At 33.4% G+C, this 115,172-nt stretch overlaps 12 protein-coding genes and 1 long non-coding RNA gene across 14 annotated transcripts; 7 read left to right on the top strand and 6 right to left on the bottom strand.

Annotated features, from left to right (window-relative positions):
- Positions 1 to 5,833: 5,833 nt before the first annotated feature.
- On the bottom strand, positions 5,834 to 9,044 carry LOC134273004 (uncharacterized). Its single transcript, XM_062755176.1, has 3 exons — positions 8,974 to 9,044; positions 6,519 to 6,871; positions 5,834 to 6,235 (listed from the first exon to the last, which is right to left on the bottom strand). The coding sequence occupies exons 2-3, from the start codon at positions 6,809 to 6,811 to the stop codon at positions 5,917 to 5,919; spliced, it is 612 nt and encodes a 203-aa protein (XP_062611160.1). The 5' UTR covers positions 6,812 to 6,871; positions 8,974 to 9,044; the 3' UTR covers positions 5,834 to 5,916.
- Positions 9,045 to 14,642: 5,598 nt separating this feature from the next.
- Positions 14,643 to 32,845, bottom strand: LOC134273003 (uncharacterized). The gene is made up of 9 exons (XM_062755175.1): positions 32,714 to 32,845; positions 18,595 to 18,709; positions 18,473 to 18,494; positions 17,862 to 18,214; positions 17,423 to 17,746; positions 17,287 to 17,329; positions 16,598 to 16,997; positions 16,300 to 16,487; positions 14,643 to 16,175 (listed from the first exon to the last, which is right to left on the bottom strand). Exons 2-9 carry the CDS (start codon positions 18,690 to 18,692, stop codon positions 14,763 to 14,765), a joined length of 2,841 nt encoding a protein of 946 aa, XP_062611159.1. The 5' UTR covers positions 18,693 to 18,709; positions 32,714 to 32,845; the 3' UTR covers positions 14,643 to 14,762.
- A 7,834-nt stretch (positions 32,846 to 40,679) lies between these two features.
- Positions 40,680 to 41,681, bottom strand: LOC134273014 (ankyrin repeat, PH and SEC7 domain containing protein secG-like). Its single transcript, XM_062755187.1, has one exon. It carries the CDS (start codon positions 41,679 to 41,681, stop codon positions 40,680 to 40,682), a length of 1,002 nt encoding a protein of 333 aa, XP_062611171.1.
- Positions 41,682 to 41,945: 264 nt separating this feature from the next.
- On the top strand, positions 41,946 to 45,754 carry LOC134272996 (uncharacterized). The gene is made up of 5 exons (XM_062755166.1): positions 41,946 to 42,043; positions 42,673 to 42,852; positions 44,515 to 44,598; positions 45,105 to 45,209; positions 45,332 to 45,754. Exons 1-5 carry the CDS (start codon positions 42,029 to 42,031, stop codon positions 45,521 to 45,523), a joined length of 576 nt encoding a protein of 191 aa, XP_062611150.1. The 5' UTR covers positions 41,946 to 42,028; the 3' UTR covers positions 45,524 to 45,754.
- A 7,097-nt stretch (positions 45,755 to 52,851) lies between these two features.
- LOC134273002 (PRKC apoptosis WT1 regulator protein-like) lies at positions 52,852 to 62,602 on the bottom strand. Of its 2 annotated transcripts, XM_062755174.1 has the most exons (8): positions 62,052 to 62,602; positions 61,026 to 61,136; positions 60,647 to 60,690; positions 59,923 to 60,466; positions 59,464 to 59,568; positions 58,859 to 58,881; positions 55,418 to 56,489; positions 52,852 to 54,374 (listed from the first exon to the last, which is right to left on the bottom strand). In XM_062755174.1, the coding sequence occupies exons 1-7, from the start codon at positions 62,367 to 62,369 to the stop codon at positions 56,432 to 56,434; spliced, it is 1,203 nt and encodes a 400-aa protein (XP_062611158.1). In that variant the 5' UTR covers positions 62,370 to 62,602; the 3' UTR covers positions 52,852 to 54,374; positions 55,418 to 56,431. The 2 variants fall into 2 exon arrangements, with proteins under 2 accessions (XP_062611158.1, XP_062611157.1); XM_062755173.1 differs by lacking the exon at positions 58,859 to 58,881.
- A 4,120-nt stretch (positions 62,603 to 66,722) lies between these two features.
- On the top strand, positions 66,723 to 71,034 carry LOC134272995 (cornifelin homolog A-like). The gene is made up of 3 exons (XM_062755165.1): positions 66,723 to 66,922; positions 69,801 to 69,940; positions 70,075 to 71,034. The coding sequence occupies exons 1-3, from the start codon at positions 66,748 to 66,750 to the stop codon at positions 70,168 to 70,170; spliced, it is 411 nt and encodes a 136-aa protein (XP_062611149.1). The 5' UTR covers positions 66,723 to 66,747; the 3' UTR covers positions 70,171 to 71,034.
- A 2,282-nt stretch (positions 71,035 to 73,316) lies between these two features.
- LOC134272994 (PLAC8-like protein 1) lies at positions 73,317 to 75,473 on the top strand. The gene is made up of 3 exons (XM_062755164.1): positions 73,317 to 73,550; positions 74,881 to 75,020; positions 75,143 to 75,473. The coding sequence occupies exons 1-3, from the start codon at positions 73,430 to 73,432 to the stop codon at positions 75,239 to 75,241; spliced, it is 360 nt and encodes a 119-aa protein (XP_062611148.1). The 5' UTR covers positions 73,317 to 73,429; the 3' UTR covers positions 75,242 to 75,473.
- A 3,228-nt stretch (positions 75,474 to 78,701) lies between these two features.
- LOC134272993 (placenta-specific gene 8 protein-like) lies at positions 78,702 to 83,010 on the top strand. The gene is made up of 3 exons (XM_062755163.1): positions 78,702 to 78,828; positions 82,567 to 82,706; positions 82,816 to 83,010. The coding sequence occupies exons 1-3, from the start codon at positions 78,702 to 78,704 to the stop codon at positions 82,909 to 82,911; spliced, it is 363 nt and encodes a 120-aa protein (XP_062611147.1). The 3' UTR covers positions 82,912 to 83,010.
- A 6,711-nt stretch (positions 83,011 to 89,721) lies between these two features.
- LOC134272991 (cornifelin homolog A-like) lies at positions 89,722 to 105,024 on the top strand. The gene is made up of 4 exons (XM_062755161.1): positions 89,722 to 89,804; positions 103,524 to 103,696; positions 104,615 to 104,754; positions 104,882 to 105,024. The coding sequence occupies exons 2-4, from the start codon at positions 103,570 to 103,572 to the stop codon at positions 104,978 to 104,980; spliced, it is 366 nt and encodes a 121-aa protein (XP_062611145.1). The 5' UTR covers positions 89,722 to 89,804; positions 103,524 to 103,569; the 3' UTR covers positions 104,981 to 105,024.
- Positions 92,326 to 94,321, top strand: LOC134273001 (cornifelin homolog A-like). The gene is made up of 3 exons (XM_062755172.1): positions 92,326 to 92,524; positions 93,190 to 93,329; positions 93,457 to 94,321. The coding sequence occupies exons 1-3, from the start codon at positions 92,398 to 92,400 to the stop codon at positions 93,553 to 93,555; spliced, it is 366 nt and encodes a 121-aa protein (XP_062611156.1). The 5' UTR covers positions 92,326 to 92,397; the 3' UTR covers positions 93,556 to 94,321.
- On the bottom strand, positions 96,734 to 100,466 carry LOC134272990 (cornifelin homolog A-like). Its single transcript, XM_062755160.1, has 4 exons — positions 100,320 to 100,466; positions 99,865 to 100,029; positions 97,103 to 97,242; positions 96,734 to 96,963 (listed from the first exon to the last, which is right to left on the bottom strand). Exons 2-4 carry the CDS (start codon positions 99,989 to 99,991, stop codon positions 96,868 to 96,870), a joined length of 363 nt encoding a protein of 120 aa, XP_062611144.1. The 5' UTR covers positions 99,992 to 100,029; positions 100,320 to 100,466; the 3' UTR covers positions 96,734 to 96,867.
- On the bottom strand, positions 103,524 to 104,285 carry LOC134272992 (uncharacterized). The gene is made up of 2 exons (XR_009993333.1): positions 103,882 to 104,285; positions 103,524 to 103,751 (listed from the first exon to the last, which is right to left on the bottom strand). It is a non-coding gene; the product is annotated as an uncharacterized LOC134272992 (long non-coding RNA).
- Positions 105,025 to 106,823: 1,799 nt separating the features above from the next.
- On the top strand, positions 106,824 to 110,193 carry LOC134272989 (cornifelin homolog B-like). The gene is made up of 4 exons (XM_062755159.1): positions 106,824 to 106,910; positions 107,232 to 107,390; positions 109,298 to 109,437; positions 109,981 to 110,193. The coding sequence occupies exons 2-4, from the start codon at positions 107,264 to 107,266 to the stop codon at positions 110,074 to 110,076; spliced, it is 363 nt and encodes a 120-aa protein (XP_062611143.1). The 5' UTR covers positions 106,824 to 106,910; positions 107,232 to 107,263; the 3' UTR covers positions 110,077 to 110,193.
- Positions 110,194 to 115,172: the final 4,979 nt, after the last annotated feature.

Genomic DNA, 115,172 nt, shown 5'->3' with positions numbered 1-115,172 from the left:
CGCTTCGCGTCTCGTTAGATCTGATGATCCGCACCTGTCAACTCGACGTGATACGACCCTTCGGATCAAGTTACTGTTATAATAATATATATTTATTATATACCTAACGTGTATCACTCAGTTTTACCGTTAACTTTACGCTATCACGTGACGTCGTGATCCGACTTTCCGGATCACCACACTGTGGTTTTCTGAATCCATATCACCACTCTCTGAAACTGATGACGTAGTACGCAGAAACATGACGTTATTTTTCTTGCGCGTTAAAAAGTCCCTTGTTATTGTGCTTTGTTTAATGGATTAATATTATACAATTCATCTCTAAAGTTTTATTTTGATATATTACTGTTATAATTAAGGAATGAAGCTTATTTCAATTTATGTTATCCGATATAACATAACTTGGGGCAGTTTACGCTTTATAAACCGCGAAGAGGTTTATAAATAAGCGTAAACTGCCCCAAGTTTTGTTATATCGGATAACATAAGTTGGAATAAGCTTCATTTCTTATAATTTAATTTCAATGTAGACAATGAGACAATATTTCCTCCAGAAAAAGGCTTCAAAGTGAGCATTATTTTAAAAGTAACGTCAAGCGGAGTGATACGTTTTTGACGTAACTCATTGTGACGTAGGCAAGTTATGTTATACGAAATGGAAAAAACGTTTAACCAATCAAATGACGCGTTGCAACTGAAATTAAATTATTAATATATATATATATATATATATATATATATATATATATATATATATATATATATATATATATATATATATATATATATATATATATATATATATCAATTATAAGGAGGTTGATCCCTGTTATCAAAAGTATTGAGAATATTTTGTCGAGTACATTTCAAGAATCTACTCAAACAGCTAAATAAAATATCAAAACAAAAATAAGGGTTATTGCGCTTCTTTTAGCACTACGGATCGATAGGTTTGCCTTTTTGCACTGTTATAACGTCTAACATTAATTTAAAAATATAATTTTTCCTTTAACACAACACTTTGATCCAAATTCATTATTAGTTCAAACACAGTCTTTTTCCATGTTTTAAAAACAGTCACATTAAAAATTGTGACAACAAAAACATCTTCAAATTACTTTGCATAGTCAATTACTTGGCCTTTCTGCACTCAAAAATGTTATTTTTCTGGTGTTAAAAATTAAAAAAAAGCAATAAAATCAATTAAAAAATTGAAAAAAGAACTTTTGGATAATTTGCAATCACAAGTTCAACAGCTTAAAAACTTCATACACAACCATTCCCCACGATGAGTTAAAGTCCAGGTATAGGAGTATGGAACTCGTATGGGCCTCGTAAATTTACTTACCTTGTCACTGGTCATTTGCAAAATTATTTTGTTAAAAGCATTCTGATTGTACACAAAAGTACTCCGAAGTCGACATCAAAAAGATTCTTGGGTTTCTGATTGACAATATGTTTGATTTTTTTTTTTTTTGAGACTAGGTATTCCAACAATCTATTGGAATTCCCATGGATACCATTTGCGGCCCGTTATTAACAGACCCTTTTTGTATTCATAAGAAGTAAAATTTGTCCACAATCTTATACGTGAGAAGAAAACACTCGCTGTGGCCTTCAAATCGACATTTATATATCTCAGTTGATTCGATACGGAAGAGCACGCTCTACGTATGAACAATTTCTACAACGAAGTAAATTATTTACAAACAAGTTGATGAAATAAGAATGTCAACCTGTCAGTCTCGTTTGAAGTCATCATTTCGTAAGTTCTTTGGTCGATACAATGACCTTGTCAGCAAATACAACTTATCATTGAGTCAAACGCTAACTGACGTTTTTCATACTAGTTGTTGGTCTATTATTTATACACTGTATTGACGACGGATTGTTTCGTCATTTCCCGATCATGCCAAGGAGCACACGGCGGATGTGACGGGTCGACAGGAGATGCTCACTCTTCCATGACACCTGGTCCCACCTGTAATGTTTTGATGGTTCAGTTCTGCTACTATTTTTTTTATAATTGTTTTATGAATTTTTTATCTTAAATACTGTTCGATATCTCCATATGTTTCAGGGTATTTTCATTGCAATTAAAATCATGTCAATTTAAAAGGGAAGATATAACACTTCATTTAATTGCAAATAACACTACACTAACAGTAACACTTCAACAATATATGTAGTAGTTCTTGTTCGATGCATCTTATAAGAAGCAACTAAGATTTAAGATGTTGAAAAAAGTCAGATTATTTTAATCTAAGCAACACTGGCTGATAACTTCAGGCTACTTCTCCAATCCACTTTTACACCATATTAATTCCGTGAGCTACAACGCCTTCATTTCTTCCCTTTACCGGACGACACGTCTTAATTTTACGCCTTCCTCGAAACTTGCGCCGACTGCGCTAGTAATATCACTCCGACTGCTGCGAAAATGTTGATCAAAATCTTTAATTGTATAACCCGGGTGTCTCTCCGACTCTTCAGCTTGGATCATCAGATCTATGTGCTCAACTGTAGTGAGTGCCTCAGGTCGTAATGCGATCTCTCTCAGTCTGGTCTTGCAGCGATTCATCTCATTCATCATATCCATGATGTTGTCCATTAGCTCGTCAACGTCCATCGTTAATTCTTTTATATACTTCTCATGCGTTAGCTTTTCACCGATTGCTTTCTCGTACCGATCTTTCATTTCTTGGTAGGTTTTAGTAACCGTTTCGGTTACGTATGAAAATATGTATGGGGTGTTTTTGTGTTGATCCCAATAACAATGATCAAAGCAGACTCTGCAATAGCCATCTTTCATTGAAGAGCATTTCCTCTTCTGATCATCATCTCTGATATGACAGTCTTCATGATAGGTCACGTTACACTGTAGGCAGTTGGTAACAGCCTGGCTGCTAGGCAAATTTTTTTTTGATCAGTCTAGTCTCCTCCTCTTCATACGTGAAATCCTTATTACTTTCAGTATCATTTTTGTGCCGATTGAATAGATCCAAATGTTCCCGCTTTTTTTGGATCCGATGCTGCAGATGATTGTTTTCAACTGTTCTCTTTCATGCAAGACATCTTGTGTTTGTGACAAGATTCTTGTTTCGAATCTCCTCATATGTCTGTAGAATGCCTCGAAACTTTTGCAGCCCATTTCCCAGAAAAAAGGGGACAGAGGTGCTTCTTCATCCTCGAGTTTCACAAGAGTAAATCGGAAAGGATCTTCGAAGCTTACACCCATCACATGACATACGATTCCATCCACCAGTGTGGTCTTACCTGATCCGGTAGATCCTACTAACATGGTATTTTTCTCCACTTCACGATTTCCTCTATTTGTAATGTCACATTCATTGACAATCAATAAAATTAAACATTGTCTAGGAACACGCCAGTAGATCAAAATACGAAAATTATTAACAAAAACGTTCTGTGGTTTACCCAAGCATATTTGACGTATCTTGTAGTGCTGATTTCTTGCCCTTAAATTTTCAGTGAATGGCAGATCAAACTGCAAGTGTGATCACTATTGCGTCGTCAGCTAACTGATAATCAGATCGCCGACGGAAACTACGTATTATTTCGTCGTCATCGTCACTGCCATGTCTGCCCAAAAGGTTTTCATTTTCCATTAAATATTCGTCATCAGTGTTCCTCCCACAGACATCTGTTTCGTCCCCTTGGCCTAACTGAACATTTCTCCTATGTTCAATTAGAAATACTTAAGGATCCGGCGAAGTAGCAACCTCCATTTTTAACTATTAAAACAGTAACAGGAACATATACATCGCTATTTACAAATAGATTTTCTATTCTCCACCACTCGACAGTCCGCAATCCACTCTACTTCAGTATTTGACAGGTATTCAGGTTCGTATCCTATATGTCCTCGTAGATTACAGGACATCCCACTTCTGACACCAAAAATTGTAAGCTTCCTTAGCACCCTGTCAAATGCCAATGAGTATAAGTCCTAGCTGTAGTGTAGATAACGCCCATTTCGTAGGTATATTAAGCTATAATAAATTTAACATCTCTGACCTAATAAAATACAGTGGATTGCGGTGTCCGTGCGGTGGAGAAACTATACCTTACTTAACGAGGCCCAATCTAGTTGGAAATTACGAAAACGGAATGATAGCCCAATCTAGTTGGAAATTACGAGAACGGAATGATAAAAAATTTTGATTCTTGGAAATAAATTTGTATGTATTATGCTAAGAAAAATTAAAATGAAATTTTGTTACCTTGCCTTTATTGTAGTCAAATGGGGGCACTTTCAAGATATGGACCATTTTTCGTGTTTTTATACACAATTATATACTAAATCTCCACAATAAACAAAGAAATTGACAAATTAAAAAAGAAATATATGATGAAATGTTTTGATTTTCACATATATCATGCAATTTGCATCCCTCTTTTAAAAAATGAAAAGAAAATCGGAGGTAGCCTTTATTGCAGTGGAAAGGGGGCATATCAAAACACAAAAATAGGACTTATTTTATCCATCTAGATATTTTATAAGTTGCAATAGGTTTACAAACATCAAAAAACGTATTAGTTTCTAAAAATTAAATCATTCTTACATTATGACATAATTTTTTCTTTATGCTCAATAAAAAATGGTGAGTATAAACACTTCAACATGTTTGAGGAGAAAGACTAAGATCGTTTACTTTTGGTTGCAGTGAGATTTTTTTTCTAACTCACAAATTGAAATAAAACAAAGTAAAACTAATGTATCCATACCAAGAAATTGTTACCTCAAAATAAATTATGTTTCAAAGTTGTTTATTAATTTAAAAATATATTTTCTAATGGCATGTAAGTAATAAAAATGCCAGAATGAGCCAGATTTCAACAAGCAGTCTATAGAACAAGATCAGCGAAACATTTTAGCGCAATTTGACGTCATTTTAATTGTGACGTTATTGTATTCAATTGTGACGGCAGTCCAGGGTACTGTGACGTGCCTGAGTCGACGCTGCGTTAAAACGTATGCGCAGATCAAGTAGATCGGGTCTCGTTAATTTGTATTAAAGTTTACATTTTTTTCTCATGCCTAAGTCGCTAGTAATTCACAGCTTACATACAGTCAGTGATGTTGATGACGTATCATGGTCTGATGATCGTTATGATCGTTATGATGAAACTGACGTTCGCTGCTCGTATATAGAAAACAATGTCGCTGAAAATGTCCTTTCTACATGTGAGGTGGGAGCTAGAAGTTCTATTTGATATACATAATAAAATTAGTTCAACAAACAATCTGTAATAAAACGGACACACACAATCCACGGCGTAGTAATACCGAACAATAATACACACACATAAGTATTACGCTACACAATCAAGTTCCAAAACATTTCTTAAAATAAAACATAATTAAATGACAATACTGCAATAAAATAACATGTAAGTACCAATAACAAGCATTTGATGACATGGACAGTGTTATTTTGATCTTATCAATTGTAAAACGACAATGTTTATGCCACTTGACTATTTTCTTCGTAAGAAAGATGGCAGGCGCCCACTTTACAACTCATGTGATTAAGTAAATTACAGTCGTAATATGGTAGATAATGATGAAAAACTGACGTATAACATCTTAGTATCGCTGTCCCTTACTATCTATTCAACAATATTTCACTAGATTGTCTAGTAGTACAAAAACTTTGTACAAAAAATTTGTTTACATAAATGTTGAAGTGCAATGTGTATAATGCATCAATAATTCAAGTAAACGATAAAAATAACGTGAACAATAAAACATTTCTAATAATTTACAACTGGATGCTACTTTACATCACTTAAAGACACTCCACCATCAGCCTCACGGTGATTAATATGCAATATTCTAAAGTCCAACCCCCACGCATATAACAGTATCTTCATTCAATATTGTACAACTTGTTAATCATGCGTTTGATTAAGTGTGGCCGGCATTGCTTCTTGCTTCGACTTAAAAAATTGCATGCTCTGTGACAGTCTATGACCTCTTCCAGCCTTTTGTCGTACATGTTGTTGTCCACACGGATAACAAAATGGCTCTGGATCTTGACAATCAAGACAAAACTGAGTAGCGGGCACGTGTGTACCTTCAAACTGGCAAGGTTCACAGGGTTGATCAGATGCTATGTCAATCTTCTCTTGGGTAACATTTTCCTTGCAAGACTTCAATTGTAGATTTTCCATTAAATCTTTTTCAGTTTTGAAGCACTCGTCTAAACGCCTTTAAAGATTAACAAAGTAAAAATTAATGGCATTATCTGTTATCGTATTAGTGTTCCTAGCTTATTTATTTGTGTCTAAAATATAAAACCATTTATTTATTTAATAAATTTAATTTGCAATTAATGAAGCTGAACACAACTGGTTAAACAGGCAAGTAGGCAAACGCCAAGCACCTCTCCGTTATAGTGATTGGTATACCACTTGCATTTATTACACCTGATTGCCCTTAAGAGAAAAATAGCTTTTTTTTTTATTCATGTTTAGCTGTAATGTTATCTTACATCTTTTGTAGCAATTGGGGGTCCTGGGATATATGGTGGTAATGAAATCTCCTAGATTCAGTATGTCGTTTGCAACATTTATAACAAAGTATTTCTGGATCTATACATTCAATGCAGTATCCAAAGCCAGGGATGGCTTCATCTGTGCAAAGCTCGCAGAAGAAAACTTCATCAACCGACACATCTTCCACAAGTTTAATGATGCTATGATCCTTTGTGACTTTTTGTTTCTGATGTCTTTTACTGCACCCTTCACATAATTTTTCTCCGCAGTTGGGTTCTTTGCAAACCATAACAGCCTTTTCATTTTCCCCCACTTCGAAACATATTGTGCACAAAGCATCTTGTCTTCTCTATTTGGAGTAAAGGAAAGTAGAATTAAAACATCAATTAGTTTTGATCATTGTAACATAAATACACGTATGAAGATACAGGGTTCTCTTTGAGCTTTTTTGCTCCTGTTAATATCTTAATTGACAATGCCTCAATTATCACTTGATTCCGAAGGCTTAGTGACTGGAAATCTATTTTAAGTAGTCCTACTGGGGTTTCCATTGCGCAATATTTCGCATCATAGTAAAATGAAGCATATTTATTTTTTTGAAGCATTGTTCGTTTAATTAAGAAAGAAAGAACAGTTTCAAAAAATTAATTACCAATATATATAACTGATTTTTAAAACGTTTTTTCAACTGATAGGTAGATTAACATCGTACAATATAGTATTACGCATCAGTTATCATAATTTAAGCATAAAGTCAATAGTATACATTTATCCACTGGGTGTGAGTGGGATAGCTCTTTTATCAAACCCGCGACAGAGAACTATTCCCCGAGGGCTTGCCCGAGGGGAATAGTTTCTGTCAAAGGTTTGATAAAAGAGTTATCCCACTCACAAACAGTGGATGAGCGTTTTATTGTACTGATGTATAATATAATTTCTGAGGTTTGAATTTTTTTGCAGTAAGATAATACTGCAAGAATAATCTGAAATCCTGATGACGTCACAATGCTACTGAAGTCATTATGACATCATCAGTAGATAGATCTATCGTTGGAAATCAAAATTGGAGGCAAAAATTGCATGAAAATTTTCCGAGGGTGGATAGCAAAAACTATACCCCGGGGTATAGCTTTGCTATGCGTGAACTATAAAAGATAGCTATTTTTACCTTCTGAACTTTATATAGGAAACATTTTAACAGAAGTATAATAATAGTTTTTGTATAATTTGCTATAAAGTGCGAAAATATGCGCTTTCCTATAAACAGTGTACAACTGTAATTCTATAGTAAATATACCTGTATTTTGTAACGGGCATTTAAAATACCAGGACGGTACATTTTCCGAAAACTTGGCATGTACACGAAAGTCTATATAAATATATATGGTATAATGATAAAGAGTTTCTCTATTGTAGTTTACACTTAATAAAATCCCTGTCGGCTCCCTTAAAATTACAAATGAGGAAAATTTCCCTATAGCCAATGCATTTATGACGTCAGGAATTGTGCAATAATTTTTTTAAAAGCTATTTTTCAGTATTTTGTATGTAGCTCAACCTCTTATCAACCTCCTAAATTCGAAGGTAAATAATAATAGAACTCATTTCTGAAAATAATAAAACATGTTTATTTGAATCATTGGTGAGCTCTTAAATGGCTAGTCTTTTCTGAAGGCTCTCAAATCAATTTTTTTTTTTGGGGCAAAATGTAAGAACATTGCATTTTCACATTGCCGGTTTTCGAATACTGGACTCTCAAAGGAAACTTTGTTAAAGGAAATAAAAACATTTAAATTAGTCTCTATTCTATATACATGTTTGAAATTAAAATTAAGAGGTAAGTAAAGATGTAATTTGTTTTTTGTTAAAAACATTCTGATTGTATACTCTAAGGTCGACTTATAAAAATGCTTGAATTTCTGATTGACAATATCTATGTTGTGTTCGGAGACCAGGCCTTCCAACAATCTATTGGAATTTCCGTGGGTACCAATTTCGCCCCGTTATTAGCAGACTTATTTTTGTATTCATATAACAAAGAACTGGTACAAAATCTTGTGCGTGTAAAGAAGAAAACACTTGCTGTGGCACATGGCGTGTGTGACAGGTCGGCAGGGGATGTCATGGCACCTGATCCTACCTCTGATGTTTTTAATGTTTGCTGTGCTCTTATTTTGTATTATTTTATGGACTTTTGATCTTGAATACTGTTCGTTATCTAACCCTAACCTTAACTCTTATGTTTCATTGATTTGGGTATGACAGGGCAATTAATGCATAAAATGAACTTAGTTATTACTTACAATCGCAATCCATTAACAAATATAAAGATGGGCTCACATGATTTTTTAAAATGCATTCAGATCAAAAACTTTTATAAACATTGCTTTTTAAAAGATCCTAACTGAACAAATTATATGATCTTGATTTTTTTTTAAAAAATGCACATACTTCATCTAGCGAGAGATTGGAAAAGCTCAAGTGCTCGTCTGAATCCTTTACGCCACTGGCTCCTTTATCCATAACTGCTGAAAAAAATACATGATTTTGGGGGGAAAATTACTGGTCTAAGTATCATTGTTCCAAAAACAAAAACAAAAAATAAATAAATAAATAAATAAAATATATATAATTCAAAAAGTCGTTTTCTATGGTTTGTAAACCTTTCTTAAAGTATCAGTGTTACCCGAAATACATGTACATATAAAATATGCAATCTAAATTATTCATCTTGTACAATGAAGTGCAAAACTTTTCAGACGTTCTTCTTTGTATGGCAAATGTCAATAAATAGAAAAAAATCCAGAGATAATGACTTGTTCTCATCTATGTTCTAGAACAGGTTTAATTACCACGAAAGTTTTTAAATGGGACATATATAAATAATATCTTTTTATTTTAAAAAAAATAATTAATAGATCTTTCTTTATTCAATTACTTAAGAAATTTATTTTAGAACATTTAAGGTAGGACATAATAGATAAGGCAAATTTTTCCTCAAATTCATTTTTCCTGAAATTTTGATATTTTGTTCTAGGATACAAAATCTCTCTTTATAAATGATATGAAAGAAATTCACCCGCACTTTTTTTGCCTACATAGTTTGAAATATGGCCTATCAGATCCAGGTAAGAAGATTGTGAAATCAGACATTAGACTTGAGAATGAGCTTTATTTTAGAATTATCAATTGATCTACTGCAAATTTTTGGAATACTTTTCATAAAGATATCCTTTTTGTTGCTTTACGTTAACTTAGTATGTCAACTTGATACTTGAAAATTTGAGTAAAATGTAAAGTAAAAATAGAACATACGTAGTGTCGGAATTGAAAATTCACATGTAAATATCCGACAGTTTAAGTTTTTTTAAGAGAAAATATATGATTCCATTTTTAAAAAAAAATCAACAGAATGATTCAAATGAGTCCTAGAATAAAATGTGTACAAATAAAGAGAAATGAACCGGTGGTATCAGATATTTTTGCGATCAAAAAAATTTCAATGGCAAAAAAACTAAAAGATTCAGTAGATGACGTCACAATATTTGACCTTTGACCTCTTGATATGACCTTGACCTTAGTAGTACATAGCGAATGGAGACTCCTTATATATGTTTCTAAATATCATTCCTCTACTATGTATGAAACAAAAGTTACACTGCATTTTATAACAGACTGTCACATGCTTGTTTATTACACTTAGCATAAAAACACTCCAAAATGTAAGCCCCCAGGTGACCAATATATAGGATACTCTGATTTTTTCACAAAATATGATGCAAACATGCCAAAACTTATTATTTTTCTTACAGGGATCGTTCATTGTTGTCACTATAGTAATATTATTCTTCTTTTCTCCAGTACTTTTAAAGAAATGGGTTAAAATAGAATCCACGGGTGTTTTGTCCTACCTTAATGAAGCGTGTTAGCGTGAAGCGTCATATTTCATAAACCTCGTGAATTTTCAAAATTAAATTCATTTCTTGAGTAACGAAAGACATATTTATTACTTGATTTATAAAATAATCATATTTTCATAATTTTGAAAATTGTGTACACAACAACCATTATTATGGTACGCCAAATTCACAAAAATGAGATAAACCTAGTTTCACAGTCGAAAAACTAGGTTTATCGACTGTAAACTATAGTTTACAAACCGTAAACTATAGTTAATGATTCGTTAAGTATAGTTAACGATTCGTTAAGTATAGTTTTCATCTGTAAAACTATATTTAACGGTTGTTAACTATAGTTTACGAATGGTAATCTAAGTTTATCTGTCTGTAATAAGCGTTAACAATAGATTTTGTTGATAAACATAGATTCACGTTTGTATACTATAGTTTACAATCGTAAACTTTAGTTAAGAGTTGTTAATCATAGTTTCACAAATCGTGAAACTATATTTATCAGATCGTTAACTACAGTTAATGGTTTGTAAACTATAGTTTACAAATCGTGAAACTGTATTTATCAGATAATCTATGTTTTGCAATCGCAAATGATTGTTTTCAGTGTTAAGTATAGTTTACGGTTGTGAAACATAGATTATCGCGTTAACTATGGTTTACGGATGTAAAATATAGATTAACATTGTTAACTATAGTTTACAGTCCGTAAAGTATAGTTTACAAAATAAACCTAGTTTATCGACTGTGAAACTATGTTTATCTCATTTTTGTGAATTTGGCGTGCCATAACTATTAATGAGTTTGATATGCAGGTGAGATATAGAATACTTGAGTTATAAAATGTAAAGGATATCACACAATAGAAAGTAACAGATTCAAAATCAAGTTAACACGAGCGTGCAAGCATGTAGACGATGGCTTGATATAATTGTTGATGATGGCGGTTTTAAGATGCTTTAGAATTCCTTTCTTACGTTTACATTAATTTTCTTACGAGTTCCTACACATTGGCACTACATTTTGACGTCAAGTACATTATTATGACGTAAGTCTGTAGATATTCATGCTCAGTTTCGGAATTTCATGCGAAAATTAGATGTTTTTGAATTTGTAAAGAATCAAAGAGGGAAAATTATTAGAAATGTAAATAGATAATAACTACATGTATATACTTACATGTTTACGAATTTAGAGAAGTTGAACAATGATGATTGTTTGTATTAGTTGAAAACTGGAACCCCAAGAATTTTCGAAAATCTTATTTCTTTGAGTGTAAACACATTTTATCCCAACAAACTGCTGCCAACACAACAACAAACAGGTGTGAATAGAATACACGTCATAAGACAAACGAAAGTAAAAAAAAAGGGGGGGGGAGTCAGATGATGATCATCAAATAAATGAAAAAAAGTAGATTTAATATCTACGTTAGGTTCAAACCACGTTTATATTTGTATTAGTTACCGACATGAAGTTATGTAATAAGGATATACTGCAACAGTTCTTTGCAAACCCATTTATTCATAAGTTTATCGATCTGTTATAAAAGAGTTTGAGCTTTACAAAACTGCAAATAATGAATTGAACGGCTTTACAGGATCCTATTTGAAAGAGCTTTTTTACAGGGCGAGATCAATTATATGCATTGCATTACAAAACATGCAATAGGTCATTTAAGAGGAACAGAGGACGTATAAAGCAATCCCTTCTATAATAAACCAATAATACTGTTTTCAATTTCTTTTAAATATCCGCACTTTCTAAAGAAGGTCTAGGTTTTGTCATATCCGTCTATCCTGACGTCATTCTCGTATCATCACTTCTGTTTATCAACTGCTTTTAGTTATGCATTTGACAGTATCCCAGTGAACGTAAAAAATATTTGCATATTCTGTCACGTTCGGATGTTTTACTGACTAAAGATTATAAGGGCCAGCTAACAACGTAGACCTCTAATGTATTGTATGGCAATCGAGATGAGTTTAGCTTTGTTTTAGTCTGTCGTCATTTTTTCTATATATTAATATCCCATTGTGACCGGGATAAGGTATTAACAACTTTCAACTTTTTTCCCAACCAAAGAGCATGCCCCGTGTATGATCTATTTTTAAACCAAGACACGCTACTGGCAGATACTAGTAAGTTGATGCTACGGGGATTTTATCAACCGCGTTTATAGTCGATATATCGTAATTACTATGGTCGTTATAATGACCTTGTTATCATACATAACCCATCATTGGGTCATATTTTGCTGACTTGTTTCATGTCAGTTCTTAGGCCTTTGTTTTTATACCAAATTTACCTACGGATTAATTCTCCGTCTACCCGACAAATAAATACGGCTAACGGCCGGTGTGTCCAGTTTACAGGGGACGTTCACTCCCAAGCATTTAATTTCACCATTTGTAATTTCTGGGGGTCCATGTTTTATGCCCGGTTTTGTTTGTTATTTTCTTTACGATTGTTCACCTTTCGTTTTCTTAACGTTTCTCAATCTTCTCTTAAAATTTTACAGTAAGTAATTCGCTACGGGTAAAACAGTTATCTGATAATGGAAGTTTGTAACTAATCTGAATTCTCCTGACCTTTTAAATTTTCAAGTTGCTAAACCAATCTTACCAATGCCAAACCTTACATAGTTATTTTCATCAGACACCTAGGCAAATAATTAACGTATGATTCTAATTCTTGGCAAAATTATTCGAGTATAACCTGGTTTGGGTCAGTTTTTGCTATATAATCCCCGGTTAAAGGTTCATAAATACTTGATGCACCAAGTGTGAAAAAGCGTAAACTGACCTAAACCAGGTTATAACCGAATAATTTGGCCAAGAATTAGAGTCATTCCGTATAATTTAATTTTAAAACAATTGATGTAAAATTGCTTTTCTCTTTATAAGTTCAAATTTGCCGTTCAATAACACAACCATAGTACAGAATTTTCCATGAATTCCGAGGACTTGAAATGAAAGAAATGCGAGAATTGCGTAAAGATGATTCATCCGGTTGTCAATGGAGCGTGTTCCCATACCAAACCAGTTTATAGTTATACAGAAATAATTTGCGTTCCTTTTGGATATTAACCAACGAGAGGCTAGAATAAAAACAAAATTAAATTATTCACTAATATGGCCATTTATTTACGAAATAAAATACTATTCTAAGAGTTTCATTGGGGTATGACATGAAGTCGGTCACGTGATCAAATTCTATAACGCCCGAATTAAGGGAGTTATAGTAGATTTAATTACATACCGACTTTATTTCATACATGTACCCAATGAAACTCTAAAAATGATATTTTATTTCTTATATTCATATTTGACGTTTTAGTCGTATGACAAAGAAACATTAGTTAGACTTTATTTTGGAAATGCAACATAACGTATCTACGACGTCATGTGACATCACAATCGGAACTTTCCAAATGGCTCCTGCAGTTTGTTTTTCATATTAAAGAAAGTCTGATTATGTGACCAACTGCATGTCATTAAAAATTGAATTTCAATTTTATTAGCATTGTTATATAAGGAAAGACATCAGCAAATGTAAATATTAATATACGGTTCGAAGATTATACTGTAACAGGAAAGGAGAAAATGTATGGCTGGACCGGGAATCGAACCCGGGACCCCTGCACCTCCAGTCAGGTGCTCTTTTAACTGAGCTATCCAGGTCGATATCCACGGCCCAAACCATTACATTCCTCCCTCCTTAATGGTCTCCGCCCTCGGAGACATAACCCAAGTTCTTGTTAGCCCCTGGCAGGACTTTCACCTGCAATTCCAGGGGTGGTCAACGGCACCAAATCTGTTACAGGAAAGATGAAAATGTATGGCTGGACCGGGAATCGAACCCGGGATCCCTGCATCTCCTGTCAGGTTTTCTACTAACTGAGCTATCCAGGCCGATGTCCACGGCCTAAACCATTACAATACATTGCAGGTTCCAGAGCTCTTGCGGCTTAACTTCTGGTTTTCTTTTTTTTTCATCTAAACTTCCTTGTTTTTTTTTTTTGTTCGCCGAATGAACCAGCCTTTTGAGTGTTGCTTTACAAATGAAAATAGTTTGACAATAATCATGGTGAAAGAGGAAACATTATAGAACTCTTTCCTCCCATTACAAAATTCGGGTGTCTAAAAGCAATACTTTTAGAACCTTTATTATTTTCATTGCAACGAGAATCACTTCGCTTCACTTTTTAATGTAAATAACACCACAACAAATTTAATAGCAATTCTTATAATATGCAACTAAAGTATAATACATGTATATTGAATAAAATGCAGATTATATTGATGTAAGCAGCATTGGCTGATACCTTCAGGCTACTTCTCCAAACCACTTTTTCACCATATTAATTCCTCGAGCTACAACGCCTTCATTTCTTCCCTTCACCTGACGACGCGTCTTGATTTTACGTCTTCCTCGAAACTCTTTACCAACTGCACTAGTGATGTCACTACGAGTGCTGCGAAAATGTTGATCCAAATCGTGAAAATCCTTATCAACCAATGCCATCCTCTTCATTTCTTGGAGCATATTGATCCTCTTTGTATACCCTGGCTGTCTCTCCGACTCTTCTGCTTGGATCATCAGATCTATGTGCTCAACTGTAGTAAGCGCCTCCGGCCTTAATGCGATCTCTCTCAGTCTGGTCTTACAGCGATTCATCTCATTCATCATATCCATGATGTTGTCCATTAGCTCGTCAACGTCCATCGTCAATTCTTTTATATACTTCTCATGCGTTAGCTTTTCACCGATTGCTTTCTCGTACCGATCTTTCATTTCTTGGTAGGTTTTAGTAACCGTTTCGGTTACGTATGAAAATATGTATGGGGTGTTTTTGTGTTGATCCCAGTAGCAATGATCAAAGCAGACTCTGCAATAGCCATCCGTCATTGAAGAACATTTCCTCTTCTGGTCATCATCTCTAATATGACAGTCTTCATGACAGGTCACGTTACACTGTAGGCAGTTGGTAACAGCCTGACCTCTAGGCAAATCTTTCTGGATCTGTCTAGTCTCCTCCACTTCATAGGTAAAATCTTTATTGCTTTCAATATCATTTTTGTGCCGGTTGAATAGATCCAGCTGTTCCCTTAACTCGCTTAATTTTGATAAGCCTGCTGTTATCTGGGGTCTGATGCTGCAAATGATTGTTTTCAACTGTTCTCTTTCATGCAAGACATCTTGTGTCTGTGACAAGCTTCTTGTCTCGAATCTCCTCATATGTCTGAAAAAAGCTTCGAAGCTTTTGCAGCCCATTTCCCAGAAAAACGGGGACAAAGAGCTGCTTTGAAGATTTTTGTTTGGGGCAAACAGTGCTGAATTGTTGAATTGAAATGTATTTCCAAAAGGAAGATTGGCTTCTTTAAGACAAGCCAAAACAGGCGGGTCTGCTCCATCAGCAAAAGTTATCAACGTACAAATGTTTGATTCTATGTCTTTTCCAAATAGGGACATGATTGCATGGAATATGTATTTCTGAACAGGAGTAAGGCGAGCATCGGGTGCCTTCACAATGAAACAAACAGAATCCAGGAAAAGGACCCCTTCTTCTCCCTTTGCAGAGAAAAGATATCGGACTTGGTCAACAATGGCGTTGTCTCTCTCTGGTCCCCTAGTGTCTCCAAAGCCAGGGGTATCTATGATATTGAGGGTATAGTCCAGTCTTCCTCCTCTTTGAGGAAAGATTTTATAAACAGTTATCCATTCTGTCTGAGAAACTGCCTATAAAATTAGAGTGGTTTTGAATAGAAATTAAAGTTTATCTTTAATCTTTAGTGGCAAATATAACTTGAATGGACTTTGATCATATAGCCTAATATTTTTGTTAAATATAAAAAAAAATTACTTGATTTCCGGTTTTGCGTCGCTCTTCGTCCTCTAGTTTCACAAGAGTAAATCGGAAAGGATCTTCGAAGCTCACACCCATCACATAGTTAACGATTCCATCCACCAGTGTGCTCTTGCCTGACCCAGTGGATCCTACTAACATAATGGTTTTCTCAACTTCACGATTTCCTCTGTTTGTCATGTCACCTTCATTAAAAATATTTAAGAAAGTTTAACACTCTCTAATGACACGCAAATTTATAAAAATTAAATTCGAGAATTATTGAGACAAAAAATATTTTGTGGTTTACTAGTACCTAAGCATATTTGACGTATCTTGTAGTGCTGATTTCTTGCTCTAGAATTTTCAGTAAATGGCAGTTCAAACTTGGAAGGATTCCCTTTGCTAAGCTGAACTGAGTAAGACAGAAAATAAGAGGCTAGAGATGCCTGTGTTCTTATTTCGTCATTAGCCTGGCTGTATGAACCTTCAATGTCCCCTTTCACTCCTCGGACTTGGAAAATGTATGTTGTATCAGCCATTAGACCTTCTAGGGTAATTTCATTTTTATTATCGTCAGTTTGGATTATTTTCCAGTTTTCCTTTCCAGATTTACTTTTATATCGTATTTGATAGCTGTCCACTCCATCGCATCTCCGCCAGTGCAGTTTGACAGAATCTGATTTTACAGCATCGGGCATTGGTTTACCAGGCATCTTAAAAATATTTGAAAAAACAAGACATTATTGTTATTAGTAAAGGTTTTAGATCATCTGTATGTGAAGTTGTTTCTGTGCGTTTTGTATACAAATGTACAAAAACATTTTGTGATTGTGTTACCGGTATAAAACGGGAAAGAAACTTAAAATTTTGATGTTTAACATTCACAAGAGATAAGACAGTTGCGTACTCTCAACTTTCAAATGAAATTAAGAATCAGTACATCAAAATCACCGATTTTATATAACCTTTTTAACGCAATTTATAATGTAGATATTAACTTACGTCATCCTGTTTTTCAGCTTGTCTTTTGGATAAAACAGTTCCGCTTTTCAGATAAAAAAAAATAATTTAATTTTGATAATATTGTCGATGATATGGATAGTAAAGTTAGTTTGCTATTTGTTTCATCACAACATACCTAATTTCTTGTCTTGAAGACATCGCTCCTTGTCGGGTCCGAAATTGTAGCATACCTTTTGACAGCTTATGACCTCGACCAATTTTTTGTCTCAGGTGTTGTTGCGCACAAGGTGTACACATTGGCTCTGGTTCTGCACAATCAAGACAAAACTGAGTTGCAGAAACCGTCATATTTTCAAACTGACAAGGTTCACATTGAAAGCCAGATGAAATTTCTGGCACTGCTGCTCTAGCCTGGATGCCATTTCCTACGTGGGATCTCGCTGGATTACAAGTGTTATTTACAGCTGCTTGCGGTGAAAGAGTTAGAATTTGTTTACGCCTACAAAGACAAAATGACTTTTTTCAGGTTTTTAAAAACACTTCTTTTAATCATGCTTATTGATGCTTTCATATTATCATAGCATTTCTAAAACGTTTCAATAAATCAGTCTTACGTCCTTATAAGAAGTTTTAGATCTTGTGATATTCTGTGATTTTGGAATTTTCTGGATGCTGTGTGACGCTTGCAGCATTTGTTGCAAAGAACTTCCGGGTCATCGCAATCTGTACAATATCCAAAACCAGGAACACCTTCATCTTCGCAGAGCTCACAGAGGACGCTAACGTCATCAGAAACGTCATCTTCTAACTTGATTACGTCATGTCCTTTTGTTGCCCTTTGCTTTTGATGTCTTTTAGTACATGCAATGCATAACTTTTCGTTGCAATCGGGTTCCTTGCACACCATAATTGCCTCTGCCTCATCTCCAATCTCTGAACATATTGTGCACATTACTTTTTGATCTCCCTAAAAGAATCAGTTAAAATGTGGGTGTGGTTTTAAAACAAAGGGATATATTTTGCAAGACCAGGGTAAAACATTCATACGTCTACGATTTTAGTTTGGAAAAAAGTTAAGTTTATTGAGAGAAAATTCCTATATATAGTTTACTCTGTTTCTACCTACATTGAGGGTCGTCCTTCTTAACATTGCATGACTGACAACACAAGTACAATGTAACAATTCAAATACTCTCAAATAGAAATAAACACATGAAAATCCTACCTTTGTTTTTCCAACTTTCCCACTGAAATAAAAGTTTTTTTTTATTAGATATTCACACAGATTTATATGTTTGATTTGAAATATTTAATCGTTAAGACAGAAATGTACGTCTTAAAAAATACCTCTTCTTGGTACCTTTAACATCGCCATCATTACTCCACAAAGAAACATTTCCTCTGAATTCGTCGGAATCTTTGACATCATTAACTGCTGTTGCCATGCTCTCGCTCTAGTCAACTAAAATTATAACTAGGAATTCTAGTCATGAAGTTACCACTAATCAGTAAAAAAAATAGATATATAGAGTTTCCAAAAAAGTACTAAATGATTATTTAAATATTTACATTTCCAATGTTTTGTTTGAGATAAAACTACAAATAGTTAATGTACTTTATTTCTCCATTAATGCACTGGTTCATCGATAGGGGCGGTTAAAAAAAATCACGTGCAGAGCGGGACAAATAGAGACAAGAAGTGGGGCTTCTACCACGTGGATTGGCGGAACCAATACCATGTAAATATAAGGAATAACTGTCTTATTTTATGATTTCATGACGATGATAAACCGATTGGCTTGCATTATAATTTTATGCATAAACGCCTTCGGCTTTTATGCAAATTATCACGCAAGCCAATCGATTGATCACATAATGAAATCATAAAATAAGACAGCTATTCCTTAAATATTTTTCTGCTTGATTTAATTAAAACAGTAACAATATGGCCAAATTTTCTGAGATCTAAATATGAGTGCTAATAATTGAATGATTTGGTGGAATAGAAAAGCAGTCATAATAAAACCAAACTAAATGATTTTTGTAGCTTTCATCTAGCTGTTTATGATTTAAAATTGTAAACACTATTCTTGTATTGGTGATGAAATGTTTGAATCATGTACAATTTATCCACTGACTGAACTATATCGATTTTTTTTTTACATGTGTCATTGATTCCCACGTCTGCGGTCCAGGTTATGCTATGTGACAGTACAACTGTTGTTCTACAACCAAGCAGAATGGGTTGCTCCTAACTACTAACACATGCCTTAAATAGGATTTTGTTACAATCTGTACAATCTTGGGTTGTTGTTTTCTTCAAATGGACTTTTTAACAAACATGTAAAATTAACAGCAGAAAAAACACTACAATTATATAATGCATTCATGAGTAATGTTCAAAAATTGTCTCTAGACTGTAAAACAGTGTGTGAACTTTTTAACGTTGCATGTGTTTCAAAAATGAATTATGGGGCAGAAGTGTGGGGATTTATACCAGCAAAAGAATTAGAAAGAATACAATTAAAATTTGGTAAAAGACTACTGGGAGTTAAAACTTCGACATGTACCCCGGCTGTTTATGGTGAATTAGGAAGAAAACCGTTAATACTAACGAGAACATTTCGCATTATTAAATATTGGTTTAAAATTCTCAGATCAGAAAACTGTCTAATAAGATCAATTTATAACTAGTGCTAATTGTAACGGGAACCGTTACAGATGTTCCCCAAACGCTCCCCAACTTCATTTCGGTGCTTCATTCCCTCTAAGCTTCATCAAATAAACTAAACTCATTGCATCTTAAACAACGTTTTACCTAAAGTATACCAAGTACATGTATATAGCAAATTTTTGCATTGCACGTGCGCACACTTGCATGCATATGCGGAATGACCATATCATTGTATCTACACTAGTAATTTATTTAAATGTACTTTATATCAAGGCATTCAAAAAGTATTCGAAAATACGCTAAATCAAGTGCGTTTGTAATTATATGTATTGCACGTGCATGCATGTGCATGATGATCATAACCTCTTGTAGGGGTCCATTAAGACTATCTATGTTCTAAATCCCATCCTGCTTGGCTGAAAACCAAGGGAGTTATAGCCATTTAAATGTTTAGCCAATCAGATTGCAGCGCACGTGCATGCGCGTGATTTCATGAAAATTATTTTATACCATATCGTAGGATATCATAATGCATGACTATGTTGTAAATTTCAAAGTATTTCGTCAAAAAATGAATAAAATATTGAGATTTTTGTTTCAGCCAATCAGAGCGAAGCGCACGTGCATGCGCGTGAGTTCATGATAATTTGACCATGTCCTCCTGTCTATAATACTAATATATTTTTATATTCTGAGTTTCAACACACCTCATCAGAAAATAGAAAAGTTACGGCTATATCAATTATATTCGTCAATTTACATGTTGCACGTGCGCGCTCTTGCAAGCACGTGCGCGCAAAATGACCTTGATTCCGCAAATCTACATAATATGTCTACTTACCCTAAAAAGGTTTTACCTACATGAGATGATTAGTTTACAAGATCATTCGCGGACAAATAAGTACCCAGGAAGAAGAAAAATAATAATAAGAAACAGAGTAAAAACAATATGTTCCCCAACTTCGTTTGGGGAACATAATTATGATTTTAAGAATATGGCTACAAACTGGATTATTTTTGTAAGAAAGACACTTTTGTCTCATGGCTTTGGAGATGTGTGGTATTTCCCTGAGTCTGTAAATGAAAATGTTTTTTATATGTATTTTGAACAAAGACAAACTGATTGTTTTTTCCAAAAACTTACACATAGAAAACGCTCATCCTCTTAAATTGTTTAAATATCTAAACCCTTCTATACAACAGGCTGAATATCTTAATTGTATATAACACAGAAAAGCATTAACTAGACTCAGATTATCTTCTCATTGTCTACGCATATATTGAACCTGGTAGATATGATAAAAAATGTCCAACGAGTGAAAGGAAATGCATATTTTGTACATCGAACGAAATAGAAGACGAATATCATTTTGTTTTAATATGTAATTTTTATACTGAGTTAAGAGAAAAATATATTAAAAAATATTATTATGCAAGACCTAGTATGGTAAAATTTATTGAATTACTTAATTCCAATTCTGAAAGTATACTTAAAAAACTTGGGAAATTTGTGTATGAATGTTTTAAAAAGAGGGAAAATGCTACCATTCAGCAGCATTAATAATACAAAAGACACCTGCATTGCTACTCATTTTTTTTCTTTCTGTTTTCTATATATTTGTAATAGCACCTGTGTAACACCGGTTTACCAATGTATATATATAAAGTAATGTTATATGTGGCAATATATGTAATGTATAAGCCAATAAAGAAGATACTCTACTCTATGTAATCACGAACTGTAATGTTTTGTACATGATATGCCAATATCAAAGCATAACTTGTTTTTGGTATAAGTACATAATAGTATAAACCTTAGGAAAAAAATACCAAACCAGGTGAATTTTATTGGGAAAAGCAAAATATGGTAAAAATAAGCCTATGTGATTTGTCTAATTTTTTTCAATCAATTTGTTTTTCCAAATTAAATTCATCTGGCTTGGTATATTTTTCTAAAGTTTATATTACAAATTAGCATCAAACTAATAAATTCTGAATTTTGAAATATTCTGAATTTTGGATTCTGAAATTTGTTTTAAACCTTTACTGAGTGTGATTTGTCCATATGTGTAATTTTTTTGGAAGAATTAACTAATAGAAGTATTTTTCATTTTTCAAGTCTTAGGAGAAATAATTATAAGACTTTTAGTAAAACTCGTTTAGTACGAACACGAATTCATGGATATATAGCAGCTAAGTTACATACGTACAGTCATGTATCTTGGATCCCTAACTATATGAATTTAATGAATTTCTTACGGATTACGGATATAGCGAATTAATTTCATAGGTCCCTGTAACTTCGTTATAACTGAGTTTTACTGTATCCACTTTCCTAAACCTGAGAGATGACAATACTAAGTCTCCTCCAATCCTTAACAAAGAATTTTTGTCACAAACTCTCTTTTCTTCGTCTCCTTAACGTTTACGGTATCAAATCTATTTTCTCTTCAACATATTACTGTTGAAAAGTACCTGGAGTTAAATAAAGAAACGTACTCTAAACAATTATTATCCACTGTGACAAGCTATAAAATATGGCATAATCACATTTCAGACATTTATAAATCTAACAGTTTGAGAGTGTGACCCCAAAACCTCGAATTACAATGTACATATATATATGTCCTCATTTCACAGACACTTTATAATAGTTCAGAACACGAGTACTTAATTCTGACATTCTGTCTTACATATACTGGTCAGTCATTGTTGATGAACAAAATATTTTGTTGAATTTTTTAACGTATTTATGTTATAAATACTGATTTGAACAATTATATGTTCTACACTATGGCCTACGTGTGAGTTTCTGTTTTGTAGAGCTTTAAACATAAGGATGAAAGATTTACTGTGCAACAGAGGGATATATCGACCAAGTCTAGCTCTGTATGACATGCAAGATAAACAGCTGTGTATTTTTGTGTTAGGGTGTGGCCAGGGCCCTGGTTGTGCTGTTATGTATTATGAACAGTACTTAAAATTCATTTCCATTCATATATTTTATTAAAGATGTGTTCTGACATACCATATGATATACTCTTAAATCATTCGTAAACATACACTCAGAATACTAGTATCCTTATTTAAAATCTTGTTTTTTAAAAATATTCACCGTAAACCATGTTTATACTACATTAAGTGGCTATTTCTATCCGCATAGATTTTTTATTTATTTTTTTCTTTTGTGTATATATTTTTAGTTTTTTTTTACCACACTGAAAAAAAAATAACTAGTGAAAGTCACTGGGAAGACTAGTTTTACCAGGCATTGGGTAGATTTACTAGATAACATTAGTAAGTCTAAGAATTTCTAAGTAACTTTCACTAGGTATCTAAGTATCTTTACGACCACTACACCACGTTTCACTGTGTTAGCTAGTACACAAAGTGATTACTAATCACGAAGAACGCTTTACTAGGCACACTAGTTAAATCAACTAGGTATTTCTCTCAGTGCATGCATTGACCTTGATTTTGAAGTTTGAACCTCTTTTACTAAAAAAATCCCATTTTTATCAATTAAACCCAGTTTTTATGTTTGTACAGTTGGTGCTAGGGTTTTGTATATATTCATTGTGACAATTAATACCTTAATGTTTGTGTGTAAAAAGATTTACCATTTTGACCTTGACCATTGTGTTTGAGTCCTTTTTCAAAGACCTTAAACCTTTTGAACTGTAACCCTTCTCCTCTAAAATAGGAGTAACTCCACCCACCTCCTCTTTACGTGTACATGTAAATCACAAACAAATAATTGTACGGGTATGACAAATGCATGATGATCATAAATATATGTAGCATATCATATGTATTCAGTTATACCACACCACATCATGATAAATTAATTTTTGACACTTAGTGCAAAAAAAAATTCTGCTCTCTTATAATTATACCCATGCTATAATGTACAACAATGGCACATACCATAGTTAACAAGAATAGATATGGGTTACCCCATATCCAAAGATATTCGACTTTTAGATTTAATATGCTTATCAGTGTTTATAATGACGTTAATAAAAAAACTGTCATGTCTAGTTACGGAACTGGTGTAAATTTCGTGAGGTCACCCAGTCTCCTAACAAACGGTATGTGTACACATAGGCCTACATGAACCTGTGTCCGCAAGACCAACATTAGCTCGATCTAAACACGTGCGATGGAGCTGTTAAACGCATCCGGCGAGCTCGGAGAAACACGTTTTTTTTGCCGAGAAGTTACGATAGCAGACAAAACTTTTCTTTTCTTAATTAGATCATATGAATATGAATTCTGATTAATAAAAATTATACAATCCCTGTTGAACTATATATAGTTTGTTCTAACATTTGCATCTGCAACAACTTGTGTTTAAAATGGCCGTGTTAGGAAAATCAAGACCAGATCGGAAAATTCTAAACTGAAAACCGTTTTTGTTTTGAAAATTACTGAAATATACTAATTAATGTATTTGTTGCAGAAATTACTTACATTATTCAAGTTCTATATAAAATGGTAGGCCTATGCTGAACTTCAACACGAACCCGAATGTCCGACCCAGTTCTCGTTTTGCTAGCACATTGTTTACAAAGTGTACACACGTGAGCAGAATCCAGCCAGGGATTGAAAATTCCGTCATTTAATAATATACACACACAGAATGATTAATTTTTTCTTAAAAGGAAATTGTATGATAATTAACAGACTATAAACATGTACTTAATACAATTGTTGATATAGTATTATCAATTCATCGGTGAAAAAATATGTGTTGTATTATTGACCATGGCATTGCATAGCAATCCGGATATTTGACCGTGCATATTTGAGTTGTATAATTTTGAGACTAGAGAGTTCCGATAATAAAATGAAGTAAAACGTGCTCGAAGTCGAAGTCATTTATTTGTCAAGAGTATTGTTTGAATTATTATATGTTGCCAAGCGAGTAAACATACATATAACATGGTGGAGAATTTAAAGAAGAAGATTGTGAGTTAACATCTGATTAGACATTTTGTGAGTGTGTGACAGAAAGTGAGAAAATCACGGGGGAAGGCGCGACTGACATTTTGCCGCCATTTTCAGTCGAGGTGTGTATCATCGGAATTGATCGTCATGCACATATAATACTTGACTCTTTACCACTGTACAATGGCTACCTATCAAGACGATACTAATCCTCCTGAAATTAGTCGAGTTCTACCATCCCTAGACGATTTGTGTAATACACCTGCACCAAAGTCACACATGTTTAGGGAGGAACCATTGCACCTAACATATGACTGTCCCCCACATCAATCTACCCCATACGTAGAACCGCCAAGGGCACCTGTACTCCATTCGGCACCAATCATTCCCATTACCCTTACAAAGTTTAGTGGGTTTGCCCATGAGGATGGAGAGAAGTTTTTATCGGACTTCAAAGCCATCATGACTTTACAAGGAATCACACAGGATCATCCCAAAGTTTCTGCTTTTTCTCTATATTTAGCAGGACCAGCCTTTTTGTGGTTCGATACGTTACCAGTCATGACAAAATCATCCTGGCACCGGATTGAAGCCGAATTTAAACTTAAGTATGTGTCCTTCACTCTCCATATGAATGGATCTCTCATAGCGGACACTGAGGCATTTAACAGCCTCAAACTGAAAACTACTGTTGAGGAGTTTTATTTCCACATACTCAAACTAGGAAAAAAACTCAAGAAGTCACCGCTTGATTTGATGACGAAATTCATTGACGGGCTTCCGACACAGCTACAATTTTTTGTTCGGGCAGGGAGACCTACCGACATTGACGAAGCACTGCAGAGTGCACGGGTAGGGGAGTCAGTGGGATATGGTAGCGCTGTGAGTAGATGCAATGCAATTTTAGCAACTCAACCCAGCTCATCTTTACAGGACCAAATTAATGATCTCACGGTAAAGATGACATCCTTGACAGAAATGTTGAAACAGCCACCCCAACCTCCTCGTCCACAGACTAGGCAGCAACGCACTGAGGGGAACAGGATCATCTGTTATACCTGCCATGGTCCAGGACACCGCCGAAGTGAATGTCAGTGGACGGGGGCGACACCCAGTAATCCGGAAGCACAATGCCAACTGTGCCAACAGTATGGACACATTGCGACAGACTGTGCCTTGTTCCCTCGTTCGCAACCGGAAAACCAGAGAGGCTCGGGCGCCACCGGACGCGGGCGAACCAAGAAGGGCAATTAAAGCGTCACCGGAGTCGATCCCCTAGTCGCAGTCGTATACCAGCTGTGAACGCGTGTGAATACCATGACAAGCCGTGTACATGTGACTTTATTTCAACTGATAGTGACAGTTCCTCACGCTCACGCTGCAGTGCACATGTAACTGATATTGACAGTAGTGTATCTGCAGACAATATGCGCGAGTCTTACAAGCCGTGTGCATGTGACTTTATTTCCTCTGATAGTGACAGTGTTTTAGGAATGGCAAATTGTATTCACAATGATGTTCACAATAATTTATCAACTTGTACTGATACAGACAGTACTGATATTGTCAATGATGAATGTTTAGATGTTATACATGATGTTTCAAAGCTTTTGTACATGCCAGTGTCTGTGAAACATGTAAAAATCTCTGCTTTGTTAGACAGCGGTAGTACAATCAATATTATGTCATATGCATTGTTTAGTTCACTGCCAAAGAAATCTTGTACCCCATTACTTACCTGTTGTACGGATAATGAGATTGTTGTTGCTAGTGGTCAGAGAGTTGACATAGTGGGTACTTCATGTGTGAAACTTAGAGTTCCCTCTGGGAAGCATTCAGTTCTTGTTTATGTACTTAGACATACCTCACATCCTTTGATTTTAGGTACAGAATATTTAAAATCGCATAAGATAGTGTTGAATTTTGGAAATTGTTCTGTGCAATTTAAAAACTGTAATTTGAAGTGTGGTGCTTATGTTGAATTACCTCCTAACAAAGAGAGTATTGTACAAGTTCGAGTACCTAGATCTGTTTTTGTTGGTACTCAAGGTATTTGTATGACATCAAACAAAGCATTGAAATTAGGATTGTTGGTCGCTAGAGCAATTGTTACTGTGTCATATAATCATGTACTTTGTTTGAAAGTTTGTAATACTACTACTTCTCGTATTCTGTTGAAGAAAGGAGACCTTTTAGCCAAACTGTCACCGTTAGATGACTCATGTCATGTTATTTCATTACAGGGTAGTAGACAAGCTTATGACCAATGTAACAATGTAGATATCAAGTCTAATGCAGTTCAGACATTTATGTCAAATTTTGATTTAGACAAACAGTGTTCACATTTGTCTGATTCTCAGATATCTCAATTGTCACAAACACTTTATGAACATAAAAATTTGTTTGTTACAAAAGAAAATCCAAGTTTAGGGTTCACCACACTGGTCCAACACCATATCCATCTTAAACCAGACTCTAAACCTAAACATCAGCGTCCATATCGGTTAAACCCAGACAAGAAGGAAGTGTTACGTCATCACTTACAGGAGCTCTTACATCAAGGTATCATTGCACCTGTAGAAGCTGATGAAAATGTTCCCATCACTAGCCCTATTGTGCTCGTAAGCAAACGTAAGAAACCAAAAGCGGGTGTTCACCCTGGTTCCAAAGAGTCAAGTCTGTCTATGTATCGTTTCTGCTGTGACTTCCGTTATTTAAACTCCCAGTCTGAACATTTTAGATATACTATACCTGACTTACAGGAGTTGGCGGAATCTTTCACCCATCGTATACCAAACTTCATATCATCTATTGACTTGAGCTCTGGATTCTTTCAGATGGGCATAGCTCCAGAATCTTCCAAGTATACAGCATTTAACACCTGTTTTGGCACCTATAAATTCCTTCGCTTACCAATGGGACTCAGCACAGCGCCAAACTCATTTCAGCTCTTGATGGACAAAGTTTTACATGGACTTACCTTTCGTTCAGCATTATGTTATCTTGACGATGTGATTATATGTTCTGATACCTTTGAATCACATTTAAAGGACCTTACAGAGCTGTTTGACCGATTCCGACAGGCTGGCCTTAAACTTAATCCCAGCAAGTGCACATTTGCACAAAGGAAGTGTCTTTTCCTTGGACATGTGATCTCCAAAGATGGTCTGTCCCCTCCCCCAGATAGGGTAGATGCCATACAGAAATACCCAGCACCATCATCTGTGTCATCACTTCGACGTTTCTTGGGCATGGTGGGCTGGTTTCGGAAGTATATTCCAAATTTTTCCTCTATTGCTGATCCACTTTTCTTCCTTCTCAAGAAAGGTGTGCATTTCCGGTGGACCAAACAGCATGAGGTATCGTTTCAAGAACTAAAGAAGCAACTTTCGAACTCACCAATACTTGCATACCCTCGTTTTGATCTGCAGTTTCGCATTGCTGTGGATACATCAAGTCGGGGCATTGGGTTCATGCTGTACCAAAATCATCCAGGAGAGGATAACTTGGAAACTCCACATGTCGTACGTTATGGTTCCAAAGGACTGTCCAAATGGCAGCGTTCTTATGGACCAACAAAGTTGGAACTCTTGGGAATGACATACGCTGTTTTGGAATGTGCGTCATACATCAGAGGAACCCATTTCATAGTGGAATGTGACCATCAAGCTCTGAAACCCCTGTACCAGAAGAAACTCAAGGGTGCCATTTATGAGCGCTGGTTAGCCATTCTACAGGAGTTTAATTTTGATATTGTTTACAAGCCAGCGAAGGAAATGTGTGTACCTGATTCATTGTCTCGTGACTTACCAGATAACAGTGACACCAGTTTTGACAGTCCAGACCAGGAAGATCTCTTCTTTCCCTACATTAAAGAGGAAACTGGACAAATTCATTTTCCATGTGGGAAACCCCTGACTCCGCATCTGATCAACACTGGTCACAAGGAGCTTAATCATCTCAGACTGGACACGAAACCTCATCTGGACAATGGATATGATGCAGATACCGATGAGCCAACTGCAAATATATTTCCAAAACCACATAAGAAATCTCTGGATTTCCAACCATGGAGGAAATATCCCAATGGAAAGCCATTTCCTAAATCACCATTTGGAAAACCAGTCAAAGTTGCCCATGTAATGAGTGCATGTGATAGTGACACTGTTATTCACAATACCAACAAAAGTGATATTGACACTGTTGTAAGTGAAACTAATGGACACTCAAATGTTTGTGCACCTTTGATCTGCGACAACAAACTTGGTGATAGTGATACTTGTACTCTTGATCATCCTAAAAGTGCGAATGACCATCACAGTGACACTGTGCTTTATGATAAAACAAGTGAAAATGACACTTCTACTGACCATCATACTGACACTGTGCTTCATGATAATTTAAGTGCTACTGACACTCCTACTCATGTTCACAAAATTAGTGCTAGTGATGTTCATTCTGACACTGTGATTCAGGAATCAAGGAATACTGATTCTACAAGTGATAGTAACCATGGATACCAGGACCTTGTTAACTCTGATACTGTACTTGACGATAGTGTGACTGACAGATACAATGCTGATACCGTAATTGAGAATGAGACCTCGGACAGAATACCAGACAAACCTGTTCAGGATAGTGCACTCGAGCTACTTACCAAAACAGACCTTTCTCTGTCCAGCATTGCCATGTTACAGAAATCAGATCCTGATTTGAGACTTATTCTAGATTATTTGCAGCAAGACAAACTACCATTTTCACAGAAAGCTGCTCGAAAAATTCTTCTAGAAGCCCCGGATTATCTAGTGACCGATGGTGTTTTATTTCACTCGCGTATAGCCAAAGCAAAGCGTACCAAGGGCCTCAACAACTATCAACTTGTCGTTCCACAGGCTCTTATCAAAACAGTTCTAGAGTTGTACCACGAGTCACCTATGGGAGCTCATGGTGGCATTAATGACACCCTAGATCGCATAAAAGAACATTATTATTTTTCCAAGATGTCATCCATCATAAGTGATTTTGTGAAATCTTGCAATATTTGCCAAAGTCGGAAAATGACCCAAGCAAAGACAAAGGCAAATATAGTGTCCTTTCCTACTCCAGGTAAACCCTTTGATGTGTGGCAAATAGATCTACAAGGACCACTACCTGTGTCTTATAAGGGAAATACATACATATTTACTGCTACTTGTATGTTCAGCAAATTTTTGTTTGCTGTACCCATCCCAGCTAAGGACGCTATTACTGTGTCATCTGCCTTGTATCAGCTGTTTACTACATTTGGTGGATGCGACACCATACTCAGTGATCAAGGGACTGAATTTACCGCACAGGTAACAACAGAAGTTTGTAGAATGCTAGGCATATCCCAACAATTTACGCCTAGTTTTGCACACCACTGTCTCGGTGCATGTGAAAGAATGCACAGAACACTAGAGGAACGACTTACTCCATATATGGACAAACAGAGACGAAACTGGGACGAGAAGCTCTCATCCATTGTGTTTGCCATTAATCAGAGCATAAATTCTACTCTAGGATATTCCCCATTTGAGATAGTGCTTGGATACAGACCACGGTTTCCCCTGTCACCAGTGACCCTTAATTCTGACCTTCATACTTTACCGAAGGGGAGTCAGGAGTACATGGATGCTTTTCTTGACAAACTACATACAATCCGCACAGAAGTACGGAACAACATTGAGGCTAATAAGGATACTATGGTTACCAGAGCAAACCAAAACTCGCATCCTTTACACCTCGTGAAAGGGGATTATGTTTACCTGTCTATTCCTGCAGTAGGCCCTGCACAGAAGCTTCAAGCCAAGTTCTCTGGACCTCATATAGTGCATCAAGTTTTCTCGGACTCTCGTGTATTACTAGTAGATCAGAACACTGGGAAAGTTTTTAGTGAACCCATTCATGTGAACAGATTAAAGATGGCTTACGTTCGTGCACCATCACCACAACCCTATCTACTTGGCCCGGTTATAACTCGCACGACAGTCTCGCCTGCTTGTACTGATCAACAGACACAGACAGACACTCATACCAAACCGGATTCCAACCAAACACCAGATCTCCAGAATCCCATGGTACATACCCCCGGTGATGACCCTTTGACCCAGAATTCTCAGGGAGGAATCCTGGACATGAACTCTACACATAAAGATGGTTCAGGGAAGCGTGAACGTAAGGTACCTGTGTTACCCGAACAAGTGCGACCTCGCCGCATGTGTAAGAAGCCTCTTCGCTATAGAGACTCTGACCATCGAGATCCTCTTTCAGTTGAAGTTAGTTCAATGTCGGACACTGGAACACTTTACAAGGTTAAGCGAGTGCTAGGACAAAGAGGATCGGGTAATTCCAAGGAGTTCCTAGTGCATTTCTCTGGGGAACCAGCTCAGAATTCTATGTGGTTACCTTGGGATGCTTTGAACACTAAGACACAAGAATTAATCAAACAAAAACCTCCCCCAATGTTAAAGTAATTTTTGTATACTACAATTGAGTTGTGTTTCTTTCATATACTGGTATTTGAAATTGCTGTGGATGCATTACTGTACATGTACTACATTTGTCTTGAGAATGTAATGAATTGTAGTATGACATGGTAATTCACCTGAAATTGGTCAGTTGATGTCAACATATTAATTAATAACATGTGTTGCATATTATTTGATGATGATATTAATTTCTTTTTTATTGCAAATTTTTTTTACAGGAGATACCTATTTTCATGTATTTTTTTTTTACATTTTCAATAATATTTATATTTTTGCATACATTTACATGTGACCACTTTGTTTGAGGTCTGCTTTATTGTGGATTTATCACTGAAATGGCATAATATTACTTGTAAGTTGTATCATGATATACATTCTGTAAATGTATACTTTAGTCACTTGGGCTCAGTTATGTTGTATGAGTTTCACACCATATCGATGACTTTTGTTTGCATAGGTTGATGCTTGAAAGAGGTATTGTTCATGTCATTGAAGTCATATTAGTTTTGACTGAGTTATCACTTTACTAGAATAGTCTTGAATTCAGCTTGTAGGATCATGAATCTTGTGTACCTTTGGTGTGTGTGACTGTATCATTTATCATATTCTACAATACTTACATATGCTTTGTGATATATGGACATACATTATGGTCATTGTATATGTATGTTATACCCGGACTGCTTTGTCAATCTCATGGTTCTTATAAAATTGAACAATTTTATTTTTGTGGGGGGATGTTGTATTATTGACCATGGCATTGCATAGCAATCCGGATATTTGACCGTGCATATTTGAGTTGTATAATTTTGAGACTAGAGAGTTCCGATAATAAAATGAAGTAAAACGTGCTTGAAGTCGAAGTCATTTATTTGTCAAGAGTATTGTTTGAATTATTATATGTTGCCAAGCGAGTAAACATACATATAACATATGAATCGAAGAATGACCTAAATATTCTCTATTATCAAACATGTAAAAAAAAAAAAAAAAAAAGGCTGAGGAGGGAGCGAGCGTAGGAATATTGATATTTTTTATTTGCATTTCGGGGGGAAAGTGATTTTCTAATAATATTTTGACGTTATTTTTGATTTCTTTAACGTATGAAATACACAACTTTACTCTTATCATGAACAATAATGTTGTATCTACTTAATCATGATGGAACTATTTTGGTCGGACCAATTTGTGTGAGCTGCCGCTAAAAACAGTAATATATCTTGCATTAATAGTATGAATTGATCGAATATATTAAAAAGTCAGATAACATATTGTCTAGTCTTTAATCTGGAGCAAGCAACAGGAACAGAAACCAAAAAAGAAGGAAACTTACCAAAATTGTAGACCGTTTCAGATTATCTAAATATCGCATAACCCACAGTGAATAACTTGAAGAAATCCCATGAACCTCGTCCTATTAAGATTTATATATATAGCTAAGACGGAGGAAAACCCCAGCCAGATCGACCCACCTAGAAAGCTATGGAAGGGAATTACCGCCAAAAGTCTATGTATCTTGCTTTTATTCTTATTCTGCCTACTTCTTTATGCTTTGTTATTATTGTAATTATATGTCACTTTATTGTTTTCATATTCGTCTTTATTACATTTCACTTTGACTTTTATCCTTCTTCATTTCGTCCTTACTTCTATGTTTCTTTATTCTTGTTAAGTCATTTTATTTTATTTTAAATTGATACAGTATCTTAAATGATTATTTCTATTACGAACGTTAACTCAATCACGCAAACAATGAAGCATATTCAATGAAGACGAATACGAGTTGTCCTAATTTAGTGCCGCATTATAACGCTAGGTGGCAGGGGTGTTCGCTAAGAGTGTTGGTAAAATTAGGTAAGCAAACCGGGCCGGGGTTATTCGAGTTTTTTTCCAATTTTTTGCCTTAATACTTTATCGATCGAACTTAAATTTTCAAATGAATGATGTTTGTTATTAGTTCAGGTATGTACCCGATATATGTACATGCCATTCCCTCGAAAGTCCTAGATGGTAAGATTTCCCTTTGAAGTGAAACATAGTGATGCTTCCTTTGGAAGACTATACACTTGGACTTCCCCCGGGGTATAGCTAGTCTTCCGTGGGAAATCTTGCTATATATAGCAATCCCCCCTTCATAGCAACCCCTCCCCCGAATAGTTTTTTAATCGTAAAACGATGTTTATATATACGAACGTTTTCAGTTTTTGAAGAAAAGTTATCCGTCCTATACATATGATACATGTATGAATAAATATTTAAATGACATCATTCTAAAAGTGCTTTATAATTAAATCATTTTAACCAATAGTTAAATATAGATAATCTTCACGAGTCCATATGGATTATGACAACCCCCCCTCACCCCTGGGTTAAGTCGCCTGCGTGGCACTGTGGTTACGGCGTCTGCTCTAGAGTCACGAAGTACAGTAGTAAAGAGTCGATCAATACGTCGTGGGTAAGAATCCCACTGTAGGATGTGGATTTCAATCCATCGATCTAGACATTGTTATCCGAGGTCCCGTGTCGCAGTAGGTGCTGGCACAAGAAAAGATCCCTCATTGCTCAATGGCTATAAGTGCCAAGTATATAGGACAAATTTGCAGCTCTAGCTCCACCGGCAAAGTGGCTAACTTTTTTCAAGAACAACTATTTTTCAATTCCAATTTTTTTTTGGGGGAAATTTTTTTTATATCCACTGTGGTGAAATGTGGGGGGGGGGGGGGGTAATCTTCCTTTAAGTAAACATTTTCTATTGTAAAGGTAATGTCGGGGGAAAAGTGGGAGGGGAGCCCTCCCCCTGCCCCCCCCCCCTCTGATACTACGTCCCTGTCTTACCCTTTTTGTTGCAGAACTTATTGTCAATTTATATATTAAAAGTCATGTACTTATTGGTATGAGTAAAATTTAGCCTGTAAAAAAGTTGACGACCCCTTCCCCCCCTCACCACCACCAAACAGAATTTTCGAGTTCTAAGATTTTTTTTTTAGCTGTCCTGGCTGATCACAAATACGACGCGTACTATATGTAAAGATATTTCTTTCTTTATTGAAAATTAATTGCTATTTTAATAAGAAATATTAACGCTGAAAATAAGACCAGGGAGTTTTTAGTATGTCTGGATGCATGAAGCCTAGTTCTTACTTCGCCTACTATGCGCGGATCTAGAGGGGGGTGGGGTGTAAGGACCCCCTGGAATTTACAAGGTTTAAAAATGTATATACTAAAGCAAGGAAAAAAGTTAAACGCTCCCTTCGAAATTGGATTTTGACGTTTGGGCGAGTTTAGGTTTTTTTATGCTCGTCAAGTAATTTCTGGGATTGGAATTTTTGTTTTTGGGCTGGGGTGCCCCCCCCCCCCCCGCTGGAAAAAAAATTTGGATCCGAGCCTGCCTACCCATATTAACGCTCCTCACTCCTTTGCAAAGCCCTGCCCCTAGAATCACGCACATGAGCAGTTACTATCTGTCATGAAATAAACTTCAGTTCAGTGGAAGGTTCTGAAAAACAACCCAATTTATGAGGGTTAACTAGTATCAAAATATTGAACATTTTTATATCAATTAAACTAGAATTCAATTATCCAACAAATAACTTTAATAGAGTTATATTTTTCAGGCGAGAGAAAAGTAACGTAGCATTGTAAGTTTTTGAAAGTGGGGAGGGGGCAACAAGAGAATAAATATTAAAGTACCCGGCTGAAAACATCTTGACAAGCGCAAAAAAAACTTGAAAATACATACTAGGCGTCGGAACCGTGGAGGAGGGTGGACTTAGTCCCCACTTTTTTTCCAGAGATAGACTTAGTACAGACGTTCCTGCATAGGTTATAACCCCCCCCCCCCCCCACTTGCCATGGGCACGATGCAGTATAGGTTTAAAATGGGGAAAGTGGTGGTGTATGGGAAAAAAAACTTTGGCACTGGAGTTCCAACCACCCCCCCCCCCCCCTCACCCACCCCCACGAAATTGAATATTTTAGTTCGGAAAATGGACATTTCTTTTCTTTTCTTTCTTTCTTTCTTTTTTTTTTTTTTTTTGCTTGTCGTTTTTTTTTTTGATGGTCTTAAAAAATTCTTACACTTAGCCCCCCCCCCCCACTTTCAATTTGCTTCCGATGCCAATGAAATCCTATTTCGAAGGCGGGGTGAGTTTTGGCTTAGATTCAACTTCTTCTATAGAGTCAAATTTAAATTTTCTACCTACTATACGTACTACATTAACTTATTTGACCCTTACTCTTACAAAAAGTGGGTCGGCCTTTCAATAAACATATTCAGTATAGTATAAAGTTATGTCTGAAAAAAGAGGCCACTACAGTATATCCTGTGTGGCCAGAGAAAATAAATATGGAGTTTCCATTATTGGATCGGATTATTGGATCAGACCTTCAGAAATTCGATTGATAATTAAAGCCATATATGGCGTATGTACAATGAAAATTATTAGACTAAAATTATAAGAACTTATTATTTGTATCATTACTTTATATAAAGATAGAACTTTTCCGTAAATTACAAAATCTAAGTCAATTGCGTTATAAAGATATCACAATTTAATTTGGATTTTCGGAATTTTCTCCGACTCGGAAGAAAATACAAAAGATTTAAATAACACATTACAGAGAAGATAAAATCGTGTTATTAGGTGTTTTCCATGTTCAGAATTGTATGAAAAGCTTTAATTTAAATGTATTAAATATATTTCTTTACTTAATTTTGTATTTTTCAAAAATGTATATTTTTTTATCAGTTACGCCACATATGGCTTTAAAGTACTAAGGCGTATTAAAGAATCTCAAATAACCCGACCCGGGTTTGGTTACCTAGTTTTACCAACACTCGTAGCGAACACCACACCACCTAGCGTTATAATGCCGCACTAAATTTTGACGGTTTGACAACTTACATTCGTCTTCATTGAATATGCTTCATTGTTTGCGTGATTGAGTTAACGTTCGTAATAGAGATAATCATTTAAGATATTGTATCAATTTAAAAATAAAATAAAATGACTTAACAAGAATAAAGAAACATAGAAGTAAGGACGAAATGAAGAAGGATAAAAGTCAAAGTGAAATGTAATAAAGACGAATATGAAAACAATAAAGTGACATATAACTACATTAATAACAAAGCATAAAGAAGTAGGCAGAATAAGAATAAAAGCAAGATACATAGACTTTTGGCGGTAATTCCCTTCCATAAAAGCTGCAATAAATAACTGTCCGCGCTTCGTGGTACGTGTAGTTGCGATATGACTGATGTGAAGGTCGCACTTTTATAGGTTAAGTACGAAAAAGTCATTTGGCAAAATCTGGGGAATATACATGTGACTTATGAATTTTGAATAGCACGGATGTGGTATGTAACATATTATATAATGCAAAAAATGTATTCATGGGCTAACATACATGTTGGCTAACATACATGTTTGTACGGTCCACGCAAATCAGGCTAGTGATCTGGGGGAACGCCTTAATTAAGACCCACTCGGGTCCAGAGCATGGCCTCTTGGGGGCTCTACAAGAGCTAGGCTAATCCACTGAAAGATCTCGTGTTCTTAAAATCATCATTTGCTAAATTTCAGCCTTGAAAAATGATACAATAATACATCAGGCACTCAGTGTCGTTTTTAAAAGGGGTGTTAGAAAAAAGAAATAAATTGTCCTATTTCCATGATTTCCAAAACCTTTCTTTTAAATTTGAGAGGGGCGGGGGTGTTAGGTTCCATGCATTTTTTTCACACATTACTGCATATCCCCCCCCCCCCCCCCCCCCATCTTCTGTTTTTGACTATGCTGCAACTATAAAAATTAAATGCCTGCAACCTGCTTAATTTAATTTCTATTTGGGTTCGCCTTAAAATATTTCAATATTTCGAATTCTTGCAAAAAATGACATCCATATCATTAACCTATAAATGTACTTATTCCAAAAAATAAATATATAAATAATAATAATAGATAAAAGAATGCATATTTGCTTAGGCCGAAGGATCGACGGGCAATGCATCACCAAAATAAATCTGGGAAAAGCCATCTTTTTATAGGTTTCTATTTATAAATACGCAATGGAAAGTTTATGTTACTGGGAGGTAAAATATTCTGTTATCTCGGTTCGCTGTCACACTAAAAGCTCTGTAAACTTGCGTTCTGGTATACATTTATAATATATAAACTGCTTAACATTCCAATGACTTGACTGTACATTGTCTGAACTTTTTCCAGTGACACCTTTATTGTAAAAATATATATATGTGAGTGTATATATTTATTGTGGAAGTAATTTTGAAATGTGAAAACGTGTGTGAAAGAAAATTCACGCATTTTAAATAGGCACCGTGTAATTCATGGACTGGAGTCTTGGAGTGGAGTTATGGAGTGGAGTTTGGAGTGGAGTTTGGAGTCAATTTTTGGAGTCTGAGATTTTCTTTAAACATAATTATGCAGAATTTTTTTTTTTTCAGAAATGGCATTTGTATGATTGTCTTTAATATTCTAAAATAATCTACTGGCAAGATAAACCTCTAATTTAATAAATATTTGGTACATTTGTATATACACTGTAAGTATGTTGAACATCATTATTGAACTAATAACCACTTAAATCAAAATTAATTGATAACTTCCTACAACTATTAACCTAAATAGAACTGATCGGTAATGTGATCAAAGACCTAATAATTCTAACAAACCGTTGTAATTTAAAATATCTAAGAACAACAAAGTCAGCTAGGGGTCATGTCACTACGTGTAAGAAATAAGTCAATTAAAGCAACGTAATTTTTTCAATTTAATATACCCCTCTTAGAAACCAGGAAGGTATATAGTAATGGGATGTCTGTCCGTCCATCTGTCTGTACCTCAGTCCGTCTGTTACGCATTGTTGTACCCTCAGAGAATCTTTATTATATAATGCCATTATGCACTTCCTATTTTACTTTTTGATCCGGCACATAATTTAATTTTTTAAAATCTGTTTCTTGTTTATTAAGTATGATTGTTGTATTTTATGTAACATTATTATTAAGTCGGAAAATAGCTCTTTAGGTCTTATGTTCTTTGTTGATGTACCCGACTTTAAATAAATGTTATCTTATCTTATCTGACATATTTTGGGTTTCCCATTGTATAACATGGAGACTGCCATTAATTCATATGTGAGGCAGGGGTATCATTTATGTCTTGAATAAACCAAAAAAAAAAATGAAAAGAGGGTGCAGTGTTTTCTGCTTAAATGATTTTTGATGGTTGTAAGGCACTTGTATCCCTTATACAATACTCTCAGAATGCTTAGGGTATTATTTTATAAGAACTGCATAAAAATGATAGAGGTTATTATGTATGTGTACAAATTTGCAAAAATCAAACAACCTTGTAATAGTTTACTAACCTACGTATACAGCTGTATGGTCCAAATCCTGTAAAAGTTTCAACAGACATAACAGAGATGTGACAGAAAGATATAATTTAGATTAGGGGTTTTAATCACCTTCCAATTATGCACTGAATGCAATAGGTTTCATAACTGATATAACAGTTAAATTTAATTAAACAGGATATACTGTCACTGTTTTAGGTAACATACTAGTAATAATTGATAATGAAAGATCTTTCAGTTACATAATCTCAAAGAATTGTTATTCTAAGTGTTACATAATTATGTTTAAAGAAAATCTCAGACTCCAAAAATTGACTCCAAACTCCACTCCATAACTCCACATACTTACAATGTATATACAAATGTACCAAATATTTATTAAATTAGAGGTTTATCTTGCAAATAGATTATTTTAGAATATTAAAGACAATCATACAAATGCCATTTCTGAAAAAAATTCTGCATAATTATGTTTAAAGAAAATCTCGGACTCCAAAAATTGACTCCAAACTCCACTCCAAACTCCACTCCATAACTCCACTCCAAGACTCCAGTCCATGAATTACACGGTGCCTTTTAAATAAAGCTCTTAAATAACATTCACCGACATCACAAAGCCTGAAAATTCAATTGCATCTAGCATTATCTAAAAAAAAAATCTACTATCTTATTGAACTTTCCCTTGGTTGTAACACGTACCTAGCCTATAAAAAAAACTTAAATAAATAAACCAACTGTCTTAAAATCGTATATTTAGTTATTAATTTATAAACATGCTTAATGAATGTTTCGTGTATGAGAATCTTTATCTGTAACCACTGTAAGCAATACATAAATATCATTCTAAAAATAGGAAATAGGATTCTCCCGTTTTCAAGAATAGAATCAAGAAAAGTGATACGGGTTTTTATGTTACACTTCAATGGAAGGATATGTGTTATATATATTGCCTCAAATATTTACAAGATGTTCATCTGTTGTCATCGAATTATGGCAAATTCAACACCACCCCCTCAGTAGAAGACCTATTTAAAAAAAAAATCAAAAATTCTCACCCTCTCAATGAGAGGCGACTTAGTTCTCGATCTCTCATTTATTTTTTGAAAAATAATTCAAAATGAATGAATAAGTCACTTAGAATTTTTATTCATTTCGACTACATATTACGTGTAAGTGTAAATGCATTAAAATTATGTGTAGGTGCTACATGTATTTCCATAAACACAGTTAATAATCCGCATTAATGATGAAGATAAATGTATTTTTCGCAAAAAAAACTAGACCAGACCAGAGCCAGCCGCTTGAGGAGGGATTCCGAAGGAATAATTAAATATATTGAATTTTCATACTTTAATTGATATTACTGTAAGAAAAAAAAAATAAAATGTTTTATATGCCATTATAGTTTTTTTTTTCTCATTCAATAACATTATCTTAAAATTGCATTGGTTAAAAGTGTCATTTTTCTTTACATATCATTTTTTTAAACTCTGATTTATACCAAAAAATCTGTTAAAAACTCGTCATATAAACGAAATTGTTGATATAAAGCTTAACAAGATGTAAATGAAAATATTAAATAATAATCCTTTAAAATTTTTGACTAAGCTTCCTCGTCGCAAACCACAGCCAAAATGTACGATCGTCTCCCATGTTTGAGTGAGCTATGAGTGAACTCCGAACCGTGACTTGAAACAATGATTTAGCTTGTAATAAGAAAAATCTTACACTAGTAATTGACTTCCTCATTATTAATATTTTTTCAGCAATCGATTTTTTTTTCCAAACATAGACGTCATACATTAATTATAATTAATTTGAATATACGAAGATATTTGCTTCCCTTTCATGCAGGACAAAGTCATTAATGTAGAACAAACTATTTTTAAACTTTGAATCGTGAACCTCGACAAATAGGTTTTCAAAACTCTAGCAATAATTCTTTCTTAAGAATAGATGGTAGTTGCAATTGATCAATTTTTGAAAATATATCACCTGGTGTATCTTTTAAACATTGCAAAACTCTAAATCGAATGAATTTACACGTTAGAGTCTTCAAAGATGAAGGACTAGATGACATAAGAATTAGAGTCTCATAAATCTGTGGATAATCTGAGAAAATCTGTAAATCTTCTTGCTGCTTCCATTCTTTTAACTCGCAGTCAAAGACCAAAGCACCCGCTTTTAAAAGTAAGTCAAATATTCGTAAATCTTGAAGTGTTGACGGATTGTGCAAAAATTTAGATAGTGGTGTCACACCATAGATGTTTGCAGCATTTACATCTGCTCCATAAAGAAGCAGCTGATGTACCGACTCGTAACAATTGGTCTTACAGGCCAAGATAAGAGGAGTATTTCCAAACACGTGAATTGCGTTAGCATTAGCTCCTTTTCTGAGAAGAGATGTGATGATTTTACTGTGTCCGTGAAGAGCAGCCACGTGAAGTGGGTGTAAAAAGGTCATATCAGGTAAATTGACATTTACAGTGGGTGAACTTAAAATAACGTCTACCAGTTTACAATTTCCAGAATCCGCCGCGTGCCAAAGTGAAGAACACTGTCGAATGTCTTGTAAATTCACGTCAAATCCTGCTTTCACGAGGATATTTGCGATTTCTACGTCTCCCCGGACTAAACAAGGATACATACATGTGTTCTGCAGAGAGAAGGAATGGATGAGTTCCTTTGTAGCCCCAGGCCATTTACGCATTCTATTGACATTTGCACCCCTGTCCACAAGAAACTGGACAACTTCTTTTTGTCGAGCAGCCACTGCAACGTCAAGCAGGGCGTAGCCATTATTGTCACTATTCGCATACAACTCTTGAAAAGTAAAATCAACATCCAGACCACTTTTTAGCTCTTTTTCAATAGCATTTATATCACCTTCTTGGAGAATGCGATTGAGCTGTTTTTCATTCATAGCGTCGTAATTCCCAAGGACATTTCTAACTTTAAACACTGAAGAGCTACACATCAAAGTCGGGCTCGGATAATATACTTTTTATTTGTTTAATTTTTTTGTAGGTCTAATGTATTATCATCATCATCCAAAAATGTGCCATCACATTGAAACTGACAAAAACTAAGCGTAAAAGAAGCCGTTTTATATTGCAAATAAATTATTGATAATATTGACTGGGCTCGGTGTGCATAATATTAATACAACGTCAACAGTCAACTTTTTCAAAATCCGTGATTATCATGATTATAGTGAAAAATACAAATATCTGACTTTACAGCTAAATTTACTAAAGAGATATCTCAAGCATGTTTCCAGCAAAGGTAAAATAAAAAAAAAATGGTATGAAACTCCTTCGCTGATTCTAATTTCTATCAATGTCTATGCTGTTCAACTTTGTGTCATTATTTGTGTAACCGTAGATAGAACGTTCTATCGTTAAAATGATATTGTCCTACGGACCCGGGCTTGTATCGAGACACAGTTAGATCATTCTAACTAGTGTAACAAGTGTTAATCTCAAGAGAAATTGACAGGTTATCACTGTATCAGACATTTATACATGTTGGTGTATAATAAATATTAGAAATGAAATTACTCATTTGTACAAGCTTATTCTCCTTAGAGAAGTGGAAAGGCTTTTGCCTACAGGCGATTGTAGGCAAAAGCCTGTCCACTTCTCTAAACTGTAGACAGCTAAAGAGAAGTACAAACTGGCAAACCATGAGCTATGCATTAGTACCTAGCTCACAGTTTGGTAAATATAATGAAGATTTTCATTAATCTCTGGATTATAAGTGCACCAAATGTAACAGGAATAGAAAAGATGCCATAATAATGGTCTAACCACAGAGATATCCAAACTGAAATTCACATTTATCCACATAACCTAGACCAATACTTCGAAATTCTTTCAGTTTTGGACATTCTTCTTGTACATTTTATATTGTAGCACCTTTTCCACTGTGATGATGCTTTATGGGGATTCGGTACGCTGGAGAGAACACGGCGACTTGGGCAGCAAACTTATCAGCGAGCTCTGAAAAATCATGCAGCGTGGACCGAGCAGAGAGAACAGAGGCCAACAGTGTGTCCGATGTCAAAGAAGAGGGGAGCATGCCCAATATGTGGGGTAGTTTATTTTTTCCTAATATTAATTTAATAATTTTTAACTCACCTGAGCCAAAGGCTCAAGTGAGCTTTTCTGATCACAATTTGTCCATTGTCTGTCGTCGTTGTCGTCGTCGTTGTAAACTTTTCACATTTTCGACTTTTTCTCAAGAACCGCTGGGCCAATTTCAACCAAACTTGCCACAAAGCATCCTTAGGTAAAGGGGATTCAAGTTTGTTCAAATAAAGGGCCACGCCCTCATTCAAGGGGAGATAATGGGGAATTAATGAAAATTTGGTGGAATGTTTTAAAAATCTTCTTCTCAAGAACCGCTGTGCCAGGAAAGATGAAACTTATGGGGAAACATCCTCAGGTAGTGTAGATTCAAATTTATTCAAATCATGACCCCCGGGGATGGGGCGGGGCCACAGTGGCCGACCAAAGTTTTACATAGAAATATATAGGAAAATTCTTTAAAGATCTTCTACTCAAGAACCACTGTGCCAGGAAAGATGAAACTTATGGGGAAACATCCTCAGGTAGTGTAGATTCAAGTTTGTTCAAATCATGACCCCCGGGGGTAGGGCGGGGCCACAATGGCCGACCAAAGTTTTACATAGATTGATTGATTGATTGTATATTGTTTAACGTCCCTCTCGGGAATTTTTCACTCATATGGAGACGTCACCCTATGCCGGTGAAGGGCTTCAAATTTTGACCTTTACTCGGCACTCAATGAAGGCCATTGAGCAGTGAGGGATCTTTCTCGTGCCAACGCCTGCCGCTGACACAGGGCCTCGGTTTTTAAGGTCACATCCGAAGGACCTGCAACTTTCACTTCAAAGTGCCGAGCGCATGGCGAAGGAACAGTTGCTACCCATTTTATCGACTAGGTCAGTCGCGGCCAAGATACGAACTCACGACCTCTCGATCACAGAGTGAGCGCTCTACCGACTGAGCTACCGTGAACGGTTTGTGTGTGTAGAAATATAAAGGAAAATTCTTTAAAAATCTTCTTCTCAAGAACCACTGTGCCAGGAAAGATGAAACTTATGGGGAAACGTCCTCATGTAGTGTAAATTCAAGTTTGTTCAAATCATGACCCCCGGGGGTAGGGCGGGGCCACAATGGCCGACCAAAGTTTTACATAGAAATATATAGGAAAATTCTTTAAAAATCTTCTTCTCAAGAATAACAAAGCCATAATTGATCATATTTATATGGAAGCATCCTCAGGTAGTGTAGATTCAAGTTTGTTAAAATAATGACCCCTGGGGATAGGGCGGGGCCACAATGGCCGACCAAAGTTTTACATAGAAATATATAGGAAAATTCTTTAAAAATCTTTTTCTCAAGAATAGCAAAGCAAAAATTGATCATATTTTTATGGAAGCATCCTCAGGTAGTGTAGATTCAAGTTTGTTAAAATAATGACCCCTGGGGGTAGGACGGGGCCACAATGGCGGACCAAAGTTTTACATAGAAATATATAGGAAAATTAAACCAATTTCTACTTTTTCCTAGCCACAGTGCTCAGGTGAGCGATGTGGCCCATGGGCCTCTTGTTTAAAGTATATGACTATTCATCATGTTTTATTTAAGTGCTTTTTATCGTTGTTTTTACACTCCAAATAGTTAACAAAGTTACACATTTAATGATATGATTTTCTTTTAACATTTTAGAAGTTTGTGGAACCCAATTTAGAGCTGGAGTCAGCTTTCTCTGACGTAATGACAATGATGAGTCACATGTCTCAAATCTGTCAGGTAACTTATTAAAAATTATTTCACCATCTTGACTGAATTTTATGCACATATAAACATAGGAATGTAAAAATCTTTGAGGTATCTCTCTAGTATATAAAAATGCAGAAAAGAAATACCTCATACCTGTATAAGGTTTTCCAGAGGTTCTACATGTAGGTCAATACATGTATGTGTTGTTTTTTTTTTTTTTACATGTTTTAATATGGCACAGTAATGCATGTACTTGTATGAACACAAAACGATTATGAAAGTGCATTTCAAAATGTCTTATACATGTACAATAAAATGATGTAAGTAGTACACAATGCAAAATTATACAATTGTATCAATTTAAAAAAAATTGTTTTATTTTGATCCCATCCTTTAGCAGTTAAACAGAATAGACCAAAAAAAAAAAAATTCATTGAGGGTCTTTGATTATGTCATTCATAAGCTTTATTGAGCCTCCATCATATCAATATTGTATGTTGATAATATTTTACATTGAAAACTTTTATGCATTTCAGAGGTATTACTGTGGAACTGATGGAGAACCTCAGACAAAACATGATAAAAAACACTGCCAGAGATACCACAGTACACAACTTATAAACAAGACAAACAGTCAGAGGGTAAGACCAGGGTTTAGAGATCAATACAATTACTTTTTGGGACCAAATTCAATTGATCAACTAGTGGCAAGAAAAAAAACAACATTCCCCTCATAACCTGTGTCTTATTTTTTTTTAATCAGGTGAATTCATTAAATAAAGAGGTGTACCTGTCAGAAAGTGAGCAGCCCTCATCTTGTGATACGTACAGAGGAAGAACAATATCCAGTCGACATCCTACGTTTGACATTTCTGCTTCTTTACCACAATCCAGAAAAGCCAAGCATGTCCGATTCTCTCCAGGGGACTCAGTTGAAGTCCAATTTTATACTTGATACTTGTTACTTTTACATAGCCTGTTAACATACTTTAAAGATTTTTAACATTTTAAATATTTTTTAGACTTATCCTATACAGATTTGAAAAAAATAATCTCATTTAAAAAGTGCAATTATACATGAAAAGTGCTTTTAAATTCAATTATATTTTTGTAATTTGTTATATATACTCTAAAACAACTTTTTAATTTCATAGAAAATTTTGGTTCAATGAATCGCACAATCTGATGTTTGAGATGCAATTTTTTCTCAGGAAATCATATTACATGTACAGGTAAACTTCGGTATCTCGACATCGGATAAGTCGACAACCTGGGATATGTCGATGTCCGTCCGCGGTCCCGGCAATTTTTTGCTCTACTTAACCTTAATTGTTTGTCAGCTGGTCGCTCGTCACACACGGACGACTCCGTGTATCTCGACGTCGTCAAAAATTCACACCTTTCACACCCATGTTTTGACTACATACTGCTCTGTAGAAATGTGTTTGTAAAGGAATCCCAAGCCCCCTCGACGTCTCTGAGTCGTTAATTGTTTAATGTTCAGCTTGGGTAATATCATTGATAAATCTTCTCGATTCTGCTTAAATGTGAATCGTTTATTTATGTCGAAATCTAACAAAACTTTATCATTTTGTAAAAAAAAGAAACTGAATAATAATGAAGAGTGTACACATTGAATTCAATTTAACTTAAAAATTGTGGTGGAAATTAATCCATTCGACAGGAAACAATCAAATCTATGACATGCGCGACCATTGAATCAGCCTTAATATACATGTAAATGCATGTGTAACATCATCAGGTTTGTTTAATGCGCAGTTCCAATTAAATTTTGGTTTGAAAATGAAATGAAAATTTAATGATGAATGATTATAAAATAAAAATGAAATGAAATGACATAAATAAAAAAAATATACGCATTATTTTTTTTCCATATCACGGACTTCGACCTTCTACCATTTCTGTTTGGAGTTTATAGAGCGCATTTCGTATCCTGTTTTGACAGAGCTAGTTGCACGTGGATCGAATGCTAGATGGAAAACTGTTTTTAGTATAATGAGAAGATTTCGATAAAAAAGAAAGTATTTCATAAATTACATTTGTGAATAACTTCTTAGATTTTCTAATAAATATACATTGCATGCATAGGGATAGCTGAAACAAACGAGCTACAGTCTAATAAAGACGTGTAGGTAGTCACATGTCTGTTCAGTTTATAGGTCTACGGTTTTACTATAGAGTAAAATTAAGGACGTCGAGTCTCAACTCTGATATCTCGACACCTCGGATATCTCGACATTTTCCGATTGTCCCGTCGATGTCGAGATAACGAAGTTTACCTGTATTTTACAAATTACTCATTTCAATAGAATATCTTTGAATATACTCAACTACAAATTTACTTGCTCTATCTTGCCATTTTCAAAATCTGAACAAGTAAAAGTCTTCCTTTGTGTGTGTGTGTGTGTGTGTGTGTGTGTGTGCGTGTGTGTGTGTGAATGTCACGAGTGGCCTGCATTTTACCTGTTCAATGAAAGAACAGGCTGTCTGCAGTAAGACTCTCGAGTGTTCTTAGGAAAATAAATTTTGCACTGCCAAAACATTTTAATGCAATAATTGAACTCACTGTGTTTTTGTGTTCATACACTTTTTGATGAATTTTACATGGCCAGTTTTTGTAAAAGTTTGTTACAATTGTGTGTTCCTAGTCAATAAAGTTTGATATTTTAATGATCTATATATTGGCCATTTATATGTGTCTGTTTTAGTACATGGATCTGAAATCATCTGGCACAGTACATTATCAAATGACTTATATTTATACATATTTTGGACTGCACATCTTGATAGGGAAAATTACATGTAGTTAGTCAAAGTTGTGCATGAAATTAGATGAAAACAAGAGGTCCAAGGGCCACAATGCTCAGTGAAATCCAACAATGTCCTTCCTCAGCATTCTATCCCTGCATATATATTCCTGTGTAAAATTTTGAAACCTCTTGTGGCCCCTGCCACTCTATCCTTGGGGTTATATGAACAGACTTGGATCTAAACACCTGTGAATGCCGCCAAATCATGACTTTGCTATCCTCAAGATTTTTCCCCTAGTATATTTTCTTATGTAAAACTTTTATTTCCCAGTATGACCCCCACCCTTAACCCTGAGGCTCAGGATGTAAAAAAAAAACTTCAATCTACACTATCTGGAGACTGATGTTTTCACATAAATATTACCAATCTTGGCTTTGCTATTCCCGGAAAGCAGATTTCCCCCATATATTCTATGTTAAACATTGTTCATCCATTGTGACCCTACCTCTACCCCATTGGGTCATGATGTGATCAAACTTGAATCTGTACATGTGACCTGAGAATGCTTCCATATCAATATGACTGATCATGGGTATGATATTCTGGAGAAGATCAGGTTACTTTTAATACCCATGTAATACTTTAAACATCTATACTAGCCAAACCCTACACCTGTGGGTCCAGATTTGAAGACTGACCAAGATATGTTTTAAATGACTCTACCAAATCTTCACTTTTTGACCATATCTAATTTTTCCCTTTTTTTTAAGTTATCTCCCTCTGAAGACTGGAAGGACAGGCGCGGATCCAGGATTTGAAGTTAGAGGGGGCGCCAAAAATAGGCAAGGGGTCTGGGGGCCGCCTTGAGGCCCCCAGTGGGTCCAGGGCAAAGCCCTGGTGGGGCCCAGGGGGCGAAGCCCCCGGAAGCTCCTGGATTCTAGAGATTTTGTAGGGTAAAAATGAGGTCTACCAAGTAGACATCTTTACATTTTCTAGACGAAACTGTGATTTACGTTAACTTTGACAATTTTAGGGGGGGCGGGGGGGTCACACAGCACCTTATTATAGTACTACACAGATTAATACAAATCCAGAAAGAGACATAGAGGGCTCTGTCAAGAGAATTATGGCTTGTATAATTATTTAACTATGCCAACACAATAACATTTTTCCATATGACAGAGGCATACACCATGAACATGTTTACATCAATACATTTTTCAAGTGACTTATATAGCGCATGCATATTAAACACAGTAAAAGTTGGGGAAATAATCTTTTGAAAATGAAATATCCAGGAAGATTTTTTGTATATATATATATACAGTGATTACGTAAAATCAAAAACAGTATGTTACCAGCCCCCTGTGTTTATAATCACCAAGATCAATGTCCTAATGGTGTCAAAAATTTTACCAATTCCCAGAGAAACTTTCATGGGTTTTCGCAGTAGTTCATATATATGGGAAATTCAGTCACCTGATACATTGAAAAAACTAGTTTATGGGGATGTAAATTCATGGGTAGGGTCCATCTAGGATATCAAGAAAATTTGGTTCCCCCTCAAACAATGAGGATTCCAAAGTATTTATCAGTACACCAAATGTCAACCTTCATCAAGACATAACCTTGAGGATCATTAAGGACTTTGAATTACCTGTTTAAATTCAGTGTCACTTTTAATCACACACACTATCTCATTATAATTTCTTTTTTATTATTCTGTGTCACAACATTAAGCAGAATGCAATAAGACATCTTGTAAAGCAAACGCTGGAATGAAATAAGTCAATCAATGTATATAAATAAAATTAACAAAAATCACAATTAACAATATACTGTATCTGCATATTTCCCAGAAGGCATGATTTTAATTTTTACTTTGTTTTCTTAAACTCTAAGACCTAACTATTTAATTTTTTCTGTCAAACTTGTACAAAACTATGTAATAGTCATTATATTGAAAATGCTTACATTAGATGTCTAACAAAAAACAGTTTGAATATGATTCAAAATAAGCTGATGATAAAATAATCAGAAATTAATATATGAGTACTACAAGTAAATTAAATAAAAACAAAGGAACATATTAATTTCATTGGAATGTTGGCTGATAAATTTAAATAAGTTTACTGGTATACATATGATTATCAAATATCCTCTGTTCCAAAACCTTTCATCATTTTAAGTTTCATTATTGTACATTATCTCATCTTAGGTGTGAATCCGAGACAAAAATATTGAAAAACAAAAAATATTAGTATGCATATAAATTTCTAATAAAAATTTCAAAATTTACTGAGATACATGCATAAGTAAAACTTTGGATTGCAAATATATATATTTTTTTGAAAATATGCATGATTTTTTTTCTTGAAATCTTAAGATTAATAAAAAATTGGACAAGGAAATAGAACTTGAGAGATATCAATTTTGTTAACATATGTGCATGGCAAAGATATCTTCTTTACATAGCTAATATATAATTGTGTATTAATGAAATATATCATTATTTAGTTGTTAATAATGCAAATAAATTTTGTGGAGAAGTGAAATATCTTGAAAAAGCAAAGAATAAGTGTTATTTTGGTCATTGCTTCCTACATGTGAAAATATTTAACTAACTAAAGGCCATGCAAAGTTAATTACTTGGTTCTCAGGCCTTTTTTCAAGAAATATGATGAGGGAGGAAGGCATTTTTTTTTCTTTTTTATTGCCCCCAAAACATGATGAGGCAGCTTTTTACATTGTACAAAACCTCAAAATATGATGAGGGAGGTGTTTTGGTGTTTATATTTTATTGATTTAGCAATAAAAAGGGTCAATGAGGCACCCTTGGAAGAGATGAGGGAGGGCTTGAGAACCAAGAAATTAATTTTTTTTGCCTAAGTGTGAGCTTCATTATTCACAAACTGAGGAATACATTTATACAAACTAAAATGCCCATTTGTAGACAGAATGTGCACTATATTTATATTGTTATTACACGTATATGCATGTGAATTGTTGCAAATCGGTAATTTTTTATTGACATTTGGTATGTGCATGCTACAGTCTTACATGTACCAAATGTTTTTATAGTAAACATTCAGTTTGGCTCTATATGTTCCAAGAATTCAGTATGAACGTTTCTTGATTTCAGTGTCTATATTGTCTAGTGATTTTTGGGGGGTTTCAGTGCTAAGATAAACAAATAAGTTTTAAAAATGTATTCAAAGCTTCAAGGTCATGTAATCAACAAATGGTATCTTTTCTATGTTGTTTGCAATACCATAAAATCAAAACATAGGTAATCAGAGATTACAGAGCTCACCTCAACGAATGTTGTCTTTAAGTAAGGCAAAGTCACACAATTAACCAACAAAAAGTATACATTCCAAAAATGAAAATATTTTTAAAAGCAATTTTGATCTGATACTTTGAAATAGACCTACATAAAAAATTTAAACTACTTCTTCTTCATGAAAATGTAATGAAAATCCAGCATCTGAAGCAAATTTGAGTTTTCATCCCTTGATGCAGCATTTGTGCAAGTTTGGTTTATACAATGTTATATAAGCCTTATAGTTTTTGGTAATAGACCTGCAACCATAACTTTTACCTTGTCTATTATCTGAAAAATGTATGTCCAATTCAGCATCCGAAGCAAGTCCATTAGTGTGCATCCTTAGATGTATCATCCATGCAAGTTTGCTCATTATAGGGCTCATAGTTTATTGGAAATGAAACATGCATCAAAACTAGCATTTTCACTCATCCACAAAAAGTAGGTCAGATTCAGCATCCGAAGCAAGCCTGGAAGTATGCATCCTTAGATGTATCATCTATGCAAGATTGGTCATTAAAGAACTCATAGTTCCTTGGAAATGAAACCTGCACCAAAAACTTTTAACTATTCACTCAACCGGAAAATGTAGGTCAGATTCAGCATCCGAAGCAAGCCCGGTAGTGTGCATCCTTAGATGTATCATCCATGCAAGTTTGGTCAACATAGGGCTTAAAGTTACTAGGAAATGAAACCTGCACCAAAAACTTTTACCTGTTCACTCAACTGGAAAATGTAGGTCAGATTCAGCATCCGAAGCAAGCCCGGTAGTATGCATCCTTAGATGTATCATCCATGCAAGTTTGGTCAACATAGGGCTTATAGTTACTAGGAAATGAAACCTGCACCAAAAACTTTTACCTGTTCACTCAACTGGAAAATGTAGGTCAGATTCAGCATCCGAAGCAAGCCCAGTAGTATGCATCCTTAGATGTATCATCAACGCAAGTTTGGTCAACATAGGGCTTATAGTTACTTGGAAATGAAACCTGCACCAAAAACTTTAACCTGTTCACTCAGATTCAGCATCCGAAGCAAGCCCGGTAGTATGCATCCTTAGATGTATCATCCATGCAAGTTTGGTCAACATAGGGCTTATAGTTACTTGGAAATGAAACCTACACCAAAAACTTTAACCTGTTCACTCAACCGGAAAATGTAGGTCAGATTCAGCATCCGAAGCAAGCCCGGTAGTATGCATCCTTAGATGTATCATCCATGCAAGTTTGGTCAACATAGGGCTTATAGTTACTTGCAAATGAAACCTGCACCAAAAACATTTACCTGTTCACTCAACCAGAAAATGTAGGTCAGATTCAGCATCCGTAGCAAGCCCGGTAGTATGCATCCTTAGATGTATCATCCATGCAAGTTTGGTCAACATAGGGCTTATAGTTACTTGGTAATGAAACCTACACCAAAAACTTTAACCTGTTCACTCAACCGGAAAATGTAGGTCAGATTCAGCATCCGAAGCAAGCCCCGTAGTATGCATCCTTAGATGTATCATCCATGCAAGTTTGGTCAACATAGGGCTTATAGTTACTTGGAAATGAAACCTACACCAAAAACTTTAACCTGTTCACTCAACCGGAAAATGTAGGTCAGATTCAGCATCCGAAGCAAGCCCGGTAGTATGCATCCTTAGATGTACCATCCATGCAAGTTTGGTCAACATAGGGCTTATAGTTACTTGGAAATGAAACCCACACCAAAAACTGCACCAAAAATGTTAACCTGCTCCAAAAACATTAACCTGGTAATTCCTTTGCTGAAATTGCAGCATCTGAAACTTTGTCTGGTATAATAAAACACACTAAAACCATCTTCCATGCATGTCTAATCAGTATAGGACACAGAAGTAATTAAAAAGAAAACTGCTCCAAAAAACTTAACCTTAACCTGGGACGCCGACACCGACGCCGAGGGTATCACATAAGCTCCCCCCAACTTCGTTGAGGTGAGCTAAAAATAAGGAACCCTTCTTCCTCATCACATGGAATCGTTCAATGCCAGCCAAATTAATATCACATGCAATTTAAGATCTCCATATTCGTGAATATATTTCTCTTGAAAAGAAACAGCATATATCAACAAATGAAAACTGGAGAGAGAAAAAAAATGAGCAAAAGCACTATAAGCAAATAAATTAATACTCAACACTAGGGAACACAAAAAAGCCTAACAAAGAAAAAATACATTTATATCAACAATAGAATGTTTTGTAACATACATTCCAAACAATATCTTCCATATCAAGGACACTAATATAAATACAATGTATCACTTTCACACATTCCAAAATGATGCATTCAATTTCTTTGATCCCACTTGATGAACATCACAGTAAATGAACATTATGAGACATAAACATTAACAATTAATCCACTCCCTTCTCAATCCAGATATGATGTTTTCTTTGCAAATCAATGACATATATTCTTTGTATCTTTGTTCATGACAAGCAACAAAAAAAGTAAAACAATATTTTCAGTGCAATCATTTTTATAAAATGCATATTGCACCTAGGTGATATTAATTTAAGGTAATGATTTCATGAGCAAGCAAATGAGAGACAGTATGCAAAAAGTAAATGTCCATGCATACAGAATAGATTTCACATGGTCCTCAAAGGTACAAATTCCTGTAGAATAAGCCTGTGGTTCTCAGAACATAGATATGTTAATGAATTACATGTACTATTAAAGCACCAAAATCATGAGCATTGATTGACTTACATGTAAAATTTAACCTTTAATCTTTGTGTATGACTTACAAATTGTGTTGGTTACCTAGCTTGTACATTTGTTTATTTCTGGAAACGTTCATTAATATCGGCAAAATCAAATTTTATCTCACAAAAAGTTAGAAGAAATTTGAAAAGATACAAAAAATATGTCCGAGTTAAATAACATTGATTTTCAAAATTGCTATAAAATATACAAGTATGTATATCTTAATACAGAAGTTTCACAACCAGCATATATATACAATATATCTTTATAATGTTTCTTAATGTTTAAATAAAATGGACAGATCAAATTATAGTAAATGATTTGTGTATCTTGTAATTTTCCCACATTCCTCTGTTTCCTCACTTTAATCATAAGTCATGTAATTCTTTTTTTAAATCAAGCAATAATGAACAACACACACAACAAAAAAATTTGGAATGACATTTTAGTCCAATTTTAAATGACTAAATAGAAAACAAAATCTAAACATATGGCTATAACACAGAAAAAATGAACACCATTTGTATAACGCAATTAAACTCAAAATTTAACAAAAAATGCACCAATATCACCATTGCGTTTATAACATGTAAAATATTTTTTCTGGCTTTAACATTAATGTCCCAAGTCACTTATTTCAAGGGACATAATCCAAACAATAAAGTAGCACAACCCTTGGAAATAAAGGTATCACATTTGTGTAGGAATTCTCTGTCAAGACATTAAAATGCTCGTTAAACAGGGAAATATGCTATCTACTCTACCAAAAAATAGGAAACATACCAATAACTACAATGCGTCATGAATGTTAAATTGTATATTATAGCCTTCATAAGGCTCCAAAAATATCTACCACTAAAAATAAGAACAGGAATCACATGATATGACCTACTAATCACCTACAGTGTATCACAAGTAATCAAGTATAAATTTGGTCAAAGTGGTGCATTTCTGAGAAACTGAAAAAACTAGAACTGTCCAATCGGGAAAAAATACCCCCCGCTGGGTTTTTCAGAAGTAAGTTTTTGTATAATAAAGATATGTATCAAACACGAATTATAAAATTTTTCTTCCAGTGACCTTGAACTTCCCCAAGTGACCTTGGGTCAAGGTCATGACACACCCTTGGGTCATGGGCAATCTTTGAGTGAAATAAGAACCTACCAAGTTTATCTGTAAGAAAGATATGGACCGTACACGAATTATTAAATTTTTCTTCCAGTGACCTTGAACTTCCCCAAATGACCTTGGGTCAAGGTCATGACACACCCTTGGGTCATGGGTAATCTTTGTATGAAATGAAAACCTACCAAGTTTATCCTTAAGAAAGATATGGACCGGACACGAATTATTAAATTTTTCTACCAGTGACCTTGAACTTCTCCGAATGACCTTGGGTCAAGGTCATGACACACCCTTGGGTCATGGGCAATCTTTATGTGAAATGAAAACCTACCAAGTTTATCCATAAGAAAGATATAGACCGGACACGAATTATGAAATTTTTCTTCCAGTGACCTTGAACTTCCCCAAATGACCTTGGGTCAAGGTCATGACACACCCTTGGGTCATGGGCAATCTTTGTGTGAAATGAGAACCTACCAAGCTTATCCATAAAAGGTATGCGTCAAACATGAATTTTGAAATTTTTCTCCCAGTGACCTTGAACTTCCCCAAATGACCTTGGGTCAAGGTCATGACACACCCTTGGGTCATGGGCAATCTTTGTGTGAAATGAGAACCTACCAAGTTTATCCATAAGAAAGATATGGACCGGACACGAATTATGAAATTTTTCTTCCAGTGACCTTGAACTTCCCCAAATGACCTTGGGTCAAGGTCATGACACACCCTTAGGTTATGAGCAATCTTAATGTGGAGTAGTAGATTCTAATGTCCCTCTGTAAGAAAGATATGGACCGGACACGATTGCACAGACAGACGGACAGAGAGACAGACGGACAAGGTGATTCCTATATACCCCCCCAAACTTCGTTTGCGGGGGGTATAATAATACACATACTAATGTAAACTCACAAAAAAGCAGCTATATGAAATTGATAACAACCATGGATATTAGATACCCATTTTGAAATTCAAAATGCATTTTAAATTTCAATTCAATATGCATTTAAAAATATACAAAGAAAATGTCAGTTTGTTCAGATTTTATCACTAACTTAATTTCCATTTATAATATTTTAAGAAAAAAAAAGAACCCTCAAATATTATAAAATATACAGTTGAACTTTGATATCTCCAACAAGGATGTCTAAAATACATGTACCTTGGGAATCTAAAAGTCAGCATAGCCAGCTAGAAGCCACAACTATTTTTCCTTTGTATACTTTAACCACAGTATCTTGAATGTCTACATATTTCAAACTTTAATTTTTTCTTGGTCCTATTAAGCTAGATTTAACTATGTTACACTGTATAATAGACTTGAAAAATTAGATATGCTTTTTGTATGCTGCGCATTTAGCTGGATATCTTTATAAAACTTTTTAAAAAGAAATCTATCAAGTTGAATGCAACATAATGGGTTTCAACAAGAAAAATCTTATGGTTTTCCAACTTAAGAAACTTCACATCATGAATTAATTCCCCAATCACTTTTTCTTTTATAAGTTGCAAGCAAAAATAATGAAAGTATTGAAAGAATGAGATAAAAACAAAATTGCTGTAAGAAATACTTGAACACTAATGGTATAAATATTTAAAATTTTATAATCATTCATATTTTAAAAAAAATATGCGTAAACTAGAAAGTATTTGGTTTACAGCTACAAAGAAATCACAAATTTGAAATCAAAACATCCCATGACAAATTATTATTGTTAAACAATTGGTTTCATTATTTGTCTTGCAAATATTGTTATCAATTTAATTCTTTTAAAAGTTCTTTACATAACATGCATATCACATGATCTTCTAGTAAAGTGTGTGTCTAGTGCAGTGCAGCGGGTGTGCTCGATTGGTTTTCTTGAAGACCGTCACACTTGAGTGCTCAGCTGAGAGACAGCTCTTATCAGTGCATTGTTCTCCAACTGAAGTTTCTGCGCTTCATCGTCCATGTCTTCAAGATCCTGAAATTAAAACCAAGAAGTTCTAATAAAAGACAAAAGTCTTGCTTCAACAATCATCATATCTTTCGAACAGAATCTTTCAATATATGTTAATTGTAGCAACCCGCAAAAAGTAATGTGACGAAATCACACTTTATATTTAATATAATTTATTGTATGCTAAAGAATTAAAATCAAAAAAATCTAAACCATATACTTAAGTATTTATGTTAATACTGTACAAGTAGTATTTCAAGATTTTTAAAAGACATCTCATTTTCTCTAATGTGAATACCTGTAAGGTTTAATATGGTTTAAATCGTATGCCAGCAATGGAATATAAAATTCAAGATTAAAATTAAATTATTCAGATGACTTTAAACTTTTCATATGCATATGCAGAGTTAACAGAGTAAACAATCTGATCTAAAAGGCTATATACATGCAATTTCATTAAGAGTAATCAAAACAAGAGGCCCATGGGCCACATCGCTCACCTGAGCACCAAGGGTAGGACTAGTAAAAATTGGCTTTTTATTGTAAATCCAAAAGTAGTCCCATGACCAATGATGGATTTGCTATTTTTTAGAAAATGATTGAGAAGAAGATTTTAAAAGAATTTTCCTATATATTTCTATGTAAAACATTGGTCGGCCATTTTGGCCCCGCCCTACCCCCCGGGGTCATGATTTGAACAAACTTGAATCTACACTACCTCAGCATGCTTCCATATAAATATGATGAATTATGGCTTTGTCATTCTTGAGAAGAAGATTTTTAAAGAATTTTCCTATATATTTCTATGTAAAACCTTGGTCGGCCATTTTGGCCCCGCCCTACCCCCCGGGGTCATGATTTGAACAAACTTGAATCTACACTACCTGAGCGTGCTTCCATATAAATATGATGAATTATGGCTTTGTCATTCTTGAGAAGAAGATTTTTAAAGAATTTTCCTATATATTTCTATGTAAAACTTTGGTCGGCCATTTTGGCCCCGCCCTACCCCCGGGGGTCATGATTTGAACAAACTTGAATCTACACTACCTGAGCATGTTTCCATATAAATATGATGAATTATAGCTCTGTCATTCTTGAGAAGAAGATTTTTAAAGAATTTTCCTATATATTTCTATGTAAAACTTTGGTCGGCCATTTTGGCCCCACCAAACCCCCGGGGGTCATGATTTGAACAAATTTGAATCTACACTACCTGAGCATGCTTCCATATAAATATGATGAATTATAGCTCTGTCATTCTTGAGAAGAAGATTTTTAAAGAATTTTCCTATATATTTCTATGTAAAACTTTGGTCGGCCATTTTGGCCCCTCCCTACCCCCGGGGGTCATGATTTGAACAAACTTGAATCTACACTACCTGAGCATGCTTCCATATATATATGATGAATTATGGCTTTGTTATTCCTGAGAAGAAGATTTTTAAAGAATTTTCCTATATATTTCTATGTAAAACTTTGGTCGGCCATTTTGGCCCCGCCCTACCCCCGGGGGGTCATGATTTGAACAAACTTGAATCTACACTACCTGAGCATGTTTCCATATAAATATGATGAATTATGGCTTTGTCATTCTTGAGAAGAAGATTTTTAAAGAATTTTCCTATATATTTCTATGTAAAACTTTGGTCGGCCATTTTGGCCCCGCCCTTACCCGGGGGGTCATGATTTGAACAAACTTGAATCTACACTTCATGAGCATGCTCCCATATAAATATGATGAATTATGGCTTTGTCATTCTTGAGAAGAAGATTTTTAAAGAATTTTCCTATATATTTCTATGTAAAACTTTGGTCGGCCATTTTGGCCCCGCCCTTACCCGGGGGGTCATGATTTGAACAAACTTGAATCTACACTTCATGAGCATGCTCCCATATAAATATGATGAATTATGGCTTTGTCATTCTTGAGAAGAAGATTTTTAAAGAATTTTCCTATATATTTCTATGTAAAACTTTAGTCGGCCATTTTGGCCCCGCCCTACCCCCGGGGGTCATGATTTGAACAAACTTGAATCTACACTACCTGAGCATGTTTCCCCATAAGTTTCATCGTTCCTGGCACAGTGGTTCTTGAGAAGAAGATTTTTAAAATATACCACTAAATTTTCATTAATTCCCAATTATCTCCCCTTGAATAAGGGCGTGGCCCTTCATTTGAACAAACTTGAATCCCCTTCACCCAAGGATACTTTGTGGCAAGTTTGGTTGAAATTGGCCCAGCGGTTCTTGAGAAGAAGTCGAAAATGTGAAAAGTTTACAGACAGACAGACGGACAGACGGACGCCGGACAAAATGTGATCAGAAAAGCTCACTTGAGCCTTCGGCTCAGGTGAGCTAATAAACAAGATTTAAAAAGGGAAAATACTCACAACACTAAAAAATCCACTAAATACTATTTAATATACACAAATTATGAACGCAAAATACCACTAAAAATTAACAATAATATAAAATTTCGAACTACAAGTTGCTGAGATCAAAAGGAAAAGCATCCAAAACATTCAGCTACAATGTAACATATACCTTCAAATGTCAATTTTCCTAGTGTGGACATATAAAACAAGAGAAACTTTCAATTAAATTTCAAACACTGATTTGTCTTGACTCTTAAATCTTTTTTCTTAATTCTTTCCTCTGTCACATAACAATTCACCAGATACAAGTTCAAAAATTATCATACACTTAGTGGCAATATACATGTATTCTCTTTGTCTATTATTATAATGCATTAACTGTTAACAAATATTAAACTTTTAAATTTCTGGTCTTGAAAATTAACTGGTACAGCCGTATCACTATATTTCCTTCGTATGTACTTTTCATGCACTTTGTAAGAGTACTAATATATTCCATTTTATTTGAAATAATTTCCCCCAGCCTTTATTTTTTTTGGATGCTAACCCCACTTCCCTGAACCGACATATTATTCCCCACTCTGTAAGATATTCCACAGACAACTCGTTTGACCTCTTACCTTATTAAGAAGGTACACCTCTCTCTCCAGCTCTGCTATTCGTCTGTCTTTATCTTCCAACAGTTCCTTCATCTTCTTATTCTCCTCTTGCTCTTTCTCAAGCATCTACAATTGCAAATAGAGTGAAATATGATTTACATTAAATGAAAGCAAATAAATAAATAAAATAGTTTCAACTGTGATGATGATCATAGTTTACTTAACTGTTGATGCCTGAACAGTATTATCATCAATTAAAACAAAACAACAATATTTTAGCTTAGACTAATGATGTTAACAAGACAGAGTTTTGAGGGTAAAAGTCATATGATTCACCTGAAGTAGAATGTAACATGGATTTACTCAAATATATAACATTGATTAAGAACATTATCATTGAACAGATAATCAGGGTTGCCATGATTTGGGTTACACTATATGGTAACTTTTGCTGTTGGAATCCTCTACATAGTGCTTTACCTTTTTGAGATTGATCTTTTCGGCATCTTCCCTCGTTGTTGGAGCAGCTACGCTTCGGAACTGACTCTGAAATGGACTTTCTTTACGGAATCTATCCCCAAAATTTCGGTAGCCTTTAGAAGTAAAACCTGTTGTGGAATTTGTTTCTGTTTCGCTGGGTTTTCTGTCGTATTTAGAGATGATAGAAGATATTCCTGTACCAGAAGAAGGAGGTTCCCTCTCCTGATTTAACACGTCGGGACTGCGCCACTTATATCGGTTCAGTATTGAGGAGGGAGAAGAAGAATTGGAGGAGTATGACGGAGAAGTCTTTGTTTCGTTCTCACTTGTGTTGGGTGAAAAATTTCTGAAAGACTTGGGTATATCCGGATGGTTAGTAGACCTGCCAAAGAACTGCTGGCCTTGCCCCATCTTAGGACTAGCGTTTTGATTGGACGACTCAACGGAGTCAGACTTTCCGATGAGAGTAAGATTGGTTTCTGATTGGCTCACGGTGCTGTCATAATCCTGGTTATCTTCTAGGTCCGCCTCAAGATCTGAAGGGCTGGAAATAAATGTGAAAACAAAATTTATACATGCAATCACTATAATTACATGTGTAGAAAATATAATTCTATAAGAGCTTAAGTTTTTTTCTTAAATAATAAATAAAAGCAAGGAATTAATTGTTTATGAAAACCCCAATAAATATATAGTTTAGCTGGAATATAGACATTATTTATACCTTTTGTTTGATCTTCTGGAAGAGAAAGGTCTTGGTACTCTGCTCTGTTAAGATAAATTAAGTGGATAACATTATAAATCAAAATCAAACTATCAGTATACATCTAGATCTGTTACATTTATAATGTCTTCTTCTCTCCATACAAAGCAAATTCAGAAATAAAAAAGAATATGATTAATTTGATAATAAATATAGTTATCTATAGCCAGTAGGTCTTTGGTATTGGAATATATGACTATTTTTATATGAAAGTATTTATTATAATTTGTTTAATGTACAAGAGATGTATAAAAACAGGGTTTTTTTTATAAGTCTCTGATGTAACAGACACTTTATATACTGGTATACGGTAATATACCAGTGTGCCCAGCACCTTTACCTCGGATGGAGTTTGAGGATTATCTGCGTCGATGACTTCATTATACGATGTATTCTTCTTCGCTTCCAATAACTCCTCGTCATCTTCATCATCAAGGGAATCCCCTGTACTCTAAAAATACCAATTTTAATCAGTATTGTGTACTCTTAAAAGACAATGGAGCAAATTTTATTCTGCCTCTGTGTTTTTCATATAATATATACATGTATATAAACTAGTGGCGAACATGACTTAATATATTTAAAGAAAATAATGATTATCCTTATTCATTAACCACTTCATGACTTGTGATACAAAACAAAGCCAAAACCCTGTGACTTGGTGTCTGCTAGGAATGTATTCTTAACAATTCAGAAAGCAAATAAACATGATTCCACTGGCAGGATCTGATGCGTATTTATAGCGAGTGCAGCGAGCGTCACAGCGACGCTCGTCACTGCGAGCTCTAACGACAATGCCTGGGTGAAGAGAAAATTCAAACTACTGCACATTCATTCGCTAGAATATTTTGCCGGAGTAATGCCACAATGCATTGCTTCGTACACAAAAGCTAAAGCAACATTCTCGCGAGAAAAACAACAAAAGTTAAACGAATAATAAACTTGCCTTGATTTAATGAATTTGTTGCAGAAAAATAGTCAGTAAAATGGTTCTTCATTAAAATCAGCCCTGTTCAGGCTTCAGTTTAGTAAAGCACCATGAATACGACGTCATGTGACGTCAGAGTCTTAGAGGCGCCGGATGTAAGGTGCGGTTTGACGAGCCCGATCTTAATGAAATCTTGATAAGTATGTGCCCTCGCCCTAATGGTCGCAACATCAACATATTAATTTGCAGTGTTTCCGATTGACTTTTGAGCTTGATAACTTTTTGTTATCAAACGATATTAATAATTTTCATATCAAGACATGAGAATTAATGTCAGCAAGAAATTTAGTCAAATTAATGACAATATAGACAACCCCTACAATATAAACAATGCCCTACACTAGCAACTGTCAACAGTCCTGTGATGACGTAACATACCTCTGTTGAGGGGAGGTTGACTACACCAGTGCTGCGCCTCTTCTCTCTCAGTTTACGTTTATCTTTAGGGAGTTTTCCTTTATGGAGGTGGTTAGGTCGCCTTTTGTCTCGGGCTCGTGATGCTGCCGTTGATCGGGAGGGGGACTCGTGCTCGGGAATGACATCACCACCCCCGTCTCCATTTCGAGGGGATTCCCGATCGTATCCGTCACCAATTTTTGGCATCAGGGCCCGAGCACGCCTTACCCTACTCTGTCGTGAGCTTATCTCATAGTCTTCGATGTCCAAACTTTCTTGACTCACAGAACTCGACGCCATCTTTTACAAAATAAATAACAAATCGCGCGAAATATCCATTAAATATTCGCCATTTCAAAGTCCTTGTCCACTTGAATTCAACAAACGTTAATCTGACACTCTTCTTTTAAAATTTAAAGAGTCTTTTGTCGATTATCACAACTACTCAAGTCGTAAATATAACCCAAATCATATTTTTGAATGTGTATTACAGCACCGACAAAATTCAATACACATTTGCCTCGTTCTGGCTCTTAATCGACAGTTACGTCATTTTTGCATTTTCACTTTCGTTTTGACTTGAACCAGTAAAATAATCAAAGTTCTGAGAGTACTGCAAATAATGTTGACAAGGACTAACGGTTCGAGGGAGGGGGCTAATCTACGCCCCTATGTTCAATGACTTTTTTTTTGCAAAAAAGTGGGGTGAAGGGGGTGGAGGCTAAGTTTGTCCAAATATTTACCTTGAACGATTAAAACTGTATTATAAGCATAATAACTTTAATATTTTCTACTGTCAGCACCACTTATTTATATATATATACTCGATTCTCATTATATCGCGGGTTTCATTGTATCGCGGTATATCGCAAAAATTCGGATACATGGCCTATACTAGTATTCTTTTTGTAGATGGACAATCTGTATGTTATCTGAATGTTTACTTTTTTTGATGATTAAGAAGTATGGAACATCTGTTTGAAAAAAAAAATATTCAAATAAAACGTAATTTTACAGATTTCCACTCCCGTTTTTATTATATTTAGGCCATTAAATTTATAACCAAGTAAAAATTATAATAAAGTTCATCCTTTAAAAGTCTTTAGTTTGTAAAATTGTTTATTTTTTCATGTAGAATTACACTCCAAATTCAAAAATAATTTAATAATAAAAAATGGGCCATAGTTAGAAATTTTATAAATATCATTTAATATAAGTTAAATTAAAAAAATGAAATTTCGATATAACATACATGTACATGTATAATTTTGGAACATTGTCTCAATGGACTTCTGAGCTTAAACAAGTTATATTGTTCGTTGTTTCCATATTTTATTTTTAAGATATGAAATAAATCCTGTATTCCTAGCATATAATGATAAAAAGTATATGTGATTAAAATTATTTTGGCTAAAAATTCCAAGATATTAAATTTCACAGATGTGAAAAATTGAAGAATTTCCTTCTAAATATCCTTCCACTACAAGAAATGACCGCCTTTATTATTTTTTTCCCCTGATATTATGATTTTGTGAATATTTTACATGTGATTGTCGTGTATGATTAGCATTCTTTTAACTGGTTAATTACTTAAAAATGAACATTGTTATAGACATTTTTGAAGGTATTTTGACGAAACTTTTCTCAATTTAAAACAGATGATACAAACAAAAATATGGATGCCTGGATTGGTATATACTAGTATATATTTGGACCTATACTATTTTGTTGCAAATAATAAACTTCTAAAATATTAAGAAATTGTAAACATTCTATGGTGTACAAAATCATACCTTTTTTGCAACAATCCTAATTAATCTGTACATATATTTTCCCCCTTAAATCCCATTATTGTGAAACATTGTGTGAATGAAATATGAGAAACCTTGCCCTGAAACTAATGTTCATTTTATTCAAAAACATGACCCGAGTTGTTATTTTTAAATTTTAAGATAAAAGTTTGTTGGAATCATCTGTCCTTAAGCTGACAACTGTAGACTTTATTCCAAGTAAACTATTAAGCAGAGCAAACAGACATCTAAAACAATAGGTGGGATCAGGTGCCATTGAGGATTAATCATCGCAGAACGGTTACTTTTGAGCTCCTTAATTGTCATGATAGGAAAAAAGGAAAAAAAAAATATCTAGATAATTTAATTTTAAACAATAATTTTGAATAATGAAGAGATCTTGATAATTATAAATGACAAATAAACAATTGCAAAAGACGTAATTAAAGTCCTTTAATTCTTAAAAAAAACTTTATTGGCTTTAGTCCATTGAAAACAGTAAGATACATGTCTGAAAACTTATTGACAGGAAGAAAAAAAAGAGTGGAATGAAAAAATGAAAGGCTGAAAAAAGAAGAGTTAAACGGAAGTAAAATATTAAGATATCACAATCCTACTCAACCTTGTTAACGTTTCATATCCGCCATGTCTTGATTATCATATTCTATGTGCTATAGTAAACTATATAAAAATAAATGATTATTAAATTGACAAGTGTTGTTAACTTCAAATGTTCATTCAGAATCATTTTATCAAATGCTTTTACCATAAAATTGTCTGACTTCATTAAGATGAAATAAACGAAAGTCGTATTTAAAGTCCTTTTTACATATCTTCTACCTTTACGAAATATATATGTTACTTCATTAAAAATTATACATAAATTAAACATTAAATGTTTATTTATGAGAAATATGGACAACTTTTTTTGCCTAAGTTTGAATTCATATTAAGGCGATTTATTAGAAAAATTCTACATGTAAAGAAAAAAAAACTAAAACTTGCAGTGGCATTCAACCTCAGGCTGACATTCAGATATCGATATATCATCAGTTTCGAATGGTTACTTCCATCTAATATCGCGGAACATTAACTGACAAGATTAGAAATATGCAGCTAATATCAATGGCATCTGTTTTCCACAAATTTTCCCGTTTACTCAATCGTGTCAGGAGCAAAGAGCAGGAGTGTGAGGTTGACGGGGGATGTTTACTCCTCCATGACATCTGATCATTCTTTATGAAGGTCCAAGTCTGCTCGGCTCCCGATTTATTTTCTAATAAGGGACTTTTAAGCTTTTTAAATTCTAATTTTCATATTGGATGACAATGTATTATGCAATGCCTCTTTTCACTCTTTTTTAAACTATATTGAAAAATGTATCATAATACTACAATACTTATATAGAAGATGCTTTAGAATCAGAATCAGAATCTAGTCTTTAAGTTATAATTAATTTTGAGTTTGCTTACTGTTTGTTATTTTCATATTTCATCTAAGTAATAGAGGGATTAAAGCTTTTATTAATCTCAGTCAAACTGTCATATATGTAAATATATCATTTAGAAGTTTTGTTGAGGAAAACAAAAATGATTTTTGTATATCTATGAAGGCAAAGTGATATCTTCATCTGAAAGACATCCAATTATTAGCACCCCAATGTTTGTAATGTCTAAATTTGAGATACACGCCCGATTCTCTCATTGACAGTACAAAATGTCAAAGGAAATCTTCTAACATGTGTAGATTTCAAAGATTTGAGAAAAAGACGTAACCTGTAAAAAAAAAAAAAATGATAAAAATGAAATTAAAAAAAAATTGCATAGGAGGGGTGATAAAAGAGTTCGTGAACTATTTCTATATCTACAAAACCACAATTCAGATTTAAAATATAAACAACAGTGAAACCAAATATATTGTTTCTTTTATGGAAGTTATTAAATTAGTTCGCGAACTTTTTGATCACTCCTCGATCATATATTAACTAAAAAGCGCGGAACGGACATATAAATAGGCGGGATCAATTCATCTTTAAGTTTCACTGCACGACACGTCCGGTATATTAAAAACAGTGCAAACTTAATCCAACATACCCATCTTGCGCAGATCTGAATCTTGATATAAAAAAACCCCTGATTTTCTCGTAAAGAGACGAAAATAATCCGATAACGGCTCTAAAGACTGGAATTCGGAAAGAGAAGGTATTTGTTGTAATTACCATTTTCATACATATCAGAGCAGTTTTTCTTTATTTTAATTTCAGACTGTATATACAGAACCTATCGTGTAAAGTTTAGGCCTCAAGAGATGGTTATTAAAATACACTAAACATATTTACAACAATTCAGGTATAATTAATATGATTTTAGCATAATGACTTTTGTAAATAATTGCAAAACTAGAATTTAAATGTTCAGGATTGTTCAAATACTGTTAAATATCAAATAAAATTCATAATGATATCATTTTAATTAAATTTAAAAATGCAATGCTTTGTTTTCTGATCATGAAACACAGAACTGATTTAAATTTAATAAGTATTTTAAAAATGTATCAAAATATATCAGCAATATTTAAATTCCATTCAGTGGAATACTAGTATCACAAACTATGCACGCATAAGACTTCTAGGCTATTGCTTTTGTCTCCAATTAATTAGGTCTGTGAAAAGAATTTTTAAAGCCCTAATCAAATATTTTTTTGCAACAGAAACTATTTGGATTGATCGATTGTATGTTGTTTAACGTCTCTCTCGAGATTTTTTTTACTCATATGGAGACGCCTTAAAATTATTTGGAGAAAGATTTTACTTTTCAATATATTAACATTTTATTTTCAAAATAAAGTCCGATTACAGAGGTTTAGATTCGTGAAAGACTAGGCACAGTATGGCGACAACAGAACAAACTGTGACTGTGCAGAGTGCGGGGGGCACTGAACAAAATGTAGTCGTTGTTCAACAACCAGCAGCAGTTCCCGACAACCAGCTGATGGTGACTGAAATAAAAGGGCATAGAGAATGGAGTACAGGCCTGTTTGACGTCTGCTCCGATGTGACAACAAGTAAGTACTAGTGTCATACAATCTTTAAACTACATTTAAGTTGATCGTAACATTCAAAAGCAATACTTGATATTAGGCTTATTAGGACTTAAAGTTTTAAATTGAAAAAATATAATTAAAAGGAAAAAAAATATCTTTCAAAGTAGAGAAAAGAATATCCTACATGATCATCAGATCCCAATTCTAGCACCAAAACCCTCCTATCCAGTAAAAAGGAATCTCAGTGTCTGATTAAAAACTTTTGTTAAATACAACGATGTGATCCACTAGGTATCTAGACACCCATAGCTTCATTAATCATCAGCATAGATTTTATTTCAAAAAACTACTGCATTTACAATATATGATCAATAGAGTCTAGCTGTAAACCAGAACGCCTTGCTCGAGGGGTATGGATTTTACAATTTAGGTAAAGGCGTATTATAATCATACCTTCTAGATCGAAAAAAAGAAGTGAAAAAAATGATAGAAATGTTCAAATGTTATAAAATGTCTTTCAACATTCTACATACGATGGTTGTCCAAAAAGTTCGTGGACAATGACGCTTTTGTTGAAATAAATGGTTCTATATAATTCTATTGTATACTTAGTATCTAAATATTTCTTATGAAAAACCAAGACAGAATGATTTAGATTTTATTGGTGGAACTTTGGAAATTTTTTGTCAAAATCGGGGTCCTTAAAGATCGCAGATGGTGCGCACGGACCTAGGTTAAAATGCCATGAACTCTGATAAAAAGTTTTCGGACTAAATGATTTTTTTCACAAACAAGTCAAAACTCAATCAAAATTATATGAAACCCAAATAAAGAGACTATATAATCATTTTCTGATATTTTAAGTATCACTTACAATATAGACAGTGAAAATACTAAATGAAAACACTAACAAACCTTGACAGAAAAAGCGACGTCAGTCGTCCGAACGGGACAGAGTTCAGTCAAAAAAAATGTTTTAATACGGTTGAAACGACGTAAGATAAAATATTTGTTTAAAAAACTTATAGTTGTTGAAATATACTTGGGTAATTGATTTGAAATTGGTTGTACACGATTTTTCAACGATGTGTACAAATTTAAAGACACTACAAGAATATAAAACACATGAAATTTACTAAAAATTGAGTTTTCTATACACGACCTTGTTATAAATCTAGCGCAGCGTCGGACTGGGTTGTATAGTATGTGTATACTAACTTTTTATATTCATGATGTCGCAAATTTTTGTACGTTATTTTGAAATTTAAAAATTAAATAACTTATAATCTATACTTAAATATTCTTGCTAGCACTTGGATGTGTTAGGCCATAAAAACATGAACTGCATGTCCATGAACATGTGTTAAAATTCAAAATCCAAATGTTTGACGTTATAATGAAATTAGCTTAACGTCAGATTGGTCTGTGCGCACTATCTTCAACCTTTAAGACCCAAATTTAAAAAAAAATTAAGTTCCATCAATAAAAATTAAATTATTCTGAGTTGTTTTTTCATAAGAAATATTTTGATATAAAATGAATTTATGTAGAACCATTTATTTTAACAAAAACGCCATTATCCACGAACTTTTTGGACAACCCTCGTATATTGGAATTCCCAAAGGAAACAACACTGTTATTAGTAGACCTATTTTTACAATTTATATTCATATGAAGCAGAATTTGTCCAAAATCTTTTACGTGAAAAGAAATAAAACACTTACTTTGGTCATCAACATATCGACGCCTTATTGTCAATTTAAAATGGTTATTTCCATTTTTATGTCGAAACGCTATATCCCAGTGAGCTTAAAATGAAAGATATTGCACATGTTGCAGAGTCTGACACATCTGTTTCATAGTTGGATATTTTACCTGAAAAAGACGTTAATGGTAATCTAACATCCAAACTTTATGATAAACGTGAAAACTTTAACATTTCGTCAACTTACCTTACTTATGCATACAGGATTTATATCATTCAGTTCGAGACGCAAGAGCATGCTCTACGCATGTGCATTTTCTAAGACAGAGGTAAATTGTTGACAGACAAGCTGATGAAACAAGAGTATCAGCAGTTTTGTTTTAAGTCATCCTTTCGTAAGTTCTATGGCCGATACAATGACCTTGTCAAAAATTACAATATATCATTAAGTTAAATGCTGATTGAGGTTTCTAGCTCATACTTGTTGTAAGGTCATTATTTTAGCACTGAATTCTGATTGGATTTTCCCTGGCAATGACAAGGTACACACGCCAGGTCTGGCCATTCGGCAGGGGATCCTTGCTCCAACATAACACCTGATCCCACCTCTGATACATTGGAGGTCCGTGATTTCCCTGCTCCAAATTTGTTTTCTTCAAAAGGCTTTTGAGATTGAATAAGGTTCTTTATCTCCATTTGTTTCACGAACCACTTGATTCAATTCAACAATTTTCTATATAGTATGTCCAATCACGCATGAAATACATGAAATATGGTGGAAACTTTAGTATTTTTTAAAATAAAATATGATACTAAATCAATTAATTTTATGATCAATCAACAAAAATATGTGCATACGAAGAAATAATCCAAAATACATAAAATAAACAAACTTTATTTTTACTGTAGTCAATAACTTAATAACTTACGACAAATTCTGTGAAAGTCAGTTGCACAGAAATATCACGTTAAAGGTATTGGATGGATCTTAAAATCGAAAATATTACCGATTTATATCAGTTAAAAACTAGGTTTAAAAAAACTCATTCGAAATGAAGGAATGATAAAGAAATGAACATGCTAATATTATATTCACCAAGAACAGATTTTTGCTGAAAAACAGATCTAAAAGAGACAAATTTTAATGCAAAATGTTTCCTGCATCAGAATGACTAATGTATGAATTTTAAACAGGCTTACTTGGATTCTTCTGCCTAAATTATCTGAAGTGTACATTGGCCAGCAGGACCGGTGAGGGGTGCTTGATGCCTTTCTGTGTTACAGGAGCAATGATCATCACAAGGAGTAGAATTAGAACCATGGGAGGAATCGAGGTATTTTATTTCGATTGAAAAAAAATATTTAATTCTATTTAAAGTTTTTTTTTTAATTATATGAAAATAATTTCCTGACATGAATTTCTTTCCGTCTTTTTTTTATATTAAAAGGCTGTTATACATTTATGCAGGGTTCCGCTTTCAAGGACTGTATAGTAACAAATTTCTGTGAACCATGTGCAGTGTGCCAAATGCATCGAGAACTATCCAACATGGGAATAAACTAGTTTTGAATAAAGAAGTTAATTTCTTTCGTACACTTTCAATATTTATCTACATACATCATGACTCTTATTTTTTCTTATCGGATTTTTTAAAAAAATGATATCAAAGTTATTCTCAAAATGTTTTTGATAATTTGAGAATAAAATTTGTACAATGCAAATGCATAAATCACGCTTTTAAATATACGAGTCATTTTTATGACCCCTTAATCGACGATTCGAGGGTATATAGATTTTTTCCTGTCCGTCAGCCCGTCTATCTCTCTGTTTGTCTGTTTGTCTCTTTGTCCTCAAACAAATTTTTAAAATTATTGTATCATTGTACGATGTAGTTTGGCTTGCAGGCACTATAACCATAACTTTTGAGTGGAAAGGGATATGGCTTTAATATTTCACAGATGCAGTCCTTGTGACAAGACATTGCCTAGAGTCAAAAAAATAGAATATGTAGTGTAATATTTTTAAAATTTAAAACAAAAAAAATGTCAAAATAATCTTTTATACCAGGCTTCTTCCGTTGAAAAGAAACTCAAAGTATAGGAAGAATAAAAAAGAAAGTGAGAAAATGAAGATTAACCGGCAGATAACTGTTAAATTTAATCTCAAGCAATATCTTTAATATCTCATGTCCGTCCGCTTTTGTTTCTGTAGAAGTTTCAAATAAAAAAAATCAAGATTAATATTTTTATTACAGTACTGACACTTTAAAAATATTGTCCTTCATATAATTTTTAAGTAGTTTTATATTGCATTGTCCATATACTTTATTTTAAGAATTTCAAAATAAAACGATTCAATAAAATCATATACAGTTTCATTATTATATAATTATTAGTTACGTTATGTTTTCATCGCATATTTGTGCATTTAGATTGCAAAATGAAATAAAGGAATTAAAAGTGCATTTTGAAATTTAAATCGATGGTGTCAGTGTTTTTTTTTCTTACAATAATTTAGATTCTACTTTGTTTCATTTTAAAAATGATCAGTTAAACATGAATACAAAGAATAGGATAGATGACGTAAACAAACATTGGTTGATCTTAAAAAACTACAACCACTACAAATCAACCTACTGGGCATAAAACACCAACCTCTAAGAATTCAAGATCTCAGATGTATAAGAGGAGAAAAAATCCTCTATCGACGGGAGGTGGACGGAATATTCCTTTGTCAAATTTAAATGTGAAAACAAAGGTCAAAGAAATGGTATGGAATATGACAGTCAAGATACGACCCAAGGGCGAATCAAAGGTGCAGACAAGATCAACATATTACGACCAGCTGGCTTTAAATAAGGTCACTGAAATCACTGTAAAATTAACTTATTTGTTAATGTCCTGCTTCTATTTAAAATTTGATCATGAGCAGAAAATGCTTTATAGTACTCAAAAAGTTAATATATTTTAACTTAAAAAGGTTAACTAGGATAATGTTTATATAAGTGAAATGAATTTAAGTTAAAACTGAAAAGTTAAGATTTTTACGCAATATCTACATGTAAGTAGTGTCCAGTGAAGTGATACACATATCGTATGAATTTTCTTCAGGTAATAGCAAAACGTGAGAATTGTGAAAATCATAAAAGTGTACAATTTCTTAATGTTTTAACTATTTACATATTTTTCAACAAAAATAAATGAAAAAGAAATTATTATACCAATCTATTTTCTGTTTGGAGTAAGAATTTGTAGTTATACGAACAGGAATGTACACTGTAAGATAACTACTTTGGACAAAATATGCTTTGGTTATTTGAGGATTGCCGTAAAGAAGCTGAAAAATCAATCAAGTTATGAGAGTTTTCCTATGAATTTTACCATGACCTTTATGTTTTTACGAAGTACGTTTGACTTTCATATAAACAAAGGAAACAAATAGACAAGACAACTTTTGTCAAAACCTTTTTTAGCCGTTAAAATTTTAATTTTGATTACAGTGTTAGCAAAAGATTAAGAAAAGGGGCAGTTCTGTGAAAAAGCATGGAAGAAATAAGGGGAATAATATATTCATTTAAAAGATACATATAGATGTTAAACAATATTGTACGTCAACTAGACAAATAATTGATTACTTAAGCGTTTGTAGAGAATGTTATAACAATATCGTAATAAATACAAAATTTGATGCAACGTTTTAATTATCATAATGAGTTTATATAACTTTATAAATATTTCATATATAAACTATAACATATTTCGATGTTTAAGTTGGCGAGAAATAATCATCAGATTAACTTATCGCTTCACTGTGCTACTCTAAACAGGAGTTTCCTGAAATTATTCGCGCATGTGCGGATCTGCTTTTTTCTATATAAAGATATAATCTTTGAATTATTGTATCGTTATACAATTTAGTTTGGCTTGCAGACACTTTAATTCATAAAGAGAAGGTAATTTCATACTTACTACTTTTACTATATATATTATACTATATATATATTCAAAAACGCAGATTAAGTGTTTTAAAACACACAAAATAATCATATCAAATGTATGAAGGTTTATAAAATATGACGAGACACAACTTAGTAAAAAAAATATTGAAAATTGTAGACTTTCTGAGAATTTCAATACAAATCTGTCAACAAATGGTATTTTGTCTAAAACATTAAGTAATCTCAGATTGCATGATCTCATAATTGTCATCAATGCACTTTGAAAAATACAAGACCACGCAGGAATCATTAAACCTAATTTTCGACACCGTAAAGTTTAAAAAAATAATTATTATTGTAATAATAACAGAAAGTTCTTTCCTATGTAAAAGTATAATTTTTAGTATTTTACATAATATTGTTTTCTTAAACTATACAAAAAAGAGTAATTTTTTTTGGTTTTTTTTTTGATACATCATCATAGTGGTAGATAATTCTATTTTTTCAAAATGAAATATGTTTTATATCTTCAGTACTTTCCAATTTGAATGTAGGTATATCTTGTTCTTGCTTGTTGAATTTGTTGAACAAGACCATCTCAATTTAATTTAAAGTTAATTCTGCTCTGGACTAGTACACTTTCACTTTCATCTTTTAATTCATCTTTTTATTTCATGATCGATTTTATCTGCTTCCTGTTTTACTTTTTTCTTCTTTCCACAATTTTTTTTCACTTTATCACGAACTAATTTTACCTGAATAAAACAAACAACTCTGAACGCAGAGGAATAAAAGATTCCGCCTATTCAAGACACTAATAATATTTTTTTGAAGAAAACTTTTTTAGTACAGAAAAAGGATCGCCAAAGAATCGATACATGATAGATGGCAACTAACGTGGTGATTGTTCAACAGCCTGCGGCCAGTAATCCACTGTTGGTCACGGGGATCAAAGGTCACAGAGAATGGTCCACGGGCCTCTGTGAGTGCGAGGACAAGGTCAAATGTAAGTGTGTCATGTACTGGTCATCACAGTTCTCAAGTGATGCTCATTAAGATTATTATTTGTGTCACGTGTCCTATTTTTCTCCAAAATTTTTGTTGATCTTTCAATGCGAATGTTTTTTTAAAATGTTTTTTCTCCTTCCTAATTGATCTAATCTTGATACCAATCAAAAAGTGTTTAAGAGTAAAAGATCCATGAAAGAAATGAAGATTACAGAATTTTATTTGAATAATGTTATAATGCAGTGCTTTGTGAAATTTTTAACAATACAAGGCACAAGTTTGTGTTACAGTTTACCAAAAATAAATTTAATGTAATTTATGATAATGTCTTCAGTTGTAAATGTTTTCTTAAATTAGAGTACTAGTATTTGCAAGAAAACAAATGTTACGTAAACTTTATTAATCACGAGTAAAACACTCTAAACTTTTGATTGTTTAATGTTGATACTCATGTAATATAATTTTTTTGTTCTAACAACAATAGCCTATAAGAAACCACCATATGCACTGCCAACAAAGCTTTGAAAACTGCCTGTCGACATTTTTTGACCTATATACTATTCAAAACGCTTTGTTTAAGAACAATTTATTTTATTAAATTTATGTCTATTTGAAAGATGTTGTAACCCTTCATTTGATGAAAACTGAATTCCCTTAACCCAAGGATACTCAGTGCCAGGTTCGGTTGATTTTTGCTTGGTGGCTTTGATGAAAAGGACATAATACGTTTACGATATATGACGAAAAATTGTGATTAGAAAAGCTTTCTTGATCCTTCAGGTCAATTAGGCTCATAATAATATGATTTGGCGAAAAAATTGTACTGTTATAACTAATTAATCTTCGAAGGAGGAAAAGGACTTGTTCACAGAGAGATTGAACGCAATATATTTACCAGAAGAGATATTTTTCTTATATTATCATTGGCTTTACATTAGGTAGGAGATTGTGCCTGGTATATTTGCCTCTAAATGACTAAACATCGGCTAGGACTTCTGCACCTGATATTAACATATAAACGATCATCCTTCAGAAGTACTTTCCTGTTTCTTTTCGACTTTTTTTTAATCGAAAGTAAAATATTGATCTTTCAAAATACAATGTACTTGAAATATAAATAATATAATACACAGCAACAGTATTCTTTTATATCCTTCTTTCGTAAAAACTATTGAATTAAATTTGCAATTTACAAAAGTGTATTGAGACATTTCAATTTCTGATATGTTAGTGAAAACTTTTTTGGCGGGTTTTGTACAAAGCGTAATTTTATTTCACATTAATTTACAAATAATGAATAAATTAATAAAAACAGTATACTGAAACAGGCATAATTGGGTGGTTGTGTCTATGTTGTACACAATGCAGTCTGTCGAAAAGAACAGGGGAGTGTCCCTTAATGGCTGCGTGCATACCGGGAGGAACCACCCTACTACGAACTAGAATTAGAACCATCGGAGGAATTAAGGTAAACCAACAAAATATTCCTCAGAAAAATCGAACTGATGTTAAATTAAAATTAGTATTGAAGTAGAGCTATATAAAAAGAGCAATTACTTACATGTATAATTGTTTTTTTCTTCATTAAAGGGGACCGTCTCAAACGACGATACAATAGTAAAGTGGTGCCTTCCTTGTGCAGTATTGCAAATGGAAAGAGAACTCGACACTATGGGAGTCCCGCTTTGATTTTACCATATCTTGCGAAATGATAAAGCAGGATGATACCCACATGCATATTTGAAATAAAAAAAACTATCTATAATGTTCTTATTCATTATCTCTGTAAATAAGATAAATGATTTTCAATATTTTTGAATTTTGTTCATTACATTTCTTAGTCAAAAGTTATTTTTCAGGATTTTAAAAATTCAGTACATTGTATTTACAAATAAAAGAATTTTACGGTTACTTAAACTACATTATGTATGTTGATTATGTACTTTTTTATATGCTGGAGTTATTATTCTTGCAATATACTCCAGCATAACTTGAATAGCATCATCTTATATGGTCAGTTAAGCGAATGCCGCAAAATACACGTAGAACCAATAGAATCGAATGGGGGAAACTGGGGTGCGTCTCCTAAGAGATAGCTTCGGTCGCAATTTTCTTTCAGGACGCCTGAGAATTAACCTACTCTACATTTTTATACGATTTGTTCAATTTGTCTTTATTAATTAATTCAAGAAGTTAAAGATATCAAAGATATGAAACATGATTACAAATTAAAGCATGATTGACTTTAAAGCTTCCGATCACAAAAAAGTTTGAGTTTTTCAAATTATTTCCCCGTAGATTCTCCACAATATTGGCCACATTAACAATTAACAAAAGAGAAAATATAATATACTAAAGTAAATACTTTGATTAATCATGAAACTTTACACTAAAACCCTTTATTAGATCTTGCAGCATAGTATTTCTTTCAATGGTTAAGAAATAATATGCTAACATATTTTCTTATCCTGAACCCACATGGATTAGTATGAAATCGTCAGTCAGCATTTAACGCAATGATGAATTGTATTTGCTGAAAGTCATTGTATTGACCATAGAACTTACGAAATGAGACTGTTGATATCCTCCCTTCATCGACTTGTTTATCAATAACTTCTCCGTGTTAGAAACTGTCCATACACTGCACGCAGAGCATGATCTTGCGTATCGAATCAACTGAGAAAATATAAAACCCCAAATACAAACTTTGTAGCTCACTCTCTGAATGAAATTTAATAAATTTTAGAAAAGAGGGAAAAGACGAAATAATGATTTCAGCATGTTGAATTTTCAGCCTGGGCCACTTCCACAAAATACCACTGTTTTTTGGAAGTGTCCAGGCTAAAAATAAGAACCTCAACATATAGATTTTGCGGATACAAATGCTATGGAAGTGTAAAAAAGTTTCTATTGTTGATTGTTCTTATTAATTCCATCTCGACTATCTACCTTAATCATTTACAAATGTAATATAATCTTAAACTTAAATTACAAATGCTTTTGAAGTATATTAGGATGTAACGTTGTTAATTAAAACTTTATATTTCCTTTAATGCTCAAAGATTTTTCTTCCAGAAGGGAAAAAAATTCTTAACGAAATATGGAGATACGATTTATAATCAAGCTCAAATGTCTTACCCACACGGACCTCTAAAACATCAGAGATGGTGTCGGGTGCCTTGAAGGAGTGAGCATCCCCTGCCGACAGGCCATACCCGCCGTGTGCTCCTTTGGATGATCGGGAAAAATAAAGTGTGTAAACAATGGTCTAAGAATAAACTTGTATGAAAACCGCCCGTCTCTTGCGGACAAAACGTTAGTACATTTTATACTTTTTTGTAACACTGTACATGTTACATTCTTATTGTAACAATTTATTAATCTTATTCAAAAGCATATCATTACTATTTGATAAAATGTTATTCCTTTTCAATAAATTGTGATTCCTATTTGAGAATGTGTGACTTTTTTTGACGTTTTCATTTCCATTCGAAATGTTGTTCATATTGGAAGGTATATAATATCTAATCTAACGTATATGATTCCTATGACTCCTATTCCAAAATATTTCATTCATATTCGATAACATGTTATTTATATTCGGAAATATGTGACTCCTGTTATATATTTCCACCCTCCCTAATGCAATGTGTAAACTAGTATTTTTCATTTAATTTTGTTTTAATTACAGCTCGTATTCATAATATCGTTTAGGCATCAGTTGTAATATTTGTTTATTATGAAAATTTATTCTAGATAGTCAATCATTTTATATTTTTTCTGTGTTATTATTTTTGATTTGTCATAATGTGTGTTGGGGCAATTTTTGGTCCCCCACCTTTGATTTTCAAGGACATAACGATGAATATATTATGTAATACTCTTTGTTCATGTTGGCATAATGATTTTACAAGGCAGAGATGTTGTCGACCCGGATGTAATAATATATGTTTTTTAATATACATCCGGGTTATTTTATTTTCAAATTTTTGTAGTTAGTGTTTTGTTCCAATTTACGTCATTTAATTAATAAATGACCATTTTCAATTCTAATTTGTGTTTGAGTGATTTATGAAAATCAAACAGAGCCAAAATAAATGAGAGCTAAGGGATTTGACAAAAATATATTTTTTGTCATTCTTATTCGATAATTAGGTTATTTTTATGCAATTAATTTGTTATTCCTATTCGAGAGCATGTTATTCCTATTCGAAAACATATGATTTCCATTAGATAATTCCATTAAATTTTTCCTAATAATTTTATCATTCTTATGCGTAGTTTTCTTTTTCTTACTGAAGAATTGCATTCTCGGAACTATAAAAAAAAATACGTAGTACCTGATTCAACTTTTGATATTTTGGAGGTCCGTATTTACTATGCTCCAATTTTGTATTGTTTAATGGACTTTTGAGCCTGAATACTGTTCCTTATCTCCATATATTTCATACATAGTCACGATATGAGGAAAGAATATAACATTATATATACAACATATACAGGCAAACGCGCACCCAACCCGTAAAGCAGGAAGCATACGTCTATGTTTATAAAAATCTTTTTTCTTTTTCTTAAGATTAATTAACAGTAACATATTTAACAGTGCTGTGATTTCATAATTTATATCCCGGATACGTGATTTTGATTTTTAATTGAAAACGCTGAAATTTATGGAAATTGTCAGTCAAAAGGGGTATATGAAAAAGATGGAGATCTCTAAAAATATTTTTAAACAAAACAAATCTATTGAAAGGCATTTATCACTTACCACTGGAAATTCCAAAGGTGATGTCAAGTAGCTAGGAGGGTGTAATATTAAAAGTGTAATGAAATATGAATAAGTTTCCCAATTTAAAGATACTCTGAGGAAATCTTTGATTAATTGAATTTTATTCCAACATAACACTTATTTTGAATTCTTTCATTGATATCTTTTAATGTTAAAAACAGTTAACGATGTATGGGTTTATTGTTTCCCTTTCCTTATGCATAACAAAGGGTAATTGCTTTTAACAGATAGCATCACGGTGAAAATTAGCATAATTTCCATTATCAAGGAAAATGAAGAAAAGTACCTAAAAACAATGATTTAACATTTCAATACGGAAATAAATAGGTTACAGAGGTCTGCGTTTGTGAAGGACTCACAATGTCCACTATGGTAGTTGTTCAACAACCATCAACCATTCCCGATACGAGGCTGATAGTGACTTCCATTGAAGGCCATAGGAAGTGGAGTACAGGCCTTTTTGATTGCTGCTCAGACATTAAATCGTGTAAGTGTTACATTTTGACCAGCCACAGCAAGGTGTATAAATCGTAATGTAACAGAAATAATAGTACTCGGTTAAATTTTCAATATGAAATATGATTTTCATCTCTTTACCTTTGTGAGATATTAAAACAATTGATATCCATAGATATATCTACTTAATTATATAGTAAAATTTTTAAAGAAAATCTTAAGAATGAAGGGATATGACCATTATTTTTTATCTCTTGTTCTAAATTTTATCAAATTTCATTTCAAATTTTAGCAAAATCAATAAAATATAAACACTTGACTTTTAACACCATATTTAACCATTTCCTTTAAAGAATTAAAAAATACTCTTTTTTATCAGGTCACCTGAGTAAACTCAGGTGACCTATTGCTGTCTGTTTTCGTCCGTCGTCGTGCGTTAAGATTTAAACATTTTCAGCTTCTTCCCTGAAACCGCTGAACCAATTTCAACCAATTTTGGATGTAGCATCTGTGGGTGAAGGGGAACAAAAATTGGGAATTTCATGGTCCCTGCCCCCAGGGGCCTCGGGCGTGGGGCCAAAACCACTAAAATTAGTGCAATCTATAAAAATCTTCTTCTTTACTCCTGGACATCAAGCAGGCAAACTGTTGGTATGATTGTAATCAGCATTGAGTGCTCTACCAAAATTGTGAAATTCATAGCCCCAGGGTCAGGGGTTCAGGTGTAAGGGCGGGGCTCTATTGATTATATAGTGAAAATGCATTATTTCTTTGAAAATCTTCTCCTCTGCTCCTGGGTATTAAATAAACTAAGTAAGAACGACGTTGTGATGAGATAGAGTGCATCTACCAAAATTGTGAATTTTGTGGCGCCAGGGTCAGGGGTTCTGGTGTTAGGGCGGGGCTCTATTGATTATATGGTGAAAATGCATTATTTCTTTGAAAATCTTCTCTACTCCTAGGTATTAAATAAACTAACTAAGTACATAGTTTTGAAGAAGAAGAGTGCCCCTACCTAAATTGTGAATTTTGTGAGCCCAAGGTTTATCTGGTGTTAGGGCGGGGCACTATTGATTATATAGTGAAAATGCATTCTTTCTTAGAAAATCTTCTTCTTTCCTGAGTGTTAAAATAAACTAATTAAGTACATAGTTATGAGCAAGAGTGCATCTAGCAAAATGGTGAATTTCATGGCCCCAGGGTCAGGGGTTCTGGTGTAAGGACGGGGCTTTATTGATTATATGGTGAAAATGCATTATTTCTTTAAAAATCTTCTTCTCACCTTCTAGGTATCAATTAAACTAACTATGTACATAGTTATGAAAAGCAAGAGTGCCTCTTCCAGAATTTTGAATGTTATGGCCTCAGGGCCAAGGGTTCTGGTGTTAGGGTGGGGCTCTATTGGTTATATGGTAAAAATGCATTAATTCTTTGAAAATCTTTTTCTCTGCCTCTATTGAATAAACTAACTAAGTACATAGTTATGATGAGCAAGAGTGCCTCTTCCAGGGCTTATGGTGTTAGGGCGCGGCTCTAATGATTATATAGTGAAAATACATTACATCTATGAAAATCTTCTCCTTACTCCTGGGTATAATAAGCAGATAAACTACCTATATAGTTATGAGGGCTTCTCCAGAATTGTGAATTTCAAGGCCCCTTGGGTCAGGGATACCTAAGAAGGCTGGGGTGGGGACTCTACTTATGTACTGAAAATAATTAATTGTTTGAAATCTGTTCCTTACGCAAGTGAGTTCAGGCTAAATATGGATATTTCTATGCAAATGAGCTAATAAAAATTCATAAGTTGTATATTTTATGTACAGAGAAAGTTCAAATAGATTTTCTTATACATACTTAGTACCCACAGTTTATTAATAGAAGTGTACATTATGACGTCATAGTATGACATCATTGTTCTCTCCCATTCAAGGTTATAAATTACATCAACAAAATCATATCGCATAGAAACCTCCATATGTAGCCTTAACTCACTTGCGTATTATTAATCAAACATTTTTGATAAGCAAGTGTGCCTTTTCAAAAATTGTGCAATGTGTATACCTAGGATCAGGGGTTCATGTGTGGTAGGGGCACTTCTGATTATTGCTGAATATTACTGATTAGTCGAAATGTATTTTTTGTTCCCCTACCCTGCTTATGGGTATTAAGTAAACAAACTAAACAAATGCTAAGTGTTTAGTTATTATTAGCAATGGTGACTATTTCAAAATTGTGAATGCCATATCATCTGGCTTAAAACATGAACAAACTTTAATCATTTGAAAGTTGTTGCATAATGCGCAGGTGACCTATAAGGCCCATGGGCCTCTTGTTATTCATACGAAGCAGATTTTACATCCGTACCCTAAATTAAATATAAGAATATAAAAACGCTTGCATTGCTTACCTTCATCCCGACATTTAGACACAACAACTGCAACTTTTTTTTGATTTACAATAGTAAATTCCATTCATGTCAACTCGATGTATATTCCAGTAAACGTGAAATAGTAAATATCACAGAGTCTGACTCATCTATTTTATACTTGACTTTAAAGCTGACCTAACAGCAAAACTTTATAATAAAATGAGTACTTTTACTTTTCCATCGTTTACTTCCCTTGCAAGAATTCATATTTAACACTTGCATACAGAGTTTATATTTACTAGTTGATTTGCAAGATACTGAAGAGTATGCTACGTCTATGAAAAATTTCCAAAACGAGGCAACAAGAATATCAACAGTCCTGTTTTAAAAGACCTTATTTTTTATACAATATATGTCACTTGTCAGAAAATTTAACCACTTAAAAGATAATAAAGAAATTACTGTTTAGCTTTTAAGGTAAGTCTCATTGGAAATGTGGGTTAATTTTTAAAACAGGCGAAGCCAATTATATATAAATCATCTCACGTTTCCAACTATCGTTGATGTGCCTGGCAAATCAAACGAACGAGACACTGATTTCTTATATTAACATTATATATAAAATGAAATTGAAACTAAAGATACGAAAATGGGTGATATATTTAAAAAAGACGAGACATCCAATGACAAAATCATTAATCCCCGCTCATTGACGTCACACATAAAGACAGCTGCATGAGATTTACATGCACGTAAAGCACTTGACCTTTCACTTGGCGATATTTAAACTCGTGTTTATTTCTCAAGAACTCAACTCATATAACGTGTAAAGAGTTTTGACAGAGAGAAAAAAGTTTTAAGTAGAAATGTAAATATTTGCTGAAACAATGATATCAACCTGTCTCGTTTTTTAATTCATCATTTGGAAAGCTATATGATCGATACAATGACTTTGTAAGCTAATACAATCTATCATTAAATCGAATGCGAACGAATGTTTATGATACTAATTGTAAGGTCATTATTTACCAACAAAAATATTTCTACTTGATCGATTATCACAAGAAGCCCATGGCGGGTATGACCAGTTGATAGAGGATGCTCAGTCTTCCAATGTAATAATGAATGATAAACAGGAGCTATGGCATTATTTTTGGATCAATTAAAATCAATATTTAAGATCAACCTGGCGGTCATCATGGTTTAATTTTTTGTTTCGGCATAAAAAAATCAAGGGTAAAAAGATTCTTTTAAAATTGGTTTTTATTTAATAACACATTCCTGTTTAACAAAAGAACAAACGATGATTTATTTATTGAAATCAAATACTTATAAAGAATTAACAATAATATTGATAATCAACTACCAATACATGTAATATGCATTTTTTTTAATAAGGCCTCATTGGAAACTTCTGCTTTCCGTGTGCCGTTTGCAACTTGGCCTCTAGAACTGGAGAGTGTTGCCTTATGCCTTTCTGTGTCTCGGGAGGAACCGTTCTAATGAGAAGTAGGATCAGAACTATTGGTGGCATCCAGGTAAAATAAAACTTACCAGGGAAAATTAAAACTCGTATGAAAATCAATGTATAAGTTAGTACATTAATTGTAAAGTACTCATATTTGAAAATATCAACTTTCTATACAGGGATCCGCCTGTAATGACTGTATGGTTCTGACTTGTTGTGGTCCGTGTGGAGTGTGTCAGATGCAGAGAGAACTTGATAACATGGGAGTTCCATAAAGACAGCTACTCCAAAGATTATTACCTTTATGTTCTCTTATGCTTCTATGCTTTTTCAAGCCTAACCTGAGTTAAATCATCTTTACTGGCTTTGTGATCCTCAACCTAAAAATTAATTTCAATAATAATTACTGTGTTTTTTTTTTCGTTTACTTTGGAATAAAATACGCATAATATAAATTACATTTGGTCATGAAATACACATGGCAATTTCGTGCAGATGATATGATTGAATAATCTAAATTAATAGATATCCAGACGCTCATTTCTTGTCTAAGGACACTGCTCATAGAAAACAGAAAAAAATAGTTTAGAAAACTTGTACATTTACCTTATTCTGTTTTAGAAAGTGCTGGAATCTGGTTATTTGCTTTTGCTTTATTCCATAATTCTAAGCGACCCTTGCTGGTATTATATAGAAAGATAGCCTATCTTAATTTTACACAGTTTCCAAACATGGGACAGTCGAAGATATTTGCCTAAAAGAAACAAGAATGAACGTGAGAGTGAAAGAGCGTGCGTACATTGTTGACATATATAAAAATAGTTGTTGTCTTACATATATTTTCTTATTTTAAGCTCGTCAGGTAAAGGCAGCTCATTAAGTGCCATCCATGTGGTATACCAAACAGGAACTCTATTAGCACAAATACAAAGGCAGAATTTTCATCAATTAAAATTATTTTTTCCTGCTCTTTTTAATGATTTTTAAATCTTTAATTTCCGTAAATTAATTACTTTTGGAATACAGTAAAATCACATATTTTCGAGGGGTCAAATTTTCCTCCTTTGAGGAAAATATAAAGGTTCATGGGGATTTGATTTCGTGGATTAAGAATTGTTCAGTAGTATGTGGAAAATTGCATTTCGTGGTGGACATAAATTCGCTTGAAAACAACGAAAATTTAAACAGTAAACAAGATATTTCCTTCCTACAGATCTAGAGTTTGATATAGTTGTAATAAAGTTTTTTAACAAATTTTCCACTCAATAAACCGAAACTTTGTAACATTACCAGTGATCAGTTTCATATAGAAGTATCATCAAAGTCCATATTTTTAGCAAAATTACATATAGGTCTCCCACATTCTGTAATATTTTCTGTTTTTTTTATAATAGTAATTTTATAATTCCTCATCCAGTGTATGAATTAGGAGGGGATTTACTTTCGGTTGTGTCATTGGTATAATTCTAAAGTAAATGTCTTCTCTGGTTGGGGAGGCTCACTCCAAAGCAAGACTTTAGGATAGGTTTCTAAAAGACACTCCTTCGCGGGTTTGAATCCCACGTAGACACGGTCCTTAGGATGAGACCGCATAAAACGAGGTCACGTGTCGCTGTAGGCGCTGGCACGAAAAAAGAATCCCCACTGCTCAATGGCCGTAAGTGCCAAGTATAGGACAAATTTTGAAGCTCTCCGCTGGCAAGTGGTTGCGTTTACACATGAGAGAAAAATTCTCGAGAAGGACGTTAAACAACATACAATCAATTGATCAATCTCTATATTGGGGTAGTTTTGCTCTACAACATCGCATTATGCAAGATGACACTGCTCCATACAATATTTAAAAGACTGAGAAATAAGATTTGATCAGTATAAAAGTTTTTTACATTCCTTTCATTACGTGATGTTCCTCCTAGAAAATCGTAAATTTTTTAATAAACCCCAAAGTTAACATGAATTCGAATTACCATCTCTATATCGGATTCCAGACTTCATAGATATCCTTACAAACAAACATAAGATACATGATGGGTTCCAGTAGATGGTCTACCAACTCTCTTTCTTTACTTCAAAATAAATTACAAGTATTAACAGTATGTGTAGTGAAAAAGAAAATTCAGGACTACTGTAAAATATATTCGATAAGTGGTGTCAATCAGATGTGGATACTTAAAAATTCTAAGGAACTTTTGGAAAAATTGAAATTGCAAATTTTACCGAAATGAACAACATAAAAATGGATTTTCATGTGTATATACAGCCATATTCCCAACAATAAATAAATGCCCAGGCGTTCTGATATTAGCGTGCTAGGGTGATCACAAAATCAAATATACATTTATATATTTTGATGACAAGCGCAAGCAATTAATTTTACTTGCACCAATACATTTATACTTGCATTTGCGCTTTAATATGCATGCGCCAATTTTTCTCGTTTTACGATATTTTATTTGAAAAGACATTTTTATGGCAATCATAATACAAATAATTTTGACTTTTTAATTGTAAACTACATGTCACGGTAGCCTAGTGGTAGAGCGTTCGCTTTGTGATCGGGAGGTAAGGGTTCGATTCTCGCTCGTCAAACCTAAGACGTAAAGAAAGGCAGTGACTATTCCTTTGCCAAACGCACGGCACTAGAAGTGAAAGTCACGGGTCTTTCTGATGTAACCTTAAAAACGTAGGTCCCGTGTCATGTAGGCATTGGCACGATAAAGAACCCTCACTACTCATTGGCCGAGTATAGATCTAAATTCGAAGCCCTTCAACGGCATACAGTGACGTCTCTTTATGAGAGAAAAATTCTCGAAGAGGACATTAAATAATATATATAATCAATCAATCAATTGTCAACTTCCCTTACTTATGCAGCAATATGCATGTACCTTCATCACCTGCATACGGAGTGTATATATTTCAGTTGATTCGATACGTAAGAGCATGCTCTACGTAAGAACAATTTCTAAAAAGAGGAAAGTTATTGGCAAGCAAGTAAATTAAACAAGAATATTATCAGTCTCGTTTAAAGTCATCATTTTGTAAGTTTAATGGTCGAAACAATGACCTTGTCAGCAAATACAATGGATTTTTTCCGTTATTTCCCGATCATGACAAGGAGCACACGGCGGGTGTGACCGGTCAGCAGGGGATGGTTACTCCTTCATGGCACCTCAACCCACCTCTGATGTCTCGGAGGTCCGTGTTTGCTCTGCTCCTAATTTGTATTGTTTTATGGGCTTTGATATTGAATACTGTTCGTTATCTCCATATCCTTCTCAGTTGATTTAATACGTAAGAACATGCTATATGTATGAACACTTTCTTGTCATCTGGACGACTGGAGATGCTCACTATCCCATGATGCCTGATCCCATCGCTGAAGATATGGAGGTTCGTGATTGCTCTCCAAATAAATGTTTTAAAGAAATTTGAGCCTTAATACTGTACTGTTATATCCATATATTTCATCCTAGAAACAATTGTCTTAACAGACTTAAACATTATGCTACGGTCATGCAGCTATAGAATTTCTTGACGTCGACAGCATTTGGAGTTTTCGTCTCCCTGATGATTCTATACGTAGGGTGAGTTCACCATGCATCGGACACATACCATGCTTCGGACAACTTTAGGCAATAAACTCTCTTTCAACTTAAGGACGTTCGATCCTGCTATTTTGAGCGTATTTCGCGCAGGTCCTTTATTCATAAAAATAAGCATCATTTTTAGGTTCTAACAATAAAACTGAATTCTACAATGCAAATTAAACTATATTCAATGAAAAAACCGCGATGAAATTCCATTCAAGTAGAATTAAAATAGGGACTATATTTTGTGGCGGAAGGTTTTTTAGACGAAAATGATCATTTTTTTTTACATTTGAACTATAACAGTACTGTTAATTTTTTTCCATGCTGGTTGCACACAAAGCTGTTTTTTGAGTGAAATATGTTATGCTGTTTCTTATGAATTCTATCAACAAAGTGTGACAAATAAAGTAAATATATTCTGAAAATCCGGGAAAAAATTGAGCCAATTTTAACGTAAAATTCCCACTTTTTTAGTAATATCTGAAAATGTACATCATATACCCCCACTTTTGATGTTATTTTCTAAATATTCAAGATAACTTTGACCTATTTGCTTAAAATCAGAAAAAGTTTAAGACTTTGAAATAATATTCTTGCTTATTATATTTTCAATGCCGGAAAAATAACATTTTATTAGTGCAGAAAGGTCAAATAATTGATTATTCGAAGCAATTTGAAACCTTTTCTTAGTCACAATTTTTAAGTGTCTTTTTTAAACAGACACAGAGTTAATTTTGTTTCATGCTTTAATTGGATGAAGATATTGGAGGGAAAACGTCGAAGATGTAATTTTTAATTAAGACACAAATTTCAGTGCAGAAAGGTCATATAAAATGTACTGTAGCGCTAAAAGAAGCATATTGACCCCCATTTTTTTATTTGCATTTTAATCAAGTTATGTATGTAGAAACTAAAAATATACTTGGCAAAAAAAGTTTAAGACTTTAAATATCAGGATCGAACGTCGTTAAAAGTTCTGTGTATTTATTTGTTTCTGTCTTAAAGATGAAGATTTAATTTTTTTTATGATACCGACTGTTTTTATCATGTTGTGATAAAAATACCCCGAGAATGGCCTTGAAGTTACGTCATATTTTACATTATCAAAGGGGAATAACCCGAAATTTTATGATTTTACAATTTTTAGAGTTATCGTTCTTTTAAATTCGACTTCCACGGAACGAGTCGGACTTTGGTGAATTTTGTCAGGGATTGGTAATTTTACATAAATTATAAAGAAATTTCACTTCAATTTTTGGTTAATTCTAATTAGAGCTGGGTTTAATAGTATGCTAATTTCACCGTACATCGGACACAAATTAACCATGCATCGGACGCATTCCGATGCAAAGGTAATCACTACTGTTTTTATACAGAGCCCAACTGACAGGTGTTTTTTGCGGAAATGGAAAATAAAACTCCTAATTTTCAGTCAAAATACAAGTTATAGATATATGACGTCTAGAATCTTACTCAATTTATTTCTACAAACCAGAGTATGGTAACCCATGAGAAAAACGCGCGAATTACTGCATTACAAGCATTTCAATGCATTTCTAAGGCAAAGTGTGGCATCTTGAATCGTTCTACATATGTGCAACGATATCGTCAATTAAGATTAAGTTGAAGGTCATTTCTTAGATAAAAGATAAAAGTATATCCATATCAAGGATTTTAAGGTACTGTCATAAAGGTATGATACGTTTTCGGTCTAAATACCGTCTGTCCGATGCATGGTAAACAATGTCCGATCCATGGAGAATTCTTTGTTATTCTTAAAAATTCGATTTTTGATGATTTTATCAATAAAGGACATATAATTGTGTCCCGAATTAATATTTTAATCACAAACTAAATGATAAGCTTAATTTTGATAATTTTCCATCGGTAGCGATATCACTAGAGCTTGTTGAAGTACAAGGGTGTCCGATGCATGGTGAATTCATCATAAGACTATATTCTCACGAACGTTTGCCAAAATAAAAAAAGCAACAGGTTATTGAGAAATATGTTGATGATACAAGGATATTTCTGAAGTCACAATATTGCAAGTTATATGGTTGACACAATAACGTAATTTGGCCATACATTTTGTTTGAAAGTATTCTTTAAGGTAGGATTTTTCTCTGGTTTCTGACTAGATATTCAAAGTATATATTTGCTTATATGTCTTATATATTGAGGTTTAAGGAATTTATAATTAAAAGACCATATTTTTCTTTCCTCATCACAATTGTACAACTTTAAATAGAAACGGTAAACTGCGTTTGAAAACTAGCAGGGACTATATTTTTGGCGGAATGGTGGCGTATGGAAATATCTTCTTTTCGGCCTCTCAGAATTATAATAGAACAATGAATTTAGTTATAATTTTTACACAATCGAAGGCTTGGAGAAATTTTCAAATGTATATAAGATTAATAGTGAGGGACTATACTTTCACAATATATAAAATAAATATAATTTTTCAAACAAACTAGAACTGTATTAGCTTTTAAACGCTTCCTATCAAAGTGCAGATTTGAGCCAAAAATCCATAAAAAGTATTTTTTCTCTCTTAGTAAAAGATCAAAACTTTTTGTTTTTGTATCATTTTGTACATTTATAAGACTACTTTATTATATTTGAAAACAAAAAAAAAGTTAAATATAGGAAGCATATGAAAATAAATAATATATCCTAAAAAATTAAGAAAAACAGAGAAAATTCGAATTAGCCAATATCCACTTAAGTTAAATTATTTATGTAAATTTGGTAGTATCATGCTATAGACCCAATATAGTAATATGTTTTTATGCCAAAAAAAAAAAAAAAACCAATCATCTTTTGAAATAGAAGTAGGAACCCACATGATTGGCACCAGTTATTTTTTATTCTTAATGTCAAGGAAAAAGATAATGACTTTGACCTGACCTTGCCTCTAATATAAAACGGTCAAATTTAATTTCACTGATAATATCACTTACTGATATTGCCCTCTTGATTCTGTGAAAATTTCATTAATTTTTAAAATATTAGAAATATGAGAAGAATCCTACCTATTATGACTTTGAATTTTTTTTTTTACGATTTTTTCAGTTTACCGATCTTACTAATAATACATTGCGGATGTAATCGTTATAAATACTTATATCTCAATGACATCTTATCCTACATCTGTTTTTAAAGTCTATCCTGGGTTCTGTCATAATTTGATTTATTTAAAAGGACTTTTAAAAACGATTAATTTTATCAATTTCATGAAGAGAATCTTGCCCCCGCAATAGAACAATAGAAAAGAAAAACGACTCTTAAACAATAAGACATTTTGACAAAAAAATCAATTGTAAAAATATACTACATTATCTTTTTTTATTTTGTTAAAATATATAAAAGGAGTCATTCAGCACTCATTAATAATGACAAAGGTTATGTTTTGTTAATCGTGAAAGGTTACATAATAAACACTCACGTGAAATTTCATCTTAAAGCTCTTCAGATGCAACTCATTAGAAAGAAAGGAAACAGCCACTTTAAACATACAAAATACAGAGTCTATTGATATGTTTAAGTATTTACTGGCAGTCATTTGGAATGTAAGTACACATATGCGTATTTCTTATTTTTTTTAAGGCCTTTGAACATTGTATCAATATTATTATTAGTTTTAAGAACAATTGATATCAAATCAGCTTTAACTTTAATTAGATGAAAATTAAGAAACCCTTGGTCTGTTTAGAGAACATTATACACTTTTTCTTTATACCTTTAATCTATATAATAAAAATAATTCGTAAAACCATAACAGTTTAACACAATTTTGAGATATACCACTGTATTTTTAAATTAAGTATTCTGGCCATAATTGGGCATTTTCTGTAACTTATAACAAAAGACTACGTATTTTGTTGTTTTATTGTGAGTGAAATGAATTAATTAGAATTGCTAATTATTCACTCAATATAATTTCTTTAAGATGTTCACAATTGTCTCAAATGCAGATACAAGATCAATAATATGGCTGGAAAATAATGAAACAAATGGTGATAACGAACAATATTCAAGATCAGAAGTCCATAAAATAAAACAAAATAGGAGTAAAGCAAACATGGACCTCCAAAACATCAGAGGTGTATCAGGTGCCTTGGAGGAAAAACATTTAAAAATAGAAAAAAAAAATGTCATGTGTCAACTGACGTGTGTCTTTTGTGAAATTTTTAAACGTTCAAAGAACTTTATTTGGTAGTAACCAATATTTGCCCCCAAAATCAAACTTTGACGGAGTAAAATTTAATTATGTTTTAAAACAGGGGGATTCATGCTGACTTCAAAGTACTGAATGTTTTCGTCAGCAATGACGTCATATGTTTGAAATGACGCCAGGAAAATGACGTAAATCTAAAATTTCCATGATTTCTATAGAAAAATGCAAAAATTGCGTCAATATTTTGAGTAAAAATCACCGAGCGCAGGTGTGTTCAGGCTCAATATTTTGATATAATGTGTAGAATAATAATATCAATTAAATATGCAAATATTGTTCCTGAACAAACATGCGCTCTATAAATTCTATAAATAAAATTGTTGACATTTTGTCCATTTTGTCTTTTTTCTGAAAAATAATGCAAAATCCGACGAGTTTGTGACGTCATAAATTTAAAAAAAATTGTCAACAACCTACTTTGAAACTATAATATGTTTTGTTAATTTATATTTTTCAAACAATTTGTACAATACAACACATTTTAAGAATTTTTCAAAATTTAATTTTTGTAGGGGCAAAGATATGCAATATACTGAATATAGTTCTTTTCATAATTTGCACGGTAATCTAAGAATTTGAAGAAAAAAATGTGAATCTTGTAAGTTTTCTTAATTTTATGACCTTGCATTGTATTTCCTTATATGATAGCAAAACCATCGCTGGTTTTGAAGTTATGACCGTTGGAATACACTAAAATAATGGCAACATTTGCATTGGACTGAGGAATGAATTAAAAGTTCCCCAAGGGGCCTCTAAAGCTTATACGAATTAAATGTTCATTTTTGCTCCTCTGTTACTTTTTTACTTTTCTTGGCCTTTTTAAACTTGTCACGAGGCACTTTCTTTCCTCATAGTTCAATTAATTGTAACCGAGAAACCTAGAGGTGATAATTAAGTACCCACAGGTAGGATGTGGTTAGAAATTACTCGTTATGCCATCATAAAACAACAATATAACAATAATTATATTTAGATAATTCATTATGAAGGAAAAATTTAGATTGTAATTTGAGCTCGAATACGGGCCGTTTTCTCCATATATTTAATAAAAAAAACATTGTTCTATATACAAACTCATAAGTGGCAATATAGAACTAAAGATTGTGCTTAGATTTCGGCAATGACAGAAATGACTGATACAACCCAGCCCTTTTTAAGCTGTGTCGGCGCATATAACGTTATGGCATCTTACAAAAACCTATTAACAGTTTAGTCTTTTCAAGTATGTGCACATCCTGTTATGCTGACCCACTCACACCTCATTTCAATTGCATGAAAATCTACCAGATCATCTTGATCCGACTTAAGTTGTGAATGAATAATTAAACTTAAGTTGCAGTCTTTTTACAAGACTGTTGTATTTGCCAAATGTAGTTTTGCAATCAAAATAGATGGAATGACAGCATGATTCAGAAATATTATAAAGTAGAAATTGAACTTTCTTGTACACTTATTCTTTGGGAAACAATACAGACTGTGCAAAATGTTTTACGCGTAAATTTTATATTTACATACCTTTAAAAAATCAGTATAATATACATGTAGTTAATATTCCATCCACTTGGGGATAACTTTAAAAAGCTGTTTACCCATGGAAAACCATTATTAACCATGTTAACCTCGTCTTCTTCTTGTTTGACAAATATTTTCATGTGGTTAAAATTCTCAATGTTAACCTCAACAGTTAGTTGTATTTATACATTATTGCCAAGATTTTTTTTTGGTTTCCTAACGTAGCATACCCAATCTTCCTGATTGAAAATCATAATAAAAATTGTGCTTCATAGGAATTTTGAAATGGAATAGTTGATTCTATTCTATAACGTCCAGTTCTGAACATGGATATCATTACTTTATAACATTCAATTATTCATTGAAACAGAGGTTCCTGATTTTCATAACTCATCGTCAAAGGCTCTAGAAAGATGTCGACCACTGTTGTAGTCCAGCAGCCGACAGCCGGTTCTGGCAATCCTCTGATGGTTACAGGGATCGAGGGCCATAGAGACTGGAGCACGGGGTTGTTTGACTGCTTTGACGATCTCAAGTCATGTAAGCTCTTTATCATTTCGATTTTACATCTTAGATTTCATTAGCAAAAGAGGAACTAATTACAGATCTTCAACGTTTGAAAATGCATACGGGTCTTTGTGATGTCATAGTTTGTATCTTTTAAAAAGGTCTAAATCAGAACTACATTTCTGAGATTGATTTATTAGGATAAATAGTTCAAAACAATCCTCGATAAACTTAAAACTTAAACAAAACTTTCACACTTGACATTCCTAAAAAAAGAGTCTGTGAAACATGTTGCTAAACATTTCTAAGTTTAAATAAATGTTGATGATGTTACATGAATATTGTTATTGATATTAAACTTTGAAATCCATGTTTGCAACCTTGAAGTATTATATGAATTGAATCAGGTTTGGCCTCTTATTTTAATGACTTCCTTTGGCACTGGTTTTCGAATAGCATCAGTTACAAATTATTGAGATAAAACTACGATATATTTTTCTGAAAAAGATTAAAAGTTATTTGAGATAAAAGTTTTAAATTTTTTTCTATGATCGATGTATGGAAGAAACTTGAACGGAAAACTTTATCATTCCGTGTAGTACATGTATATATGTGACAAATGTATAGGTATATTGAAACAATATGATCAATCTACACTTGTCATACTAAATAAAAAGAAAGTTATATGTTATTTTCAGGTCTCCTCGGTTTCTTCTGCCTCCCTTGTACAGTATGTTCAGTTGCCTCAAGGACTGGGGAGTGCTGCTGTATGCCTTACTGTGTTCAGGGAGGAACGGTTGTTCTAAGGAGCAGAATCAGAACCATAGGAGGCATCCAGGTAAATAAAAAAACCAAAATTATATTTTTTTTATTTCCTCTAAACAGACAATGTGGATGATTTTATTGTAAAGAAAATCCTTTGGACGTACTTTCTGTTATTAATCTTTTCTGTATCTTCTTAACAGGGCACGGCTTGTATGGATTGTGTGATTTTGTCGTTGTTAGGACCGTGCGCCGTGTGCCAGATGCAGCGGGAACTTGATAACATGGGAGTCCCAAAATGAAGAACAATTAATCGGATCACAATTCAGTGCATGATCATTATCGTTAAAGGACTATCTTATCAGTTACTTTGATTGTACTTACTGCAATACTGCTTCCTGTTTTAAACTTGTATATTAGTTATAAAAAAAAACGCTGTTGTTTTATATGCTCACAAAACAAATATTTAGTTCTAATTATAAAAAAATAAATATTAATAGTACAGAATATTATAAGAATTATATTTTGATGATGGAAAAGTGTATCGTTCACATGTCAAACTGAAAATAATGGTGAACAAGTCTGTTTGTTTTGATAGGCAATCAATTTTTTTTGTAAATTCATAAACAGAAACTCCTAAAAGTTAGAAAATCTTTTTATTCTGATTATAAAACAATGTATTTTTGCAAGTAAGTATGCCAAAACTATAAAATTAAACGTTGAGAGTTTGAAAAATGCTCTTACTGAAAGAATTAGAATAGAAAAATTTCTTTTGTTGAAAAATTGTAAATATGATGAATTTGAAAGACACTGGCAGGAAATAGTTTAAAAACTTTAAAAATTTTCTTACCGTTACTTATTCAATAAAGTGTGTGCCCTCTCATCTTTTCTCCCTCTCTCATTCTCGTTTTTTCCCTTTCTATTTCTCCCTCTCTCTCCACATAAACTTTCACACTAGTTTATATTACCTCTTTGTTTGTTTTTTGCTTTATTTCATACTTTCTTGTATACTTATTCATATATACGTCTGTTTTGTATTTGTGTAATTTGTGTGAAAGTTAAAATAAACTCTTTAAAAAAAGAACTACTCCAATAAACCCCTTTGGACGGACCTGCTTTTGTTAGAAAAAAAGTAGTTTGATTATGTTGAATACGCCATTTTGTAATAACATTCAGATTCTTTCAGATAAAAGTAAACAAGTCAAAGAAGCCAATTTGATAGCGAAATTATGTTTTGAAAATCAGGTTTTCAAGTCCTTAAAATCTACATTTAACACGTTCCTTATTTAAAGTGATACAGGTGCCCTCGACACTTAAAGCAATTGTTAGATCTAGGCGTTATTTATTTCTAACAAAGTTAATAACTTGAAAATAGAACGTTTTTTATAGATGCATAACAAAAGTAATTATATTTGAGTAGAGAATAAAAAGAATACTTGTAGTATAGTACCTATTGATAATTTGGACTTCACGCTGTAAAATATCTAGTCCTTGATTTTAATCTCTATTCAAATATAATTACGTTTGTCATATATATTGTTTTATAATCAGATTAAGTAGATTTTGATTGCCTATCAAAACAACAGACTTATTCACTTTTTGAAAGATCCATTCTTCAATCTCTACTGCATTAGTTAAGTTGATTATCATACCTCTAAGGATTCCTTACTTTATCAATATAAATCGATATCGCTGATACCATGCAAAAATTTGCATCATTTTGATGAATATAAGCTGTAACACAACTGCCCAAAAAAATTTTATTTCTTAAACTCATATATTTTGTAGATGTTATGTTTTAGCATAACAATATCTGTGGGTTCGAGAGTTGAAGTATTTTTTTGTTAGAGTAACTATTTATACTTATATCAGAATGTAATTAATGTTGACTTAAGAATTTTTATGACAAAAAGATAGATTTCAAGTATTTATGGCATTGAATGAGGGATATACGAAATTGGCATTATGTAACCTAATTAATTTCGTCAAAAGTCATCAATTCGCAAGTTCTTTTACTGATGCACTGACCTTGTCAGCAAATGCATTCAATAATTGGAAAAAAGCCGTTGGACTTTTTCATACTAATGCTTCGGAAATTTCTTATACACTAAGTTGTCGACAGAACATTATGTCAATCCGATTATGTCAAGAATTACACTACGGGTGTGACCGCTCGGAAGGGAATGCTTACATCTCCATGACATCTTATCCTACCTCCGATGTCTTAGAGATCGATATTTGCTCTGCTCCTCTGACTTCTATCACCTGAATGTACTCATGATGTAGAATAACGTTGGTTATCTCTAAAAAAAAAACTTGCTTTTAACGTTCAAGTGGGTTGGATTATGGCTTTCATATTTCACAGGTATATTCCTTGTGACAAAACCTTTCTTTTGGTTCCACCAAATTTGGCCTATTGACCTTGACCTCAGAGTTTTATCCCACTTTACAAAAATGCCAAATTCAATAGCTTTGGCCATAACTTTCAAACAACTGGTTTTATTGTCAATCCAATGACCTTGTCAGCAAATACAATTTATTATTGAGTCAAATGTTGACTGACTTTTTTCATACTAATTATTAGTCCATTGTCTATACACTGAATTGACAACGGATTTTTCCGTTATTTCCCGATCGTGAGAAGGATCACACGGATGTGACCGGTCGGCAGGGAATACCCACTCCTTCATGGCACCTGATTCCACCTCTTATATTTGCTCTACTCCTATTTTGTTTTATGGACTTTTGATCTTGAATAGTGTTCGTTATCTCCTTTTGTTTCATTTCAATCAGATTTTGAGTTTTTTTTTTGTTTTTTTTTAACAAGTCCTTCTAACTGGTAAATTGGTTACATGTACAAAGGGAACAAATTCTGATCTCCCCCATTGTTTAAGACATTCGCCGAAACTTGTCCTTTGAATGTTTTCCTATTATTTACATTTTCATCATCATCTCAAACCACGGCCAAAATGAACGATTCTCTCCCATTCTGGCCATGGTTGAATTAAAAGAGATTGTTTTATACCTTAAAATATTGACCAATGCGAGTAAAGTATAGTCGGATAATGAACTCTGATGCGACCTTTCATTACCAAATCGCAGTGTACGAATACTGCTGATGTAAATTGTTGATTTCAATTGCGATGGTAACAAAACTTGTCATTGAAAGAATATACAAATATCGTCCAATAGACACCCGTAAATATTCAAGACTACGACACTTTTTGTGATTTAGCAACCACGGGTAGGAGAGAACTATGCGGACTCTGGACCGTGGCTTCAGACGATGCATTTGCATCTACATCTACAACTTTTATTTCAAACCCTTTTACATAATTTGCATTCGATGTCATAAAATAGGATTTATGATGAAATATAAAATGATAGATAAGAATAATTAATCAACAATGATCTTTCTGAATTCAAAAATTATATGCCGTTACCACCTCTATTCGATTACGTCCTGTCCTAACAGAAAAATAAGTGTCTTTCGTTTATTTGTACAATGGAATGTATAGAATTTGTATACAAATACATGATAGATAGAAGTTACACAGAGAAAGCATCAAAATATTAAAAACAGAACTGCCAGTTTCTCTTGTGAGATGCTGCCTTTATGGGACTCCCATATTGTCGAGTTCTCTCTCCATCTGACACACTGCACACGGGCCACAATGAGACAGAACTATACAGTCATTGCAGGCGGATCCCTACAAGCAATATTTGAAAGTAACTTGAAAATAAAAAGATATGTGAAACAAATTAATCAAACAACTAATCAGAGGATTTTTTTTTCAAAAATTTATTTAATGTAAGGAACCATTATTATGAGTGTTTGACATTATAGACCTGAATGCCGCCGATGGTTCTGATTCTGCTCCTCAGAATGACAGATCCTCCCAAGATACAGTGAGGCATACAGCAGCACTCCCCCGTCCTGGAGGCCACGTGACACAGAACACAGGGTGTACAGCAAAGTCCCAGTAGGCCTATAAAAATAGAGATGATAGATTATAATACTATTTAGCAGGTTTATTGTGGTGACATGGGTGGGGAATGTTAATTACCTCCACGTGTGGTTCAATTATTTCTGAATCATGGTTATCTTTATAGCTCTTTATTATGTTCCATTGACTATATGTACCGTCTTTGAGTAAATAAAATACATTAAACTTTTCTTCCATGATACTTAGAATGTCACCATTAACATGTACGTCTGTATCCTTTCTGCATCTGTCTGGAATAAAACATGCTTACAAAAACAGTGTTTGTGATATTTAGATTCAAAGTGCAAACATTGATAAATTTTACGCTTCAAAAAGTTTGCCAGGGTTATTGGTTATTGGTTATTGCTGGTGAAGAAATGATAAACATTTACCTTGTCTGATATGACCAAAAAAAAAAAAATAATAAAATCAACCTGCACCCTCAAAAAGTTTTGTATGTTTGCTATTTTGTTAAGAATTGAGTTGGTTTCTCATTTCATTTCCTATACTGTATATTATTTTAACAGGCCCGTGTCTTCTCTGCTCCTCCAATTTTGTATTATATTCCAAGGAGCTTTTGACATTTTGTTTTGATGTTATCGTCGTACAAGTATTTAACGTATGTATGCATATCAGGTAAACAAAGTTTACCTTTTATAATTACGTACGGGACTTTAAATGAATCTTAAACCAGTTTAAATGAACAGTGACGATAATGAACAGGATATATTCATATTTAAAAAAAAATAAAGGTACTTATTGTGATTAGGACAAACGTCATCTAAACTTGGAATTGGTATTAATGGAGTGATTCGCAACAACAATCCGACGAGAACACGTTCTGTAATTGACTGATTGATTGTTTTTTGTTTTACGTCCAGTTCGAGAATTTTTCACTCATGTAAAGACGTCACCATATATCTGCGAAGGGCTTCAAATTTTGGCCTTTACTCGGCACTCAGGCCCATTGAGCAGTGAGGGATCATTATCGTGCCCACGCCTGCCGTGACAAGGGATCTCGGTTTTTAAGTTCCCCTCCAAAAGATCCACAACTTTCAAATCAAGTGCCGAGCGCATGGCGAAGGAACAGTTGTTCCTCATTTTTATCGACTTAGGTCAGTCGCGGCCGAGATATGAACTCATAACCTCTCGATGACGGAGCGAGCGCTCTACCAAGTAAGCTGACATGAACGGTCAATTTGTAATGTAAATAATGGCCTAACAATTAAAATAAAAACGCCAGTCAGCATTCAACTAAATGATAAAGTGTATTTGTTGACAAGGGTCATTATATACACCATAGAACTTACAATATGCATGATGATTTTAACGAGACTGTTGGTATTCTTGTTTCATCAACTTGTTCGTCAATAATTTTCTTCGTTTTAGAAATTGGTCATACGGAGAACATGATTTTGCGTTTCGAATCGATTGAAAGATGTCATCTCCATATACAGGTGAGGAAGGTAAATTGATGCCTAAGTAAAGGAAGTTTATGATTGAAAAAAGTCATCAAGTTTTTCATAAAGCATGTTTGTTAGATGACCATTAATGTCCTTTCTGAGTAAAATATCCAAATATGAAACAGATGTATAAGACTGTGTAGTGCCTTTATTTCAAGCTCACTGAAATAGATCTTATCGAAAAAAGAATGGAAATAATTTTTGACAATTAACAATACTTTGTTGATATATCTTAAGGTCGAGTTGAAAGATACATCGAATGATCTTGTCTAATGACGTACGTAGGTACTATATAACATTTTGAACAAATTTTGTTTCATATGCACATAAATATAGTTTCGCTATTGAAGGGGTAATATTGGTATCCATGGGAATTCCAATTGATTGTTGGGACATTTTTTGCATCTCTGGGTTACATTATCAGTGGCCAATATTCCACATAGACAAAAAAGTTGTAGCCTAAACATCACTTTCTCTGGAATAAAACATTGGATTGAATAAAGGGGCGGAGAGTTGATAATAAATCGTACGTATTAATTTATTAAGTTGCAAATGCTATAAAGCATTCTTAGCAATTTGCACGTTCATACCTATATAATTATGTTTGCAGTTTTGTTTTATATTAATTTTTTGGGATAAAACTATTCCCTTCGCTGAAAAGGTTTTAAGTCAAAGTTATTCATATTAAGTCTCTTTCAGAAAATTTCATCAAAAGCAACAGGTGTCCATAATAATTGCAGGAAACGAAATTGATATCATGAATTATATTTCGTTAGTAGGAAATTCAACGTACTGATCGAATTTTTATTATTCGTCAAGAAAGTTTCAATATTTTCGAAGAAAAGTAGTATGAGTTGAGAGTTCTGTTTTGTTAAGTGGTCTTCACATCACGATATAAACTGTAAATGTGTCTATAATATTATTTTTAATAATCAAATTAAAATGATTTATTGTAGAAGTCCGAATTTGTAAAAAAAAAAAAAAAAGCTCCCTTTGACCCCTTCCCCAACCCGCAAAATACCTATCGGAAGGAAGCTTCTTTTTTTATCACCACTTTGCACCTCATGTTCAATCTGTGACTTCACACTAGCTTACACTTTAGCAGAGAGAGAAATATACGATACGTACAATGTTAAACTATTGCCAAAACAGAAACACTTACACATTTTAATGTCTGAGAAGCAGTCAAACAGGCCGGTACTCCATTGCCTATGACCGAGAATGTCCGTCACCATCAGCCGATTATCTTGAACACCCGTGGGTTGTTGAACAACTACTGTAGTTGACATCCTCGTGTTCTTTTTTTGACGAACTCAAACCTCTGAAACTGAAAAAGAATTTTTATATATAAAGTATTTAATGTATTCGGGTTTTCCTTTTGCTTCTTTGTAAATTAGATAAAACACGCATTTTTTTTAGAAATGAAATAATAATATTCATAAATCTCTTTGAAAAACATGTACAGTTTTAAAGAAAAAATATTCTATTTTGGAAAAAAAGATATAAAAATGCATCATTTTTTTTTAATTTGGGATAGAATGTAAAATATTTCTTTTATAAAAGAAACTATTGAACATTAAATTTTTATAAGCGTTTTTAAATAAAAAAGAACATTACCTTTCCTTGTTTAAAACGTTTACAAATGCACCCTATTCTCGGGGTGTTGGTACTTATGCAGGAAGAGATTTACTGTTTGTCGCCTAGAGACCATCAATTCTATCAGTTTCCTTTCACCAATTAGAATGTTTATAATAATTATTATTCCTAAGGTTAATCAGCAAGAAATGTTCATCAATACTATGGAATCCGGATAGGGCCAAAAAGTTCACTATCGCACCATCGAGCATCAACTTAAATGTCGATGGCGCGATAACGCGATGGCGCTATGACGATGAAACGGTGGTGCGATAACGATGAAGCTAGGATGCGATAGCGCGATGACGATGATGCTATGGCGCGATAATGCCATGAGGATTGTGCTATAACACGGTTGAGCGATAGTGAATATCGCTTCATCGTCATCGTACTATCGCACCATTGTCATTGCACCATTGTGTCATTACTATCGCACCATCGCGTCATCGCATTATCGCACCATCGTCATCACATTGTCGTGCCATAGCATCATCGTCATTGCGCTTTCGCACCATCACTTCATCGTTATCGCACCATCACTTCATTGTCATCGAATTATCTCTTCATCGCTCTATCGACCTTAACCTCGATGGTGCGATGATGCGATACTGAGCTGGCCCTATCCGGATTCCATACAATACTCCCTAAATATGCGATGAAAATATATATAAAACAATACTAAACAGGTCAAGTAAGGTATTCTAAAACAACTATTATCATGTGTTGATTGATGACTTGAATTTTTCGAACATACCAGTTTTTATGTAGATGATTTATGTCGCAGCCAATCTTGCTCTACTGCCAAACTTGATACTTGAAATCACTTATTTTAGCTTGAGAGGATAAAAAAATATAGCTTTCACTGATTTTACCTTACAAATGAAATAAAAACACAATTTGAATCTTACAAAGTTGACTTTTATCAAGAACAAAGCATTCGCATCAGTTAAACTCCTTTTCTCTGAATTACAGAAATGTGTTAATTTTACTTGGTCACTCTTACATTTATACAGTTGCATTCTCAAACAGAACGTAAAACATTCAATCAATCTAAACCTCTAACTGAGACAAGAATAAAGTTTTTAAAATCCTCAAGGTAAATTTCATTTACTCTTTTAATCTATTTTAACCACTATATCAGCCGATGTACATAGACGATTTTCTATCAATTTAATCTTATTAATGCAAAATTGCAGAATTAATTTTACTGAAGGAATCAGATTTGATGTTTGTTGTTTAAAAGATCTTAAGAAAAATGCATGATTCCTTTAAAAATGCAGTGCAAAGTGTTGAAAGAAAAAGAGGTTCCACCCGATAGGTATAAGGCGAGCTGAGATGGGGGTCAAAGGGAGCATTTTTTGCAAATTCAGACTTCTACAATTAATTCCTTTGATTGGATTAGTGAAAATAATATTATAGATATATTTACAGTTTATATCGTGATGTGAAGACCACTTAACAAAACATAACTCTTAACTCATCCTACAAATTTTCTTAGAAAATATGGAAACTTCCTTCCGAATAATCAAAATTCGATCAGTACGTTGAATTTCCTACTAACGAAATATAATTCATGATATCAATTTCGTTTCCTGCAACTATTATGGACACATGTTGCTTTCGATGAAATTTTCTGATAGAGACTTAATATTAATAACACTTGAACTTTGGCTTAAAACCTTTTCAGCATAGGGAATAGTTTTATCCCAAAAAATTAATATATAACAAAACTGCAAACATAATTGGATAGGTATGAACGTGCAAATTGCTAAGAATGCTTTTTAGCATTTGCAACTTAATGAATTGATACGTACGATTTATTATCAACTCTCCTCTCCTTAATTCAATCCAATTTTTTATTCCAGAGAAAGTGATGTTTAGGCTACAACATTTTTGTCTATGTGGAATATTGGCCACTGATAATGTTACCCAGAGATGCAAAAAATGTCCCAACAATCAATTAGAATTCCCATGAATACCAATTACACCCCTTTAATAGCGAAATTATATTTGTATGCATATGAAACAAAATTTGTTCAAAATGTTATACCCAGGTACTTCATTAGACAAGATCATTCGATGTATCCTTCAACTCGACATTTAGATATACGAAAAGGTATTGTCAATTGTCAATAGTTATTTCTATTCTTTTGTCGATAAGCTATATTCTAGTGAGCTTGAAATAAAGGCACCACAGAGTCTTATACATCTGCTTCATTTTTGGATATTTTACTTAGGACATTAATGGTTATCTAACAAACATGCTTTATGATAAACTTGATGACTTTTTTCAATCATAAACTTCCTTTACTTAGGCATCAATTTACCTTCCTCACCTGTATACGGAGATGACATCTTTCAATCGATTCGAAACGCAAAATCATGTTCTCCGTATGACCAATTTCTAAAACGAAGAAAATTATTGACAAACAAGTTGATGAAACAAGAATACCAACAGTCTCGTTTAATGCCATCATGCATATTGAAACTTCTATGGTCGACATAATGACCTTGTCAACAAATACAATTTATCATTTAGTTGAATGCTGACTGGCGTTTTTCATATTAATTGTTAGGCCATTATTTACATTACATTAATTGACCGTTCATGGTAGCTTAGTTGGTAGAACGCTTGCTCCGTCATCGGGAGGTTGTGAGTTCATATCTCGGCCGAGACTGACCTAAGTCGATAAAAATGAGGAACAACTGTTCCTTCGCAATGCACTCGGCACTTAATGTGAAAGTTGCGGATCTTTCGGATGGGAACTTAAAAACCGAGGTCCCTTTTTCACGACAGGCGTTGGCACGATAATGATCCCTCACTGCTCAATGGGCCTGAGTGCCGAGTAAAGGCCAAAATTTGAAGCCCTTCATAGGTATATGGTGACGTCTTTACATGGTTTTGTGGTTATGATTTTTGCAATACACCTGGCAGACAAGGATTTCCCAAAGGTTAAAATGTCCAAAGTTACCCTCTATAATTCGTAAAACTTACCGGGATGTAATATAGCAAGGATTGTTTGTTGGTTTTCCCATGGTAGCATACCCATTCCTCTTGATTGAAAATTATAATAAAACTTGTGTTTCTTATGAATTTTGAAATAGAACACATGCTATTATTCTACAACGCCTTGGTTTGAACAAGAATATCATTACTTTATAACATTCAATGATTCATTATAATAGAGATTCCTGATTTTCAAAACAGACTTATCGTCAAAGGCTCTAGAAAATGTCGACCACTGTTGTAGTCCAGCAGCCGACAGCCGGTTCTGGTTATCCTCTGATGGTTACAGGGATCGAGGGCCACAGAGACTGGAGCACAGGGTTGTTTGACTGCTTTGACGATCTCAAGTCATGTAAGCTTTTTATCATGCCTGTTTTACGTCTTAGGTTGCATTAGCAACGAAGAAACTAATAATACAGATCATAAATGAACGTTTTGAAAATACATCCTGGTCTTTATGACGTCATACATTGAATCTTAAAAGTATATATCATAAATTCATCTTTTAGATTTATTTATTTGGATAAACTGTGCAACACAATCTTAACAAAGATTTTTTAGAAGATATAATTACCCAACAAAAGTTTGATATTTTCTGTTAAAGAACAAGCGATTTAACTTTAAACTTAAACAAAAACTTCCACACTCTGACATTTCTAAATAAAAAGTCTGTGAAACAGGTTGGTAATCATTTCTAATTTTAAATAAATGTTGATGATGTTACATAAATTATATATTGTTATTGATATTTAACGTTGAACTTCGTGTTTGCAACCTGGAAGTATTATGTGAAATGAATGCAGGTTTGGCCTCTAATTTTAATGACTCGTTTTGGTAATGTTTTTCGAATTGGATCATTTGCGATTTATTGCGAAAAAAAAACAAAAATCTTTTTTTCTAAAAAAAGATTAACATTGATTTAAGAAATAAATTACATATTTTTTTTTCTTTCTTTGATCGATGTTTCAAAGAAACAAAAGGAAAACTTCATCGCTGTGCGTAATATACATGTGACAAATGCATTATGTCGACAAAATAGATTAAGAATGATTGGCAGTTTTTGTCATGGCTTTATTGATTAATAGTCAAATCAATCACCAATACAATCAATAGTCAAAATCAATCATCAATACAATCAATAGTCAAATCAATCATCAATACAATGAATACAATGATGTACACAAGTAAGTCGGATTAAAATTATCTTGAAACTGTATGATCAATCTACATTGTCATACTAAATAAAAAGAAAGATATATGTTATTTTCAGGTCTCCTCGGTTTCTTCTGCCTCCCTTGTACAGTATGTTCAGTTGCCTCAAGGACTGGGGAGTGCTGCTGTATGCCTTACTGTGTTCAGGGAGGAACGGTTGTTTTAAGGAGCAGGACCAGAACCATAGGAGGCATCCAGGTAAATAAAAAAGCCCAAAATTATATTTCTTTAATTTACTCTAAACAATAATGTTGTTGATTTCTTTGTTATGAAAATCTTTTGGTCATACTTTCTGTTATTAACGGTTTCTGTGTCTTTTTAACAGGGTACAGCCTGTATGGATTGTGTGATTTTGTCGTTGTTAGGACCGTGCGCCGTGTGTCAGATGCAGCGGGAACTTGATAACATGGGAGTTCCAAAATGAAGAACAATTGATTTGGATCACAATTTAGTGACCATTTTCTGTAAAGAACTATCTTGTCAGTTTCTTTTGTCTGTTCATGTATTTACTGCAATTCTACTGTATCTTTTTATAAACTTTTATATCAATTATGAATAAGCTCTGTTATTTTATATGCTCACAAAACAAATATTCAGTTTTGATTACAAATAAATGAATACTAATAGTACAGAATGTTTTAAGAAGTTCTTTCTTGATGATCGGAAAGTGTAACACTCAGTTGTCAAAATTGAAAATAATGGTGCAGAAAATGTAGAAGAGTTTGCATTTAAAGTATATCACTGAGGGAGTCAGCTAGATTCAAGTTCCCACGCCAAGAACAAGTCCACTTTCCGAGAAGCAGCTGTGTATCAGTTCTTCAAACTGACTCACCTTTTTACAGGGCATGTCTTTTTACGGTGATTTTCAGGGAATCAGCAAAGTATTTCGATTTATTTTTATAAAGTGAAAAATCCGTTGAGGTTTATTTGTTAACTTTATGAACAAGAATCACTCCATAAAACCTATGTTTAGACCCACTTTTATAGCAGAAAACGTTGGTTGAATATAACGAATGTGCCATTTTTTCAAATGTATTAATATTTGCAGCTCAAATAAATGCATTGAAACGCCATTTTAGTAATAATGTTTAGGTTATATCAGAAGATAGTAAACAAGTCAAAAAAGTTCGTTGTCAATTAATACCGAAATTATGTTTTAAAAATCAGGTTTTAACGCGTTAAAAATTCACCTTTATCACAAGACACTTTTAAATTTCTACGTTCCTTATTTAAAGTGATAATAGTGCCTCAACACTTAAATTTGTATTTGTCAAATCTAGGCGTTCTACATTTCTAACAAGGTTAATAACTCGATAATAGATTGCTTTAGGAGATGTATTATAAAAGTAATATATAATATAGAGAATCAAATGAAGCCGAACTAGATATTTTTCATCGTGATGTCTTAAATCATTAAGAAGTACTACATCAATTGATTTGATTATAACAAGCAGCTTAAAGAAATCATGCTTTTTTTTTACATTAAGAACTTTTAAACAACAAAAATCAATTTTGATTCCTTCAGTAAAATTAATTCTGCAAATTTTCATTCATTAGATTATATTGATAGAAAATCATCTACGTACATCGGCTGATATGGTTATAAAAATAAATTAAAAGAGGAAATAAAATTTAGCTTGAGAATTTATATTTTTTTTCTGGTCTTAATTAAAAGGTATAGATGGAATGATTGTTTTACGTCCTGTTTGAGAATACAACTGTGGAATTCAGAGTAAGGGCGTGAAGATCACAAAAAATATTTAACTGACGCAAATGCTTTGTTCTTGTATAAAGTGATTATCAACTTTGTAAGATTCAATTTGTGTCTTTATTTTTATCTGTAGGGTAATATCAGTGAGAGCTTTGACTTTTCATTTTGTATTCTCTTAATCTCAAAGAAAGAGATTTAAAGTGGCAAGTTTTGCAGTAGAGCAAGATGGTCTTCGACATTTATCACCTAAATAAACACTGTTTTTTTAAAGTATACAAGTCTTCAGTCAACACATAAAAATTAGTTGTTTTGAAATACCTTATTTTACCTGGTTTTCTAATATTAGCATGCATTTTGACCGTATATTTTATAACTTTTTCCGAACTATCAAGTTTAGACCTGTATAGTTTTTGCTTTGTTGTTTTTCGTCTACAAGAAAAAATGGTATGGAGGAAGGGAACTGATGACAAATTCCTTGTAGATTAACCTTAGGAATGATTATTATTATAAACATTCTAATTGGTGACAGGAAACTGATAGAATTGATGGTCTCCATGCGACAAACAAACAGTAAATCTCTTCCTGCATAAGTACAAACACCCCGAGAATAGGGTGCACTCGAAAACGTTTTAAACAGAGAAAGGTAATGTTTGTTCTGCATATCTTAGCTTAAGACGGCTATAGATATTTTATGTTTCAGTTCAATTTCATAATTTTTTTTATTAAAGAAAGATTTTTACAAAATATACCATTTTTCGCAAAAAATTCACTTTACATATTAATATCAAATATTATATTTTTCCCGAGAATTGAACAATTATTTTCTTAAAAATCGCACATGATTATAAAAGAGATCATTGAAATAGTAATATTTTATCTTTTAAAAAATTGTGTTTTTCATTTTAAAAGAAAAAAGGGAAACACAATGCACCAAATATATTACATTTTAATTTTTTTGTTTCAGAGTTTTGAGTTCGTCAAACAAAGGAAACCAAGATGTCAACTACAGTAGTTGTTCAACAACCAGCTGGCGTTCCAGATAATAGGCTGAAGGTGACGGACATTTACGGTCACAGACAATGGAGTACCGGCCTGTTTGACTGCTTCTCTGACATTAAAACGTGTAAGTGTTTCTTTTTATTTTGCAATAGTTTAAGAGTTGTGTAGTCGAGAGATGCAAAAAAATTCGAATTTCCATGGATACCAATCGCGCCCCTTTATTAGAAAAACTATATTATGAAGCAGAATTCGTTCAAAATCTTATACCGAGCACGTGTAGAGATCTTTCGATGTGTCCTTCGGCTCGACATTTAGATATATCAACGACGTATTGTCAATTGAAAATAGTTATTTCCATTCTTTGTCGATATGATATATCCCGGTGAGCTTGAAATAAAGGCACCACAGAATCCTATACATCTACTTCATATTTGGATATTTTACTTGAAAAAGACCTTCAAGGTTATTTAACAACCAAGCTTTATGATGAACGTAATGACTCTAACTTTTCAATCGTAAACTGCCTTTACTTAAACAGCAATTTACCTTCATCATTTGTATTCGGAGTTCATATCTCTCAGTCGATTAGGTACGCAAAATCATATTCGATGTATGAACAATTTCTAAAACGAGGTAAATTTTTGACAAACAAGTTGATGAATATCAACAGTCTCGTGTAAATTTATCATGCAGTTCGTAAGTTCGACAAAATGACCTTGTCAACAAATACAATTTATCACTTAGTCTAATGCTGACTGACTTTTTTTTTATATTAATTGTTATTCTATTATTCCATTATTTACATTACGAATTGTTGCCGGATTTATGCCGATGTTTTCCAATCACAACAAGGGGCACACTGCAGGTGTGACCAGTGGGCATGGGATGCTCACTACTCCATGGCACCTTATCCCACTTCTGATGTTTTGGAGTTTCGTGTTTGCGCTGCTCCAATTTTGTATCGTTTAATGGACTTTTAAGCTTATAAACTATTCGTTATTCATTATATTTGTTTGAAAGTGTCATAATATTTTCCTTTTACAAGATTATGTTTCTGTCAAGTAAATAATACAAGTATATTTTGCCATATACCTTTTCAAAGATCAAACGTGAAATGGTGCATGAAATGTATAAACTAAATGTGATGCACGAACAAGATATCAAATTGTGTGTAAAACAAACAAGTTCACGAAAGAAATAGGCAAATATGGGCATTTAATTTTTTTTCTTTTAATGCAGAATGTGGCTTGTCGATCGGGGATGCGCATTTCTCAATAACACCCGTTCCCAATTAAATTGAAGCATTTGTCCTGTTCACGATTTGTACTGTTATTTTTTCTTTTTAAAATAGATATATCCTGTTCAATTTCTTCACTGTTCATTTAAACTCCTTTAAAATATTTATAATTATGTATAATTACGTAATTATATAGAGGTAAACTTTGTTTACGTGATACATAGTTACATACATTAAATATGAAGATAACATCAAGTAAAAAAAAGCTCAAATTTTAAAGCTCTTTGGAATTTTCAATACAAAATTGAAGGAGAAGAGCACACAAGGGCCTTTTAAAATCATAGGAAATGGGATCAGAAGTCAACTCAAATCTAAACAAAAATGTCAAACATACAAACTTTTTGGGGGAAAGATTGATTTAGATTATTTTTCGCCATATCAGACAAAGTTAATGCTGATCGTTTCATTACCAGCAACCATAACCAATAGCCCAGACATAAACTTTTTGAAGCGTAAAATTTAATTAAGATTTGCACTTTGGATCTAAATATCACATACAAAAATGCTTCAAACTAAAATTAATGATGATATACCAGGTATCAGGAAAGAAAAGTATAATGTATTTTATTCATTCAAAGACGGCATATATAGACAAGGGAACATAATAAAAAAAAAAGTAAAGATGGCCATGATTCATAAATGATTGAAGCACACGTGGAGGTAACATTCCCCACCCATGTCACGTCAATAAACCTGCCAAATAGTGTTATAATCCATAAATTCTATTTTAATAGGCATACTTGGATACTTCTGTTTACCCTGCACTCTGTGTAACGTGGCCTCCAGGACTGGGGAGTGCTGTTGTATGCCTTATTGTGTTCAAGGAGGATCTGTCGTTCTGAGGAGTAGAATCAGAACCATCGGCGGCATTCAGGTTTATAATGTCAAGCACTCTTAAGAAATAGGGTATCATTTTAAAACATGATCGGGATATAAATACGGGTTGGTCACGAGATCAAATTCCAGCCCGAAGGGCTTTATGATGAACTAGATCTCGTACCAACCCGTATTTATAGCCCGATAGATGGTTCAAAATGATATCTTATGACATATATTTACATTTGTTACTCATTCATACTTTAAATTTGCCTGATTGTGACTTTAAACGTGTGAAATGTTTTATTTTTCAAATCCTTCGGCATGTATGTAATGCACTAAACGCGCGTCGACCCTTTATGACGTCACTGAGAAATTACGTCGAACGTTTTTGACGTTCGAGGAACCTGTATTTATACGGTTATAGATACGCATTGCTTTCAGTAGTGTTATATAAAGGGAAACATTTGCAAATGTAAATATATAATAATGAATATCTATATGTAGATCTAATGTGTGAAAAAAATCTTCTGGTAAGTTTTTTTTTTTTTTTTTTCGTTTTCATCTAATTTCACATTTATTTTCAAACAATTACTTGTAGGGATCCGCCTGTAATGACTGTATGGTTCTGACTTGTTGTGGCCCGTGTGGAGTGTGTCAGATGCAGAGAGAACTCGATAACATGGGAGTCCCATAAAGACGATATTTCAGAAGAGAATCTGGAAACTCTATTTTTAATTAAAGTGACGCTTTCTCCTTGTAGCCTCTATCTATTATATTAGTATACCCATTCTGTACATATATATTAAAATTTTCATTTTAAAATAAACAAAAAACCCCAATTTTTTTCTCTTAAGGCAATAATTCAACTTAAAAATGTGATAACTGCATAAGATCTTTTAAATCAAAAAGATCATTATATTGCATACTTATAGTTTTTATATTTGAAATTGTAAGCAAAGATGTCAAATGTCAGCAAAAAAATCCAAAGCAAAAAATGATTTTTTTTTAAAAGAAAGTTTTGTAAAGTACAGAAAAGAATGATAAACGTACATTTTTATTTTAACTGTTTTTTCCTACCAATTCTGGAACGAAACTGTAAATAAAAAATAACTTTAAGTATAAAGTGCTTTCTTTCATGCACATCATCTAATTGAAAGGATTTTAAACTTTAAAAAAATCACGCACGGTATCTTTGAGGCCCACTATAGCATATAAGATTTCTATATGATAAGCTTTTACTTGGAGGGGATAAAAAAAATGCAATGTGGATAGTGTTATGCATACATGTGCTTATTTCTAAATATACATCATAAGTGCTTGCTACGACTAGTTTTCGAGGTTGGGAAAACATTCATACCTGAGTTTTTAAATGAACTCGAAACCTTCTACAAGGATATAAAGCCACATTAAGGCCGCCCAAAGCTTTGAAGTTTATATAAAACATAGCACTAAATTGCAAACTAGGTTTTTATTTCACTTCGCACGTCATGTACACAAATACAGCCAATAACATTAGAACATTTCCTAAGCTACGTGTATATAGAAACAACACATGTTTGTGTGATATTTAAAAATATTTAATGACCACCTGCCTTGTTGACTCGAGGGCAATTATCAGATTTCCAAACACTGCGATATAATCAATCAGAAACTCTTTTTTATTATAGAGTATTTGTGTGTAAAGTATTGATTTTTTTTCTTCAAAAATTTAGTTGCAAGTGACAAGGTAATTAAATTTGGTAATAAAAACACCTGTCTTTGATGTAAATATGAATTTAATATATCTTGGCATAAATTTTTTGAAAATCAACGTGTTTTTTTAACCAAAGGATAAACCAAACAAGACCGTAACGCTAAAAATCATACCGTCACGAATTTCTCAAAAACAATTTCCCCTTACATTTAACAGTCTGACTCAATACCTATTTGTTAAAAACTTTTCTGTATCACTTGATTCTTTTTTGTTACCACTTGAAACTTGTTTTTATAGCATAGAAGCAGAATTTTTTCTCGATTTTTTAATACACTTACTTTTAACTCTTTACAAAAGACCAGGAACTATAAAGCATTCAAATAGTCCAATACGTTACTTACACTTTTAAAAAAATTTGATCTGATTTTGTTTACATTTATTGTCATCGTCTGATATACAGATACCACCTAAGCCATTTTAAAAGCAATTGGGGATTGGGGTCGTATCATTATGTACTGCAACACTGGTCCTCGGTTTATACGATCACATCCGAAGAACCGGTCTCCACGTCCCACAGTGCCCGGGATTCGAACCCGCGATGTAAGAATCAACTCCTTACTTTGCGACTCTAGAGCAGACGCTCTACTACTGCTCCACACCCCATTTTAATTTTTGTATTTTTAAACAAGCTTGAAATATAATTCTATAGACAATATATGTTGTTTTATATTAGAATTAAAGGTAGATAATGAGGTTTTGATTAAAATTAAATTAATCACTTTTTTATTTTAATTCCTCAAGATGTAGAAAAAAATATTGTGAATTTTTGTTTTCGATGTTAACCATTAAAGTTTATAATTTTCTGCGAAAAAAAAAAATATGCACACATTTGAATAAACTGTGCAGTGCATTTCCAAATATTGTGTATTTCTAAAAAAAAATTCATGAAAAAACAACATACATTTGAGATAAAATAAAAATGTAATCGAATAAGAAGAAGGTGTTGCCAGTGAAAGGATACATTACGACAGGTTTATTAAAACCGGTAAGCAGAAATAAAAAGCATTGCCAAAATTTCACTTTATATAATATACGTGCATGTATCGTTAATTTGGCTTAAAACCTTTTCAGCAAAGGGAACAGTTTTATCCCAAAAAATAATATAAAACAAATCTGTAAACATAATTGGATAGGAATGAACGTGCAAATTGCTAAGAATGCTTTTTAGCATTTGCAGCTAAATAAATTAATACGTACAATTTATTATCAACTCTCCGCTCCTTTATTCAATCCAAATTTTTTATTCCAGAGAAAGTGATGTTTAGGCTACAACCATTTTGTCTATATGGAATAGTGGCCACTGATTATGTAACCAAGAGATGCAAAAAATATCCCAACAATCAATTGGAATTCCCATGGATACCAATTTCACCCCTTTATTAGCGAAACTATATTTGTGTTCATATGAAACAGAAATTGTTCAAAATGTTATACTTATACCGAGGTACGTCATTAGAAAAGATCATTCGATATACGGGAATCCCTCAACTCGACCTTAAGGTATATCAACAAAAAATTGTCAATTGTCAAATGTTATTTCCATTCTTTTGTCGCTAAGATATATTCCAGTGAGCTTGAAATAAAGGCACTACAGAGTCTTATACATCTGTTTCATATTTGGATATTTTACTTGTAAAGGACATTAATGCTTATCTAACAAACATGCTTTATGAAAACTTTGATGACTTTTTTCAATCATAAACTTCCTTTACTTCAATTTACATCAATTTACTTTCCTCACCTCTATACGGAGATGACATCTTTCAATCGATTCGAAACGCAAAATCATGTTCTCCGTATGACCAATTTCTAAAACGAAGAAAATTATTGACAAACAAGTTGATGAAACAAGAAAACCAACAGCCTCGTTTAAAGTCATCATGCATATTGTAAGTTCTATAGTCAACATAATGACCTTGCCAACAAATACAGTTTATCATTTAGTTGAATGCTGACTGGCGTTTTTCATATTAATTGTTAGGCCATTATTTACATTACATTAATTGACCGTTCATGGTAGCTTAGTTGGTAGAACGCTTTCTCCGTCATCGGGAGGTTGTGAGTTCATATCTCTGCCGCGACTGACCTAAGTCGATAAAAAATGAGGAGCAACTGTTTCTTCACCATGCACTCGGCACTTAATGTGAAAGTTGTGGATCTTTCGGATGAGAACTTAAAAACCCAGGTCCCTTGTCACGGCAGGCGTTGGCACGATAATGATCCCTCACTGCTCAATGGGCCTGAGTGCCGTATAAAGGCAAACATTTGAAGCCTTTCATAGGTATATGGTGACGACTTTACATGAGTGAAAAATTCTCGAACAGGACGTAAAACAGAAGACAATCAATCAATCAATTACAGTAATCAATTTTTTTTTCAATTTCAACACGTTTTCCTACCCCCAGCATGTCAAAATTTGCCATTGTGCAGACGGCAACAAATCACAACTCATATATAATTCCATCTTATTATTGCCTTGACAATTTATTTTCACAAATATTCAATTTAATGTGTACTTTACTTTAAGATGGCATCATTTTTTTAAAAGAAAAGAATTTCCTTCAAAATATTTATTATTCTTAGATGATTAAAATTTTACTCTTAACTCTAATGTAAACTGGAAGTTATAGTAAAAAGTAGTTCCTGATCACTGTTGCCAAGGGGGGCGTGACTCTATACCTACATTCTTTATACTATATAAAACATGGTCTTGCGACTATCTAGTCCAATCAAATTACACTATTTAGACTAAATTAAATTAGTCTGAAAACAATTTATAATATGAGCCTAACAAAGGAGACAATATTGTTACCCGCTTTGTCAGCAGGGGCCAGACCATACTGATCGTGTAATCTATGTTTGTTTTTCTTTTTTAACTTTTTGATGTATCAGTGTCTGTGTGTGTTTTGTGAAGTTTTTTTACGTTCTAAGTTTCTTTTATCTAAGAATTAAAAAAATAAGGATTATGCATGTTTTTCTTAATTACATCTTGCATTGTATTTTTTAATATGAGAACAAAGCATTGCTGGTTTTTGGTTATGATCTTTGCAATACACCTGGCAGACAAGGATTTCCCAAAGGTTAAAATGTCCAAAGTTACCCTCTATAATTCGTAAAATTTATGTAATATAGCAAGGATTTTTTGTTGGTTTTTCCATGGTAGCATACCCGTTCCTCTTGATTGAAAATTATAATAAAACTTGTGTTTCTTATGAATTTTGATTAGAACACATACTATTATTCTACAAGGCCTTGTTTAGAACATGAATATCATTACTTTACAACATTCAATTATTCATTAAAATAGAGATTCCTGACAGCCGGTTCTGGTAATCCTCTGATGGTTATAGGGATCGAAGGTCACAGAGACTGGAGCACGGAGATGTTTGACTGCTTTGACGATCTCAAGTTATGTAAGCTCTTTATCATTTCGATTTTATGTCTTAGGTTTCTTTAATATAATAGAGGAACTAATTACAGATCTTAAATACATTCTGATTTTGTGACGTCATAGATTGTATCTTAGGTATAAATCAGAAATATATTTCTTAGATTGATTTATTTAATAAATTATGCAAAACAATCTTGAATATAAAACATTTATATCAAAGATACTTTGGAAGGTATAAATACCAAACAAAAGTTTAATGTTTTCTATTGAACAATAAGAAATTTAACATAAAACTTAAACAAAAACTTCCTCACTCTGACATTTCTAAAAAAAAAAAGAGTCTGTGAAACAAGTTTGCTAAACATTTCTAAGTTTAAATAAATTGTTGATAATGTTACATGAATATTGTTATTAATATTAAACTTTGAAATTCGTGTGTGCAATCTGGAAGTATTATGTGAATTGAATGCAGGTTTCGCCTCTTATTTAATGACTCGTTTTCGTTCTGGTTTTCAAATTGGATCAGTTGCGAATTATTGCGATAAAACAAAAATCTTTTTTTCTTAAAAAGATTAACATTGATTTAAAAAAAGAATTTCATATATGTTTCTTTCTTTGGTCGATGTTTCACAGAATCTTAGACAGA

This window comes from Saccostrea cucullata, unplaced genomic scaffold, assembly GCF_032062105.1.
Source record: "Saccostrea cucullata isolate Sc308-1 unplaced genomic scaffold, CSIRO_AGI_Scuc_v1 ctg2050, whole genome shotgun sequence".
Taxonomy (NCBI): domain Eukaryota; kingdom Metazoa; phylum Mollusca; class Bivalvia; order Ostreida; family Ostreidae; genus Saccostrea; species Saccostrea cuccullata.
The sequence above is the reverse complement of the archived record's forward strand: the minus strand, read 5'-3'. Positions and strand labels throughout refer to the sequence as shown.

Bases quoted from the DNA above. Each gene is read 5' to 3' on its own strand.
- LOC134273004 (XM_062755176.1), bottom strand. From the start codon at position 6,811: ATGGTTTGCAAAGAACCCAACTGCGGAGAAAAATTATGTGAAGGGTGC. The intron at 6,236-6,518 runs GTAAGATAACAT...TAATCTTTAAAG, and splicing joins CCCCAATTGCTACAAAAGAT to GCGTTTAGACGAGTGCTTCA.
- LOC134273003 (XM_062755175.1), bottom strand. From the start codon at position 18,692: ATGGCAACAGCAGTTAATGATGTCAAAGATTCCGACGAATTCAGAGGA. The intron at 18,215-18,472 runs GTAGGATTTTCA...TGATTCTTTTAG, and splicing joins GGAAAGTTGGAAAAACAAAG to GGAGATCAAAAAGTAATGTG. The intron at 17,747-17,861 runs GTAAGACTGATT...TTGTCTTTGTAG, and splicing joins CTAAAACTTCTTATAAGGAC to GCGTAAACAAATTCTAACTC.
- LOC134273014 (XM_062755187.1), bottom strand. From the start codon at position 41,681: ATGAATGAAAAACAGCTCAATCGCATTCTCCAAGAAGGTGATATAAAT.
- LOC134272996 (XM_062755166.1), top strand. The intron at 42,853-44,514 runs GTAGTTTATTTT...TTAACATTTTAG, and splicing joins GAGCATGCCCAATATGTGGG to AAGTTTGTGGAACCCAATTT. The intron at 45,210-45,331 runs GTAAGACCAGGG...TTTTTTAATCAG, and splicing joins ACAAGACAAACAGTCAGAGG to GTGAATTCATTAAATAAAGA.
- LOC134273002 (XM_062755173.1), bottom strand. From the start codon at position 62,369: ATGGCGTCGAGTTCTGTGAGTCAAGAAAGTTTGGACATCGAAGACTAT. The intron at 61,137-62,051 runs GTATGTTACGTC...TGGTATTTTTAG, and splicing joins TCAACCTCCCCTCAACAGAG to AGTACAGGGGATTCCCTTGA. The intron at 60,691-61,025 runs GTAAAGGTGCTG...TTATCTTAACAG, and splicing joins ATCCTCAAACTCCATCCGAG to AGCAGAGTACCAAGACCTTT.
- LOC134272995 (XM_062755165.1), top strand. From the start codon at position 66,748: ATGGCGACAACAGAACAAACTGTGACTGTGCAGAGTGCGGGGGGCACT. The intron at 66,923-69,800 runs GTAAGTACTAGT...AATTTTAAACAG, and splicing joins CTGCTCCGATGTGACAACAA to GCTTACTTGGATTCTTCTGC. The intron at 69,941-70,074 runs GTATTTTATTTC...ACATTTATGCAG, and splicing joins GAACCATGGGAGGAATCGAG to GGTTCCGCTTTCAAGGACTG.
- LOC134272994 (XM_062755164.1), top strand. From the start codon at position 73,430: ATGGCAACTAACGTGGTGATTGTTCAACAGCCTGCGGCCAGTAATCCA. The intron at 73,551-74,880 runs GTAAGTGTGTCA...ATACTGAAACAG, and splicing joins GTGCGAGGACAAGGTCAAAT to GCATAATTGGGTGGTTGTGT. The intron at 75,021-75,142 runs GTAAACCAACAA...TCTTCATTAAAG, and splicing joins GAACCATCGGAGGAATTAAG to GGGACCGTCTCAAACGACGA.
- LOC134272993 (XM_062755163.1), top strand. From the start codon at position 78,702: ATGTCCACTATGGTAGTTGTTCAACAACCATCAACCATTCCCGATACG. The intron at 78,829-82,566 runs GTAAGTGTTACA...TTTTTTAATAAG, and splicing joins CTGCTCAGACATTAAATCGT to GCCTCATTGGAAACTTCTGC. The intron at 82,707-82,815 runs GTAAAATAAAAC...CTTTCTATACAG, and splicing joins GAACTATTGGTGGCATCCAG to GGATCCGCCTGTAATGACTG.
- LOC134273001 (XM_062755172.1), top strand. From the start codon at position 92,398: ATGTCGACCACTGTTGTAGTCCAGCAGCCGACAGCCGGTTCTGGCAAT. The intron at 92,525-93,189 runs GTAAGCTCTTTA...TGTTATTTTCAG, and splicing joins CTTTGACGATCTCAAGTCAT to GTCTCCTCGGTTTCTTCTGC. The intron at 93,330-93,456 runs GTAAATAAAAAA...TCTTCTTAACAG, and splicing joins GAACCATAGGAGGCATCCAG to GGCACGGCTTGTATGGATTG.
- LOC134272990 (XM_062755160.1), bottom strand. From the start codon at position 99,991: ATGTCAACTACAGTAGTTGTTCAACAACCCACGGGTGTTCAAGATAAT. The intron at 97,243-99,864 runs GTAAGTGTTTCT...CTATTTTTATAG, and splicing joins CTTCTCAGACATTAAAATGT to GCCTACTGGGACTTTGCTGT. The intron at 96,964-97,102 runs GTCTATAATGTC...TATTGCTTGTAG, and splicing joins GAACCATCGGCGGCATTCAG to GGATCCGCCTGCAATGACTG.
- LOC134272991 (XM_062755161.1), top strand. From the start codon at position 103,570: ATGTCGACCACTGTTGTAGTCCAGCAGCCGACAGCCGGTTCTGGTTAT. The intron at 103,697-104,614 runs GTAAGCTTTTTA...TGTTATTTTCAG, and splicing joins CTTTGACGATCTCAAGTCAT to GTCTCCTCGGTTTCTTCTGC. The intron at 104,755-104,881 runs GTAAATAAAAAA...TCTTTTTAACAG, and splicing joins GAACCATAGGAGGCATCCAG to GGTACAGCCTGTATGGATTG.
- LOC134272989 (XM_062755159.1), top strand. From the start codon at position 107,264: ATGTCAACTACAGTAGTTGTTCAACAACCAGCTGGCGTTCCAGATAAT. The intron at 107,391-109,297 runs GTAAGTGTTTCT...CTATTTTAATAG, and splicing joins CTTCTCTGACATTAAAACGT to GCATACTTGGATACTTCTGT. The intron at 109,438-109,980 runs GTTTATAATGTC...AATTACTTGTAG, and splicing joins GAACCATCGGCGGCATTCAG to GGATCCGCCTGTAATGACTG.